We start from the raw sequence: 144179 nt of genomic DNA on the forward strand, positions 1-144179 counted from the left end.
AAGATTCTTTTTAACACAAATATGAAATGAGAGATTGTGGATATCCTCACACTCCTCCTTAGATTGAAAGGAAAAGAGGATTTTTGGAGTTCATCAAGCACCATTTCTTCCTAGTACAAGCAATATGTGCTAAGAATATATAAATTGACTAGGCATAAATAATCTATGATAAGCTCAGCTCATGGTTGAATTTGGCCAAAGGATTCAAGCAATTCTACATGTCCTCTTATCTAATCTATGTATTGGTAACTTACCACTTTTGGCCTAGCCTCCCTAGCATCCCAACTTATGGTAAGCACACCAAACTTTATGAATTTTATCCACATCTATAGCTGCAAAGAAGCTGTGAGGAATACATAGCTATCAATGATGCCTTCACAATGAGGCTCTGCCAATAATTGCAAGGATGCTCTAAAAGGAGATTCTCACCAGAGGCAATTTTTACCATAAGCTAATTCAGATACTCATTCATCTAGTTTTTGAGTTTCTCCTATTTACAAATAGAATCTTATGATGGATTTCCTAACAAGTTACCTAGATATTTGAAAGACAAGGTGGTTTTAGTCAAACTATGTCTATAGATCCTTGAAGTGAACACCCTATGTTCTAATGTGGATAAGATTACTAGGAGTCCCTTCCCCATAGTGGTTGGATCATATTCATGCACTTCTAGATCAGATGCTCGTAATTTGGTGAAAAACTTTAAGAGAAAATTTAAGTTGTTAGAATATGAGGTGCTTAGGCCCTAGTATGATCTAGTTAGCTTTGTAAAGGATCATCTAAAGTTGGAATATGCCTACAGGTATGTCCCAGATATTGAGTACTTTTGGTCTTGGTGTCTCAATGAGTACCAAACTTGGGAGATATTTTGGTCATGACTAACCATTGATGAGATAAAATTACATAATGATTATGTTGATTTTTTTTAACCTAGCAAATGATGGAGCCTACATGCACCCCACATATTACGAGAAGATCAAAGGCATCCCAATTTTTTCTACCCCACCTATGGATCTAGTCATTAAAATGATGGAGGTTGTTATGCAGGGGATAATCAAGAGAACATATAAATTGGTGGAATGGATTGGAGCAAGGAAAAAGAGAACCTGAAGTACTGATTCTATGGGTGGAATATTAGCTGGAGCTACCCAGTCAACTGTAGAAACAACCACCACAACCACTATATCAACATCTGTAGGTCCATTCCTATCCATTGGACAAGGTGGAGACTAGCCTCTAGAAAATATTGTGCCACTTAATCCTACCTACAAAGTTGGCTCTCTTCTCAACACTAAAAAAGTTGGGGAGAAGGAGGATGACAAGGATAAGGGGAACGAACAAGAAAAATAAATAACCAAGCCATCCTCCCCTGTTCAAGTCATCAATTTAGATGGCAACACTAACCCCATGCATAGCCAGGAATAGGATGCATCTCAAAAAGGGTATACCTTTTTCAGTAACTATGGCCGTTGCCTTCCCTATTGCTTCTTGGAGCAAGTCAACTCTATTAATCCTAGGGAAGCTATTCAATCCCACCACATTGTAGTTTGTTATCAATGTGCTCTCTATAGATTCATGGATCAAGGAGACCATTGATAGGAAGAAGAGGAGATATGAGGATGTAGCCTCATCAAGGGACTTGATCACAAAAGTCACCTCCTCTAATCCATCCAAGAAGACAAAGAAGCAGAAGAAAATCATTACACTAGCTATAGATTCAACAACTAGCCATATGCTAGTTGAGATTGATGAGCCATAGAAAGAAGGAAGATTTCATGAGCTCTGAAAGGATGATTCTAGATTAGGATAATAGATCTTGGCATCCCAATTCATGACTCCATGGTGAACATGTGGATGTCTACTAATGAGAAAATCAAGGACAAACTAGACGAGATTAGAGAAGAGAAGGAGATATTAAAGACCTCAAATAGAGAGTTAGCAAAATACATATGGTCTACGCTCAAGATAATTTCTTCAAGTCAAATTGACCTGAATGTAGAGGAGAACAAGAACTTACTCCTAAAGTTTCAATGAGAAGGGAAATTTGAGAAAGTTGGACAAACATGGGTGGAATAGATGAAGGCTCAAAGTCTCCCACTAGTTGAAAACTTGGGAACCCTAGTGTTGGATGCTCATAAGCTCAAGGAATCAACTTCAAATCACCAAACAACCATATAGAAGGAAATAGACAAGCTGATAGAGCAATTGGCCCTTCTATAGGAAGTAATAGACATGAAGACAAATATGGCCATTGCTCATGGGGTTTTGAAGAGTGGAAAGGAGTTACTATCTCACTAGAAGTAATCAAGGATTTTATTATAGAAATCTCCATGAGATATCAAATGAACTGAAGGATGTCCATGAGCTGGTGCAAAAGGTTATTGAAAAGTTGTTTCAATATTTGAAGATCTTGCACATAGATTCCTTCATGTCCACTAATGAAAAGCTTTTAGATATTGAGAGAATGAAATTAAAGTTCTTGGCATTTTTTGATGAAGTCGTTGACTTGCTCAACTTCCAAGTGTCCAAGCTCTAGGAAATCTTAGCAGTAGATGCAATCAAAAGGAGGGAAATGGAGAAATTCCAATCAAGAGTAGCCATAATAGATTAACTAACAAAGATGCATGGCTATTGGATGGTCTAAGCTAACAATATCATCATTCCAGATGTCAAAGAGTTAGAAAAAGTAATTGAAGCTATGAAAACTTATAGACCCAAGTTAGCTACTTCTTAAAATGCATGATGATTTTAATGTTTTTTGAAAAATCTATCATTCTCCTTCTTCTCCTTCCTAATTTTATCCATTCTTGGAATTTTTTCAGTCTCTGTAATAGACAATGATTCAAACTTGTCCTATACTTTGCGAAGCAATCATCCATGTAGCTAGCCATTTTGAGAAGGCCTATATATGTAATAGGTCTTTGATGAAGTTAATAAGATCGAAAAAGTTTACTTTGGGAAAAATACCTATAGCTGGGACTACTATGTGTGACTCTAAGTTCATTTTGAGTTCTATTCTTCATTTTCTTTTAGTATAGTGTATGGAATGAATGTGTTAATGGTGAAAGTTAAATGAATATGAATGAACTTGGTTTTATTTCCTTCATTCAATAGATTGTATGTCATACTTTCCTTAGCATAAACATGTCTTTTTTCTCTTTATTTTATGTCATATTCTATGTGTTCTATATAGTTAGTTGCATGAGGAAGTTGGAAATTGGTGTGCAAAGTAGTTGAGAGATAGACAATCTTGGTATTGTCCAAAAATTAGCTAACTATGTAATTTAGAAATTACTTATTTCACCATCTCTTCCTTTCTTCCTATTGACATAGCTAAATATGCATATTTCCATTCACTGCATTGTAAGTTTGAATAGATTGCATAGTGCAAGTTAGTCCCCCTTAATTTTTGTCGGTTGTTTGATGTGTTGTGCAACTTGGGTTTTTCCTATCTTGCTCTCTAGTTAAGAGCATACCCAAAAACCCAAAAATACAAATTCATTGCATATCTTGCACTCATAAGGGAGTTGCGCGTTTCAATTCAGGGGTCTTTGATAGATTACTACAGATACCCATTATGTTGTTAACTTCTTTGTTTTTCATAAGCCATTGAGTAGTCTAAGGGTCAAGGTATAAGTCAAAATATCAAGGAAGACAAATTGTTAACCAATAGACCCCTACCCTCTATTGAGACTAGATCCATGAGATTAGATTTATACAACCCCTCCTTGGTAACATTATAAACTTTTATTCACAAATCAAATAATAGTAATATTAAAGACAATCCTATTTCAATTATCTTTAATAATAATATTAGAAGATCAAGTCTATTCTTTATAATATAAAAAAAATCCTTCATTATGAATATTCATTCAATTATAAATATATATGAGTTAAGTATATTCATATAGTTCATTTGTAACAACATTAGAGAAATAATCCCTAATAATAATTCATATCAATATTAAGAATTGATTTTATAAGGAATTAACTATATTTTAAATATAAACATGCACACACACATGTTTTGGTTAGCTAATGTATATATGAAATGCATGTTATTTATCGCAGGGTTTCCCTTTCTCCTAATCCACGTGGTGTACACTTTTTAATGCAACTAGATTGGTTATCAAAGTATGTGCATATCACTTTCATTGACTCATGGACAATAGAAGGGTCATGGCCTAAGATGGTAAATGAGTGATCACTTTTGGGGATTAAATTATAGTTTATTAATGGTCCTGGGATTTAGTTATTAACATTATTAAGGTAGGATTTACCATTATAGTTATTAATTATATTAAATTATAGCTATTTTCTAAATGTTAATTATTATTTTCTTATTTAACCCTTATTTGATGTCTAATATATACATAAATGAAATGTTTTTTTTATTATGGGTTAAAACAAGTTTTTTATAGGGGATTTGAAACCCCAATAGTCATTACAAAATAATAATAAAATTGTTACTAGTTGAAATAACTAAAAATGGAAACCAACACCCCCAAATATCCAGAAACCCACAACCAAACTACTACTAAAATTTAGAAAGAGAAAAACAACAACAAAACATAGCTACAAAACTATCCCTTAGACTCAAAAAGCCAAAAAACAATAATAAGCTAGACCAGTAACCAACCAAACTCCAAGCTTCCTCAAGAGCCATCTCTTCTTGCATCTCCTTAATATTTTCCATAACCACTTTGACATCATCTTTGTTGTTGTTGACTTGGTTCTTTTTTTCCAAGAGACTCTTCCACTGCCTTAGGGTCATCCATATCCAACACCATAATCTTGTATGAGTTCAAATCAAAATTGCCTACAATTTTGTTCATGCTCTCCACTATTGCCTCCAAGAAATTCTGCTAATTTTTAACCATATTGTTAGTAGTAGTTTCTCCTCCATGTCATGCCTAGAAGCTTCATTCTTGGGTCCCTCATTTAGCTTACTCATGAGTTCTTCTATTTTAGCATTTAGTGCTCTATAACTTATATTGAGATTTTTGGTTGAGTTAAAGATCCATTGTTCCATTTGGAAGGTATACATGAAGGTTGCCTTCCCATTTTGTATAATTCCTAGAGGAGGTTGAAAGTCCACTCCTTTCAACTCATCTTTCAATATTTTCACATTGAACTCATTCATATCCATAAGGTCGGCCACTAGAAAAATCCTTACCCTAATTTCCTCATTCTTGTCTTTTGTATCTCCAAAAGAAAATTTTAGTAGAGAGTTCTTAGAAGCAATAAATACATTATGGGTTAAATTCTCTTCAAAATATTTAAAGCATGGGGCTTCTTTGTAAAAGTCCTCCTCCTGTTTACCAGTGTCAACCTTTTTGGTAGACACATCTTCCTTCTTCTATACAATTTCTTTACCTTCCTATGAATGGATAGAAATGGGAAAAGGGCATGCACATGGAGGTCTAAACAATTTTTCAATTGACCCACTAGAGTAATTTCTCTCACCATCCTCCTTAGTAGCTAGACTATTCACCTCTTTGTCACTAGCACTTTCAGAACTAGTCATCATTTCTTTGTAATTTACATTCATCTTATTCTTTTTTATAGACTCAATTTTCACTTCACCCAACTTTGTAATGAGATACTTACCGTTTTCTTTGCTACTACTAGGAGTTTTACTATTTTTTTCAAGCTTAATAGAAATAAGAATAGGGAGAATCTCCTTACTACTATCCATCATAAACTAAAAAATAAATCTCATGGAGAATGTGTTTATTCAGTTTCTCCTTAAAGTCCTTAAGACTATATGCCAAAGAACAAAGGAAATAAAATGGAAGGAAAACCCCAATTTTGCATCTGAAATGATTTAATAGAATAAAATGACAGTTTCAAGCCCTTTCATACTTTTCATCCAAAGTAATGTATTGAATTACAAATTTTAGGACCAATTTCGACAATGTTTTAATAGAAGAAATAACAAAGAATCCTCCATTTTCTTTAACCAAAGGTCCATCATCAAATTTTGAGAAATGTTATCTTACCATCTTATAATTTCTATTGTATCAAAAGTTTTAATTGTTAATTATTTTATTGCTATAATTGATGGTTAAATAATACTATACTCTTTAATTAATCTATTTGTCTATTAAATACTTATTACATATAAGTAATATTACAGTCCTACCCTCCCTATAATTGACTATCCTCAACAAGTTAAATGTTTACTACTTATAACTCGGTATTAGAGATTGAAAACTATGCCTAATGTGATTTCTTTTATTTCCATAAAATAAATTATTCGAGACAATCTTATAATGGTACCTATTTGATTTTCCACAAAAATTTTGTCCATGCGATAAAATGCCTCAAATTCATCTCTCTCAAGTTATTCTTATAAATCCTTATAACATATGCATGATATGAGTGGATACAAAGTAGACACAAAGTATAAACAAAAATGCATTCAAATATATGAATCAAACATATTGAATGTAGGAAGACATAAAGTATAGACATTGTTCAAAAACAAAGAATGCACATTGTATACAATCCCTTTTTAACTTCAATTATTATTGAGTTCAATTCTTTAATGTTTTCTAATAAGCTTAGGCCAGTTAGAAAATAGGCTATTTAATTTTAATAGAATGCATTTATTTTACATGACTAATAAGGATATTCCTATGTTCATTTTTCATGTATGATTATTAAGTATATGCAATCCTTATTGTTACTTTCTAGTTTTTATGAGGTTTCAATTGTAATTAGATTGCTTATTTACTAATCCTCCATAGGAATTCCCTCAAATTTTATAAATTCAAGCCCTTAACTCTTTCTTGGTACAATGCCTCAAGGTTTTGAGGGTCATTGATCTCCAGTCTATTTTGAGAATAACCAATTGGTTTGAATTTACTCATGCCTCTCCTTGATTCCATCCTTAATTCATTTCCTTTAATACAAAAAATAAATAAGCTCTAACTTTCATATTCTAGAAGTAATAAGTATTTCTATATACTTGTATTAATATAGAATACTCTAAAATTCTAATTTTGTGCTTCTAATGATCTTATTTGTTTTTAGAACTATTTGTTTACTATTTCACTTTTTATTGATTGGAATCATACATTAAGTTGTATTTACCCTATGGATTGGAAAGATTATAGCTTTGATACCACTTGTAACATGTCCTCTTTTACGGTCATTCATGATTGATACTTATTTAACTCATTACAATATCTATAAGTCTAAGGAATATGTTTATAATAATTGTAATTAAAAAAATTCAATGATATTATAATAATAGTAATAATCATAATGTGTATAATAATAGATTCCTATAAATATTTCCAATTACTCAATCACATTATTGGTTTATGAATAGTGAGTATGGATGCTATCCAAGTTGCCTAGACACCATCTATAGACTTCCTCAAAGTTACTAGGTCCAGGTTCATTTAAGAGACTTAATCAACACTTGTACCTCTACCCTCTATAGGGATCAAATACATGAGATTAAATTTGTACAAGCCCCTCCTTGGTAACATTGTATACTTCCAATAATAAATCAAATAATAATAATATTGAAGATAAACCTATTTTTATTAATTATAATCTAATAATATAATAAGTCCATGTCTATTTTTTATAATATAAAAATATGCCTCTATTTCCAATATTAATTCAATTATAAAAATATATTAGGGTTATTTCTCTTCTTAAAAATTTATTTGTAATAATATTGGAGAAATAATGCCTAATAATTATTCATATTAGTATTGAGAATTTACTTTACAAGGTATTAATTATATTTTAAATATAAACACACACCCTTATATGCTTTGGCTAGCTAATGTATATATATATAATGCATCCAATTTTTGGTGGGTTGTCACTACCTTCCAATCCAAGTGGGATATCATTTTTAATGAAAGACGATGGGTAATCAATGTACAAACATATCACTTTCACAATATAGGTTCAACTATTTTGTACTCCATTTCCCAATGGTCGAATCCAAGTATTGTCCATTATTAACATGCTTTTTTTTTTAACATTTCCATTTCTAGTTTTAAATATGTCTTTCTGAGTTCTTTGCAAATTTATTATTGATTTCCATGTTTTTATCTTCTTTATATTTGCATAATCCTTCAATGTGGTCCACACTGGATATATATTGCTCATACACCGATGGTTAGGTCTTTTGACTCATGGACCATAGAAGGTCATGACCTAAGGTGGTGAATTAGTGATCACATTTTAAAAATTAACTTATAGTTCATTTTTTTTTGGATTAAGGTAAAAATGAGTTTTGAGGGGTTAGGGAACCCAAGTTCAAAAGGTATGAATTACATAGGATATTCAAAAAAGACCATACAACCAAACTATGTTGGAATAAGAATAAACCTTACTAACTATCTAGCAACCAAGAAAAAAAGAAAAAGAAAAACCAGCACTAAGACTGACAAAACCTAGTAGAAAAACAAAAGACAAAATAAAATAAAATAAGGATAACCCAAATATATATAAAATCTCCTTAAGAGCTTTACCCACCTATATCTCCATCACATCAACTAATCCTTTAGTATTCTTTGAGGCTCTAGAGGTGATAAAATTCTTCCTATAGATTCTAACCATTGTCTTTTTCTTAGGTCTATCTGCAAGCTCTAAATCTTTCCCTTTTCTATTCAGATCAACCTTGAGTTCAATACCTTCCTTTTTAACTTTCCACTTTTCTTTCATTAGTTTCAAGATAAAAGAATGAATATTGTCATTACTCTCCTTAAGGATTTTGTTAATTTGTTCCTCAAAATCCTTGAGTTGATTTGACATGTCATTGTAATTTCCTTTCATTTTCCTCCTTGACTCATTTTCCTTCTCCAATCATTTCCCTAGGTTATTAACCTTATCTATGACAAAGTGTATTTCATTGTAAGTCTCACTATTAATGACCATCGACAAGTCATATTTATGCTTGGTTTGGCTAAGAAACTTTAGGGAAGTATTAATCTCATGAGTCACATAATCTTCTTATTATTCATAAGGTGTAAGGGCTTAGAACCAGAGACAAGATAATCCACAATCCTAATAGGAGAAGTATCCTTGCTAATATTTTTTTGCTACAACTTACTCCCTTGGGTATCTTTATCTTTATTTAATTTGTTTGTAGGAGAAGGGGAAGCATTTCCTTTTTGAGTCTTAACAAGGGAAGGGGAAATCTAATTATCCTAATTCTTGGGGGATAGATTATCCTTATAAATTTCATTCATTTCCATGTCATCTAACTTATTATCCCAACCATTCTTAGAGACTCTATCTTCCTAAGAATAAACAAAGAGATAATCCTCCTCATCATTGGTATCTATCCCACTATTGTTAGGATCCTCCTTATTTCCTTTATCTCATTTCCTTGTTCCTTCTTAATGTTTTTCAGTGTATATATATGGTTCTAGTCTTTATAATAATTTGGAAATAGAAGGATGAGCCCTTCATGGAGAATAGGAAATGAGGGTTTCTTTTGTGTTTAAACACACTCTAATTTAGAGGGTTTAAAATATTAAAAGGAAATGATATTTTGTCCCCATCCTGAAAATGATTAAGGAAAACAAATTAAAAAAATGGACTCTTTGCTTCCTACCATCCAAGGTAAATGAAGCTCTAACACAAGTAAGAACATGCCTCCAAATAGGATTAATTTTTTTATTTGAAAAGTAATCACCCACCTTAACCAATGCTTCCCTTTCTTCATCATCCTTGGGGAATTTAACAAAAATCTTCATTTGTGATCTTCCTCTCCTTGATGAAATTTAAACCTTCACACTAAAACCCAAAAATCTCAATGATAACATTTGTATTAAGAGGGAAAGAGATCCATACATTGTAATAGAGTTTCCCTTCCAACCCTTGTATTATTATAGAATAGCCTCTAGATTAAAACCACGGATCCTCTTAAGATAGGCAGTGACCTATCCTTTGTCAAGCTACTCCTAGACCTGCAAGATATCTCTCCACTCTGTGGATAATTTAAGCTCCTACCTCTTTGGTTATCCCCCCATATCTCTAAAACTACCTTAAAGGCTTTTCATAGAAGTCTTCAAATTGAGAGAATTTCTCTTATTGATATAAAAAATTATAGAAATGAAGGACATAAAACCTTATAAAATGTGTGACCCATCAATACTCTATAAGGAATGACTCCACCTCAACTTGTAATGATAATGAAACTTGCCTATCATACACATCATATTTATTTATTTTACCAATAAACAACATGTCATATTCTCCTTAATTATTTCCTTTAGTATGAAATCTTGGGAATGCCATAAAATCTCATGCTCTACAAGTAGACCTAGGTTGATCAACCACCATATTAGTGTCATGGTAAGTATGATAAATAATGACCTACTCAAAAGAATTTAAAATAATTGTAGATTCTTTTGTGAAACTCTCAACAATCCATTTTAGTAGTGACTTACCATTCAAACACTTCATGATATTATTTGAATCACCCTCCACCCAATTTTTTTTTGTAGTTTGTAGGTTTAGCCATCTTTATGATAAGGAGAGATCTCTTAGCTTTTACTATGTGATTGGTTTGAATTCATAAAAGGAAAGCCACAATATTGATACAATTACCATTCAAATCTCTTACAATTCCAAAACAACCCACTTGACTTGGGTTGCCTTTTGAAACCCCATCAAAGTAAGCCTTAACCCTTTAGGGTCACAACACTAGATAACCTCATCTCTAATATTTTTATTTTAACACTTTTAATATTAAGGTCATAAAAGAGAGGAGCTTCCTAAGTGAAGAAACCATCAAAAAAATTTCCTTAATAACTTTTATATCTTTTCTGGCTATCACCCATGTCAGAGCCTCTTTATCTCTAAATACATGATGGTTTATTTCTTTCTAGATGATCCATCATATATGAGGAGGATATATGTTCCAAAAAATCTTATCATTTTCATCCCAAGACAAGAAAATCCATTGGTTAACAAAATTTTCCACATTTCTAGGGAAAATCCTATTTCAATTCAAGCTAGCAAGAAGATGATTTCAAATTTCTTAAGTATAGGGGCAAGAAAAGAACATATGACAAGAGAAGAACATATTATAAGAAGATTCCTAATATTTGTTTGCACAGAAAGAACCTATTAACTATATTGATTCTTCCTTTACATAAGTTTCCTAGGGATAGGATTTTATTTTGAACCATTGTCCAATAAATTATGCCCACTTTTGGGTTAATAGCTTTGATCTAGCAAGAGGCCTAAGAAGGAGGATCCTTCTAAATGGTAAGTATCAAAAAACCTGAAGAAATAGAGTAATACCTATTTGGAGTATATCCCCAAATGATTGAACCAACGATATCCATATTTAATCTCTTTTCTAAATGTCTAGAAGGTTAGGATTAAAAACCACAAGATTCACCAACTTTTCATTAATCCAATACTGCAAAACTATATTATTGTAAACATTTTACATTGATCAATAATCTCCTAATCCTCAATCATATTCCTCAAGGGATGATCCATCATCTAGGTATTATCCCTCAAGAGAATCATTCTAGCATTCCCAAGTTTCCATCTCGCACCCTTTTCAACCACCTATCTGGAGTTTTGAGCAGACCTTTGAATACGAGACCCTCCTTCCATAATAGATGCATCTAAGAAATCTCCAATAGTGTGGAAATCATATAAATATTTTCTTTTCTGTATTAAACTACATGCCCTATTTTTAGAATACATCCTCCAAATTTTTTTAGTTAGCAAAGCCGTATTACTCCTAATGTATTTGATTTCCAAGCCCCTTGCTAATTTTGGCATGCAAATTTGATCCCCAGTAATAAGAGACTTTATTTTTCATCTTTCACACTCGATCATAATAAATTATTCTAAATCCTTTCCAACAAATTGACATATTTGCTAGGAATTTTAAAGAGGCTTAAAACATACATCAAGAGATTTTGAAGATAACTTTTGAGAAGGGTCACTTTCCCAACTTAAACAAGGAGGTTTCCTTTCAATCCAATCAAGTAATGATTAAATTTATCAATAATACCATTCCAAAGAGACTCTGAGGATTAAGGTAGACAAGGAGGCCCAAATAACAACCCATAATATTATTAATAGAGCACCCCTAATATTATGGATATTCTTTGTTGTCTCACATTTTAGGTGTATTGTATTCATTGGGTCTCCTAAATTATTTTTTCTTAATTTCAGCCCTTTTTTTGTTGTGCTTGAGGGCATCCTATAATACATGTATTTGAAATATTCATATTAATAAAAGTTCAACTATCAATCTTCTATCCATAAACATAATAAATATTTGAAACAAATTGATTTTTTAATATTATGTTATGATAAGCTTATAAAATCCAAAATATGTTGTCTTGTTCTAAACCACATAGATCACATACAAATAATATGATTTATAAAATTGAAAATGCTAACCAATGGACTATCCAGAAAATATTATAAATGACTTCTAGTTAGAACCTTACTACATTAGGGACCAAGAAGATTGGATTCAATAAAAGATGTATATATATAAATGCACCAAAAGTGCATTATAGTAATTCATAAGTACTTAGCTCACAAAAGACAAAAATAACTAGCAAAATTAGAATAAGAAATACATAAAAATTGACATGAATGATAATGAGATATGAAACTAAGGAAAGATATAGAATGAAGTTAGGGGAGAGTCCAATGTTGCAAATAATTAAATTTGATTAGTTGTAAAGATTTTTTAAAAACCTAGCTAGGAATGATTATGTTTTAGGTAATATTTCAACTAAGTGTATTGCATTAATGAGAATCTAAGGATATCTATGATATATTAATTTACAAGTACCAAATCCTAAGTACAAAAATGTTAGACAACTATTCTATAAATCCTATCCCTATTGATAAACCTAGAATAGCTAAAACTTGGCATCTTCTAAGCATTCAAATAAAGTGACCTACACAAAATATTTGAGGAAATGCATACATTTATATCTTATATAATATATCAAAATAATTTTGATGTAGAAAGTAAGAATTATAAATCCATTGCTACATGTGAATACCTAGCCCAAAATAAAAGTATCAGTGCATTTAAGTTTAATAGGTCCAAATATTTCCTTCAAAACTCATAGACAATTGGAGACATGCTAACAACAAAAAATATTAGGTGAATAAAATGCCAAGAATCGTGGAAATTATTTTTCAAAAAAATGAATAAGACAAAATTGTTAATCAGAAAATGGGAATTACTTATAGAAAATTTCTCTTTAATAGAAATATTATTTAGGACCATAGGTCTAGTTAATTTTGCACAATTTTTTATGTTTAACAAATGTTAAAATGGTTACTAAAAATATTAGTCTCCTACCTTAACAACATGAAAAAATAATTTAGAGGAAGGGGATAAAGAAGAGAGGGAGGTGAATACTAGAGAAGAGACCTTGGATTATAAGGGAGAGAAGTTGAAAATGAAGGAGTCAATAAGTTCTAACCCCTCCCATGTCTTTGATAGTTTCTCTATGAAGTCTTACAACTTCAGCCATAATACCTACTCAGGTACTCAAGCCTTTCAAGATGTTTCACTTATAACAACATCCTCCCCTTGGAGGAATGATAAGAAAGAAAAAAAGAGTTCTTCTCTAACCCCCCTATGTTGCAAGTTAAGGAAAAATCCCCCCAACCTCACCCCAATGGGGAAATGTGATTTTTTCCTTACTCTAGCTAAGAGTGTGGTAGATACCAATAGTGATCTAAAAGATCTTTAGGTGAGTTTCTTGGCTCTAGATGAGGGCTTCATAACCCTTTCAATTTTTTATGTGAAAGTGACTCATGTTGTAGTCACTACCCTTCAACTACTTCTATAAGAGAAAGAAGGGAAAGGTCATGAGACAAAGGATTCTAAGTTTCTATTGGATGGCAAGAGGAAAGAGAAGGCTAAGATTTAGCACTTCTATTATTTTTGGTTTAAGTGTTTCTTACTTTGTTATGCTTAGGTGTTCCATCTTTGATAACTTTTATTGACCTTGTATGGCCTTAAAATTTATGCTTTTAAAAATTTATATGTTAAGTAAGTTTAATTGGTTTCACTACTTTCATAACAAGGGTTAATTTTATAACTGTAATATGGTTGTTTCTAGTAGTATTGTTATGTTTATGAAGATTCCTATGTAGAGGGGTCTTGCAAGTTATCTTATTATTATTATCAAGGATTTACGAGTGGTGTGGTAATGTGTTTTTAGTTGTTGGTAGTAAGTTGATTAGACTACCACAAGTTTGTAGAAGGGTTAGCCGCATAATTTTGGTTGTTTTAATAAATAAAAAATAGGAACAGACAATTTTACATAGATCTACAAAGAGAAGTAGGTGGATTAAAAATGACATCCCTAACTCACACATGGAGCTAATGCTTGGATTAAACAACATAGAGGCAATATCACACCAGTAGGTGACAACAACAATATAAAAGGGACAAATAGAGTCTCAATCACCTAACTTTCTTAATATATTATTAGGTTCTGGAGTGTCCATGGAAGGATTTCATCCCTCGTTGTATTTTTCTTACTTCACTTTCATTCTTCTTCTTCGTTGGCATTGTTGACCAAATATCAAGTGCCAAGTTAGGAATTTCACTAAGATCAAACCTACAAGATAAGTTTCTAGGATATCTTCACCAAAATCACATAACTTTCCTAATAGATTATTAGGGTTTAGATTATCCAGGGGAGGATTTTATCCCTCGTCATAATTTTCTTACTTCACTTTCCTTCTTCTTCACTGGCATGGTTTGATAAAATATAAAATATCAACTTAGGAAATTCACTAAATTGAAATCTATTGGGTAGGTTTTCAAGGGATCTCCACACACACCCAACTACCCAAACTGACTTACAAGCTCTGGCATGGATGGAATTTTTTTGTTCAAAGTGCTTAAGATGCTTACTAAGACCTCTCCCTCAATAACTAGAAAGGACTGTACATAACTACAATTTTTCATAAATATATGTATCATTGTTTTTTAAATATTAAAATTTACACTTTTGAATAATATTTTATTACTTTCTTAAATTAAACATAACAATTACCCATAAAAATATAAAATAAATTTAAAAATAAAAATTAGTAAAAGAACTTGTAAATATTTCTTAATAACATTTATATTGTTTCAAAAAAGTGAATTAAATCAAGAGGATACCTGATTTAATGACAAAGTTTAAATTATAAACATTGCAGGCATAGGAATGGAGAATAAGAATGGAATATTGGGAATAGGATTTGCTATTTCAAAAACACCTATTTTTTGGAATGGGTATAAGCTCACTTTAGAAGAAAAATGGAAATATGTATTCCTACTCCCTATTTCAATTGACGAACCAAATAGACTTATTCCAAAGCAACCCTAAATAATTTACACCCTATAAAATACAACATTTCCCTAATGTTCTAAAGCAATTATTCATACACGAAAGAATCAAAATAAACTCAATTTTCAGCAACTTGAGAGCGATAAAGCAGCAGAGCTTATTTCACCAATGGAATAGTGTTGAGAGATTATTGCTAGTGTTACCTGGTATTATATTCAGCCACAGTGAAACAACTTTGTGAAAATGATCAGCTCGAACGGAACACAATCCCTTTCTGCATAAAATTTTCAAAAAATTTAGAAACTAAACTGCGTATAAAACGCACAACTATACATTCCAACATATAATATAATTAAATACCAATGCCTAAGGGATTGAATGCTTGGGGAAAAACATACAACTGCGTATGATTTCGTCATGGTCTACACTTGAAATAGACAAATCATAACTATGAAAAAGCATTTGCAAAAACAAGAAAGTACTTGAAGCTTAAAAGCTCAACCGCCTTAGCTACTTCTGATCTATATTGAAGAACAGTTGCTGGGCAATTCTCCTTTGGCGGGATTTTCTTGAGTTGTTATATGTCATTCACAAATGTTTCAATCCCCCCAACAAAGGAGAATTGCCCAGCAACTGGTTTCGGCAATATTTGTTACTTCTTTTCTCACAAATTGTGTGATTACTAGGTTACAGCGTTGTGTGCTTTATATTGAATGGGCTAGTAGCATATTCAGTGAAATATACCGATGCTTATCACTCATGAGAATATGTGAAGAATGTAAGCTGTAAAACACGCATCTCTTATCCATTTTCCGATGCCCATCAAATCTCCTTGAACCTTATGTTGCGAAATTGCCCATTATCTTGTTCCTATTCCTCGTACGATGGCACATGGTCTTTCCTCAGAGTCTAAAGCAACAATGTGGAACATTAATATTCCTTTCAATATTATCTTATGCCAATTTGATATCAAATCATATTTAGAAAGTGTAAAATTTATATGATGAATATTATCTATTAGTTTATCTAAAAGATGGATAGGATGGAATCTAATTTCAAAAGTTGATATAAGAATCTACGAACAAAAGAAGAGTCATTATATTGCATTTTGAATAGGGTTATATTCAAAGGGGTTGCTCCATTTATTTAAGAGGTCTTAGCCATTTACAATAGGCTTTAAATCTATGACAATGTTCTCTTAGCCAAATTCTTTCTTGATTTATTTTAATTATTTAAATAGATATAGCGAAGTTTAGAAAGAAATAACTCTCACCATCATGTCAACTAAACATGTTACAGTATTACTAAGAAGTACAAGACTATCAATGGAGTAGCCAATACTAGTCACATAATCTATTGTAAGGGAAATTAATAGATTCTTAAGAAGTACATTTAGAATGAAAATTATGGCAATCAATTCAATAATTATCTAAGAAAGGGGGAGTGTCATTTCTAGTAGGATGAATATCATGTGTGAGAAATGATACATGGAATATTACCTAGATGTTCTATATGAATCTTTAAGTAGAAAACCTTCAAAACTACCAAGTAACAACCTAGACTCTAATTTCTAATATAAAATTAGAGCATATTAAAGGTTTAGAACATATATAAAAAGTAAATATTTTTAGGATCTCAAACAAATAAAACACCATTCATATCTTCCCATATGCCAAATAGAAATTTAACTTTGCAATCATATTAAATTGGGGTGGATTTCAAAAAATAAATCAGTGAACTCAATAGAGAAGAGTCATATGCCTAAAAAATATTTGGAAATGGTTTGAATAGATTATGTTTCAATCCATCCAACTTGAACACCTAAAAGAAAACCAAAACCAAAATAAATGATTGAGACTTTCCATATAAACACAAAAATGATTGTAATGCTTCCTATATTTGCATTTTATTACTAATTTATTTTGAACTCTTTCTACATGTTTTATTACTAACTGTTTATGTATAATCATTGTACATCAATAGTCATATGATGCACTTGGTTAAAGTTGTATTATTTAGATCATGTACATATAATTAGTGATGTGCATAGTAGGTTATACTAGTAACTAAGTCATAAACATATATTCATGATAACTCTGAGATTTGTGTCATGATGTTATATAATAATATATGGATTATATGATTAGGATGCAAATTTTTTACTTTATTCTTATGTGGTTAGCTACTAATGTACTCATGAGACATATTGTAATACAATGAGAGTGAAATTGGATGAATTTTATGTCTATAATTTTTTAATTTGTTTGAGTAAGAATTTATTCACATTAAAAAAAAAATTATAACAAAAAATTGAAGTCTTTTGTTTAACTACAAAAAATATAGGGTGTAATTCCTATCAAACAAGTATATGCAAATCATCTTTTTTTGCTCAAATTTGAAAATATGTTATAGATTAAATGCATAGCTAGGGCACAAAAAAGGAATATTGGCTTTTGGTGCACATTTTATTTGTTATAAGTACTCAAATTTGACTTTATTAGAAACCAATAGTTTTTCCCTCTTGTCAAAACTCCCCTATCGAATCTACACCTTTTTGAAAAAAAACACATATTCTTCAAGATAAATCTCTTCTCTAGGGATCTTTTTTTTTAAAATATGATTTACTATTTTATTTTTTGAACTTTTGTAAGTGATCATCTTCTCAAAATTTAAAATATATACTTATAATATTTTGAAATTATAACATATTATAACTAATTAAAATAGTATGAAATCTACATATAATGATGATATTGACTCTAAGAACTCTAAAATGGTGTTTTTAGTTTTTGAAAAAACTTTAGTTTTGATAGAGAAATGTGATTTGACCAAAATAGGTTTAGAGGTCCTATAATGTCACAAATATATATCCTTTTTACCCAAGTATTCTAGAAATGTTTCATGGAAAGATCAAGTTTGTTCTCGAAGATATTTAATTTTTCCATTTTGGTGAAGATGGTACAAAAACTTTGAGCATGGTTTTGAAGACTTGAGTAGCTCTAAGGATAGGTTAAAAATTTCCCAAGATGGAATTTTATGGTAAAAATTTCCCAAGATGGAATTTTATGGTGTGAGTTGTAAATAGCTTTGGGAGGTTTTTGAAAAGTGGTCAATAGAAAATTGGGTAGATAGTTCATGAGATATCGAGTTTAGAAGTTGCAGTACTCTAGGACAAAAAATAAACACCTTCAAAAAAGCCAATAAGTGTCTATTTGAGGTGTATTCTTGACATATTCTTATGTAGGAAAAAATAATATCAATTTGGTCAACCTCAAAAAGTGAGGGTTGCAATTTCTAAAACTTTCTATGAAAATTAAACTTCCTAGTATAAGGATGACAAATACAGGTTATGAAGGATAGTTCTGATGGTGCATATGATAGCTCTATCTTGCATATTATTTTATCAAAATTTTCCACATGGTTTAACATGTAAATTTTTTGAATATGGTAATATCATTTCATTGAAGATAATAGAAAGTGAGTGTTACGCTATTGCAATTTTTGCTTCTTCCAATTTCATGTGTATTTCTCTTTTGGTTTACTTTGTTTGGGTTCATATGGGAGTACCCTTCATCAAAGGATAAGGTGGTTCTTGTACATATACAATCTTTATTTTTCAAAATAGCATGATGGAGTGATAAGGAGTTCATAGAGAAATAATGAGAGGAGTTATAAGGGTCAATGATGAAGTGATAAGAATTACATGGAGATATAATCTAAGGGCATTAAAATGGGATATATCCATTAAAAAAATGTTAAATGTAAGAGGTGAATGCCTTGATAATATTACTACCATAGAGATGGTTCATAGCTCTAGTAAAATATGTTCATTGGTGAACATCTCTACTATTTGACACCTCTAAGTAAGTAATTTATATTAAGAATATGGTTTGAGCCTTGATCAACCATGTATGATAATATTCAATTTGTGTAATAGTCATTTCATATATTCCTCATAGATTTTCTTTATTAGTAGCATGGACTAGTACACCTAGTTTTGAAGAGGAAAATTTCAACATCAAAAAGGTGAAAATTGAGAAATTCGAAGAGGCTTCATAAATTTTGGAATGTCTTCCTACATATTCCATTCAAAATTGGGTAGCCTCTAGTTTTGTTTTTCTTAAGGGAGGGAACAATGACTTCTAGTCACATAAAATATTTTATATATACAATACAATTAGTGTACACATTTAAGAATTTAAAGGAGAGAGGTATGGGAGATACATGGACTCTCTTATTCTCTTCAATAAGGAGAGCCTTTTCCTCACATGGGTTTCTTTCCTTCTCATTATTCTTTGACAATATTTTGTATCTTCATCTCTCTCTTGAGGAGGATCTTTTTTCACCTATGTTTTCTCCTCTATTTTTTAGAGAGATTGCATTATTTTTCCTCTTCTTGTGAGTAAGTTATCCTATCATGTATAATGCGCTAAGATTAAGATAGTTTTCAGAATTGTATGCCTTCCTACATCTTATCTTGGCCTAATTTGTAAAGGATTCTCTTCTTTTACATTAATTATATTTTATTGAATCATTTAGTAGAATATATTTTATTCTTATCAGATTTATCTTCTCTTCCTCTTGTGCATTCCATTAGGCCTCTAGAGCTTAGGTGGCTATCTCCATATTTAAATTTCACAATAATTAAAACTTGATCTATATTACATATGTATATTTGATTCACTCTTCTATAATTTTGTCCCAATTTAATATTATCAATAAATTTATTTCCTTTCTTCTCTCTTGTTGAATTTCAATATCTTTTCTTTGTAAATGATTTAGGGAGATTGATTACATTATCAACTCATATGATCATTATATTTTTTAGCATAATTTTTGTGTATGTGCATTAAAGTATATGATATCAATTTAAAACTAGAATTATGATATGATACTTTACTTTTATTTCATATTTTTTATTTTACCCGCCATGCACGAGTTTTTTTTTTTTTTTTTAGTGTGTCACATTGCCAAGTGTATTGTATTTGATATAAAAAATCCAAATTTTTTACTTTTATTTTATAGCTAACATAAAATGTACTTTCTACAATGAAATTATTTAAATCTACTTTTTTTCTATGCAAAATGCATTTTTCTTGATTATATAATGTCCTTAAGAATCATGAGTTCACACCTACTAAAAAGTATGCAGATATACTAAATGATAGATTTAGGATTTGATTTCCTACATAAATACATGTTATAATTCTGCTATTGAGAAGTATATTTCCATGAATTTTCATTTTACACACATAATCTTGGATTTTTGAGTGGGACCCATGTATTCTCACTACTTACAACATATCCACCTAATCTAAATTCGACATGGAAATAAAATAAAAGAGAGATACTATGGACCAATACCATGTACATATAGTATTAGACATAACCTCTCTCTTTATTTCCTATTAATGATAATAAATCATATCCCAATCTCACTATGACCCATTTTTGTTGTTCTTTAGATCAAATTTTTATTCGAATTATTTTAGATTATCATGATATACATTTAGCTTAAAAGTTACAATTGAAAATGTTAATCTACATTTGGATATATTTAAATTGAGATATTCTAAGGATCCCTACATGTTTTTTGTCCTCTTGTACCCATGTGGAGTACATGTCATTTTCTTGTCCTCTAGTTCACATGTGAAGAAAAATCATTTTTCAATTCCTTTTATAAAAGAAATTAGTTCATCCTCCTTAAGAGGATGTTGACACTTTGCACACACTTATTATGAATGTGGCATTCATAGAAGTTGGAGTTATAAATGTGACTCTCTTTTCATCTCTATGAAAGAGCTTCTTTCTCATTCTCCTATATACATCACATTGATATTATTGTAATGAGTTATTTTGCTTCATCTCTCTTTCTCTCTCCTTCTTAGGCTTTTTCCTTCATTCATAATATTCACAAGGGGTTTTCTTCTCCTTCCCCTTTCAAATCCATTCTCTCTTTATTTCTCTACTTTGGTATATGCTCTTGAAGCTTAATTATTTCATAGTAGCATTATTTCTAATTTGAATCACTTGAATTAATTTTATTTCCTTGCTCTAGTTTATCTTTTCTTATATGATATCAAAGCTTAGTTACTAATCCTTGTTTTGAGTTTTAGTGTTGAAGGCTGCCATTGGTTAAAGATCACCTTATTTGGAGATTTTTTTTTAAGAGAAGTTTTTGTGACTCTAGCTCTTACTAACTCTTTGTGTGTGCATATTTTATTGTTTTATCTATTATTTTCTTGTAACTCCTTTGAGAAGGCTTGCTGCCAGAAAGCTGTTACTTTCTTGCAATTTTTTTTCTCCTCTAGTTTTGAAAGGCTTGCCATCAAAACAAGAGTAACTTAGAACTAATATTTTATTGTAATGTTTTAAAATTTATCTTTTCTAATCAAGATTTATCTCTTGTGCGAACATTTTTTTAAGCTCTACAAAGATTAAAAATTCTAATTTTATCTTTGTATGAGCAAATTCTTATAATTGTTTTAGTGTTTCATCTTTTCTAGCTTGGATTTTGTTTTTTTTCCCAAAATCCTTAATCTGTTATCGGGCCCTACTCTGCATATGTGTTTCCTTCGCATTATCTCCTTGACCTATGCGGCTTGACCTCTTGTTTGGTCGACTTTCACTCTTGCTGCCTTTGACTTGGTTCATCTGATTCTAATATCAGATTAGATTGAACTTTAATAAGCAGAATGCTCAGCCAGATTCGAACCTGTGATCTCTATGTTGTTGCGCATTCAGTTCCACAAAGGACAGGTTATCACCCTAGTCTAAGACCTTGAGCCATTTATGTTTTTCTCCATTTAGTCATATCTATTTTAATCCCATTATGTTCGATGGTCTCTGCCCGCGCCCCTTGGGTACTCTCTACTCTCCACTCTTTCTTAACCCTCTCAACCAGCATCGACCGACTTGATGTGTTCTCCTTCCTTCTGTCCTATTATGAGAAACCTTCACCTTATTCCCTGTCAGGCTTGCGCTATTACTTTCGCCCTTCTTCCAGTCTTTTTGTGCGTTATTTTATTCTGTTTTGTTACATGTTTGTTTCATTGTCTTTGCTGGTTAGATTCCTCATTGTCTTTGTTGGTTAGAAAGATCATTGTCTATCTCTTCTTCATTTTTTTGCCCTATTGTAACGTCTCTGCACTGTAGCTTGAGATTCATGTCTCAGAGACATTTTCTTTTTTCTTTTTACCTATTCCTCATTCTCTGTAGATTATTCCTCTGTGCGCATTCTTCTGCGAGTTTCTATTATTCTCTGCAGTATTGGTATCATATTTAAGGAAAGTTTTTATTTTATTTTTAAAAACAATTATTCTTTAAAGATCTTTAAGTTTTTTTGGAAATTTTTCATTTATTAAGAGAATTTTAAAAAAAAATTATACTTATCATTAACAAAATTCAAGGTCATCAAGAAAAGCCCTAGGGATCACGGCCAAGCTCAAGCAAAAGAGAGTTATGCTGAAGAGGAGGAGGAAATGGATATGGAAGATTCTGACAATGAGTCAGAGGAGGAGTTGGAAGAGGAGAAACTTGGGAAAAAATGGAAGAGGGAGGTAGTGAGAGTTGAGGAGATTAGAAATCAGAGGATGGATGCTATTCCTCTTCCCCTCTCCCCTGTCCAGTCTCAGCCTCCTTCGGAGGAAAAAGTGAATGTCATCACTGGTGAGAACGAGGGGGAAGTGCAGGTCAATAATAGAAGAAAGGCTTGGAAAAATTTCAATGTGAGGACTGCTACTATGGGGATTTTTAGGGAAGTTATGAACACTCAAATCCTGGTGGACAACCTGGAGGAGCCTAGGCTCAATGAGCTCATATACCTGGCTATCCTAGCCATCTCAGACAACGCAAGGGAGACTGGAATGAACCTTCTGAATAATGCCTACAGTAGTATGATTGACAACTTTAGATCAATCAAATGGCTCTTCCATGAGCTGGAGGAAGTTAGAGAAAAGGTATCCCAGATGGAAAGTACTAAGAAAAAGACTGGTATTGATAGCCAGGAGGACCAGGATAACAGAGAAAGCTTAAATGAAAGGAGAATTAGAAATCTTGAAAACTACAACCATAACCTGGCAAGTCAGATGATTTCTCTCCTAAGTTCGATGAATGACAACATCCAATCCCTAGCTGGTAAACTTAAGGACAGGGGCTTCCTAGTGGAGGAGGGAGGACAGAACAGGGAGAAGGCCAGGCCGAATGATGACAAGGCCACAATCAGTACATTCACTAGTATGGATCAAGGCATGGAGAAGGTCCAAGATCAAATGGAAAAGGAGCAACAAAAGATAGTCGAGGCAGCTTAGACTATGTAGGAAATGGAGAAGATTACTGAAGACTAGTTTTCTTGTCTTTTGTATTTTCGTCTTTCTGGCTTTTGGCTTTTGGATAAGCTTTCTGTAGTCTATTTTAGTTTGTTTGTTTTTTGGCCTTTCTGTGGACCTTTGTTTTGGGCTAGGCCTTCAGGCTTTTTTCAACTGTTGGACCTCTGTTTTGGTTGGACTTCTTTTGCTTATTATCAGCCTTGGTTTTTTCTTTTTTTCTTTTTTAGAACTTATGGGTTTCAGGATCCCTTAAAACCTGTTTATCTTATCAAAAACAAAATTCAAGGTCATTGGACTTATAATTTTGAAAAATTTGTACCTTTTTTTATCATTTGTTTCTGTTTAATAAAAAAAAAAAATCAATCAAAGCAATTTTTTAAAATTATGTAAAATTTAATACATGAAATCAAACTTAATAGTTCTAGCCATCATTCATGGAAAACACATGTTTGGATGTTGCCACTGATGCTTTTATTGAGCCCATCCCAAGATGAAAAAGATGCTTGAAAAAATAAAAATGAGGACGTTTTAGGATTGATTAGTATTTCAATTATTCATGATTTATATGTTTTGATTGCAAATTGTTCTAAAACTCATGAAGCATGTACAATTCTACAAACTACTTCTGATAGTATGGATGAATCCTACAAAATTTAATTGCAGGACAAACTCAAGGATATCAGGTATAAAAAATTCAAAGAAATGGATGAGTTTCTTTTAAAATATGATGCTCTTAAAAGTTATTTGCTTATTTTAGGTGTTCAATCAGCAGATATTCATTTGATTCACATTATTCTTAAAAAATATCTTCCTAGGCAATTTCAGTAGTTTCTAACTATATTCATGCTCAACTTGCTATTTCTAGCTTATCTTCTCAATTGACTTATGGTATTTTTCAAAACTTGTTGCATCGTGAAGAAGCTAAGAAAATTCAATCTGGTACTCAAGTGACGATGCTTTGATGTCTAGGTATTCAAATAATAACTTTAGAGCTAATCATAATCATCATCATAATAACCATAATCGTAATAACTCTAATCATTCAAATAATAAATCTCATGTCAAGTCTAATAATAATAATAATTCCAACTATCATAATAATAATCAAAGGAATCATTCTAATTCCAAACCACCTTGTACTTATTGTGGTAAAGATGGCCATGTTATCAATAATTGTTTCGAAAAGAAAAATGATAAGAAACCCATGAACAACAATCACCAGCATCAAAAATCAAATGATAAACAAAATTAATTCTAATGGTTTGAATTATCGTAATGCCTTTACTTGTAGTTATAATATTTCTTAACTATTAGAATGGATTGTGGATAGTGGTGCTTCTCAACATGTAATTTCTCATCAGGAAGTTTTTTATTTTTTGCAACATGATTTGGCTAATATTCCAATTCAATTAGCTAATAATCATACTTGTAAAGTTGAAAGCTTAGGTGATATAAGCATTCTTAATAGTTAATTGCATGATGTCATTTATGTTCCTAACTTGAAAACTAATATTCTTTATATTACAAAGCTATGTCAAGACTATAAAGTTGAATTCTATAAGGATATGTGATATGTGATTGATCCTAAAACTAATCAAGTTATTGCTAATGCTAAATTGGATCATGATAATTTATTTGAATTTTATAAATTTTCTAGTTCAAGGTATATCTCTATTAATTTAAATATATGGAATGAAAGACTTGGTCATTTAAATTCTAATTATATTACTTTGATGCAAAAGGAAAATATGGTTGTTGGATTGCACCAAATTATTCCTTCCAAAATGATACTTTTATTAAATTTCATTTATATGTTGAAAGGAAATTTGTCCTTAAATTTAAGATTCTTAGAACTAATAATGAGAAGGAATATGTGAATAATGTTTTTCATTCTTAGTCAAAATCATGTGGAGTTAAATATGAGTTTATTATTCCTTATACACCACAACAAAATGGTGTGGTGAAAAGAAAGCATGTAGGACTATTGTTGAAATGGCTAGATGTATGTTGCATGCTAAGAATATGCATTATAAGTTTTGGGTTGAAGCTATGTCTCCTGCCACTTATCTTATTAATAGGACTCCTACCAAAGGTCTTAAGGATATTACTCCCAAAGAGCCTTGGTGTGGTAGGAAGTCCAATTTACATCACTTGTGGGTTTTTGGATTTATTGCTTATATTCATAATCTTGGAAAAAGGGCATAAATTAGATTCTAAGTCTTCTCCTTATATTTTTGTTGGGTATGATGAAAATACTAAGGGTTATATAGTTTATGATTCTAATATTAACAAATTGCAAGTTTCAAGGGATATTTGTATTGCAAAAAATAGAGTTCATGATTGCTATAATGCACAAGATGCAGAATTTAGTGGCACTAAAATAGTGCTTGTGGAGGACAAACATCCTTCTCTAAACCCTACTCCCACTCTTAGTCCCTACTCCTCAAGCTCCAATTTTAATTCCTCCTATTTCTTCTAATTATAGTAATGATGTTAATGTTGACACTAATGATGTATTTATAGATAATGATTCTACTTATAGTGATGACTCTATTACTACTAAGTGAAAACTTAAATGGGCTCAAGGCTTACTTAATGAAAATGATGATTATATTAATATATTTGGTGGACTCAAACCTAGGAGGATAAATAAAATTATTGCAATTATACTTTGATGAATTCTATTATTAATTCTAACAATCCTAAGTCTTTTGATAAAGCAAACTCTCAACCTCATTGGCAAAAGGCCATGCAAGAGGAATGTGATTCTTTAATTGCTAATCAAACTTGGGATTTAGTTACTTTACCTGATGGTAAGAATTTAGTTTCATGCAAATGTTTATATAAAACCAAGTTGAATGCCAATAATGAAAAAGATAATTTTAAAACTCAATTATTTGCTAGAGGATTTTCTCAAATTGAAGGATTAGATTAAAATGAAACTTTTTCTCCTATTGCTAAAATGCCTACTATCAATCTTGTTCTTACTTTAGCTTCTAAAATGAATTGGCCTATTCATCAAATGGATGTTAAAACTTTTTTCTTAAATGATTATTTACATGAAGAGGTCAATATCACTCAACCCTCTAGTTTTATTAAACGAAATTAGTAAAAATTTGCCTTACAAATTGAAAAACTCTATTTATGGTCTCACACAATCACCTAGGCAGTGGTACTCTAAGATAAATTATTTCTTTACTTTTCAAGGATTTTCTAGAACTAAAAGTAATCCTAACTTATACATCAAGCATACTCAAGATGATATTATCATTATTATTCTTTATGTGAGTGATTTGATTCTTACTTCAAGTTCAAATACTTTAATTTCTGATATTAAGTTTCAATTTAATGAAAAAATTCAAATGACTAATTTAGGAATCTTTTACATTGATTCCTAGGTGTAAAAATTTGGCAAACTAATAAGGGTACTTTTCTTTCTTGAAGCAAGTATGCTCATGATCTTTTCAAAAAAATTAAGATGAATGATTCTAACCATGTTTCAATTCCATGTAAATTAGGAACTAAGTTAATTAGTGATATGTATCCTTCTTTTGTTGATTAAACTTTGTATAGGTAACTAGTAGGAAGTCTTAATTATCTAACTATTACTAGACCTGGTATTTCTTATTGTGTTAGTTTAGTTTCAAGATTTACGTCTAAACCTCAACAAACACATTTTAAAGTTGCTAAAAAAAATCAAGGTATATAAAAGGATCCGTTATTAAATGGGATTATTTTATAATAAAAATTCTCATTTTAATTTACAAGGCTATACTGATTCCGATCTAGGCGGAGATCCCAATGATGTGAAATCTACTTGTGGGTATTATTTCTTTGTTGGTTCAGGTGCAATATATTGGAAAATTAAAAAGAACATTCCATTTCTCTTTTCTCAAATGAAGCTAAATACAATGGTTGTAATAATGCATCTAAGGAGGCTTTATGACTTAGAAGGATACTTGAAGATTTGGGTCTACCTCAACAAGAACCTACTCCATTATATTGTGATGGTCAAAGTGCTATTGTCATAGCCAAAAATCCAATTTTTTATGCAAGGACAAAACATATTTCTCTCCAATGTAACTTCATTGTAACTTCATTGGAGAACAAGTTGAAGACAAGAAAGTTATACTTATTTATGGAGAATGCACCAAGTTGTGGTTCTAAAAAGATGATACTTTTCTTTATTCTTCAAAATTCCCAATAGCGTGTATGCACTATGAGATTCTCCATAGTGTCTGTGTGCTATTGAAAATCATATAAAATAATATAAACCCCTACTCTCTCTCTCACACACACCCTCACTCTTGTCCCCCCCCCCCCCCACCCCCCCCCCTCTCTCTCTCTAGCTCCCTCCCTCCCTCGCTCCCTCCCTCCCTCCCTCCTACTCTCCTCCCTTTCTCTCTCTCTCTCTGTTCCCTACTTTGTCTTACTCTCTCACTCTACCTTGGTCCCTCTCTCTGTATCCTATCATATTCTCTTTCCCCATCCCCTTCTCTCTCCATCCTCTCTCTCTCACACTCTCCACATCTTATCCCTTACTCTCTCTCCATCCTCTACTCTCTCTCACTCTCCACCTTCTTCCCCTCTCTACCTCTCTCCTTCCCTCTCTCCCTATCCACCATCTCTATTGAAATAAAAGCTTAAAAAGTATGTGTTCCCTATTTAATTTTTGAATTTAAAAATTCTTTAAATAGAACACACTAAAGCATGTGCAAGCTATTGTGCACATGTGCTATATAAAGCATTGGATACCACCAACCCTAAGACTTGAATTTGACTTGGGGATCCAACCCAAAGGTTTGGAGGCTCTAAACTATTCTAAGACATGTTTTGCAGAAAGCATACAAAAAATGCTTGGTTTTTCTTCTATGCTCTCCTTCAAGTTTCCTTGTGGTTGAGTATCAATAAAATCAAGTTGCATGATATTGTAGATCTTTGTGTTAGCTATATAACCATATAATTTATTTTGAATTTAGACTATTTCAAGCCTTTTGGCTATAATTTCTTTTGAAAGTATATTAATTTTATCTCAAAAACAAACATGTACTAATTGGGGTGTAGATTTAAGCTTATTCATCAAATATTACAGCAAGTTATTTTTTTAGAAGCTAAACTCCATTCTATACATTTTCAAAAGAAAAGTTTATATTTTTAGAAGGGGGGCTTCATGTGCATGTAGGGGTCTAGAACTAATGTGGTGCATCCAAGGGGCCAAAATTAACCTATTTTAGGCTCGGGCACCCAATTCAAAATTTAAAAAATGGGCACCCATTTTTTCAAAAATTAGGTACCTATTTTTTATTTTCAAAAAAAGGGTACCCGTTTGTGAAAACATTATATATATATATATATATAGATAGATAGATAGATAGATAGATAGATAGATAGATAGATAGATAGATAGAAATGGGTACCCATTTTTGAAAAATGAAAAATGGGTACCTATTTCTAAAAAATTTAAAATTTTTCTTTTTTCGGAGATTTTATATGCCAATTTGACTTTTTCATAGTACCCATTTTTTGAATTTCAAATAATGGGTGCCCTTTTCTTACAACATTGGGTGGGATCTTTTTCTCCGACATCAAATTTTGGTTCAATATAGGTTTGATGAGACTAAGCCTTTGCCTTGACCTCTTAAGATTTGGCTAAGGCATTGAACTAATAAATTCACACCTTGCCATAATTTTTAGAGGGTCTTCCTGATCAATTTTTTTATGAAACAAAAACCCATTAGAGCTCTCACTGTCCTAATTTTAAAAATATAAATTTTATAGTGCTATGATTTTATTTTCTACTTTTACATTATTTTGTAATGAAAGGTGGTCCTTAAATGTAAAATAGTGAAGTTCACTAAAACTTTAATAACTTTTTTATTTTATAATTTTTCTTAAATTAATTTATATATCATCAATCTGCATACAATTCTTTTGAGGCTAAATTGTTTTTTTTTTAAAGGTGAAATTTTGATCAAATTATGTTGTTTGTTACACACGAGAGATTTTAAAATTTATCTTTATAGCCAATTAATAATTGATAATAAAAAAATTATTCAATAAAAAATTAAGGAAAAGTATTTTCATCAATCTTACATGTATTAGGTAACTCCCTTTAAAAAGATTTATGAAAATTCATTTATTTGTGTCAAATTATGGTGTTCATACATGAGTGTGGTATGGTCCCGAAATAGGCATTTTGAAAAAGTGGTTTTTAAAGATCCATACCAGAAACAAAATCTATCATATGGGTACACAAATAAATTACATATTAAAAAACTAGACTCCGAACACTAAACATTTTATTTCTAAAGCTTTTTTATATTCAATCTCTAAATGCCTCAAATTTTGACATCAATTGATAAGAAATATCAAAAATATGAGAAACACTTCCACTTTTTGCCCAAAAGTGAAACCCAACTTCTTGCACTTACCACTTTATATATAATAGTAGGTTCTCAATCACCTAGAGTGACCCATGCGAAAGGATCCAAAGCCACATAGAATTGTAGATGCAATGTGACAAGATGAAACTAGAGACTGAATGAATGGTAGATTGGTTTTCAATAATTTATAGGGAGAGCACATAGATATTTCACATTTTTGGGATGTGTCCACTTACAAAATTCATTAAAAATAATTAAAATTTTAAAATTACCGAAAAAATCTAGTATAAACTACATGTTGTTAGGTAACTTTTGACAAGAGTGATTAAACAATTTCAAAAAAAGGTAAAATTTTAGGGGGGTCACACTTTGCACTATGTTGTGTTTTTTTCTTAAAAAGCAATACCACTTGTTGTGGCCCCCTTTTTTGAAGGCCTAAAACTAAACCATTTTGAAAAAAGTTAGTAGTTTAGAAACTAGACTCAAAGGACTACTACATTTACATACTACATTTGATAGCAAATTACCATGGTAGGTCCATCATAATTATGGCATCACAACCTATTGTCATCATAATTTTGATGGCTTGCTGTTAGAATTGCGACGACGATAGGTTGTTACACCATAATTGCGATAGACCTATCATGGTAATTTGATATAAAATGTAGTAGTTTTTTTCATATCTTAAAATTTTGAGCGTACCTATCTTCAAATTCTTGTCAATGTTAAAAAATTATTGATTTCAAAAAAGAAAAGAAAAAAAGGTGATCACTTATACCCCCCTGTTGGCACCACAACTTTTTGCACTTACCTAGTTCTTAACTTAAATAGGAACTTTTGATAATGTTCATTATGAATGTGTTGTGTTGTATGTCTTTTATTCCACCTTTGGGACTGAAGTGGGTTTATTTTATTTAGCTAATTAAGTCTAATAAAAATGCATATAATCAATTCAAATTTATCTTCAATTGATTCATTATTGGTGGTAATAATGTTTTTGTTATTTAATTATTAATTTTTATTTTTAGCTAAACTAATATAAAGATAGGAGCAAACTACAATATTGTAAGCATTTTCATTCAGATTGTCTTGAAGGAGCAAAAGACCAATTTTCCAAAGGACTAGAAATTTGAATGTAAGATTACTTTGTTTTCAATACAATTATGAGTTATATCAATTGTCAATTTTTTTTTGTATGTTCTCATGGGGTCTAATTATTTGTGTGTGCTTCCATTTTTGTTCATGGAGTTCAAAATTTCATTGATTAATGTGATTAGTATAATATTTTTAAAGAATCAAGTAGTTAGTATTTGTGATTGTATTTCTAATACCAAAAGAATGTGCCCTTTGGCCTAGTATGACATTCAGGCTACTCCTAGTATCATGGAATGGATACAAAATAGTTCTCTTTTATCCCACCATATTTTTAAAAAAAATGGAAAATGGATAAAATGGAACCACACTCTATAGACCACTAAAAACATTTGGCTTGCAATTTGAGAAGTACTACTGAGGATTTATTAATAAGGTTAATACTCATTCCCAATGATGGGGTGTACTATATTTGGAAAGATCTTTTTTTTTCTTTATATGATCTTTTTTTTGTTCTTTCTTAGCTATTATTCTTGGAAATGGCTATTGAGATAAAAAGTACCTCATGGAAGTTATCCTTATGTATGGATAATCCTTTCATGCTAGCTATTGTGAGGAGATGGCCAACCTCTATTAGCATTATCATGAATTTTTTTCTTCCTATTCAAAAAATGACAAGTCTAGTGATGTTAAATAGTGACACAAAGGGTCATTTCCTAGTGACTAATGGGGGTAGAAGGGTTGTAGTGTGGCAAATCTGGGGTAACAAAACTAGAAGACAAAGGTGCTTTTCTCTAGTCAACAATGCTAGCAACAACTTAACTTGCACTTTTATTTGAAGGGTGACTCTAAAGTTATATAAAACCTATTAAGATCTCTGAAAACTATAGTGTTGGTAATGCTTCTTTCACAAACATGATTAGTTTGCATAGATCTTTACCCTAGCTTGCATAGACTTGTTATCATGACAAACTTCATTAAGTTCTTGTCCCATAGTCTCCAAGACTATATATATATTATCAAGGTCTTTATACTAGCATTTTTAATGGAAATCACTATAGCCATGCAATATCTCTACATCTCTAACTAGTTAGCTATGGCAGGAATGAATATAATCTAATTGTGGAATTCATTAACTTAGATCCATAATTTGTTTCTCTCTACCCATAATCCAATTTATGGGAAAAGTGATATAGAATTTTTACATAAGGGAAATCCATGTAATAGTCAGTGTGTTCAGCTATGACCATTTATTGATTCACTAAGTGGTTTCTCTTTAGAGCTAGCAAAGGAATTATTTAGTCTCATGCCCCATTATCTTGTGTAGCTAATGTAAAGAATCTTGTAATATCATCAAACTTACAAGGTTCGTATTGATTCATCCATCATACCATCAACTTAAAACCTATTTGGAGTCATTTATCTGATAGAACCTATAGAATATATGATAGTTTCATGAATCCTCTTTGAGCACATCTTGGGCAAAGAAACATACTCTCCATGCACAACTTGTCCCATCCTTGCGTAACCTATCACGATATGGTGAAGGATGCAACTATCACTCAAAAAAAACATGAGATTATTCATACACATCTCATGACTAAAGAATATTGGGCGGGACCCCACTAATGAGGATGGGCCCCATTTCATTTTTCTAAATAATGTAGAATCGTCAAAATTTTGATGAACATGTTGACTAAACAACCATCATGGGTGTGGCATCCTGGTCACATGGGTTTTTCATGCTTGTGGAAATTTTGACTAATGTTCATTAAAATTTTGACAAACACACTGACAAATAGTTGTCATGGGTTTGGCATCCTAGTTGCATGGGTTTGCCAGGCTTGTGGAAAGTTTGAGATAAAGTGTGTCAAAATATTTACCAATAAGAAGTTACATTTGGACCAATTTTTTAGGTCACTTTTGACCAAACACTGTGTAGAAATTTTAACCTTAGTATGAACTAGTTAAATGTTTGATGGGAAAAATACTAACAGGACCAATCGTTCAACTTTTGACCAATTTTTGTCAAAAAAAGAGGTGAATTCTACTAGTGATAGTAGGAGAAAATATGATGCAAGTCTTGCATGAGACTCTACTAGTTATAGTGTGTGGAACTAGGCCTGTGCAAATTTTCACACTAGGTGATGTGACATCAGACCCTATTCTGGGGTTTTTGATGTGAGTGATGGGTACCCTCAACTTGAGACATTACCCATTGCGATGTGAAACTTTGTCTTCCTGCAATATCTCACATGACATTTCTTTGCAAGCCATGCACACAAACAGGACTACACATGAGAAACTGATGTACCTTAGTCTAAATTTGACTCAAAACATGAAAAAATTGATCAAAACGCATGAAATTTGAATCAAATGGGAAGTTTTTTTTTTTTTATCACTCACTCATACTTTGTGTTCTTTTGGCCAACTGTGATGTCTAGATCACTCAAAATGGTGTGCACACATCGGGACCACCATGATGCTCAGAGCTCCTCTACACAAAAGAAAAAAGTGCAAATTATTTGAAAATGACCTTTTGGGTCCTTATATAGGGTTTGACCTCATTTTGAAAAGTTCTCTGATTGACGTAAAGGTCACCCCATAGCTAATTTAACTATCATGAACTTATTTTCCTAATAAAAAAAGAAAATCTGACACTCATGAATAGTTAAAAAAATTAGATAATTTTTTTGAGACTAACATGATCAAACACTTGTGTAGTCCATCTTTGTGGTGTGATATTCATACCAAAATCTCATTATGTCAACATTTTTTGGAAATCTTGAACTTTTTCATCAAAAGCCAACTTTGGTCAATCAAGGTCAACCTTGGTCAAATAGACCTTAAAATCACCCTAAATCGACTCAAAATCTTTTGTAATATGTTATGATCTATTATTCTTTCTTTTGAAGCTATGATCGCATCAATATCCTCAAATCTAATTCTCTTCAACATTTTTCTAATGTGTCATATTTAAATTTTTGTCCCAAGGGAGTAGGATAATTACATAATTACATCAATCAAATCTTGTTTGAAATATAATCTAAACTCAATGTCCTCATTTCTAGTGAAATTTCATTCCTAGGGGAATTGATTTTCCCTCTATCCGACATCATATGCTATATATCTCATTTATTGACTAGTTGATCAAATGCATGATAGTCCATATCATAGCTTGATGAACATGTATCTAAGCATTCTAACCTAGACTCCTAAGGGTTAAGCCTCATTTCAGGGATAATCCTATGATGAATGATTGGTCTCATCATCTCTCTTATGGAATGGTATCTAGGTGTTGTATTTGGATTCCAAAGGATTAAGATTCATTCTAGAGATAATCCTAAGCTCTCTTTTAATCACCTTTTAATGGATAGGTATCTTAATGTTCTATCAAAACTCCTAAGGGTTAAGCCCCATTCTAGGAACAATCATATGAATTATGATTGATCTTGTCATCTTCTAATAGACGTGTATCTAGGAATTATAACTAAGACTCCTAAGGATTAAGCCTCATTATGGGGACAATCCTGTGAACCATGAAAATATTTTTTTCTCTTAGACTGGTATCTAGGTGCTATATCTAGACTCTGGGGGGTTAAACTTCATTCTGCGTATAACCCTAAAAATCTCATCAATTGGTCTATGTGTCATCAATCTCATAGCCAATCTCAGTTCTCATACTATGCTTCAAAATTTTGACTATTCTCTAAATCAATTTGTTTTTCACACATTAATTCAGAGAGGGAAAAATGTAATGCCCCAATATTGGCACCTTTCCAATTTTGGTGCATTAGTCTCCACATCAATTTCTTGATCAACAAAGTCCTAATTTACTAGGCATTTTTGACCACTTGTCTCTACTTGATCTAAGTATCAAATTGAAAGAAAATCCTTAATTTTCAATAATCATATATCTCTATTTAATTCCTAAAATATTGACTTAAATTGGCTAAGTAAGCCTTGTAAGTGAATTAATTTAATTATAAGTCTTGACACTTTAATTAAATATATTCACCCCCTTTAGCTAATACACATGAAATGAGGAATTAAATAAGGTTGATTTTATTACATACTCTTATCTTAATTGTTGAATTTAATTTTTTAATTAGTTAGAATATTTAATTATGAGGTCACATTTAATTAAATAAATTGAATATTCAAATATTCTCTCCAGTCCCAAGTCAGAAATTATGAGTTAACTTTGAATAAAAAAGGAAGCAAATTAGTTAGCTGCTTATTCTCTCTGAAAGAAATGAGTAAACTTCTTCAATTATGGAAACTTTCCAATTGAGCTAAACTCTTTTCAAATTTGAACTATTTACCTACTTCAATCTCAACCTTCGATTGGTTCTAGGACTCTATAAAAGAGACCTTCTGCCTATCATTTTAGGAGGATGCAATTGATGAGTATCAAAACTCTTTCAATTTGAGAGCTCAACATGCATGCATTCAAAGCTTTCTCATGTTTATTTGTTTTATTATCTCACTCTAGATTAATATGCAATGCATACATTTAGTGTTGTTTGCTCTTTCTCTCAATAGATTAAATTTGCATTACATATAGCTTAAATTCACATCTTTGCAAAGAAAATCTCAAAAAAAGAAGAAGCTTAATGGCATTTACATTCTATCTTAATCTTGCATTAATATAGATTAAATCCTTTATTCTAGTTGATCTAGTTATTGACCTCTCAATTATGAACACACATAGTAAAACCTTGTTTGGATAGAAGGTAATAGATCACCTTTTGCAAACATTTAGGATGAACAATCTTATGTTCATTCTTAGATGCACCAGACAAATAATGATCATGTTGAAGTGTGTGGTAGAATTAGAGGCCCATGTTTAACACATACAATAATAATTATCTTAATGGATAGATAAATGGATTATATAATTATTATTATTACATAGTAAATTATAAATGTAAATGACAATATATAAATTATATAAGTTTATTATAAATAAATATCTAAAAATAAATAAGAATATATTATTAAGATAGTAAATAATAATAAAACTAATAAGGTCTCATAAATAATGAAGTACAAAATAAAATAGTAATACATAAGATAAAATGCAAATCAAAGATTATTATTATAGATATATTTATTAATATGACATAATAATAAATCTTAATAGAGGAAAAGTCTATTTATAAATAAATATAATTAATAAGTTATGATAAAAAATAATAACTAATAACTAATATAAAATATAGTTATTAAATCGTGAAGAGTCACGACAAATGGGTGAAAATATAAGTATTGAGAGAAGAAGTGGATATACCATGAACTACATGGAATGAGGGGAAAGGAATGGAGGATCTAATTAATAAATATATCTATTAATCTAAATGATTAGTTATGAAAAAGACATATTCAAATGAAAAATTAAGTAGAGATTGTTCACGGAGACTACAATGGTATTAGAGTCCGATCCTACCATCCTATACTCATAGAAATTCATACAAAGTTACAAGGAAATATAAATATTAAAGAAAGAATATAACTTATGAAATGAGAAAAAATAAAAACCTTACATCCAATGAACATTGAATCATCAGAAAAGATAATTATATAACATCACCCATAGTCAATAATAACAATCACAAGACTGTGACAGTAGTAACAACAACTTACATTCGAAGTCTGCAATAAAGAATTCATGAAGGTGAAATTACAAGCAAAACAAAATATTGAGGAGAGAGAACATTTTTCTGAGGCTACCCAGATCAATTGATACTATTTATTATTTATTTTTTGGAACAACCAAGTCAGGCTTGACATCTACAAACAGTACCTCATTACGACTTGGACTAACCCACCTAGGGAGTTAAGTCCAAGGATGGCTTGCTATGTTGAGCACTTTCTAGACATGCATGATGGGATTATTGCTTGACTAGGATATTTATCTCAGAGTTGGTGCCATCCTCTTTAGTTCACATTAGGATCTTTCAAGGTTGGTTCCCACCATCTACGGGCCCGAATAGACCACCACATTGATAGAGAGGACCATATTTGTAGGCTACACACATTGGTCATGACCAAGACTGAGTTACACTTCATTTTCCATTGCCCTATTTATTATGAGATCAGAGGAAGACTTTATATTTTATTAAGAGAGTGCTACTCATTAACCTCCTTCTTTAGCTACATAGATCAGAGATGTTTGGCACTTTATCTCTAGGAGGTGATGCAGCTTTGTGATCACACCCTACAACTTCTATTCCCCTTGAAGCAGGTTACAGAGTAGCTCATTATGGACTTCTTCTCACCCTTGCCCTTTGGGTGGGGTATGAAGCAGCCCATTGATACCTCCACCACTATTCACTCGAGATCCGTGTGACCCCGCAAGGCTTATCTTCATCTTCATCTTCATCAACGTCAACTAACTAGCAGATCTCAAAGACAACTACATGCTCTCTGTCACTTGGGTCTGTATCCTTCAGTGTTGGACTTCTTCCAGTCTAGGAAGAACCCTTAGTCTGTGTCTTATATCTGATTTTCTTTTCTCTTCCTTTTCTTTCTTGACCACTGATTGGTGGTCTTTTGATTCTCTACTTCTTGTTCTATAAACTTTTAGTCTCATAGACCCTTGTTGGTTTCCCGTTGGATATTAATAAATTTATCTTTATCTTATATATCTCATCTCTTATCCCAAATTGTAAATTCTTAAGTTGTCCATATCTGCCATAAAATATATATTTTCTTTTTAAGTTTGCATGAACCATATTTATTTTGTGACTGGTATTTTTGCTTCAGACATTTGGCTATGGTTGCCACTTGTGTCATTATTCCTATAGACTGTTTATCCAGCAGTTTAACATATGGTTATGTAATTATGCAAATATTTCTCGAGCTTATACAATAAAAGAACACAACCATAATATAAGGCATGTAATGAATGGGAGATAAACAAGTGTCACAGAGGCAAGAAACATAGGAGGAACGTTTAGATGAATGACAGCAAAAAGATAATATAATAAAGCAAAGAAAAAATATAATGGACCTTACAAAGACCTAGGTGGCATTTGGGGGCAGAGATAACATAGTAATCAACGGAGAAATCGGATTTCAAATAAAGCAGCGATAAAATCATAGGGAGATACGAGATATTTCTACCCATAAAAGGACTTCATTTTACACGCTGCCAAATAAACGAAGGAAGATGGGATAAAATGAAAAAAGATGGGAGTTAATAAAGATTTCAAGATATATGTCATCTAATGCAAGGGCAAGATAAAGGTCACAATTTGGAAATTGACATTAGGTATAAAACCATAACCTAAGGGAGCTAGCAATAGCAAGAAGGAATGAATTAAAGTGACTTTCAACTGTTGTTAGTCTCGGCCTTCTAAAGGCAGGGACTATATGTTTCACTCCACACTTTTAGTTTAGTTGTCATTTTGGAAACCATGAAAATCTGTAGAAACATTCTTTTTAAATTAAATTTTCTTTTTCTAATTTAAATTTTTAATTGTCGTATTAGCTAGCCCTTATTTTTTCAGTAGTCTTATTATTTTACTCCATGCAAAATTAGGCAGAACGAGGAGTTTGGTGAGTCATGGCAAGTAGTAGCAACAGGATGCAACATGGCAAGTGTTGTCAATAGAATTCAATGTGTTACTCCTGGCTTTACCCTTCAAACTATAGCATATATCATTTACACATTTCCTCTACATCTAGGACATCATCTTTTTGTTCTTTTTGCATTGATTTTTTTTAAACGTATTAAGCCACCTTCCTTGAAATTATTTGTACAATCCATAGGTAGCAGAGGCAATAGAGGAAATGATCTACATTATTGATGTCTTCTTTTCACCTTTAACTATGAACAAGGTAACATTTCAATATTTCTTAGAATTTTACTTTAGTTTTGTCTTAAAGTCGCAATGGCCAGGGTTGTTTGTGTGAATACTTTTTGGACTAAAATTGAAAAAATGTACCAAATAGTTTTTCTCTATTGTCACTTTCTTATTTGGTTTCATAAGGAACAATTTAAGGGTGGTAGTCATTTTTTTGATACTTATTTTGATGAATAATGTATGATTTTCTTAATACTTGGAGTAAGAGTTGGTTTTTCATTTCATGAACAACAGTTGTTTTTGAATTTCACATGCTTGTAACCCTACTAAATTTACATTTTCCTTTGCACCTTGTCTGTGAAGCCCATGAGCACAAAGCTCATCCAAGTGTGTCGAATTGATTCTCTTTTAGACATCATCCTTCTCTAGTTTCTCTTATCAATATTGAGGTTGTTAATGCATTTTTCCTTACTCTTGTAGCTGCTCACTTTCCCCCACTACCACTGCCCCTAGAGAAATTCAATGCCAATAGAGGAAACATTGCATTTCTCTATCTTCTACATTTTGTTTAAATAGAATTTTATAAATGACACAACTAGTGTTATTGGCCTATTATGATTTACGGAAGTGATTGTTCATGATTTGAGAGTAGTAGATGATATTCTTGGTTTCCTCTGTGTCTATCTTTTTTGGCAGCTTTTTCTACTTTAATCAAAGCCGCTATCACAATCAGACAACTGCGGAATGAGTTGGGAAATATGTCATAATATAGAATGGGTTTGCAGATTCTATCCATATAACTTGAACGTAAAGAAATTCCACCTTGAGGTTAATGGTCTAATTTGTATTAAAGGTGTTGGTATGTCTTCAAATTTTTGGTTGATTATTACAGAATATGTTAATCTAACATATTTTAATAGGCATAACTTGCATACATTCTAATTGCTGTCAATTTCATTTCTTTATATCTAGCTTGTAATTGTGCCATGTTCCATAAGGATCTGCTACACCTGATGCCAGAATGTTCTTAATGTAAAAGACAAGCCAAGCCACAAAAATAAAATAATCACTATAACATGTAGTTGTATGTTTAAACATCAATTGTTGAAGAAAATAACAAACTCTTAGGCCAGAGAAAAAACACGAGCTTCCATGAATCCGACCCTACATTTAATATAAAAATAGGTGTTTCTATGTACGGTGTTGGATACTGTGGAAAGCGTTGCAATTTCATTCATTCATTCCCTTGTAACTAACAACACAATAGGATAATGGACATTTCCAAGTAAACAAACAATTTGCATAAAAATGTGACTCTTAAAATTTATTTGGTGCCTGAGCACGAAAACTCTTGAGCGATTGTTGCATTATAAAAGGGAAATCAATTAAGAAATCAAGATGAGAGCATTTCCAACTGACAAACTACGTCTGCATATACTGTTACAGCATCTATTGTTCCCCAAACTAGAAATCCTTAATTAGAGAAATCTCAACCTTTTTTTAATGCTCCAAAATTCTCATATGTTTTGATCCGAAAAAGGTAACACCCACAACCAGGAAATGACGAAACCTGATTTGAGGAAAAATGTAGGCTGTAGTTTTTTTCAAAAACCTTTGAAGAGCATATTAAACAAATACTTGTCATTTAACACGATGTTTTAATTTGGATTATATAAATATAAGAAATATTTATAATTTATATTGAAATGTAATTTGATTGGAATAATATTTAGATGGACTACTTGTAGAAGTACATAAAAAAATGTGAAGATTTGTTTTAACATCACGTGTATCTTCTAAAACTTATTTATAAGAAATGATCTTCAGATATTTTGTTGATCTCTTCATTTTATCTTTTTGTATTTCAATTAATTTTTCCTGTTTTAAAGTAGCTAAATCTTTTGATGAAATGATCTGTATTGATAATTTTATATTGAACTCTATAGATTTTTTTATACAATTTGATAATTTTTAAATCTATTTTTACAATAATAAACATGGTCACAAAGTTCTTATTGTTAGAAACAATTTTTTTTCATGATTTTGACAGAATATGATAGCTAAGTCTATTTATTAGAATAAATTGACTCTAATTCATGTCATGTATGTAAGAAATATTTTGATGTGTTACTATTATGTTTTAGATTAGATGTCCAACAAACTTGAAGGCCTAGTCCTTAAGGGCCCATTTGGCTACGGGAATAGGAATAGGGGAATAGGAATAGATATTCTAGAATACGTATTCTAGAATAGAAAATGGGGCTACGTATTCCTATTTTTAGTTTAGCCAATATTTGATGGGGAATTTGTAGACCCCAAAACTTATGTTTTTTAAAATAAATGAAAGTGGAATAGGAATACGTATTCCAATAACACCTATTTGGGTAGAATTGCAAAACCCCATTTTTGGGCCAAAATTGGAATACGTATTCCTATTTTACTTCGTATTCCAATTCCAATTTGGTGCATCCAAACGAAGAATTCAAAATTTTAAGGATTTACATATGCCTATTCCACTTGTATTCCCATTGCGAAACAGGCCCTAATTATATGGTATGCTTAATTAATGTTGGAACACCATCTCTGTCATTATTGTATTTTAAATGCTAGCAACCCTATTGTTTTTATTTTCCTTTACTTCAGTTCTTGTATTCTATGCAACTTTTTAAAAAAATTCACATTTTACATTAGGTTTTTCATTTTTAAATATTTTTCCCAACAACTTCACTTAGATTTTTTTCTATATCTTTTTTATTTAAATAATGTTGGATTTGTTAGGATTAACTTCAAATAGAAATGACGGTTCCATGCAAATATAACCAATATCATAAAACAATAAATCGCACAGAAGAGAACACAAAACATAAAGATTTAAGATGGTTCACCCAATCCTTGGGCTACATCTGCCAACAACAAGTCCAATATTATTATTATCAAGTGATTACAATACACAATCCTTTACAATTCAATACCACCACAAGAAGCTACAATATTACCATACATTATGAAATCCCTAACCTTAAGACTTTTTTACACAAGCTTTTGCTACTTACAATATTAGGGCTAGAAAAAGTTGTCTAATAGAAAAATAGAAATTGATGCCTTCTACAATAGAAGGTGTTATGATGGGGAGCACATCTGGGGTGCTTCCCAAAGACGCCACAAGGGACGCTACCCTCAAACCCACATAGAAATAATCTAGAGGGAAATTGTGTCAAATAAACCTCTGAGTCTAATTAGGATCCACATCACAACAATATCTCACTTGGATATTGGTCAAACTCCACAATAATAACCTCCCACTTGGAGGTTGATCATATCATCGCTAAACTTGTAGCTCCAACTGGAATATCAAACCACCCTGGACTCTACTTTTCTTTTATTTGTTCAGATTAAAAGACCAACCAAAGTTGAAGATGAGTTCAACTTCTCCCTTGTGACTGCCTTTGTAAACATATCTTCTTGATTATCATCTATATGTTTCATCTCAAGCTTTAATTGCTCATCATCCAAAATTAACCAAAAGAAATGGTACCAAAAATCTGTGTGTTTTGTCTTTGAATGTAGAGAAAAATTGTTTGCAAGATGAATGACACTAATTATCTGTAAACAAATAATTATCCCTCTATGGGTGTCCCAATTCTTACATAAAGAACTAAAGTTGTATCATCTCCTTGGACACCTCTAAAGCAACAATATACTCTACCTTTTTAGTGGATAAAGCATTAACCTTCTACAACTGAGAAACCCAAATCACTATTGCCCCACCAATAGTAAATACATAACCTGTAGTACTCCACCTAGTATCAATATCCCCTGCCAAATTTGAGCCAACATAGCCATGTAAATTAGTAGTACAACCACCAAAATGTAAACACTTACTAGATGTTCCTCTCAAATATCTAAGAATCTATTTGACTGCATTCCAATACTTAATCCTTCGATGACTCATATACCTGGTAACAACTCCCACTACATGTGCAATAACTAGCCTAGTACATACCATAGCATACATTAAGCTTCCTACAATTGAAGCATAAGGTACATTTGAAATCGTATCCTCCTCTTTTAGTATCTTCGGACACATCTTCTTAGTCAACTTCAAATGACCAAGTAAAGGTATGCTAACATCTTTGGCATTCTCCATAGAGAAATATTGCAACACCTTTGCAATATAATTAGCCTAAGATAAATTCATTTTTTTACTTTTCCTATCTTGAAAAATCTTCATACCAAAGATTTTTTTTGTTTCCCCCAAATCCTTCATAGAAAATAAATGTGCTAATTGTTCTTTTAACCCCTTAATGTGATCCATGTTAAACCCATCTACAAGCATATCATCAAAATATAAGCATAAAATAATGTAGTTGTCATCATTTAACCTCTTAAAATAAACATAATGATCTTAATGAAACCTAATATATCCATGCATATGCATAGAATTAAAAAAATTTAGATACCATTACTGAGGAGCTTGCTTCAAGCCATATAATCTTTTCAGCAGTCCACACACTAAGTTTTCCTTACCTTTGATCTAAAATCATTGTGGTTGTGCCATATATTTTTCATCCAAATCACCATGAAGAAAGATTTTTTTAACATCAAGTTGCTCCAAATTCAAATCTTTCATAGCGAAAATACTTAAAATGGTGAAAATAGAAGTCATTTTAACAACAGGAGAGAATATCTCATAAAAACTAATGCCCTTTTATGTGTGAAATCCTTTTACCAATACCTTGGTCTTGAATCATTTATTACCTCCATCCTCTTCTTTCAACCTATAAGCACATTTATTTTCTAAATCCCTTTTAGTTGTAGGCAACTTGTATAAATCTCAAGTTTTATTTTTCAGCAAAGAGTTTATTTCATCTTTCATTGCAAACTCCCACTGAATCTTTGTATCCACCTGCATAGCTTTATCGTAATATTTAGGCTCACCAAAATTAGTTAGTAAAATAGACTTAGAGTACAAAGAGGGACAAAAAATTCTAGAGGTCTACTTAGCCTTGTTGACCATCTAACACTCACTGGGGTGTGGTATTTTTTGTTGTGGTTCTTGTGGGGCATGAGGAACTATTGTAACATCATCTTTTGAAGTATTATCTAGTGTACTACATAATCATTTTCTTCCTTCTTATGCTACTATAATAGGTCTTTATACAACACTTTCTAATTGAATATGACATCTCTACTTCTTACACTTTTACAATTTTTAAAATCCAAAAGCCTATAACCAAATTTAGCAATTCCATATCCAACAAATACACATTTTTTTGACTTAGCTTCTAGCTTGGTTCTATTTTTAGAATCTATACGTGCAAATATTTCATAACCAAAGGTTCTAAGAAAAGAATAACTCACCTTCTTACTAGTCCATGTTTTCTCTAGAATACAACATCCCAAAAGAGTAGAGGGACCTCTATAAATCAAATATACAGTAATATTGATAGCCTCCACTCACATATTTAAGGGCAGCCTAGCATGTAGCCTCATGCTCCTTGCACACTCCATTATTGTCCTGTTCATGTGTTCAACCACTCAATTTTTCTATGGAGTCCTTGGAACATTTTTTTTTTCTATGAATACCATTAGTTGAGAAATAATCTTCAAATTAATATTCATCGCCATTATCAAATCTGAGACATTTTAGCTTTTTATTAGTCTCATTCTCAACCAAGCATTTCCATATTATAAAAGTTACAAATACATCATACTTTTGTCTAAGAAAATAAACCAATACTTTTCTAGTTTCATCATCAATGAATGTAACATAATAATAAAAGCCACCAAGGGCAGATACCTAAGCTGGTCCCCATACATCCGTATACACAAGCTCCAATTTCTCATTTTTCTTTTCCTTCACACTTTTCTCAAAACTAATTCTCTTTTTCTTTTGTACACACAACTTTTATAGAAATCCATATTGACATATTTTAGACCTAGTAAAACTTTCTTTGATTAAATTAATTTTATGCCTTTCTTACTCATGTGGCCAAGTTTTTTGTTCCATAACAATGTATCAAAATCTACAACAATCATTTGTTCTCTCTACTCAACTATGGGAACTTTTCCTAAACATTCATTTTTCTTTGAAACAAATTAAAGTATAAGGAATAGTATGACCCATACAAAGATATAAGGTACCTACTTTCATACCGTTTACTACTAAAAGAAATTTTTTTGAAACCTTGCAATTTTTATTATTAAAAAGAATTATTTAACTCTCATCATCGAGTTTCCTTGCTGAAATTAAATTCCTACTCAGCCTTGGAACATGCTTTACCTCATGTAGTAGCCAATGGTTCCCATTCTGCAACTTAGTCTTAACATTTCCCTTTCCAACAATCTAACAAGGTTCATTATCCCCTGAATAAAAAAGCTCAAAATCCCCTTGGACACAATCAATAAAATAAATTCTATGGGGTGTAGCATTAAATGAAGCCCCAAAATCTAAAACCCAAGAATCATCAATACTTTCTAAATAAAGAAGAAAAACATCATCTTTAGATTTTTTACTTACCACATTTGTCTCCTTGTTCCCTTCTAGTTTATCTTGTTCATTTTTCTTTTGAGTCTAGCAATCTTTCTTCTTAAGCCCTAGTTTCCCATAGTACCAACAATCTCTTGGTCCTCTAGATTGAGACCTCTTTCCCTTTGACTTTCCTCTTGATTTTCCATGATTTTCAGAATTTTTTCTCTATTTTGTGCATTCAAAGCACTTCTAGGTGTAGATCCACCTAAGGTTTTCCCACAAGTTTTCTCACCCAAAATAACACCTATCACATCATCAAATTTTAGGGTATTAGATCTAAAAATAGAGTTACTCATGGTCATTACCAAGCCATTCTAGCTTTCAGACAAAGAACACAAAATGAAGAGAGCCCTAATTTCTTCATCAAAATTGACATTCAAAGAAAAAAATAATAGTAATTGTATTAAACTCATTTAAATGATCTGCAATAGATCCACATTCTGTCATCTTCATATTAACTAAATGCTTCATGAGAAATACCCTATTTGAAGCAGAGAGTTTTTCATACAATTTTGCTAGGATTTGCATCAACTCTTCTGTTATCTTTGCTTTAGTAATGTTGAATGTCATTGATGGTTCCAAGAATAATTGAATACTTCCAAGTGCCTTTATGTCTAAAATCTTCTAGTCCTCATCTAGTATAGATCCCTATTTCTTAGTTTTTCCTTCCAATGGATTCCATAAATCCTTCTAATAAAGATAGTCCTCTATTTTCATTTTTCATAACTAAAATTTATGCCCATTGAACTTCTCAACCTTTAGCTTGCCTTGGTCGTCCATCACTCCCACTCAAATATGAGACCTTCCTATAGAGGATAGCTAAAAAAAATGATGACAATTTGAGCTAAAAAAAAATGACAACCATCTGACCCTAATACCACTTGTTAGGATTAACCTCGGATAGAAATAACAATTAAATTCAAATATAATCAATATCAAAAAATAATAAATCACATAGAAGAGGACAGGAAACACAAATATTTAACATGGTTCACATAATCCATGGGCTACATCTACCAATAGCAAGTACAATATTATTATTATCTAGTGATTACAATCTGGAATCTCTTACAACTCAACAGTACCACAAGAAGCTACAATATCACAATACATTTTGAAATCCCTAACACTAAGCCTTTTTTTACAAGCTTTTGTCATTTACAAAATTAGGGCTAGAATAGGTCATGAAAATAAAAATAGATGTCAATGCCTTCTACAATATAAGGTCATTTTTTACTTGGGGACCCTGTAAGGGGTACTGCCCCTTGACCTCATCTTGGACCCCTTGTAAAAATAATCTAGAGGGAAACTGTACAAAATAAGCCTATGACTCTGATTAGGCTCCACATCACAGCAAGTTTTTCTTTTTTGAAAATAGACATTATCTTATGAAATAAATGTTTTTGATAAGGCTTTATTATAGTTGTAAATTATTATAATTCAAATAACATATTACTATGATCAATCAAAAATATATAGATAAAAAAGATACTTAGGTGATGTCTTTAAATCCCTTTGATAAATTTACGTGTTTTTAGTTTTTCAATTGTTTATGAGCCTACTTCATCCATAGTTTCTTTAATATCCATGTGTATTTTCAATAACAAACAATAGTAATATCTCTAGATTATATGGACCTATTTCATCGGAGAATTTGGGTTATCATTGAGATGATGTACTCACTAAAAAAAAATGTTCATCAATATCACACATAATAGAAGAAGTGGGAAATATACATTGAGCACTAGCAGGGCTATCTATGATAGGGTACTTGCTCACAAAATTTCAGCAAATGTTTTAAAATAGGGATGAATTTTTGAATCTCTTGCAAAATATGCTTGACCTTGCAAACATATTCAAAAATTAGAACCTCATCTCCCACAAGAAAATGAGAATCTTACAAACATGTTTGTAATAATTGTCAAGGGATCCATGCTCTACACCAAACAACTTGATTTTAAAAATCATAATAATTGCACTACTATCACTTGTAACTTTCTCAAATGATATACTTCTATTTTTCATTGTTATATTTTATATGGTATTACTCATTGCCAATTTCTCATATTATTATTATTATTATTTATTATCATGTCATGGTCTTTTATTTCTATTTCTCATGGTTAGATTGTTTTATGGTTGTGTAGAAGGCATCTTTGAATTCCTTTCTAAAGTTATATTTTTAAAAATAAATTTATATGTTTTCACTTGCTCAATCATTTGTGAGTGTGCTCCAATCATAATTTCTTTCAACAATGATTATCTTTTCAATTTTGTAATATGTTATTATAAATGTTGGAATTAATGCACTAAAAAAAGGTTTTTAGAACTATTGAAATGAAAATCATTTTAGTTAGTTTTCAAAATTTTACTACATTAACTTCTTCATTAAAAGGAGCTTTGGTAGAAGAGTAGGGTAAGTGCAAGAAGTTGGGTCTTACTTTTGGGCAAAAAGTGGAAGTGTTTTTCCTATTATTGAAATTTCTTGTCAATTGATGTCAAAATATGAGGCATTTAGAGATTAAATATAAAAAAACTTTAGAACTAATTTTTTTTTTGTTCAAAATCTAGTTTTTGAATATATAATTTATTTGTATACCCATATGATAGATTTTGTTTTTGGTATGGATCTTTAAAAACCACTTTTTCAAAATGCCTATTTTAGGACCATACCACACTCATGTACGAACACGATAATTTGACACAAATAAGTGAATTTTCATAAATCCTTTTAAAGGGAGTTACCTAATACACCAAATATTGATGAAAATATTTTTCCTTAGTTTTTTATTGAATAAATTTTTTATTATTAATTACTAATTGGCTATAAAGGTAAATTTTAAAACCTGTCATGTACAGACGCAATAATTTAATCAAAATTTCACTTTTTTCAAATTTTTTTTTTTTAACATCAAAAGAATTGTGTGTAGATTGATGACATATAAATTAATTTAAGAAAACTTATAAAATGAAAAAGTTATTAAAGTTTTAGTGAACTTCACTATTTTACATTTAGGTACCGCCTTTCATTAAAAAATAATGTAAAAATAGTAAATAAAATCACATCACTATAAAATTTATATTTCTAGAATCAAGATAGTGAGAGCTCTAATGGGTTTTTGTTTCATAAAAAAATTTTATTGGGAAGACCCTCTAAAAATTATGGCAAGGCATGAATTTGTTAGTTTCATGCCTTAGCCAAATCTTGAGAGGTCAAGGTATAGGCTTGGTCTCACCAAGCCTATCCCAAACCAAAATCTGAGGTAGGAGAAAAAAGTCCCACCCAATGTTGTAAGAAGTGGGTACCCGTTATTTAAATTCAAAAAATGGGTACCCATTTTGAAAAAGTCAAATCAGCATGTAAAATCCCCCCAAAAAAATAAAATTTTAAATTTTTAGAAATGAGTACCCTTTTTTACTTTTAAAAAATGGGTTCCTGTTTCTAAAAAATATAAATATTTTATGTTTTCAAAAACGGGTACCTATTTTTTGAAAATGAAAAATGGGTACCCGATTTTTAAATTTTGGATCAAGCGCCCAAGCCTAAAATAGGTACCTATTTTTCTCGTTTCTAAAAGAGTACGATCTCAATCCATGGACTTTCGCGGAATTGAGATGCAACTCCTTGCTTCTACCTAGTATTGAATGAATGGAAGACTTTTTTAATAAGAGTGTAGGAGGTAAATGGAGTAGAAGTAAATATAGAAGTTAACACAAATATACATACACAAGTATATATTTATATTGTGCTACAACACATTAGTTTCATTGGCCACCTTAATTAAAATCTATTGGGTCTATTAGCTGGATTTTTGTATACATTTTCTACATCTCCTTTTTGAAGGCCACCATGAGTTCTTGATCATGAACATGAGTAACTCAACCCATTCCACCTCTACTTTCCCTAGGCTTCTCTATAAACTATTTGGGATAGTTTTCATATGCAATCCTTTGCAAAAGGGCATTAAATTTCTATTACATCCATTGGATGGTTGAGTTAATTATTGTTATTATAGAACGCTAAGGTGGTATCTCTATCATGATTTGTGGCCTTAATTGGGTTAAGTGTAGTATCATTACACTTATAGATATTTCCAAAGTTAGGAGTCTTATTAAAATGAGATATAATGGATGTATTATATGTCATATTTGACAAAAAATAATCTCAAGCCATCATATTGTTCATTTGAGGGGATAGTCTCCTCATTAGCATCCCACAATAATGACATTATTTATCAACATTTATAGGAGCTAGTTTGTTTTCCTATCCATGGTAAGTAAGCAATACTGCAAGAGAACATGTCAACAACTATTTTAGGTGTATCACCTTTTTCATATTATTTAATATTTAGGGAAGAATAAAACTCTTAATATCGAGGTTATGATGAAATTTATTTCACTGTATTTCATACAAGTCCCATTTCATTATAGTTGAGTAAAATTATTCTACCTTATATTGAATAGCTATCTACTATTAAAATTAGAAAGCCTACTCTAAGTTTCATTTTGAGGAAAAGTTGAATGTATATGTAGTATTTGAACTGCATCTAACAAACTCAAAAATGGTCGTATCTCGTAGGTCTCTCTATCTCTTGTCTATAAATTGAATCAAATCTACTTACATAGACTTAAAATAACAAATTCCTATTCAATCACCCTCAATATATGCTTCCGATAATTTATTTTCTCTCAAAACTTACCTTTTGTTATTCATAAAAGATAGGGAATGAAGCTTGAATAGAGCTCTTATTATGTATTATGCGTACAAAATTTAAAAATTAGAGATATGTAAGGTAGTTGATTAAGGGATAAGAAAGTAAGGGAATAATAAAATATAAAACTTGGAGCCCATAAGGAGAATTTAGTAAGTAGAAGGTAGTTTGTAAGTATATGGGGTAAAAATGTGGGTTTTTCACCATATATTGCATTCAAGACAATTTGAATAGGAGTTGTAGAATCTCATACTTTAGAAAATATTAATAAGGAAAGAGAGCATATAATAACTTAATTGAAAGAAATAAGTTTACATGAATGTAGCAATAAGAAAAAAAATTCTTTATATCTATTAAAATTGATATATTATAGAAAATAGACCTATATATTTTTAATAGGGAAGGAACCTTAAATATATTCCAAACACCAAGTTGGAATTATAAACTATGATTTGAGGGTGTATCCCAAGTATGGTCATTATATATAAAATATTCTAGAAACAACTATATCTAAATACATTAATTATGAGAAACACTCTTTATTCATAATAACATTACTATACATCAATAGAGAGTTCATATTTTCTAAGAAGACATTTTAAAACAAAAATGTTAATAGAAAATAAGGAATAGAGAAAATAGCTTAATTATAACAATATGAAGATCCAATCAAGGAAAATATGTGATCTGAGTTTATTGATATTTGATGGGATAGTCTAAGGAGAGTCATGGACAAATAAGAAAGTAATTAGTATAAGTTGATTTATTGTTTAAAATAAATTTTATAAAATTAAATTATTCTTAAATATCATATTTAAATGTATTGAGATTATCATCTTAAAATTGGATTATTATTTGCAGGATCAACTTAAAGGAAACAAAAAATTAGAAAGCAAGGTTATGAATTGTGAATTCAAGGGACAAACAAATTTGGAATTAAAAGAAAGGTCTTAGAAGGGGACTATATTCAAAAAATAATTTTTCTTAAATTAATTATGGATAGGGAGTGTGCACAGGGGGGTGAATAAATCGGTCACATTAGGGAAAGAGAGTCCCAATATGGATAAAGATCTAAGGGAAACCCAAGCTGAGCATGTCCAAACTTGAGAAGCAATGAATCTACCATCCATTATTGAATTAAGAACATACTGAGTGGGTAGGGAGTATGCATAGGGAGAGGAGTAAATTGGTCGTGTTGAGGCAATCAAATCTCAATTATATAGATTATAAGATATGAGGGAGCCCTAAGTTGAGTGTCTCCATACTTGAGTAACAATAAATCTACCATCCACTATGGACTTAGGAACCCTATTGTAGTTCTAGTTAAAGAAAAGTTATTAAAGTACACATCTTCAACAAATTTGATTTCCAAACAAGAAGGAGGAGCACAAAATTCATGGCCAAAGTTGGTAAAACATTTCCTTAACCTTTTCTTATTTCAAATTTTGAAAATTAATCTAACAAAATTTTTCATGTATATTATTTGTCTACATCGTGTCTTCATGCATTAATGTATTTTTTGTGTCTTCTTTATGTTTTCATGAATTTGTGTGTCTACCTCATGTTTTCATTGTGTCTTCATGTATTATTATGTCTATTTTGTATTTGTATTCATATGTTTTGGTATAGGTCATCATATACTAGCATGTGTACTTTTTTAAGTGTTTAACACCTATGCGGGGAAGAGAATGAAACTGAGCTGTGAATTAATAAAGATCAAATCAATTGCTTGAGGACAAGAAAATTTGAGAGGGGTGGAATTATCATGTCCCCCAATTTTGACAATATACATTTTTTTTATAAAATGAAATAAAATATTTATAGTAATTATCTTAGTGAATATATAAATTGATTATATCATAATAATTACAAAGTAAATTATTGAAGCAAATAGAAATATAAAATTTATTTAAGTTAATTATAAATATGTATAATTTAATAAATATTGAGAAATAAATAATAATATATTATTGAGATAATAAATAATAATAAAACTAATAAGGTCACATAAATAATAAAGTACAATATAGAATAGTAATACATAAGATATAATACAAATCAAAGATTATTATTATAGATATATTAATTGATATGATATAATAATAATAAATCTTAATAAAGGAACAACCTATTTATAAATAAATATAATAAATAAAATAATTAATTGCTTATGATAAAAAATAATAATTAGTAACTGATATAAATGATAATTATTAAATTGCAAAGGGTCAAGATGAATGGGTGGAAAGATATAAATATTGGGAAAAAGTCTGAAGAAGTGGATATAACATGAACAACATGAAATGAGGGGAAAGGAAGTGAAGGATCTAATTAATAAATACATCTATTAATTTGTATGACTAGTCACAAAAAAGACATATTCAACTAAAAAATTAAGTAGAGATTATCCAAGGACATTACATGTTGCCTCCATGTTGGGATATGATAATCATCCCCCATTTCGGGATAATGTATGGAATAAAACATTATTTTTGTAAAATTAATATCTCTACGTAGTTGGCTTTTCAAAATAAAATGCTTACCATTAACAATCCTTACAATGAAGGTATGGTTATACCTAACAAAAAAATCCTTTGTAAAGAAGATTTTGAATTTATTTCTTACATCATGGTTAATTTTCCTTTTTCTTAGGAAATTTGGACTTTATTGTCATAGAGTTGGAATTTGTGTTGGACTTTGCTAGGAACTCTTCGAGATCTTTAAATTCAACATAACTTAGCTAAGATCCATATTGATAAGAAACATTGGGACTTAGTTGCTCCCCATGTGATGTGGAATAAATTTGGAAGGAAATTTTAAAAAAAAAAAGGTTTTCAATGACATTAACCTCTCCACTTATATCCTTATTGATAAAACTGAAATCTACATTTTTCAAAGTGTGAGTATGTGTGCTAGAGAGTGCTAGAGAGAGAGAGAGAGAGAGAGAGAGAGAGAGAGAGAGAGAGAGAGAGAGAGAGAGAGAGAGAGAGAGAGATTCAATAAGCCATTAGATTCATGGTTATTCAAGTAAGATAATTAGATAGTATGAAAGAAACCATGATAAAGTGACCTATTTCCTTCTATTCAATAGGAGTATGATGCTCTTTGCTAGGAACTCTTCGAGATCTTTAAATTCAACATAACTTAGCTAAGATCCATATTGATAAGAAACATTGGGACTTAGTTGCTCCCCATGTGATGTGGAATAAATTTGGAAGGAAATTTTTTAAAAAAAAAGGTTTTCAATGACATTAACCTCTCCACTTATATCCTTATTGATAAAACTGAAATCTACATTTTTCAAAGTGTGAGTATGTGTGCACATGTGTGCTAGAGAGTGCTAGAGAGAGAGAGAGAGAGAGAGAGAGAGAGAGAGAGAGAGAGAGAGAGAGAGAGAGAGAGAGAGAGAGAGATTCAATAAGCCATTAGATTCATGGTTATTCAAGTAAGATAATTAGATAGTATGAAAGAAACCATGATAAAGTGACCTATTTCCTTCTATTCAATAGGAGTATGATGCTCTTTGATTTATAAGCATTTTCACTAACTATAAACACCATTTAAATAAAGGGTTTAATATGAATGCAATCTAATCTATCTTTTTGATTTTTTTTATGCAATAGTATGAATGAATCTAGATTATTTAAGTAATGATGCAATTAGTCTACATGTACTCAGTAATAAAAATGATCTCAATAAAAAGTGATGCACAATATCTCTAGAGAAAATTCAACACTATAACTTTAATCTGCAATAGCACATAAGAAATAAAGGTTAGGAGGCCTTATTTTATAAAACCTAGGAAAGATGAGTTTGAGTTGAGTCCAACCCATGCACCTCATGTTGATGAGATACCCTAGGAGGTGGAAGAACAAATCAATTTCCATGATTGGGAGTGATAGGACAATTGACTAGTCTATGTGAGTTAGATTGTGTAGTTAGCATACTCTATTTTTATAGAAATGATGCTACAACTCACTCGATTTCATGCTTGTTTAAATTATAAAGATGATTCCTTTTTTATTCATGGATGGTCAAGTTAACTCCTTTATTTAATTTTTGATGTCATGTCTTAGAACTAAACTCAACTTCTCACTCAAACTTTGTTTTTCAATTATTTTTTATTAATTTAGAATTTTGGAGAAGATAATTGAGCATTTATTTAATTTAACAGATTTTCTCAATTTATGACTATTTAATTCAATAACTAATATTTTTAGATATTTAAATTAATTTAATCTTAATTAATTCCCTTTTCATGTGTAATTAGAAAATGTGTCAATATTTAGGAATTAATAGATTATTGATGTTTTTTACAAGTTGAGAATTTTATTCAATTTGATACTTAGATCATAGTTAGTGGTAGAAATTGATTGCCCTTTTTATTCCAAATTGAATAGTTTTCTATAAATAATTGAGATTAGGGACATCTATTTTAGATGACCATTTTTAGGTGATTACACTTGGAACCAAAAAAAGGATCACAATAAAGAAAAAAGGGATGATGCCAAATAGATGACCCTCTTGGACTAAATTAAGTAAACATTTGAGGAGGTTGCTAAAGGTAACCTTGGTGTTACTAGTTTTGAAGGAATTATCAGTAGTGATAATGGAGAAATTATTATGATAATTTATTTTCCTCTTGAATTCATTCTAATAACATGGTTGAATCTGTGGGCTCCTTTATTGTCTTAGGTTGGTTAATAAGTGTCATTGTAAGAAAATTTGGTTTTTAGGGGGATTCTAAGGATATCGCCAATTGTCTCAAGAAAAATGTACATCATCATTGACCAATCAAAAATATAATTAATGAGTCCAAAAATATTATGATTAAATTTAATAATGTATTTTTATCCCATCTCTATAAGGAAGCGATGGAGTTGTTTATTCCATATCGTATCTAATTATTTGGAATGGTAGGGAAGAATTAAATGCAAATTTAAAGGATCTTATTATTTATGGTAAGACGCATAATAGATGTGTCAATCTCTCAAATATTACTATCAATATTGAAAATGCATTTGAATAAAATAGATTAATTATTATGATTACACAAAAGGTGGCACCTTTCCCAAGCTTTAGAAAGTTCATCATGCTTTATCGATTAACCTTTCTATATAATATTTATTTCTATAATTTTTATTAGGGAATCTATGAATTTAACTCCAGTGTCTTTCAACCATGATCTTGTTTTGATTAAGTAAAAGTAGGTTTTAAAAGACCCGAAACCTTTACAATAGCAAAGTTTTGGAAACAAACAAAAGAAAAGAACTACAGATAAAAGAAACCAAGACCAAACATGAAACATACCTCAGAAAAAAAAAAGAGGTCACAAAGGATAGTGCTAGAAAAAATAGCAAAAGTCTAGCAAAGGAAAAGTAACCAACCAGCTAAGGAGTATTGATCAGATTTACAGCCTGGTCCACCAGAGAATGCATGGTTTCAGCAGTAGCTTTGGCCTCGTCTTTCCTACTAGTTTCCTCAATTTTCTTCGAACGGGCCCTGGTACACCTACTTGGTCCTTGAGAATCAGCCCCCAAGGGAGAATCCTGGTCTTTACCTACCTCATTCTTCTTCAAGAAAGTAGAAGCATTTTCCACCATCTGCTTAAGCTATTTGTCCATATTTCCTAGTCTGGATTCAAGTTTTGACAGCTTTCCCTAGATACTGCTAATATCTTTGTCCATAACCCTCTATTTAGCTTCCATCACAAGAATCTTATGCATCAAATTTTTAACTTCTTAAATATTTTCTATGACCTCTAAGAGCTTGTCAATAAGCTATCCTAAGGTTCTTTCCCCTCTAGCCATTTTGGAAAATTGTTTCATTTCCTTGTCTAGCAAAAATATTTTATGCTTTAAGATGTTAATGTCCTTCTTAATTGAGCCTAGGTTGCAATTCGTACCTTTAGAAAACCCTAAACCACTATCATCCCCATCTGATTTAGGTCACTACTCATCATAATTAGCATCAAAATCACATTTAATTTTCTTAGCATTTTTATTGACCTGACCCTACGCAGGCTTCCTTTTCCTCTCCAGGCATTGAGCCAAAGGCTCATCATCAAAATGCATAGACTCTCCCTCATCTTGACAACCCTTTCCTTTACCTTTACTACCTCCCCTATTTTTGATGTGCTTGTGAACAATTTCTTCAACAAAATCACTTTCCCTCTCTCAGTTAGAATTCTCCTTCTTAGTGTTCTTCTTTTTCTTGTTGCTACCTCCAAAACCAAATTTAGGGCTAGCCAGACCTCCTTTAGCCTCATCTTGTGTGTCATATTCATAGCCTTTTTCTTGAACACTCCCTTCAATGTCTTGATCTTCCACTTTAAAATTCCTTGGTTTCTATATTTTTTTAGATTTGAGCACATTCATGATCAAAACCATAAATTCATGGCATGCATGTTCCCTAGTTGGGTCACATTGAATGGCTTGAGTAGAAATGGCAACTGATAGGAAGGAAAATTCACCCTAATATTATGTTGAAAATGGTTTGCAAGCACAAAGTGATAACCATACAAATTGGTATATCTACCATCCAAAGTTAAATATTCCATGATGAAAAAGAAAAAAAACCACCAAGGATGAGACACAAAATTTAGGTTAAAGCAAGAAGTACCTATCTTAACCATTTAGTTTCTTTCCCGTTCGGTCTCAACAAAGTCATCAATTGCCTTGTCCGATATTTTCCTTTTCCTGTAGAAATTCATCCCATCCAAATCTAACCCAGTAGCCTCCACAATGGTCTCAACCATGACCTCCATCCTCTGATTCCCGACCAAAATTTAGCCATCCTTCCAAGATTTTACAAACTGGTGCATGATAGCAGGATTGTTACCTTTAAGTCTCTCCACGTAGCTGGTAAAATTGCCATGCCTGAGGATATCCCAAAACTCTAGTTTATTCTTCCATTCCATGTAGCTAGGCAGTTCAACTTATTTATGCTTTCCCCCCATAATCTCTGCAATAGATCCCCTAGTTTTTTCTAACTAAGAAGCCCTAAATTCTCTACAAGATGAATCTCTGGTTTCTTCACATTGAAGAATCCCAATCACCATACAATTCATATAGCCTAAACACTGATAGAAGAAAGTAGCCCATAATCCATGCAAACTACCCACTTCACAACAAAGAAGTAAAAAATCATAATTCCCTGACAGTGTCATTATTAAAAGATGTTTGTTGGGATTTCCATTTGTCAAGCTTGAAAAACCCGCAGCCATCAGTAGGTAAAGTAGCATATGAATCCCATATAATTTTTTGATAATTACAACATGCCATATTAGAGGCCCAATTGGCTAAGCCATTTTCTTCCTTATAATAATGGGAAATAATGCAATTTTGAAAAGAATTAATAATATGCCCAGCCTTTGATATATTGTTACTAATGGTCCATGAGGGTGGATATATCTTCTTTAAGAAATTAATTATAATCTTAAGGGAATCACATTAAATCCAAATTTTAACCAAATTCAAGTCTTTGGCATACATAAGACCATAAAGAGCAGTCGAGGCTTCCACTATATGATTGGTTTGACACCCCAAAGGTATAGCTATACCACCAAAAAAATCACCATTAGAATTCCTGATCACCACTCCACAACCAGTAGTGTTCGGGTTCCCTTTCGAGGCCCCATCAAAGTTCAACTTAAACCAATTAGTCAGAGGGCAATCCCATCTAGCACTGTCCCTTCAGTTAGGATCCTTTGAATCTAGAACCAGGCTCCTAGTATTCCAATTATTCATCACCCCTACCTCCCAATCATTAGAAGGTTGCTATCCCTTATCGCAAATTTTTATATTTTCATGCATAAGAACCTTGATTCTATGGAAAAATTGAATAGGATTGGACTCCACCCCTCTAAAAATCCTATCATTACGTTCTTTCTAGACCCCCCTAGCAAAGATAAGGAAGTATAAAATCCCACAATTTAATAATTAGAGGGTTCATAGAAGGAGCTTTCCAAAAAAAAAGAACAGCTGGATAGTGGCATGAGGGACCTAGTCCAAATTTATTAAGTTCCAAATTTTATCCCAAACCTTAGAAGAAAAGGGACAATGGAGCATGATATGATTCATCGATTCCTCATCATTCTTACAAAGAACACACCAATTAACAATAAAGAATCCCCTCTTCTTGAGATTGTCAAGGGTTAAAAATTTTTTTTGCAAAAGAACCTAAAAAAAAATATTAATTTTAGGAGTCATACCTTTTACCCATGCCATTGCCTAGTAGGGAACATCATAATATTCAAAAGAATTAGAAAAAGCTGATGACATAGAGTACACACCACTAGGATCCTTTTTTCAAATCAGAACATCATCTTCAAGGTTCAAACAATAAGCATTCGAACATTTAGCAAGCTCAGCAAGATTCAAATCCATGCTAAGAAGATTCACCCATGAGTCATTCCTCCAGTAATCACTAACTAGATTCCCAAACCGAGTCTTGCACTGCTCCATAAACCCATTCCATCTTGGATCCTCATAGAGGGGGTAATCCAAAATCCAAATATCTTCCCAAAAAAGTATCTTCATACCATTTCTAGCCTTCCATTTGACCCCTTTCCTTAAAATGTGTTTAAATTTTTTACCATTCTTCCAAATCTGAGATGCCCCTTGGTCAGAATCAAAGAGAAGGAAATGCTTAAAATCAAAGTAATCCCAATTATATTTAAAATCCAAAATATTCCTCTATTCCCCTTCTTCCTTATGCCATCTCCAAAGAAGTTTAGCTAGTAAGAGTTCATTCATAAAAGAAATCCTCCAAAGCCCAAGCCCTCCCTTCCCCTTGGGAATGAAAACATTCTCCCAAGCAATAAGAGGAAGTCTCTTTTTAGTCCCCATACATGTCCATAAATTTTTTTTCTGTATTTTCTCAATAGCAAGAGCATACTTTCTTGGGATTTTAAAGACACTCAAAGCATAGAGCGACACACTTTAGAGGATAGATTTCAAAACAATGACCTTCCCAATCTAACTAAGGAGGGATCCCTTCCAGCCATCAAGTTTTAAGTGAATCTTATCAATCAGAGAATTCCAAAAATTATCAGGGGGAGATAAACCCAAAGGTAGCCCCAAATAAGATCTAGGCAAGGTTCCACTTTCACACCCAATAATCCTTTCAATCTTTAATTGTCTAGCCTCACTAACATTATCAAAATAGATCACACTTTTATTCCAATTAATGGTTTGGCTAGAAGCATCCCCATAGTCAGTCAATGCCTTCTTAATATTCTTAGAATTTCTCACCGAGGCCTCCCCCATGACAATAGAATCATCCACAAATTGCTAATGCAACCACACAAGAATAGAGGAAGAAGGACTAAGACCCACAAAGTCTCCTTTAACAACCATATTCTTAATAAATCTTCCCAAGCATTCAGCCAAAATAATAAAAAGAATAAGAGAGATAGGATCTCCCTATCTAACGCCCCTATAGACCTTAAAAAAGGAGGAAGGGGAACCATTAACTAAAATAGAAAAGGAAGTTGAAGAGATAAGCATGAAGATAATATCTCTAAATCTCTTATTAAAGCCAAACGCTTCCAAACACCTAAGGAGGAAGGTCTAGTCAACTCTATCATACATTTTAGAGAGATCAAGCTTAAGAAAAAACTCTTTCTTCTTAGACATCACAAGAGAATGGATGTTTTCATGAATCATGATAATGGAATCCAAGATCTGCTTCCCAAGAACAAAGCCATTTTATTGACTAGAAATAATAGCTGGAAGAATGGAAAGAATTCTAAGAGTTAGAACTTTGGAAATAATCTTATAAAAAGAATTGCATAAACTGATAGGCCCAAACTGAACGAAACTATCATCACCCGACTTCTTAGGAATTAGGGCAATGAAGGTCCCATTTAGCTCTCTAAGGATGTTCCTTGAACCAAAAAATTCCTTAACACCATTACAAACATTGGGACCAATGATATGCCAATATTTATGAAAGAACAAGAGGGGAAAACTATTAGGACCAGGGGCCTTATTACCCTCAAAAGAAAAAATAGACTTAGAAATTTCATACAAGAACATTCTCTACTTCTCCATATTCAGATTTGGGTCACACTGCAACAAACTTCCAAAGAACACCATGGCCTCCCTTTTATTGATATCTTCATTATCAGTCATTCCATCAGTCATCATGAGTTTGGATATTCTATTAGCCATCCTATGCTTTAGGGTAGTCATGTGAAAGAACTTGGTGTTTCTGTCACCTTCTTTAGGAAAGACTTTTCAAGAACATTGTCTCCAAAAAGTTTCCTCCTTAGAAATGCTATCATGAAGTTCAACCAGTTTAATGCTCTCCTCTTCTCTAGAGACCATCTCATAACTATCAGTTTGAATCTTATTTTGAATGCCTTTAAGCTACTCCAATATCTTGGTTTTGTTCTCAAAGATATTACCAAAAGTAGTTTTATTCCAGATTTTAATGTGTTTCTTAACATTTTTTAGTTTACCCACCACTCTAAACATAGTTGTACCCTCAACATCAATATTCCACCACTCTTGAATGAGGTTCTCCAAATTAGGATGAAGGGTCCACATTTTTTCAAATCTAAAAGGGAAATTCTTTTTAAAACTAAAAGGGCCAGCAAAAAAGAAAATAGGATAGTGATCAGAGCCCACCCAAACCTGAGCATTGAGAGAGCATCTAAACTTCAAAATCCATTCATTGTTGATCAGGGCCCAGTCTAGCCTAACCTGAATGAGATCCTTACTAGTTCTTCTATTCATTCAAGTATACTCAATCCCATGTAAATCAAGATCATGAAGCATATGGGAGTCAATGAAGTGCATAAGGTCCAATCTATTGTCCAAAATGGATAGATTACCTCCCCTTTTTCAGATTCCTTAAGGGGGGTATTAAAATCCCCTATCACCAACCACTTCTCCCCAGTAAAAAACTTTCTTTGAAAAGAATATTTTCCCATAGAGCTTTCCTCCCCCATTTAGTGTAAACATTAGTGAGAACCCAACTAAAATTATCTTTAGAATTAACGAAATGCATATTCATCATATTTCTACTTTGATAAATGAGTTCCCCTTGAATCCATTTGTTAATCAAAAAAATCGCTAAACCACCTGAAGCACCATCAGAGTCACTACCAATTTTTTTTCCTCCCTTAAAGATAGAAAGGCATTCCACCTTATATTTGAGCATATTAGTTTCCTAAATAACAAAAATATCAGGTCTATTATCCCTAATCATGTTTTTTAAAATATCATGTTTGTCAGGATTATTTAACCCTCAAATATTCCACAAAATGATCTTCATATTTTAACAAAATATTTTGATTTGAGGATAGTTCTCTAACAACCATCAATAATGCTTTTATTAACCTCAATTGTTCTTTTATGCTGATTAGAAGGTCTACCAGTAGAAGATGGGGAAGACCTAACATCACCATTCTGGATGGTAGCACTACCATTCTTAGACAGACCAAACTTACCCTTAGAAGGCTTTGAATCAACTTTGGCTCCCTTCTTGTTGTTATTCACTAGGGTAAAATTCTCTCCTTCTTTATTCCTTCTACCTCTAGATTTCTTCCCTCCTGCTATCCCACAGGTTCCAAAAGTCTCCTTTTTCGTAGCTACTTCCTCAACATGAGATATAGTGAGAATATCCTCAACCACTCCACTAACAAAGGAATTACCCTTCAGAATAGGGGCCTTGGGTAAAGTATCCTTGTGGGAACCATCAAAAATCTTAATCCTATCCTCTATAAAAGGTATCTCCAAAATTGGAACCTCTAGAAGATCTTGGGAAGGGGTAGCCAAATCAACCACCGTTAGTTCCTTTGATGGACTAGACAATACAATATCCTCCCCATCTTGATTTCTCAAGTCAAATATCTCCCCACTCTCCTTTGAAATATCATTTAAAATAGGGATAACCTGGTGGGAAACAACATCCACACCAACCACATCTACTTCAACCACTGAATTGCTAGAAATTTCCATTTGAACTTGGTTCTTAGAAGGAGAAGACACCTCATCTATCACCATAGCAACCTCTATTGATAAATCATTCTTTTTCCCTACTAGAAAGGTGCAACTATCCAAATGGGCAGGGTCCATTGAAGGAGTAGGCCCCATAACTTTCTTATGACCTTCCTTGGAAATTTCCATATGATCTTGGTTCTTAGAAGGAGAAAGTGCTTCAACTATCACCATAGCCGACTCATTGGGAAGATCTTTCTTTTCTCCCAATGAAGGACTGCTACTATCCAAATGAGCAGGGCCTTTAGGAGAAATAGGCCCCTCAACTTCCAACATTGTCTCTTTAGATTGGGCTTTTTTGACCCATATTTTCTTACTCTTCTTAGCATGCTTTTTAGCTTTCCCTTTCAATAAAGGACATTTCTTAGCCCAGTGACCCACTTTTTTGCAATGGAAAATTGCAAAAGGGATAGATTCATATTCAATCCTATGGTCCCAAACCCCAAGTTTAGAATTAAGAGCAATAGATTCTGGGAGGTTTATCCCACGAGATACTCCAACACAAAACCTGGCATAGTTCAATCTCCTCCTAGAAACCGTCATCGGATCTAGAGATAGAAGTTCCCCAAAGGTATTGGCTATGCCTCTGAGTACATCCTCCATCCAGAATTCAAGAGGGAGACCATGAAGTTTCACCCATACAGGGGCTTGAATAGCTAAATCATCCAGGGAGTAAAGATTGGGGTCCCATTTCTGTAAAAGCATGGTATGCTTCCCCATAACCCAATGACTACTGCAAAAAATATCTCTCTTATCCTCATCACAAGAGAAACAAAAGGAAAGATAGCCTTTAGCCATAGCAAAAATATCCACTTGACCCTTCAAACACCATTTTCTTTGCACAAAATCACACAAATCTTCAATATTGGGTTGTGTACCAATGAAATGCCCTACTAGAGTAAACCCCATACAAGAGATGTTTCTATCAATAATATGATCAAGAATCTCAATAGTATACCTACCCCTCTCCTTCACTAAAATGTTTTTGACCAGCGGAAAAGAAAATTTTTGTGTGGGTCGAATCTCAAACAAACTAGACCATTTTTTATGTTGTTCCCCCCCACCCCTGCATCCACTAAGAACCTACCATCATCTGCATCCCTAGATTTTCCATCATCCCCAAATTTGATAGGAAGATCCCCAGATTGTTCACTAGGTACCAAGGAATTCAAAATCCTATTCCTACTCAAACTCTCACCACTCCTTCTCTCACTCGCCATCTACTGTCAACCATGATCTTGTTATTTCTACTATGGGAGGTTATTTAAAACATAAGGAACTGATTTATTGTAAGAAAGTGAAGAACCCAAATTTTTTAGAGAAGCTCTCAAAGGGGTGTCTCACTCCTTTTATGGAGATACTAAGAGGTTCTAAACTAGATCACTAAGAATTTTGGAAGGGTGAAGTGATGGTTCTATGTCTATCACTAGGAAACACATGTAACTAATTGTTGGTGTCATTACTATAGTTATAGATATTATCCCTAGACGTATGCATTTTTTGCATAATATTAAATTTTCTTAAACTATTGTTAAAGTTTTTCCTACTTTGGTGACCCTAAGATGGATAAAATTGTTAAATATCTGAGGGGTTTCTATGTGGTGGAATCCTTGAAATTAATTCAGAATAGGTTTTTGGTGGTAGTTATGGAGAATATCACCTTCAATGGTAGATATGATAGGGACCATTTTGTGCTAGTTAATTATTTTAGACATAAGATGAGAGTGGTTTTTTATTTTTTACCTTCTCCAGTCCCTTAGTCAAAGTATCAATACATGCAAAAAAAACCATAGAATAAAATTTTGCACAAGGGTCTCACATTCCTTTTCATAGATTATATTAAGAAAAATATCCCTAGCCTTATTTATCCCTCTATGGCTAAGAAGGAGAACACCTCTAAGGAGCTTGATAGTTGCAAGGGCAATGAAAAATATGTTTTAGCTTAAGGGGAAGTGGATTCACCCCTCTTTGTTAAGAAAGTAAAAATTTCTATTGAAGATTTTGAGTTAGAGGGTGTTATTGTATAGGACCTTTTGTAGGTTACCAACATGGAAGCTACTACTAGAAGTATGGATATAGAGGAAGAAAGTGATAACGTAAAGTCTTATGGCTTAGTAGAGAGGATAGTTTCTCCCCATGTGTTCCTTGATCCATCTAACCCCAAATACCACTCTCCCTCACCCCTTCCTAAGGAGAAAACCCCTTCCCCAACTCATAGTGGTGTGAAGGAAAATAAGATTATTTTCAAGGGAAATGAGGTTCTGGAGAAGGAAAACCATTTTTCTTGTGGAATATGGTGATTTGATTGAGCATAATGTTTTTATATCCTCCTAAATCTCTATAGATATATGTTCAAAATTAGAAATAAACTCAAGACATGCAAAAATATATCACTATCCTAAACACTATTGATACATATGACCTTAATGTTTAAATTCTTAAGGAGGACTTGCAAGATATGAAGGTGGATCCAGATCTCAATGTTCTTCATACTACCAAGACCATGTCCTGATATTCTTTTAGGTTATAAAAATGGACATTTAACACCACCAAGAAATTGAATTTTAAGTACAAGTTTTTCAATGCAAGGTTTGATGATATCTAGAGTCAAGTACATGAAGCTCTGATGATTCAGGTTTTGACTATGTTGCAAGGTTAGATAAGAAGGTCGAGGGGTTATTAGGGAGTATTTCTAAAATAGAAAATTCTCTTAAGGGAATACTTAATGTCAACCAAGAGATTACACATTCCTTGGTGGATTTCTTTAACAAGGTTATTGGGACACTAGAATATGACTCTGGTGTGTTCATGGTGATGATTTTTGATGCCAATGATTCTACTATGAAAAATACTAGGCTTGAAAAATATACACAATTAAGCACTAAGAATAAGATGCTTTGAGATCCTCCTTAGTATCTCTTCAAAGTAAAAGCTATGGTACAAAGGATTATGGATCTAAAAGGTGAGATAACATGTCATGTTAATGAGTTAATATGTTCCTCTTTATTTTTGGTCCTCGCTAGTTTTTTTTTTTTTTTTGGGTCCTAGTTGTGTGTCTTACTACTTGTGTCTATCTATTTTCTCTCTCTTGTTTCTATGGTAGTTGTGGTGTTGCTTGCTTGTCTAGCATAGTCATATTTTTGAGCTTAATGCTAAATATTTTGTAACTACTGTAAGGGGTTTTAGATCCTTTCAAAACCTTTTTTTTCTTATTAATCAAAAAATATATATAATATCCAAAGAAAATGACTCAAGTGCACTCTAAATTATGAATATTTTTTCCATTCTTATAAAAAATGAAAGAGATATTTAATAAATGAAAAAATAAAATCTACATTTTACTTCTAATACTTCCATTTATTTTTTGGGCTTTCAAAAAATCAATAATATGAATTTATATTTAAAAAATTTGTCAAGATATGCTATTATTAAATAAAGGTGATCTAAATAGACTCTCTCCTCATTCATTCTCTTTTATTGCTATTATTGTCTAGTGGCTTTATTCATGGTTATATGATACTTGATGTGACATTAGTTTTTTATTATATCCTTGTTCATATGAATAAGAATTGTCTAATTATCATTTATAAGAAATATTCTTTTACATATCTACAGTGAAAAGTGGTTGGATATAAAATGACACCCCTAATCTACACATAAATCTAAAGCCTTGGTCAAAAAACATAAAGTAAATATTAAGTCATTAGATGCCAACAAAAATAGCAAAGGGACAAATAGGGTATCAATAACATTAATTTTGGTAATAGATTATTAGGGTCAAGAGTGCCTATAGGAAGATTTCAGCCTTCATAATATTTTTCTTACTTCCTTTTCCTTCTTCTTTACCATGGCCAGAAAATATATGAAGAACCAACATGTAGGAAATTTACTAAAATGAAACCTATTTGCTAGGTTTTCATGAGATCTCCATGTGTCCTCTCTCCCCTCCCAACCTTGAAAGCTCCACCATGGATGAAGCTTTTTATTCAAAATATCTAGGATGTTCATGTGAAACTTCTTATCCAATAATTAGAAAGGACCTTTGATAGGTGTCATTTTTTGTGATATATGTATCTTTATTTTTTAAATGATCATATTAATATTTTTTTATGTAATAGTTTCTTGATGAATAGTTCCTTTTCTATTAATTAAATATTAAAGATACATATTCACAAAAAAAAGGGAATGGGGGATATAGGATCACCCTGCAAGCTCACATGACACATTTCTGGATAGTTCAACTAATCATCAAAAAATATAAGCCCTCAAGCTGAATACAAAGCAACAAAACAAAAAAACAAGAACAATGTCCTTAGGATGCAAGAGTAGTTCTAGCTAAGGGAGGATCTTTGTCATCAGAACACCAAAACTTATTGGGGTTAGTGGATGGCTCAGGGGGAGCCCATCCATCAGTAGAGGTAGTAGAGGCAAAAGTACCATCATCTTTAGCCTTTTCTCCTTCCGGCCTAGGAGGGGAGATAGACAAATCTAGCTGGGGGAAGCCCATTTAGGGTCATTGTAGATAGAGGTCTAGTCTCCATCAAGGGCATTAGGAGGAGCTACCAAAGACTAGCCCGATCTTGACCTTTATGGAGGTGACACCAAGCAATGATGATCACCAAATCTAACATAAGGACAATGATGAGAAGGTTGCAATTTGGGAGTATGCGAGTGGCAATCTGAGATGCTATGACCTCTCTAGTGACCACGAGGAGGAGTAGGGTCACTGGATAAAGTTTTTGACAAGACCCTAGTAACCATACAAGGGGCATTACCCTAGTGAGTTAATTTTGCCTACAAATGGGAAAACTCCATCACCACCTTGTCAATTAGTATTTGAATTTGCATCATGACATTATTGAAAATACACACTTTAGTGTACATGGCAATATTTATATCAAGAAATTTGTGATAGAATAAAACTGCATTGCACTCTATCTAGATAGTAAAGAAAATCTCCAATCTAAAAGCATGTCAGATCTGGGAATACTTAAGAGGGCATCTAGTTGAATCTCCTAGAGTAGCCATATGCCAGGAAAAGGCCTCTAGGTGGAAGGGTTTGAACAAATCATGAATCTAGGGCTACTAATACTGAGCCCACCTATAGAACCAAAAAATATGCAGGAAACTTTTGAGCTAACCACAAAAAGGACATCTAGGGTCTAGGATACCTAGATGCTGGAGCCGAGCACCTAACGACAACCCATGGAAGAGAATACACCAGGAAAAGTGAGCTATCTTGGGCTCTGTGATAGCTTTCTAAATCATGGAAAATCTAAGACTCCAAGTCTTGGGAGAGGATTGTAAATGCCAACATTGGTTGAGAGTCTCAACCATAGGAAGGTGGGGAACTAAGCACCAATAACCAAGATTGGGTTCGTAACTAGTCAAAGGAGTAGTAGGATACCACTTCTAGTACTTCCACCATGGGAAAGATAAATGAATACCAAGCTTGTATAACATATGGGGAGGCACCACAGAAACAAGAAGATCAACTATTTGTCAATCTAGATGGTTGAGCCAAAATTGCACCTACAGGTCCTCCCATGAGCATGGACTCATAGTAACTCTAGAAATAAGATCTTTAGGTGTCCTAAATCCCCTTCAAAATAAGTGTCAAGAGCTAGCCCCTTGAATCTTGGCAAGAGGAACACCTTGGAGAGAAAATAGAGGAGACCACCACAAGTTTTGATGGTTCATGGAGAACCCATCTCTAAACCCATTGCTAGCCCAATGAAGCCAAGTTTTAATGGTTTCACATGCTTTCCAAATGATTTTAGCAAAAAAAAGTGCCCTGAATTTGAACTTGTTAAGTGGACACAAGAAGGGTTTGAAAGCCAATCCCCTTCTAGGCTAGTCATTTAATCAAAAACCTCGAAGAAATGCAGTGACACAAAAAAATTTCTAAGCCTCATTGCCAGTAATAGCCTGAATGACACATTTAGCATAAAGGATGATACCTTGATTTTGAGTAGTTTGCAAACCAAGACCCCCAAATTCCATGAGCAGACAATAGAAATCCTAGACCACTTTGTGAAATCCATGATGCAATGCATCAAAGGCCCAGAGACAGTCCCTCAAAAGGCATTCAAGCTTGAGGTATGAGGCTTTGGATGGGGCCCAATTTAGGGGGAATAGTAGACATGCATGACAATTAGCACTTTGGAGTAGATCTAAAATTTCCCAGCAAGGGAAAGAGGTTTGGTGATCAAATTCTCCAACTTCTTCTTTACCCTAGCCAAGTCCACATTCCACAACTCTAGAGGGGAGGCTTGAAAGGAAATGATGATATCCAAGAAGAACAAATTTTCACCATGCTACAGCCATTTCCACCCATATCATTGTAGCCATTAAGGGCCTAGAAAGAAGGTTTTTCTATAGAAAAGGGTCCTATGGCATTGAATAGCAAACCCCTAGGCAAGGTAAAAAGTATGCAAGTATTACAAGGCATTGGAAACATTGTCTTTGTCTTCAAGAAGGGTAAGAAAAGAATCATCCACAAAGTGGCCATTCACAAGCTATATACTAGAATTAGGGAGGGATATGCCATGTACAAGGCCCTAAAAGATGGAAATGGTGAGAAGATATACAAACTCTTCAATAACCAAAACTTAAAGAGAAGTTTACAAAGGTAGTCCTTGATGAATATATCTATAAATCTTGAAGGCTTCAGATTGATGGCCATTGATGGTAATACAAGTAGAGGCATCCACAAAAAGAATCTGAACCAATTGTAGGAAAATTGGACCAAATCCTAGGGCTTGAAGCATGGAAAAAATGAAAGGTCATTCAATCTAGTCATAGGGTTTAGCAAAGTCAATCTTAAGAAACAAGGCATGTTGTTCAGTTTCGAGCCCACTCCATACCTTCCCAAATAGCAATAAAATTATCTAGAATGTATTTGGACTTGAAAAAGCCAATTTGTTTAGGGAAAACAATTTACACGAGCATATACCTAATTTTGAGAGATAAGGCCTTGCAATGACCTTATAAGAGGGTATGTGTAGGATCATGGTGTTCCAAAAAGTGGCAATCTGAAAAATATGTAATCCTAAAATGCCTTAAAGTATTTTAAAATCTATTCCAACATTTTCCCACCCATCCTGATACTAAATGAAAACAATTTATACCTTTATAAGGCCTACTATATCTTTTGATACCAAACCTATATGGTCAACTTTAAAAACATCCTAAAAATGTGTTTTGGGCTTGTTCTTGTGTGTTTTTTATTTCAAACATTTACTTGAAAACTTTTTTTTCACCAAAATTTGATTAAATGAAAAGGGTTTCTTAAGAATGTTCTTATCTTTCCGTAAATGTAAGGTTTGTCAAATTATGAGTTCAGTAAGTAATTATTACTTGTTTTCTAATGCAGTTTCATATAAAGTGTTGATTGACACACTGGTTGAGAAACAACTATAACTTTAAAATGGCATAACATTTTTGGAATCCAAAAGATGCATCAGATTTTGTGCTTCTTGTACTATAAGGGGAAAAAATGAAAATAAAATTTTGCAAACTTTTGTATTAGTTAAGGTGGTTAGACATAAGAGTTTTCTAATTCCAAAAATACTAAAGTAGAAAATTAATAATTATTTTTTTATTTAGAATAAAACTACAAAAAAAATATGTCTGATCTAGGCGTGAGTCTACTTCTTCTATCTAGAATTTTATTTAAAAATATTATCATTTGATTTTGATTAAGGTGGTTAGACATAGGTCTACTTCTTATTTTTGTCCTAAAATTTTAGTACTATTGCATTAAAATTCAAATATTTGACCAATCTATTTTTTATATTTTTCAAATAAGGTCTATTAGTTTAGAAACTAAATTTAATTTTGTAGAGATTCTTTTCACTCAAATTTTTGATATAAATTTTATAACAATTAGAAAATTACACATCAAGTTAACATAACCTAGATTTGTGGATTTTTTATTGCCTCTTAAGAACATAGTTTGGTTAACCATGATCTTGCATATACCCAAGAGATGTTCAAAAGAGTGAGGAGCATATAGTTAAAAATGTCTTTTGGATCCCCAACTTTAGGCATGAATTTAATGTTTCCCTTATTACTTATGATACCTAAAGATTAAGCATTATAGGATTCTTGATAAAATTTAAGTAGTTCAAGACTAATATCATTACATAAAACCTTGTAAAATTCACAAGGGAAGCCATCACATCTAGGGGCTTTATCATCAGCAATACACACTTGATAGCCTCCTTGAATTCAGAAAGTGTAAAATTTTGCTCACAAAAGCCATACTACTTAGGGGAAATCCTATTAGTAGTGGTAGCAACAAATGATAGCAATGCTTGTTCTCATAGAGTAGAAGGAACCTACATAGTGAAAACCTTTTCATAATCACATACAAAAGCCTAGAGGATATCAGGTAGAACAGAAAAAACCTGTTGGTCCTTAATACACTTGATGCCTATAGTTGAGTTACAAGCCCTGAGTGCATTAAAAAATTCCTTATAAGCCTAGTTGTTCACCTCCAACCAATGGAAGCAGGCTTTGATCTAAGCTCCCTAAGTAGCATAACTATATGCAACTTGATTCTAGTGTCGAAAGTTGGCAAGTTTGAACTTGAAGATTTGTATCAAATGGGTTCATGGCAAGAGTTGCAAAGGTTGTATGAAAATATTTTGAGGTGGATTCCTAAGATCATCTATGGTACTTGGCCATTTGTCACTAAAAAATGTGAAGAAATCTTGCAGTATGAAAGATGGCCTCATTCCACCATTGAATCCACCTAACAGAGATGTGGGGCAAGGGCTCAAGCTTACTAACATGCATAATGTGTGGAACAGTGGGTGGATGTGACAACAAGGATTTATTGAGATAAAATTGAGTTTTACAAGTATAGGGTTGAGGTGTGTGCCAAATAATGGAAAAAAGAGTGGGGAAATGATTTGACAGCATCATGTTGGGTAAAGGGGCAATGGGTAACTCATGCTCGTGTGAGAAGGAAAAAGAACTAAGCAGTAAGCATGGCCTTGTCTAGCCTCTTAAACACCCTATTAGAACCCACTCAAAAGTTGGACTAGGTATGCCAAACCCCACTACACTGATAGTAGTTAGCATTGGGATAAAAAAGGCCCAACTTATTGCACATGTAGAACCAAGCTTCTCTTTTGTAAAGTTAGAAGCCCTTCCTTAGCAGAAGCTGAGTCAACTATATTGAATTCACCACAAAAGACCCAAGTAGCAGGTGGTAGATGATCTACAGCCAATGTCATAGGTGTGAGAACTCAACCACATCATTGGGAGCATAAACATTAATAATACCAAAGGAATGGTTTTGAAAAGATAACAAAATCCAAACAATCCTTTGCATGGGGTCAGAACCATGCAAATTAACTAAAGAAAGTAAATGAGGGGAGAGAAGGGTGACTACACCACCTTGACCAATCTCATATTAGGAAGCAAACATGGCACTATCTAGCCAAATAACATGGCAAATTGAGTTGAGAAGAAACCCAACAACTTTAACCTCTTGAAGGTAGAGAACATCAAGATTACCAAGTTGGTGCCTAGTGTCATGAACATAATATTTTCTAGGGAGGTCTGTTATCCCCCACACATTCCTGAGAGACAATTCATTATAACAAAACATTTATGTCATCCTCATCTCCAAGAGAGGAGAAGATGTTTTGCAAAAAATGGAGGAATTGAATGAGGGGACACCAAGAGAGGTGAACTTTCATATCTTTTCCCGATTATTAGAAACCTCATCTTGGCCTTCTTGGCTATGTGAATTATGAAGGGATTATGATGATATCATAGAAGCCACTTCTAGTACTCAAACCCACATGGGGAGAGATTTTGGGGTATGAATATTTTTCATCCCTTGAGCACCAAGGTTTGAAATGGGTGGAGACATGAACAAAGGGACCGAAGAGGCTAGGGGCGCCAGAATTGAGCTGGATTGACCATTGTCTTGAGGCAAAGATCCTACCTCGATTGTAGTAGCACCTTTGCTTTTTTTCACAATAATAATTCATTCCTCATTTTTAGCAACTAGAGTTGTTTGGTTTCTGGGCTGGCTAATGATTTTGTTTGAGAAAGGGACAATCCCTAATCTTATGCTCCATGGACTAGCACATATAAAAAAAATCAAGAGATTTAGGTAAAGCACCTTCTAGGTGAAGGTGGTACCACCTATGTGGTTTTCCATAGATTCTTCAAGGTCCCTAGATAGGTTAACCTCAACACAAACCCTATGTTGAAATTGGGCATTAAAAAATTTCAGGCTCAATGCAAATGTCCTTGCCAATAGTTTGCACAATAGCATGCAAGAAGGAAAAGCACAGAATGGGAAGCCTAGGATACTCAACCCACATTGGGACCTTAAGTTTGTGGTCATCAGAGATAGAAAATTGATGAGATCATTGTTGGAAGACAAACAAGGAAGACTTGATAGTCCAAGGACCTTGAAAAAATACATGTTCAACTTGGCTGGGGTTGCCAAAGAAAAAAATTAAAAAGAGCCCTTGGTGAAGCTTTGGATGCCTTCAAGATGGACACTTTGAGGTGTCCAAACCTTAGAAACCCATTCCCATAGCATGCTCTTAGAAGGAGTATGACTCACAAAATAACCAATCAAGGTTTGTTGTTCTAACCATGTATAGCACTATCAAATTCCTTGACATTCAAAATAATATTAGGTGAGAAATTACCTTGTGAAAGACTTTGGGGATGAACTTGTGTTGGCATTTTTTTGGTAGAACCGTTCTTGCTAATAGCAACAGCTCCAACACTAGCACCAACTATTAGGCCAGAGAAGGCTGAGGCCATTATAGCCTAGATTAAATCCCACATTAAATGTTGTACGCCAGGTGGAAAAGAAAGAAAGGATACAAATGGAAGTCATACAAACCCTAGCAGCTTTCATGCAATATTAATTTATTTCACAAATTATATGGTACAATTACCTATAAAACTATAAAGTAAATTAAAAACTAAATGAAAAAATATCTTATAAATTTTCCTCAACAAGACTAGTATTTTCTTTTAAGAGGCATGTGATTTAATGGAATAATCTAAATTATAAACACCTGAATAATACTAAGTTTATCTTCTTTATAAATTAAAAATAATAATTAAATTATTTACATCTTAGAAAATATAAAATCCCCTAATGCTCTCACCAATTATTCATTCTAATAAGAATTTGAGTAAATTTAAAAAATAATAGTTGAAAAGTTATTATAAAGATTTCACCTATAAAACACATCATATCAACAATCTCCATAAAATGTGGAAAAGTCTACCGGAATCAAGATCATTAACAAGTCAATAATTATGATTTCTATTAAATTATTAAGAAATAAAAATACCAATATTAAAATAAAAGATAAAATGACAAGCTCTAAATTTAAAATAATAGTTTATCAAGATTTATCCTCTTAATATGCCAAGATACCATAAACAAGTTACATAAATACCAAGTTATGAACATGAAAACCATGATGGTAGAAGTTGCAAAACATGCTCAAGAAAAATCAAGGGTGAGAATTTTGTAGGAGTGCTTTACCACCCTACTATGATGTTATTAAGATTCTCTAGAATCTTACCTATCATGAATGATACCCACCCCAGCATTGATGAAGACTAAGAAATAAAAACTAAGTAATGAAATTGTGTAGAATACACTAGGGTCAGAAAAACATAACTGAACAAGATAACATAAACAAAATTTTTTTGGTTATCACTTAGTAAAACAACCTCATCTTAAGCACTTTTAAAAAATATCATGGTTTATCTAACATCGAGATACATAGTATACTACATGCATACCCATTACCATACAAGGAGAAAACCACGAAAACTATTAAAATGCATCAATCAATCACATCATCTTAGTCTCATCTCTAATATAAAAATCAGCCCAAAATTTACAATAAAATACAAGAACTACAATCAACCCTCTATTGTCACATGTGATAAATACATATACTAATCCAACCACATAGGTAACATGATAACTTATGGACGAAGCTTCTCTAGATGAAGTTAATTCATAATGTGGATTCCTAAGAATATAAAATATCCTAAAAGAAATTATTGCATCATATAATTTCAACAACCTTGTTAGGCTCTAAATCATTTTTGAATATTAGAAAACTAGAAAAATTGAACCAATCGCCGAATGGATTCAGTTATAATATTCTTCAATCTACCAATAAGTGTTTTTAGATGATAAAAAGAATACAAATGATTAAGATCTTATCACAAGATAAATCTAAAAAATTATTGAAAATTAAAGATTCTCCCTAAGAGTCAATTAATTGAAATAAATAAATGTGCATATCTCCAACAATAATTGAATCTCTAATCAACTTTCCACGGTTAGTGCCACAAAAAATGACATCATGAAGAATTTAACCATTAGCCACATAACACTCTCAAAGGAAACACAAAAATATTTATTTCTATTTCATAGAGTAGCTTTAAAGCCCTTGTCAAAGTGGAAAATATATAGAATATATGCAAACTTCCTTTGCAAAATCACAACATGGTAAAAGTATGAAATATTCACCAAATAAATCCAAACTTGTGGAATAAAATAGTCTATAGAGATCTCATGCTCAAAGTCCACATTCTCTTGAAAAATCTAGTGGAAATATACAAAGCTCAAGGCATTGTCCAAAATATGAGAAAATCATGTGACCCTTAGCTTGCAAAAGCTTCCCTCCATGATCCAATCATCATTTATCTTCCCATGGCTATTGCAAAAAAACCCAAGTAAATATATATATATATATATATATATATATACACCACATGAGAAAAAATCTAAGTTGTTCATCCCCCTCTTAAAATAAGAATGATTGAACATATCCATCCCCTTACTATCCAATATCCTACTACTATTAGGGAACCTCCCACAAACACATACACATGCTTCCAAGTTTAGCAAAACTATGGAAATTTACAAATTTTATTTTTCCATAAGGATTCACCCAAAATAAGGAGAGAGAATGGTTTTGAAAACATATTGTTTGAATTTCATTATTTCATGCAATGACTATCTCTCTCTCTCTCTCTCTCTCTATATATATATATATATATATATATATATATATATATATATATATATATATATATATATATATATATATATATATCTGTCTCTATGTGTGTATGTATATATATGTATACATGTGTGTGTGTGTGTGTATCTTTTTCATGTTAGTCGATTCTTTCATTTTCAACGGCTATATTCAAGGAAGATTTTTTTGATATAAAAAATAAACTAGATGGAAATTCAGAACATTAATCTATTTGATTTAGAAGAAGTGGGTTGTGACATCCTTCCCTACTTATAAAATGCATTGTCTTGATGTAGCCATATATAAGAAAATGCAATCATATCCAAAGACATTAAAGAATTCAACAAATAGGATTAAAAATTTAACTTTCATTATTCACAATAATGCATGTAACTACATTCAATTCTATCTACAATACTCACTACATCTACTTAACAAGGTCAAATTAAGTCTCTTAAATAAGGCCTAATCTCAAAATAGAATACATTTAAGGAGAATCAACACACTCTAATGAAAGTGATTTTATTTAAGGATAATATTAACACATTTAAAAGAAAATAAAATACATTTTACATAAGCACATGTATAAGTAATCATTTCAAGAACATCTTTTACATGAGTGTGTGAATCCCATTATATCTCTATTGTTTTTATGTAAGATTGGACTACATCTGTGCTACAATATTCCACCTTCCTTATGATGTGTCATTCCCTATGTTCATTCATAAGAACAACACCCACATATTAGTCCATATTTTATCATAAATTAAATCAAATATTCTCTTATCTCAATGATTTTCAAATTTAAGTTTCATATTACCTTAAAATCAAAAGAAAGCACACACATACCATGTTTTACTTATTCTACCTTGGAATCACATGTATTTGACTCCACTAGTAGATACTTCATGGGTATGTGCAAGATCATGGTCAACCAAACTATGCTCTTAAGTGACAATAAAAAATCAGAAAATCAGGGTTATGTCAACTTGATGTGCAATTTTCTACTTGTTATTAACTTTAAATCAAAAAGTTGAGAGAAAATAATCTCTAGCAAATTGGATCTAGTTTCTAAAATACTAGGACTTATCTCAAAAAAATAAAAATTGATTGGTCAAAATTTTCAACTTTAATGCAATATTACAAAAAAATTAGAACAAAAATAAGAAGTAGACGTATGTCTAACCACCATAATCAAAATCAAATGATACTATTTTTAAATAATGTTCTAGATATAAGTATTAGACTCGTGATTTGATGTGACACATATTTTTTAGTATTTTTATTCTAAATAAATAATTAATAATTAATTTTTGACTTTCGTATTTTTGGAATAAAAAAACTCTCGTGTCTGACCACCTTAACTAATTCAAAACTCTGCAAAATTCAATTTTTCATTTTTTTCCTTATAGTAGAAGAAAGAATGTGATGCATCTTTTGGATTTAAAAAATGTTGTAACATTTGAAAGTTATAGTTGCTTTTCAAGTAGTGTGTCAGTCAGCACTTTATATGTAACTCCATTAGAAAATAAGTGATAATTAGTTACTAAACTCACAATTTGACAAACCTTACATTTATGGAAAGATAAGAACATTCTTAAGAAACCCTTTTCATTTCATCAAATTTTGGTGAAAAAAAAGTTGTCAGCTACACGTTTGAAGTAAAAATCACATAAAAACAGGCCAAAAGCACATTTTTAGGATGTTTTTAAAGTTGACCATATAGGTTTGGTATCAAAAAATATGGTAGACCTTATAAAGATATTAATTTTTTTCATTTAGTATCAGGGTGGGTGGGAAAAAGTTAGAATTAATTTTGAAATGGTTTAAGATATTTCAAAACTATAGATTTTTTAGATTGCCACTTTTTAGCACACCATGATCTTGCACATACCCTCGTATCTAATTTTAGTCAAACTCATACATATACACTCAAAATACTTTTAGTTCATTCACAATGTCAATAGCTCCATAATATAAAATTAAATTTAAATATCAAGAGTCAATGTTCTCCTTTAAAATTATGATTTCTTAACTCAACTTATCTACCACATTTTGATCAAAAATAAGAAATAATCAATGATTGATACCATCTAATATATGGTGTTCACTAAGTGAGAAATTTATCCAAGTGTTCTCATCAATCACTTGTAAAATACTAGTGTCCTTGGGAGTACACTTGATCAAAGCATTTGGGAGGCTGAGAACATAAGAAGTGATGAAGTGTTTATGACTAAATAGCTTGGTCCCTTGTGGGAGGAACAATATGGAAAGAACACCTCCGACATCTACTATGCTTGACTTTTGTTTAGATTGCTGAGAGGAGACTCGACATACCTATACATTAATTTTTAAAATGAGAACCGCCCTTTTGACCTAGTAGGCATCTTTCTAGAAGATGTCATCCTTGAGAGATGGGAATAGTGTGGATCAATTTCCTTGAGAGACCTAATTATTGTTAGTGTAAATAATTATCATTTACACTTTACTTAAGTTTACTTAGGATAAATGCATTATTTTATTATTTATTAGGTTAGACACCTAGGAGTATGCGTACTCATATGAGTTGTCATGTTGGCAACACAAGAGTTAGCAACTCTATTTTAGCACATGGTGTCTACAACATTGGAGTCTGCATAATCAACTAAGTTGTCATGTAGACAACATAGTTGTTCACACTCTTAATTAAGCACATGGTGTCTACACCATAAGTTTATGTGACACACCTATGTAAGCTTTTCCTCTCGTCATTGCACTAACTTCTATGCTCAATGGAAGATAATCCACTCTTGGTGAACATGTGCTTAGTTGTGAGGCTTATCATATTGCTAACTCATAGTTAGTCTAGAGGCCTTTATATTTAGGTAGTTATACAACATCAATTGAATATAATATTATTATTTTTATCATAATCTATTGATCTATTTTGTGCTTTTTGTTGAGCTTCTTGGTCTTGGGTGATTTTGCTCTAAGGAAAATTCTTACAATGATACTTGGGTATTTTATAGATTAGAGGATGCACTAAGACCTTGGTACTTTTCAATAATTTATTAGAGGCCCTTGATTGGTGGGACTAGGATGGTCAAATGATACTAGGTTCATTGTATGTTAGACTTCCTAAACTAGTTGGGTTCCTATCACATGAGTTCATGTCGAAGATTGGGTGGTCATTCCACAACTTGATAGGACTACATGGTGTAGTTTACTTGGATAATGTAATGATCATTTCATGATGGGAAGTGGTCAATCAAATCCATCCTATGAGATGTGTTTTCATGAGACTAAACACTTTGCACATTTTGGAGAATGGCATTAAAAATGATAGCTAAGATTCTAAGGCAATCCAGATTGAAGGTACAAAAGAAGCTAAGTCACAGGCTTTGCCTCATTATCTAGTTAAAATTTGTATACCTTTGGAACTTGATGCATTCCTCATATCTTTAGAGAAGCATGGTTATGATCTAGCATAGTATAAGATTGATTATGTGGAGAGCTATCCAAGCTTCATTGGCTTCAATGGTGGACTTCATAGAGATGATATTATAGAAACTTGGGACCATCATGCATCCATCCCTTCTAGAGATATGGTACACCTCAAAGAGATTTTGTAAGTCTCTAAATTAGAGAAGTGCAGTTGGGATTCAGAGATCTGAAGTCATGGAGACTTGGGCTAATCATGAAGAGGCAATGACTAAACCATTCTAAGATAAACTAGTTCTAGTGGAAAAGTCCATACTGAGGCTAAATGGATAAATTTGAGAGACAACCACTTGGGATCATGGCGAAACCTTGCACCATGATGAAGAGATCATCATGGAGTTCCTCGAAAGAGGAAATTCTTCTAGCCTACCTAATAATTTCATTGTTGATCTCCTGGCATATGGCAAGTTGCACATTTTTTGAGGATGTAAACACTAGTTTAGTGAGGGAGGATATAAAGGGTCTTCACTTTGGGCTGATTGGATGACACACTTACCTCGGTAGAGTAGCCAAATTGGTAATTTTTTGTTTTTGTGGGTCAATGAGGACATCACATTTTATGGGGTACCAAGATGTGAAGCCGACCAACATGATATTTTCTCAAGGGTAACCTGGGTCCCATTATGGGATTCCCATTTTCTAGCATCTAAATTGGAGTGTGCTTCATGGAGTGATACCTTGGAGATTGTTAATGAGGTTGACTAATATAGATGTTAAGACTTTATCATCAATGTTGTAAACATTATTTTAGAACTCAATTTTCAAATTTCAAAATCAACCCACAAATGAATCTTTGGTTGAGTTTTACTACTAAGAATTCCTGTGTAAAGTTAAATATATAAAGGAGGAAGTGATCCAAGATTATGTTCAACTTGAACCTTGAACCTCAAAGTTTAAAGGTTCAAAGTTTGAAGGTTCAAATGCATGGTTCAAGTTTTCCATTTCACATTTCAAGTTCAAAGCTCAAGACTTCAACTTTAAGGTGCAATTTAGACATATAGTTTAAAGCTTCAAGTTTCCAAGTGTAAATCTAGTTTAGAATGGTGATGTTTAGTGGTCAAGTCTAAGTTTTGGTGCTCAAAACATTGGTATTAAAATTTGGACCAAATTTTCAAAGTGTAGGCCCATGAGGTTCAGTTCAACTTCATGTTTGACTCTTAAATACAACTCCAAGATCTAGTTTAGATTCAAGTTATAAATTAACTTTAACCCCTAGAAACTATGAATTGGGTTGAGTACTTTCCCATTCTAGAATTCAAGATCAAGAATGACCAATTCAAAGTCTACATTTCATGGTTTTGAGTCTAAAGAATCAACCTCTACTAGTTTAGGATTTCATGTTAGACATTTAGAATTGCAGATCAACAAAGGCAATATGGATGGGTATTTTAAGTTCATAACAAGAACCTGATAGGTGTGCTGAAAAGGTTTTCATTAAATTATTTGGTTCAATTAATGATGGCTATGACATGATCGGTATATAACTAACATTAGAACTGTACTATGGTCTTGCCTTTATGTCATGAGTCACATTGAAAACCTAATGATGAATGGAAATGATTCTTGAGATGGTCTAACCTTAGAGGTTAGGCATTAAAAACTGTAAGTGTTTTGAGCCTCTCTTATAGACAGTGGTCTATCAAGAGTCAAAAAGATCACAAAGAGCATGAGATGAAAAAGGTGATTAAGTCACACAATATGTGATAGTAACTAGGTGGAATGAAATACCAAGTATATTAAAGAAGGCACTAGGTTTCAATATATAATGAATTGTTTGAAAAATGTCAATATGCCATGAAATATATCATGCATACAGTCAAATCAAGCACACAATGGGCATGAGTATTAAAGGTGCCCAAATTCGATGAAGTAGGTATCTTCTTTATCATGATCATTGTACTAGATAAATGGACCTGCATGAAAAATATGAATCAAAATATGCCTTGGTGTGGCTTTAGTCTCAACACCTAGCCCATATTTATCATTGGGTTTATGCAAGGTTCGTGAAAATAAGAGGCTAGAGCCAAAGTCTAAGATGATGGGCATTTGTAGAAAGTTCTCACAGCTAGTGAAAGAGATCAAATGATGAGATTTTTCAACCCAATTGTGTGCACATATAAAAGCCTAAGGGGATTGAATTTATAACTTAATCAATGACTCAGACACAAGATTTTGAATTCTAGTGCATAGATTTTGATGGAGGCCTCATCTGCAAATACAAAGGTGTGCAACCCACCGAAATGGTTAATATGTTTTTCATCATTCCCTTTCACTCTGCAAAATTCACTCTAAATCAAAATATGGCTTGTGAGGTGAATAGGGATGTGATTGAGTCATGCCAAATATTGTTGAGACATGTTCAAGCCAACTTCTAGTGCTAGAATATTGAAGTCACAACACCAAAAAATAAATTTAACATCATAGAGAAGCAATACTTTGTGAACTTAAATAAGAAATGATTTGGATGGTAATGCATTGATCCACTAGTAGATAAGTGCTCCTCCATTCAAATGAAACCAAACCTTGCATACACAAAGCTTCCCTCTAAATCATTTGACATAATGCCACCATTTTTTGACTTAGCTTGTTGATATTAATCATTACATTAGAAGAATGAAGGTCTTTCGTTGTGGTTCCTTGGGGCTAGGGAAGTAAAAGCACAAAATGATTGACAACAAGTTTTGTGGAAGAAGAATTGTTCAAAAGGCTCACACCAAGTTGATGTGAATATAATTTGGATGGAAATGATTTCCATATTCTTTCTCCAAAATGTTAAAGAATATTTCATCATAAGTGCATACCGGATCGATGGACATCCTCTAATATAGCTATAGTCAATAGTAGTGATCAATTTCTACATTCCAACATAGATTTGACTGACCCTTATAAAAGGATTTCAAAGAATTGGAGGCTTAGATGCTAAAATATAATGGCTCATCATTTGTAAAGAAAAGATAATGCAACCAATTATGAGAACCCATATCCATCAAAGGAGATTAAAATATTAACGATTGAAATCCAAAGTCATCCAAGAATAAATTATGAAAACTAATGAGATAACTGAGAGACCAAGAAGATAAATAGAAGATAGAAAGAAGAAACAAGGGTTCTTCTTCTTCACAGTGGAGACTCTTGAGGCTGCCATAGGAGGAGGACACATTTTATGAATGTCATTTGTGATAGACAGGGAAAGAAGTTTGAATATGTTTTCTAAAACTAATTGAGAGGGAGCAGAGATGAAATTATATGTTGGTTATTTTGTCAATGCTTAAGAATAAAGAGGATTTTACATGTTTGAATCTATAGGTTCAGGTGTGTCATTTTCTAATTGAGATATTTATGTTGATGATTTCAATCATTCTTAAATATTTTTTTGTCCCATATCTTCAAGGTTATGTCTACATCATTAGTTTGTAGAATCGATGCTTTCACATTTATAAATGAATAGCAAGATCTCTTTTGTCTTTCAATTTTAGGTGAAGGATTTCAGTAATACACAAAACAAATCCATGAAGCCCTTGAACACCTACATGTAGAAAACCTATCATAGAGAACAAAATGACAAGAGGAGACAAGGGTTTTCTCTTAAAAATATGAAAATGTATTCTTAGATAAAGAAAAGATACATGATACTTACAAACAATCTATCCTTATAGTAGAAGATTGAAACTCGAAAAGGGTAACCTAAAAGGTGAAATCCATTTAATAATTACTAAATAATTATTATATGTGAATGCCTAAGTGCATAAAGATAAATCTTAAGACAAGAGAAAAGGTAATTCAATTAATAATATTAAATTAACTTTTTTCTCTAACATCATCTTTAAGATGAGCAACAATGTAGAAAGAGCAAGGAAACTACAATGCAATGTTGAAAGAAAACTTGGGTCCTAGCAACAAAGCCTAATAAGGTATCCAATCACAACCAAATCTCTATTAGATGGAGAAATAGAGAAAACCTAGTGGGAAAAACTCTACTCCGAAAATAGATAATTGAAAACCTAGTGAAGGACTGTAGAAGCCTCCAACTAGAGGAATGTTCTAGAAAATAGGAACAAAGAGAGATCATGAAGAAACATCAATGACACGTGAAGAAGTCAAAAAAATCTGTCAAAAAGAAAATATTGATTTCTAGAACCTCCTCTAAAATAGAACTTGACCAAGTAGAGAAGTCTATAATCTGCATCAAATCAGGTGGCAAACAAAGCCAAACAATTGAAGTCAAAGATATAGATGCCATGAAACACCAAAGATTGAAGAGCTAATCAAGTGAACTAAGGAAGCACAAGAAGCAACATAAGAACCCCCCTAATGTAGAGAAGGGTGAGGTGATAGGTAACTAAGAAAGTGGGGCCGATAAATCTTGCATAACATAAAGAACTAAGAACTTTGAGAGTGAGGAAGAGGTACAGACACCTATAAAGGCACATGTCATTGACACATCATGGGGCTAATGTTGTTTAAGGGACACTCACTTGAAAAAGGAAGAGGTCACTAAAAGGAAAATAACTACCCCCCTGAACACTTTATAATGTGGTGTGAGTACAATAAGTCACAAAGAAGAAAAGATCCTAAAAATGCAAGGAGTGGCACTTTATCTCAGTGCATTTGCATAAACATGCTTACAAATGATGTCAACAATGATCAGAAAGGGAAAAGAGCTATTACAATAGATAGTATAGCCGAAAAGAAGAAATCCCATACCATGAAAGAAATCTCAAACCTGAAACACCCAAGAAATATACCATAGTGCAATAAAGCACAAACCATAGTAGAAATAGCTTGGAGTAGAATCTAGAAGACAAACTAGCATTTCTGGAAAGAGAATTATACCATCTTTCCAAAAATATAATATTTTCAAAAAATGGAGTGGGATGCTCAAGATATGCCCTCTGGAGTGAAAAATAGAACATTGAACTTTAAAGGGCTACCCAAATAGGCAACCAAACTGCATCAAAACCTAAAAACATCCAATGCCATTGTCTCCATCTCAGAACCAACTTTTCACCACTTTTCTTCAGATCAAAAAAATAAAATTAAAAGGTGTCACTAGAGGAGTGGTGACCTAGTGGTGCTCTAGGTGGAAGAGTCACAAAAATGGTGGTGTGAGGGACCAGCTACTTGTAGCAGTGGCCAACTAAGCAACAGAGGTCACCAGGAGCCACTGCAGTTAGCAAGACCACCGACGGTTACCACTACCAATAGTGGTCTTAGTGACCACTGATAGTTTTCTAATCACATCGGCCAAAAACACATGAAATTGTGACATTTTAATATATTTTTTGCCTCAAATTATGACCAAATGTTGTATGGCCCTATTGGTAAAAAATAAATTTGCCTCCCAAATCAACATTGTCCAAAATGGATGAACTTTATATGGATATAGGGGTTTTGACACCTTCTAAATCTAATTATGAGGTTGTTTTGGCCTCGAAGTACTCTAAATTTCAAAGACCCCCTTTTTTTCACAAAAAATACCCAAAAGACTCTAGATCTGATCTATCAAACCCTTATTCTCCCTTTTTCTCCAAATACTTAACAAGCTACATCAGATCAAGCTTTGATACCATGAAGGATTTGAGCAATATGCAAAAAAAATCCATAAACCCTCAAATACCTAAATGTAGAAAACCTATCACAAAGAAGAAAAATACAAGAGGAGGCAAGGGTTTTCTTTGAAAAATATGCAAATGTATTCATAGATAAATAAAATATACAAGATACATACAAATGATCTATCCTTACAGTAGGAGACCAAAACCTAAAAAGCATAACCTAAAAGGTAAGAAGGGTAACCTAAAAGGTAAAACCCATTTAATAGTTATTAAATGTGAATGAAAAAGTACATATAGAGAAATCTTAAGAAGGGAGAAAAGGTAATTTAATTAATGAAATTAAATTAACATTTTTTTCTAACATTAGGAAGATTAGATGAGTGATCTATAGTTCACTTATTTGTTTCTTTCTTATCTCACAAATCTTGTAATCACATTTATTTAATGCTTATGAATGAATTTTAGAAAGCCTTTTGTATCTTCAGATTAAAGATACACTTTGTTATTTAATTCTTTATAAATCCTTCTAGGAGGAAGTTGTACCTCTCAATTCAAAGGAGAGTTATCAACCAATGATAACTCATCCAATTGTTAGTAGATGTTTGTTCTTCTTATCGGTCATCTTGAGTCATATTGTGTATTTCATTTTGAAGGAAAATTTATTCACTAACAAATGTAACATGTATACTTACATTGATCATGAAAGAGGGACCATTTCATTGCATCCCTATTTGGCAACAGCTAGCTTGGAGGTTTACCCAAGGAAATCACTACTTAAGGAGGCCTTGTGCATTCATTATGATATCATAAAATCATCAAAGAAGTGGAGCAATGAGGTGGGAGAAAGGATGATAAGAATTAAACTAGCATATTATGTTATATCATGTATATTTTAATTAATTCTTGTCTCTAATAAATTCCAATGACTTTTCAATTTGGAATTGTCAACTCAATTTCTAATGAAGATGTAGATGAAGCAACCTTTCAACTTCCATGAAGATATACAACTACACTATATAAAGAGGATAAAATCAAATTCAATAGGGGAAAAGGATATGGACATACATCTCATAATTTTTTGAGATATCCAATTTGTATTAGATCTTGTATATGGAGTTTATGGGCATAAATCTCATTCATAGGATTGCCCAACTTTTATGAACTTGGACATACAACTCCTCCACAAGTTTCTCCAAATTTGATTGAGTTGTAGGCCTAAGTCTCACTTATGATATTGTCCATAATTGTATGAATTTTATTAATGAATACATGTCTTTATATTATTGATTATGTATTTACAATATCACTCTGAATTACAAAAATAATTAAGATCGGTATTGTAAATACATAATAAACAATATGAAGACCTCTATTCATTATAGTAAAAAAAAATCATACAATTATGGACAATATCATAAGTGATATGTATGCCTAGAATTCAATCAAATTTGGATAAACTCATGGAGGAGTTGTATGCCGAGTTCATAAAAGTTTGGCAATGTCATGACTGAGATGTATGCTCATAAACTCCATAGGTGGTGGAAAATCTCATGGATGAAATATATGCCCATAAAATCCATGTACAAGATCCAAAACAAATTGGCAATCTCAAAAAATGAGATGTATGTCCATATCCTTTTCCCTTGTTGAATTCAATTGGATCCTCTTTATACATATTTGCATGGAAGTTGAAAGTTTGCTTCATCTACATCTTCATTAGAAATTGAATGGACAATTCCAAATTGAAAAGTCAATAGAATTTATAAGAGACAAGAATTATTTAAAATATATGATTTAATATACTATGCCAGTTCAATTTTGATCAAAGGAGTTGGTGAACCACCTTGGTACTTAGCCTCTTTTGTTGCATATTTCTTTGTAAACCTTTGGGTTCAATTTGTGAGCTCTTTCTTTGTAATTAAATTTGGAAAGCCTATTTGGCATGCTCAAGACACTTTGGGGTGATCTGTGTTTTTAAAAATAACATCTTATCCATTTGTTATTTGTAAATAGGCTGCATATAATAAAAGATATTGGAAAAATTACCCCACCATACATTCTAGTCCATGTTCATGCATTTTCACTTTTGGCACCATTTATCATTACTTAATCCACTTCCATATGTTTAGGAGGTATCTGATATGATTTTTTTAAACTTCTTGCACTAGCACATATAAGAGGTGTAGTCTAGTATCCCTTTTGTAAGGTAGCCTTGCATACATCTCCAAACGAGATAGCTAATGGCACACAAGAAACTCCCAAAGTTTGTAACAAAAGGTACAAAAGGGTTGGGGATCCCACTGCGAATGAGTGATGGAAGTGACAAAAAGACACAGCAAGTGCCTATTTTACACATGGAGATAATAAATATAGGGCAACATAGTTGATAATCTCCCATAAATATTATGAAATTTTCTAAAATAATAAGAGTTTCTCTTTCCATGTTGTTAAAATAATTATAATCATGAGTACACAAATATTAAATGATTAAGGTATGTTCCAAAGCTAAAGATATACACAATAATCAAAAGATAAAGATATACCACTTTATCTTATAAATGTACAATAGGTGAAGAAAATAGATTTGTTATTTGATGAAAATTCACAATTAATTCTACAGATGTGATTTCAATTCATTCTAGTCTCAAATTTTAACTTGATTATATCCTATATTTTTTTTATTTTTTTGTTGGAGGTCAGATTTTTTTGCCTAGCCTCTTTGGTTAAGAACCAAGGACTAAGGGGTATCCGTTCCACCAAATTTTCCTGGGGCATGATCCCAACCTCATCCCTTTTAGGCATCCAGGGGCCTTGCACTTAGCAAGACTTGATCCCTGGTGGGCTCTTTGTGAGCCTTTTAACTTCACCAGTAGACCTTGAACACTTTTCAAATTTTAAGGTCATGTATTCTAAATTCAAAGAAAATCTAGCTATTGTGAGAAAATATTCAGAATTATAAACACTTTAGAAAAGTTAAGTGATGGTTGAATGTGAGTTATGATGGGTAAGTAATCTAGAAAGAAAGGTAGATTATATAGAATGGACAAATGGAATATTAAGAAAATATCCTAATCCTACTTAGTCAAATAAAATGCAAAAGAAAAATGTTTCATGAACATTTGTCTTTTGAGGGTTTATTGTTGAATGAATAAAAAAATGTAACATTTTTTTTACACATTTTCTTTCTTTGTGTCTTCTCTAAATTCAAGGAGTCATTTTTTCTTTACAAATGATTCCCATAAAATTGAAGGACATGGCTCTCTGGTAAAAGTTTTATGAGTTGATAGAAACCATTTTGCATTATTGTTGTAGACACTAATTATTCTTCTTTGAGGGCATGGTTATGTTACCTTTTGCCTACACATATTCCACAATTTTTGTATAGTCAAAAGAAATGATATGGATTCGTAATATGCTTATAATATCCTCATATGCAAAGGAAGATTATATTGAATTGGGTATGCAACATACCAATTAGTTTGGTCATTATATGTTGTATTATTTATAAAATATTTATGATATTTTAGGAGTTAGTTTGATAATAAAATTTTAATAAATGACATGAAATGCATTTTAATTAATGATTTCCATTAATCATTCTTTCTTTTTTATAGATATAGGTTGAAAATGTTCTATTTATTGGTCAAGTTTCTTTGTAGTCTCTATATATAGGCATGGAATTAATGTTTTTAGTATGAACCCCTACTAATTTGTACAACCCAACAAAATTCACGTTCTAAAGTTTGACGCAAAAAAAAAAAAAAAAATTAATTAGTTTATGTTGATCAATTTCTTTTTTTCAATTGATCTCTTGTAATTTTTTGAGGTTTATACTGTTTTCCCACTTCAAAAAATAAGGAAAAGTATGAGGATGCAACATTAGTTGCATTAAATGATATGTGGACACATGTTAATTCAAGCACAATGGAAAAAGATAAAGTGGAACAAGCTTGGGAAAAACACTCTGACAATCATAAATACTATGATAATTAATATCACTCACATTTTTCACCAAACTTTTTTCTTGCTGATATCATTTGTTTTGAATGTGGCATAAAAAAATTCTAAAATGCCTATTTGCCTTCATATACATGACATATATTACTAAGGGAAGCATTTGATTTTAATCTAGAATTAGTTTCCTCAATAGCCATGACTCACACAAATATATAGTGTGGAAAAATATTTCATGTCTCTCATTTTTGCTCATATTTTTAAAAGATTGCCTTGCTGCTAAAGGGAATTTTTTTAAAGATTCAAAATAAATATATAATACAATTAAATAAATATTTAGTTTTTATAATATTAGTAAGGAATTTTTTATTTTTTATATATACATTAACTATATTTGATTAAAATACTTGTGAAATTGTATTTATATTTAATATCAAACAAATATTTATATTTATTTTATATTTATATTATGTAACCTCTATGATGGATTAGTAGCAATCAATTAATATTTTAAATAATAGACATAGATGAGACGTCAATATAATGTCTATATTTATTTTATTTTTTTAGAATTTTCAATTGTTAAATAGATTTTAAATTAATGATGGTATTGGGATACATTTCTTGTAATGTTAAGATTAACAAAAAATATTACTTACTTTAATTACTAAATAGTATGATCTTGTTTTCTTTTAAAAATGAAAATAAATGTATAATTTGAAATTGATCAATTCATTAAAAAAAGATCTTGATAAATATTATAGTATGAACAATGTTCTTATTTTAAAATAATCGATTCAAATTTTAAAAAAATCTATGCATATTCTTGATATATCCACAACAAGATCTTTCCTTTAAAGAGATTTGTAACACAACATTCATTCATCCTTCACTTTCAAAATATATTTCAGAATACATAAATGTTAGTTTCCTAAAAAAATATGAAACAAATATATAAAATATCTAGAACAAACATTACTATATTCATGTTGTATATTCAAGTGTGTGTAGGATCATGGTGTGCCAAAAAGTGGTGATTTGAAAATATGAAGTTTTAGAATGCCTCAAAATATTTTAGATATCCATTGCAACTTTTTTCCCAAATATCTTAATACCAAACAAAATAATAATACTTTTATGAGGTGCAGTATATCTTCAGATACCAACCCTACATGGTCAACTTTTAAAACATCCCAAAAATGTGTTCTTGGCTTGTTCTTATGTATTTTTTTACTTCAAACATGTATCTAATGACTTTTTTTCACCAAAATTTGATGAAAGAAAAAGAGTTTCTTAAGAATATTCTTAGCATTTCATAAATATAATGTCTATCAAAATATGATCTCATTAGCTAATTATTACATACTTTCTAATGATATTATGTATAAAGTGTTGATTGACACACTAATTGAATAACAACTATAATTTTCAAATGGTACAATATTTTTGAAGTCCAAAAAATGCATCACATTCTATGCTTATTCTTCTATAAGGAAGAAAATAAAAAATAAATTTTGTAGAGTTTTGAATTAGTTAAGGTGGTCATACATTAGATTTGTTTTATTCTGAAAATGTTATAGTAGAAAATTGATAATTAATTAATTATTTAGAATAAAAATACCCTAAAATATGCATCACATCCAGACATGAGTCTACTTCTTATATCTAGAATCTTATTTTAAAATATTATCATTTTTTTTTGCTTATCCTAAATGTTTTGTACTATTACATTAAAATTAAATTTTTTTGACCAATCAAATTTTACTTTTTTAGATAAGGCCTATTAGTTTAGAAACTAAATTCAATTTATTAAAGATTCTTTTCTTTGAACATTTTGATAGAAAGTTCATAACAAGTTGAAAATTGCATGTCAATTTGACATAACTCTAATTTGTTGATTTTTCATTGCCACTTAAGGGCATAGGTTGGTTGACCATGATCCTGCACATACCCATTCACATATTATATTTCTAACTAACATTATATATCTTCAACTAAATTTTTTTATTATTCTTTTCACAATAGATTGCGACTCTCACTCCAAAGAGCTCTTGTTAATGTGAAAGAATTTTTATAGAAGAGTAGATATTTGAATCATATGTATAGTAATGTTAGGGTAATGTATTTGAATAACAAGTCTATGAGAAGAATAATTGCAACTAAAGAGAACAATATATGATTGCATACATTTTAGTAATTATATCAATCTCTTTAGAATCCTGAATATAATATTGTCAAAATAATTGTTCTCTTGTGGTGCTTGTTTCTAAAAAAAGCTTGAAACTAAACTTAGAAAGTATACCACAATGAGTTCAAGAACATGTCTATTTTCAAGACTCTCATTCTCAAAAGACAAGTTTCATAGTGCTAATATTATTGCAATAGTGACAAGGTAGTAGATTCACTTGTGATAAAGTAGACTACACTTACCACTAGACCTTTAAAAAAGTAAACTACATTTCACATTGTGAGTGATGTTGAAGAGGAGAATATGTTTTGGATTCCCAAGGAGTTACTATGAGTCTAAGGAAAATTGGTTATTGAACTCAAATTAAATTGTTGCTTGGTGTGAAAATGGAGATATGTGACATTAAGGAGGGACATACCAGATATTTTGGTCATTAGGCCATCTCTAAGCTTTAAAGAAGTTGAATAGAATAGAAGTGGATATTATGACATGTGATTATGGTGCATAAGAAATCTAACCTTATCAGGTGGACAACATGTTTATATTTGATTGAGTGGTAGAAACAAACTCTAGGCACCTCCTTATTTATTCCAACACATGGGATTCAAATAAATAATGGTATATTGAAGTCTTTGTGTTAAAAATGCATGAAACTTGATTAGTGCATAGCACCTAATGGATGTAATCAAGGACCTAGTAAGGCCTCAGAAGTGTCTTTCATATTGTAATAAGGTTTTCTATTTTTTTCATTATTATAAGGTATTCTTGTAATAAGGCTTAATAAGCTAAATGCTTGTTATAAGGTATAGCAAGATAATCAAATCATAGTGATCAAAGTTAGTCAACACCATCATGGGATTGGAAAATTGATCATTCTTGTTTCTAACATGTTTATAGGATATTATAAACCATATGTAACCATTTTGGTAGACAATTGTGGCTAAATGAAAAAGTTGTAAAAAAGGTTGTCAAATTTGTCAACATTGTCAAGTGCTACTAGACAACATATTATAGCAAAATACAAAAGTTACGATTTTTTTTTTGTCAATATTGGTATCAAAACCAATAGATTGAAGTTTGGTTTGTGTCAGAAGCAATAGAACAAATAGGGGCTAACAACATGCCTCCCCAAATAGTGAAGTAGTAAGACTTGGAAGAGATTGATTTGAAACTCAAGGAAGAGTTAAGAAAAAACTTGAATGAGGACTAGAAAGAAAATTTCAGATTGTGGAGAAAGTAGACAAAGGGTAAGGGAGACCAAGAATTTTTTGAAAATGATGAATCAAAGGACAAGTTTGAAGATGATGAAGAAATCAGATATGCAAGTTTGTAAATGCCTACAAATCAAAGAAAATTTGTAAAATTTATTAAAGATGTACATAGGGAAGATGCAAAACTAAGGTGATGCACCACACAATATCACTGTGCAATGGTACATTAATAAGAATGGAACTAGAAGAAATATGTATAGATTTTCAAGACTCAATAAGTTTTCATTCATTAACCTCCAAATCTACCTCTACAATGAACTCCATATCCTTAAATGAAGAAAAGTCTTTCTAAAACTAGAAATATAAAAATCATCCTTTCAAAAACAAATTTTGAAACTTATTTTTTGTCATTTTTGGTAATTTTCAAAAAAATACCTTAAAATATAAATTTTCTCCTAAAGATGTGATTGACTATATTAGGAAGAATTTTCAACTAATACCCAAAATCAAAAATATGATTTCAAATTTCGTACAAAACATAACATTATAAAAACAAGGGAAAAATACTAAATGATAATTATGGAGGCCCAAACAAACTCTCTCCCTCCCAAAAAATGGTCCAAATGACCAACAACCCAATTGAGCTTGGTTGGAAAAATATATTCTACCTCCTAAAGAATTAAGCTATAGAATTTTACTTAATAGGACAATCAAATCAAAAGTTATGACTATTGGAAGTCACTGAATCACAAGGATGGATGTACCTACTTTTGATGGGAAGTTCAATGGACCTAAATTGGTTAATTGGATAGAGATCATGGAGAATTACTTTGATTTACAAGAAGTGTAAGAACACAAGAAGTTCAAGTTTTCTAAGGAAATTTTGAAAGACTAAATTCCTTTATATGGTCAAACTATTTATAGGATAATAGAGAAATGAAAATTAAAAGTGTAGTTACTAAATGTATAAGAATGGTAACATTACTTAATGGTAAGCTCATGCCTACAGATTATGAGATAAAAATTAAAAAAATCTATCATAACCTAAGACAAAATGACACATATATGTGAAAACTTTTACTGAAGAGCTCCATAGATTGAGCATGAGAGCCATACACAATGAAGACAAATAGGAGAAAGTAACTAGGTACCTCAACGGGTTAAGATTTTTTATTCAAGATGAGATAAGTATTTTGATACCCAAGAAAGTGGATGAATACTTATAATTAGCCATATGGGATAAGGATGAACTGAAGAGGAGGAGCAATCAAAAAGGAAGAGGAAGAGGAGAAAGAAATAATAGAGAGAGAGAGAGGGAGATTCATATGAAGGAATCAATATATTAAAGGACCCAACCCTAAATAATCTTCAAGAGCATAGTAGGAATTCAAGCATGGGGGATAACTATGGAGGAAAGAGAACTCTTATAGATAGTGGTGGAGGACCAAGTAGGTGTCTAGGAGTATTTATAGGAAGATTCCATAGTTGTAAACAAGTGAGGTATACTATGATAAATTGTCAAAAAATTCTTCTAGTTCCCAAGGAGAAGATAGGAAGAATCAATTGAGGCAAGTTGAAGATGCCCAAAGAATAAATTCACCCATAAGGACAATAACTGACTTGGGCAAAGAGAACCTGATGCTTAATTAGGAGGATCGTGTTTAACTAACTAATGGGAGATGAACAACCTTAGACAAAGACACTATTCAAGACTAAATGCAAGGCCTATGGAAAGTTTTATTAGGTAATTATTAAATTATTCTTCACTCAAAATGTTGTTCTGCAAAAATGGTAGAAAAACTAAAATTGAGGAAATTATCACACACTAATCCACATAAGATTTTGTGGATTAACAAGCTTGGGTAGATTTTAAAATTGGGGAATATAAGGACATGGTATTGCATGAGATAATACATATGGATTATGGTCTATATTCCTAGGTCATCCTTGGAAATATGATCTAGATGCACAATACAATGAGAAACATAATACTTATCTAATCACGAAGATTGAAGAAAGGTGTTAGTTAGAGCCCCTCCTTGAGTAGGAATTGTTGATCTCTATGCCCAAGTAGCCTATTAGAGTCCAAACACTTAGTCATTTACTAGGAAGGGTTGAACGATCATGACTACGATTGAATCATCTAGTAAAGACCGAGTATATAAGGACTTTTTTATTTTGCATGTCAAGCAAGTTAGAGATTTTCAAGCACCCTAGTTGAGACCAAGTGCATATATAAGCCAAGCTTATATAGTTGACACTAAGTAAATTGTAAGGCATTTCTTTTCAAGTGAACAAAATAGATCAAGTGTGTAGAAACTGAGTGCTAGCATGAATGATAGTTATGACTGAGCATCAAAACATCTAGATCCCAAGAAAGCCAGTTTTGTCAAATGAGTTTGTAATTGTACTGACACCTATATAAATCATTTTTGGCCAACTTCTATACAAAATTTAATGATTATAGATATATTTAAGATGGATTTTCACATGTCTTTATAGAAGGTATTGATCCCAAGGTAAGCAGATCAACCAATTAGAAAATTAGAAAGGAAACAAAAAAAGGGATGAATTGTGAACCATTGATTATAATCCAAAATAGTCAAATATTTTCTATTTAATGAGGGCTCTGACCCTAGAATCATATAATGGAATAGATGAGTAATGGATGGGTGAATGCACAAGTAAAGGAGAAAGCAAGGAAAAAATAGAGAAAGAAAGAGTAAGTTTGAAAGGAGATTAGATAGATCAATCTAAGCAGTGAAGGATAGAATAAAGATGTCAAATTAAGAGATCAAATTAAGATATTGAATAGAGGAGATCCAAAAATCACCTATCAAGAAAGACTAAGGGTCAAGTAGTGAAACAATTTTAATAGATTGAGTCAAAGAAAATATATTAATAGAGTGATCTTAATAGATCTATTTAGATCTCCTCACATATTCCTTACTTGATTATAAGCATAAAATCCATTAATAGGGTAAGACCTAATAGTATTAAAGATTTTAATAGGGCATACCCTATATAGGTTAGATCATTTATTATTATCAATATTGGAACCCTAATAGGTTAACTTTATTGTTGCAATAGTGAAGATTTGTGGGTTTCATTGTCACTCCAGTCTTACCTTCACTTTGAAGCATTTCAAGGTAACAAAACCATTTGTGTTATGTATTGAAACTTTTCATGGATGTTATGAAATAAATAATTTGTTTTTGCAAGTAAAATTTTAAGATCTTGACTTGCACCCCCTTCCCCCCATGTCCCCCCACCAACACCCCCTCCCCTCCTCTCAGTATCTTGTTTCCCATTAAATCCTTCCAACAACTGGTGTCAAAGCTTTGTTCTCTTGGAAGAAGTCTAAAAACTTGATAGGATTAGATCTTGGAGATGGAGGAATACAAGATGGGAAAAATCATTGAGAACTAGATGATTGAAATCCATATCATATTGTAAAAATTGGAAGGAGAGAGAAGAGTTAAGAAAAATCTTGAGAGAAAGGAAAGAAAAGACAATTAAGCAAAATGACACATACAAGGAAATTGATACAAAAGGACTACTTGATAGTAGAAAAATTGGCGATAGTGATGAAACAATAGAAAAACTATTGGAGAAGAATAAAGTTATTAGCAAAGAGGTAAATGGACTCAAGAGAGAATAGGATACCCAATTGGTAAGACTATGTGAATTTGTAGAGCGAAAGAAGAGAGCAGAAAAAGAAACAATCATGGCTGAAAAAGATAAAAGACTAGACTTAAAGATAGATCATTTGAAGTATAGAAGCTCACAAACAATTAGTTGGATATGATGAATCAATTAATAATTGCAACTTAGGAATTAAACAAGAAGGACATGGAGATCAAAAGTTTAAGGTCACAGAATGAGCAACTAAGAAATGAGTTGAGGACTAAAAAGGAACTTCTGGAAAGAATGAACAAATAAAGTTAAGCTATCAAATACTTTGAAGAATTTATGAGATCACCTAGATCAACAAGAGATATTTCTAGACTAGGATACATCAATCACTTTTCAATTGCTAAAGAAGGAGAATCATCAAAGAGTGGAGAACAAAGAAATGAAAAATCCAAAGGAAATCCTACATGTCATTATTGTGGTAAACTTGGACATAGAACCAACATTCGTAGAAGTAAGAATGGTATGAAAACTTCTAAATCTAACTATATTAGTAATTTCCTTAATTGCAAGAAGATAAACACCAAGTACATGAATGCATACCAAAGAAAAGTGATCGACTCGCAATGACTAGATTTGAAGAACATTACTATAATTATTTTTGAATTAAAAAGAAACCAAACAAGGGGGAAGACCCTAACAAAAAAATTCGTAACAACTGATAGATTACTACCACACAAAACTACCCCCCACTGATGTCAATCCAAAAATAGCATATGAGGTGACATAATAAAAGTCTTACCAGGCATCAAACTAATATTGACTATAACAATGCCACTTAAACTAAAAAATTTTATCAACAAAGCTAGAAATGCCTTAAACCAAACTAAGTTCCATAACCAACAAAACATAAAACAAAGGAAAGAAACAGGGGCAAGCCCTAATTGGGCTTCTTGTCATCCTTCCCCTTAAGGAGAATCTTAGCCCAGTCCTTAGCCAAGAAATTAAAAGGCATCCTAGAGTCTTCATGAGTCAAGTTTCCCTCCTAGCTCTCCTTCAATAGGTGTAGAGTAGTGGTCGTAGCATGTGTCACTTTGATAGTGAATTTAGCCAGGAGTCTCACTCTTTCCTCTAGGGCATGCACTCTCTCCCTCATCTCACTATCATCTAGCTTGCAAGTCTCCTTAGGAACCTCCTTCTTACCATTTGGATTACCATCCACCATTCCCTTGCCAATTACCTTCAAAACTAGGGGGTTAGAAGTAAACATTTCCTTAGGTGAGACCTTGACAGGCAAAGACACCATCAGGGTAAACTTTAAGAAAGCTGCCTCCAAAAAAAGATATAAAATATTGGCAAATCTTTCATTATTTTGAAAAAACAAAATTATTTCTATTGGCGAATCTCTCAATTTTTTATTCTAAATATGATTAATATTGGTGATTATTTTTGAATCATAATTTTTTTTGTATAAAATATTGACGAATCTCAATAATAATAGAAAGTTCATTAATCACTATGGATTATTACAAATCAAAATTGAATATTTTTTTACCTCATGGAATATTATGAGAATCGTTACATATACTTTAAATCAATAGTGAAAAATAAATATTGGTGATATATCCCTAAAGTAACTAATAATTATGATAATTATTGGTTAGTTCAATTTAATTTCTCCAATAATATATTATATTTAGGTAACTCAAATCTATTCATGTAACGAATATTGTGGCAAATATTTGAGTTTAAATTTTTCAATAAAATAAATTATTGAGCAATTTTAAATATTCTAGAACTTGATTTTATAAAACTATGGCGATTTAGGTTGTATCAAATCTTAAATCATTAGGCAAATTACTAGCCAAAAAATTCTAAAATTAGCCAAATTACGAATATTACCCACTAAATTATACCCTAGACACCATCATGGGGCAGGGGGCTCTTTCCACCATGTCAAGGAATTGGTCTTAGGTGAGGTTCACACATCCAATAGTAATTGAAGCTGAGACAAGGGTCATCTCTTTGCTTCCCTTAGCAGCACCTCCTAAGCCAGACATCAAAGAATTTGAGACTTCCACCTCCTTCTCCTCCTCCTCCCCCAAGCCAAAATTTCAAGTCTTATGTTTAATTCTTTGTTTATAGTGAGCCATCTCCTCCAACACTAAATCCTCCTCCTATGAAGCTGTGGTTCTCAGGTTCTTTTCGCATTGGTTTTCACAATTATTCTAGATTTCCTCCTTCCCCTTCTTGTCTCATCATCTAAGTCCTCCATCTCCTTCTCCCTCCCTTTCTCTATTTTCATAACTTTACCATTGGGGGGGTCTTCCTTTCTTCAAGGGACCCACTTGGTGATGATTGGGGGGTGAAGGCTCTAGGGCTAGTAATTCAAAGTGGGATATAGTGGGGGTAGGGGTCATGGATAGTCGAGATGTCAACCTCCATGATCGTAGTGGGTAACAAGGCTAGGTAAAACTGGTAGATATGAAAGATAAATCCTTAATGGAGGATAGTATAATTGACTCCCTTTCTCATTTCCTCCTTAACATCAGAAACCATATCAACTAATTCATTAAGTAGGAAAAAAGGGATATAGCTATAGTCACGATGATGGAAGTGATTCAAGAGAGGAAAATGATAGTAGTAGCAAACACCATACCTCCCTTCTAGAGTTAAATACTTCATTGGCACCAAGAAAACTTCATTCCAAGGTTTAGGAAGATTTTCCCACAAAAACCCCCATAATTCCTAATGGGTTCCTTTCCCTCTTGAAAAAATGGACTAAAGCTAGCTTCATCAGTAACCCTAGTCACCTTTTTCCACTTTCTTCCTTTCATCGCAAGGCCCATCACTAGCAAGATAATCTCCTCAGATATCTAAAATGTACTAAAATTCATAGTGACCTATCTATCCTCCCAGGAGTTAACAAATTACTGAGAACAACTCTCATCAAAGCCATTAAGAACCTCCATGAGTGAGACCAAACCCCCTTCCTTAAGAATATACTAGACAAGAGGCTTACAAGCACTATCCTCAATCATCGAAGGCTCAATACAAAGAAGAATCCACCCCCCCCGCTTCAAAAATATTAACCAAAATTTTAGCTTCTTTCAAACCTCTACCCTAGAGACAAAAATTTAGAAAACAGTCACACTTACGTGAAAAAATGGGCTTCCTTAAGTGTTCATAAAGGCCTTCACTGTCATTACTACCAATGTCACATCTTGGCTTAGTTATCACATGCCAACTACCTTTACCCCAAATCTTTTCCTTTCCATCATTCCCAATGATCCAAACCTTTTTCAAATTTGAATTTCTACTCATTACTAAGTATGAAGAAATACACAAGAAAATTAAAAAAAATACATCCATATCATACTTTGATATACTTTCTCTTTTGAACCATGAGAACTTATTATTAAAAGTAACCATTAAATCCTTCCTTTCCATCTATCCATGGTGGTCTAGTCCCATCAAACCACTCAGTGTTGAGTTGTCACTAAGATCCAAAAAATCTTTCCAACAATACATAATCATTAGATATCTTTATTCACCAAAAGTCACCAAATTTAGTAACACTCTGAATTCTCTCTAGCAATGTAAGCAATCCACTCTCAACCCTAATTTTCACCCCATTACATTCCCAAAAAATATGTTGTATTTCAAACCTTTTTAGGGTGATCAATAAATGCCTTATGTCTTCTATCACTCCTTTGATCACCCATCCCTCTTTCATATTGCCTTTAACAATTTCTATAATCATTTTTTGAAACTCCTTGAATCTCCACATTCTCCTAACCCACATATCAAACCCCACAAGAACACCATGGCTTCTGCAACATTATTCAAGACTTTCCAAAGATTACTAGCATAGGCCAAAAGCATTCCACCCTCATTATCTCTAACCATCCTTCCACTAGCCAAACCCTCCTTTCTCACAGCATTGTAAAAATTAAGTTTAACCTAGTTCTCCTTAGGGGGTTTACATCTCATCAATTTCCTAGCAAGATTTTTTGAATTGTCAATCTCCATGAGGCCTTCCTCAATGTTCCATATCCTAGCAATCCTTTGTTCAGTCTTATTAGGCTAGAACACTAGTTTTTTCCATTTAGAAATCTTCAAATTATCAACAATCAGGTTGAAAATAATTCCCATCATAGACTCCTCACCTATCTCTTCTTCTCTAAAAGCCTTGTTGTTTCTCTCCTTCCAGATTCCCCAGCGAACATGGGTGGTAATCACCTTCCATAATAGCATAAGGAGGGGTGAAGGAACTGGCAATGCCAATTGATAGTAAATTGTTCAATTCCCTTATTAAACACCTAAACCAATTCCAATTTTTGTAATAACCTACCCCATACATTACTAACATAGCTACAATCTAAGAAAAGATGGGGATAGTTTCTTCCTTGCCTTTGCAAAGCTATCATCTATTGGGTAATTGGAATCCCCTTTTCCTTAAGCTATCAATGGTAAAGATCTTCCTAATGATGGAGACCTATCAAAAAATATTGACCTTTAGGATCAGATGGATAAGCCATATTCTCCTCTAGCATTTAGGCTCCATATCTTTCTAAAAAATAATCTTATAGGTAGAACTGGCAAAAAAATCCCCCGATGTGGTTGCCTTCCAAATAAAGGAGTCAATCCAAACCACCTCTAGATTCTATACCCTTTGAGGAGGTCTTCCAATCCCTCCACCATATTTCCACCATGTAACCCTATTGGAATTGTAATCTTTTCCATCTTCTACCTGGTTCCATAAAATACCCCATCTTATTTCCCTCCTCTAGTTGGAAGTAGTTTCTAAGATGACAATACTTTGTTCTAATCAGGGGTTTCTCAAGAAGCCAAGTGTCCTCCCAAATATCAATCTGATGACCATCTCTCACTAGCTGTCTAACAACTTCCCCAAGTAAGCTTCTATTTTTTTACTATATTAACCCAAATCCTAGATGCTATAGGAAGGTTATTTTTCTAAATACATTGGATAAAATTTAAATTTCGTAGATACTTTTCTTGCAAGATCTTACACCAATTAACCTCATCCTTCAATAGTTTCCATCTGACCTTAGTAAGGAAATCATTGTTCAAGTCAATGATCCTTTTGATACCTAACCCCCCTCTATGTTTTTCTTTACACATAGTATCCCAACTTACCAGGTTTAGTCTTTTCTTCTCTTCCCCTCCCCCCTCATGACCATAGGAAGTTTCTTTACATCTTCTCCAACTTCTCCACCATAACGTGAGTGATTTTTAAAAATGATAGAAAATAGATTAGGATCCCTTGGAGGGAAGAAGTTTGGAGTTGAAGCTTACCAGCACTACTCAAGGTTTTACCTTTCTACCCAACCAACTTTTTCTGCATTTTCTCTAGAATATTATTCCAAAAGTGATTGCTAACTTTTTTGACAGTCAAAGGAAGCCACAGATACCTATTTGGGAGAGTATTAGTATTGAACACTAGGATATTTAGCACCCTCCTTTGCCTATCTGGCTCAGTGTTGAAGAAGAAAACCATTATTTTATCCAAGTTAATTTTATATCTTGCATTATAAGCATATATCTCTAATACATTGAATTGAAGAAGAAAACCATACTTTTATCCAAGTTAATTCTATATCCCACATTATAAGCTTATATCTCTAATACATGTTTCCAATATTTAGCTTCCACTATTGAAGGGACCCCACTTAGGAATGTATCATCCAAAAATTGTTGTAAAACCTCCATCAAAAGTAAGGTAGCAGGTTTAATTCCTTTGATCTCCCCTTCCTCCACCTTTCTCGGGATTGTTCTTCCCAACACTTCCACCACCAAGATGAATAGGTAAGGAGAGATAGGGTCCCCATGTCCTAGAACTCTCTCCCCATTGAAGTTTCCCTAGGGTGACCCCTTCACTAGCACTGAGTAATTAACAATCTCAACCATCAATCTTACTAATTTTATGACCTCCTGACTAAAACCAATTTTCACCATGACCTCATACATAAAAGTCCAATTAATCCTATCATAAGCTTTGGAAATATCTAACTTTAAAGTCATACATGGATTACCACTTTTTTCAATAGAGTGCAACACCTTATGTGTTGTTATATAAGCATCAACAATCAGGTGGTCTGGGAAAAAGCCGTTATGAATTTCCCCAATAAATTTATGTAGTAGCGGTTGTAGGTGGTTCACCATACTCTTAGAGAAGATCTTAAAAGTGATATTACATAGGCTAATAGGTGTGAAATATGAGAGAGTCATCAGGTTCCTAATTTTTGAAACTAGAATAATACGTGTTTTATTCAATCTTGTTAGAAATGGAAAAAGAAATCTATAAATAAGCAATACCAGGAAAGAATCTAAGTGAGTAAATGCATGAAAAGATATTACCATAAAATAGGAGAGAGAAAGCTTCAAGATCCAACACCATGAGACAAGATATTTGGAAAGGGAAAAGCAAAGAAAACCCCTTGTGACATTATGAATGAGGCATGAAAAGCCTAAGAAGGAAGATAGAGAGAGATAGAGAGCAATGCTCATACAATATTTGAGAAGAGGAAGAAACCTCATTGTTAAATGAGAGAAGAGGGTCATCTCTTAAATAGAGATGAGAGAGAGGAGTTAGAATGTAACTCCCATGTCTATGAATGCCACCATTCATAAGTGTGTGAGGCCAAGTGTGAGATTCCTCTTAAGGAGGAATAATCTAAAATTAGAAATTACAATAAATATTTGTCCTCACATATTCCACTAGATGACAGAATAAGATGTAGTGGAAAAAGGACAAAAAAGAAATATATTAGGATACCTTGGCTTATATCCTAATATATTACAACAATAAAGAAAGGAGTTCTAACCTTGGTTTATAAACACACCAAGGAAAGATTACAACTTCTAACACCCCCCTTTAATCTTTACTTGGGGTAATTACACCAAAGGGTATTAAACCCATAATTTACAAAAATCTGCAACTTAATCTTCAATATGAAGTAATTTGATTGTCTTCAAGCCATATGGTACATTTGTAGATCCAAGAGAAGTACAAGAGTCCTTTGAATGTGATCAAGTGGAAGCATAGGCAGATCTTCATATGTGGAAAACCAAGAAGGTTCCTTGATGGATCACCTGAAAAAAAGAACAACAAGACAAATATCCACAAGTAGAATGCCATCATATATGAAAATTCGAAATCTGTTTGAATAAGGATAATAAAACTCTCATAGAGAAACAATGAGTAAAACATGTTACCACAAAACAATGGAGATAACCTGATATCAAGATAAAGTATATGCTCAAAAATTTGTCAACAAGGACAAATTGAGTAAAACGCTTGATCAATGCTCTCATGAAAAGAATATTATACTAATGCACAAATGACCACAGACAAGGCCAACTAATGATACTTGCATCAATCTTGCATCAATCATGTGGATATAGACAGTCCACTTAATGAATCATCCCACTGCAAGCTAATGGGGGCATCCCTCCATAACATGCATGACTCATGATCTAAGCAATAATGTATGCAGATCATTATCACATTAATATATGAAAATAAAGTAAAAGAGAGACATGCTGATCAAATTAGTATTATCATGATTTGCTAGGATACTCAAATGAATGGATTATGAGGGTGTAACAACATATTGCCTTCAAAATTGGATCAAATCATCTGAATTTGGACGGAAAACTCCAATAATAGCATTCTCTTAATTGAGGAACAAGATGGAACAACATGGAGGGAAACTCCATAAATATCAATCTTGCAAAATGGAACCAATAGAACCAAATGGAGGGAAACTCCATAAAAATATTATCCTATCAAAATGGAACAGATAGGATCAAATGGAGGGAAACTCCATATAAAATGAGTGCACACCAATATAGGATGGAGGGATACTCCATGGGCTAGATAAGGAAACTATGTATCAGTTATACTGAGGGGACCTACATAGTTATCCTTGAAAAAATTGGCTCCCTATGCAACTCAAAACAAATATCATATAAATCATGTATATCATTGGTATAAAACCAGAAAGTGCCAACATGGCATAGAACAATGCTATAAAAGCATAAAGGTGCAACTATGAGCACATCAAAATATCAAAATGAAGGCAAATGTGTAAGATAACTCATAATCCAATCAAAATGAATTAAACTTTATTTTCAAAATGTAGAGATCCAAGGATGATCAAAATAAACAAAATATGTATATTAGGTATAAAACTCCATTGAAGGTAAACATGAGTACTTAATTCATTTTGCAAAGGTATATATTAATTTCTAAATCATTAGAGTCATAAATTATATATTTATCTGGGCATATAGGTGGACCCCCATATATACTCAAATAAATATACAAAAATAGATTGGTTAAAGAAAATAATCACCTTTCCATACTTAATATTTTGGAAAGTCACAATTTATAAAAAATCACAATATTTACCTTGGTTCAAAAATATAACCTCAAAGTAATAAGAACATAAAGTCATGGGGCAAGAAAAGATCTCCCCATTTTTCTCATACTATGCCTTCACGATGGAAAGTGATTCAAAAAGAATTTTTTTGAAATAAAATATTAAGAAAGATATAACTAAAAAAAACTTAGTAATTAATGATAGAGGTTAGATCTGGCAGATAAGAATATACTAAAAAGAGTTTAAAAAATTTTCTAAAAAAAGTTTGAATAAAGCTTGTAATGAGTAAGAGAGATTTAAAATAGAATATTGCACTTGTCTGATAATGAATGATTTTATGCCCAAAATAGGTTGACAAGAGGCAATGAGAAAAGCAAAAGATGCCTCTGTCAGAGCTTAAAAAGGAAAAAAGAATCTTGCATGCTAAAAAAAGGTTTTGACATGCTAAAAAAAAAGGTTTTGACAGCTATAACGATATGGATAAATTTACTGCAAAATCTCCAATTTAAAGTATTCGCTTATCTTTATTCCATTGCCGCTCGCCCAGATCACCTCTGATAATAATAACAATGCCATAGAAAGTAAAGAAACAAGTCAAAATCCAAGCAATTTGAGCATTTCAGGATCTGAACCTGCATGTATTGCCACACATACAAAAACCATCGAAATAATCCACCCGCCTCTAGACATACGCAACATTGTCGAAAAGCATCGTATTTCAATTTTGCAGTGCATACCTTGTAAGGAGCGTAATTTCCATGCCATGCAACAACATTGAAGGGAGAGAAATTATGTTTTGCAGAATACAGTGAACCTCCAAACTTGTGGATAATAGTATAGCCAGGATATTCTTTACCCTCAAACCATGCCATAGGTGTCAGAAAGACAGGTGGGGCAGCGAGTCCATTTGCACCGATTGGACCAAGGTCAGGAAGAGAATCAATGGCAAAAAAAAGTGCCCTGGGCAAAAGCATTGATAAAAGTACTTGTAATCTCCGTGTCCCATGAGTGGGCATCTAAACGCAGAAGGAGAGAATGCAAAAAATGGGTGAGCATGAGATCAAACTTGTCAAGGCGGAGGTGATCGATTCCACTCCACTCTCGCCTCATGGTGAGAAGAAATACCTGCAGGTAGCGGATGGCGAGGGGGAGTTCGAGGGTTCGAATCAGGCAGGCAAGCTTCTCGATGACATCAGCCTGGATAAGGTTCTTGTTGGCATGCCATACATAGTAGAAGAGCCCCTTCCACATTTTTTTGAGCTCGTCATCAGATACTTGCATTCCCCTCACCATCAGCGAGGCCTGAAGAAAGCAAAACATCAGTCCAAGAACTCAGACCCGAACCCGAGGATTTTAGTAGAGATCTAGGCCAGAAACCAAAACAAGAGAATTTAAATGAAGATTCAGACAGGAAACCTGATCCAGAGGGTTTCGATCAAGAAACAGGCCCTGAATTCTACGTCTATGGTTTCAATAAAGATTCAGGTTGAAAACCCGATTCGGAGGAGTTCAATGAGGAAAAAAGGCCAAAAAGTCGATTCCAAGAGCAATGATACAAAACACAGTGCATGCAAGGCATGCAGTAATAAAAGTAATGATTAAGAAATTAAAAAACATACAAAGATACCTCTACCAAATAAATAAAACCAGCATCCAGTTGAGTAGTTCATGGTAAAGAAGACAAAATCCATAAGATGCACAATATATAGTCAGAGAGCCATATCTTAAGCAAAAAATTTTAGAAAACAAACTGTAAATGCTTTAGCGGTAAGCCTTCCAAAGGAGTTAGATGAAAACTAATAGAGAATAAGAAGTAACCTGCACAAATTAGAGCAAACAGAAGTTAATCGGGTTTGGCGGTAAACCAGCCAAACTCAAAAAAAATTCAATTTCTTCCATCTTAAGAAGATTAAAGAAGAAATTAGTGAAATCTCTCTCAAGAGTCTCCTTCGAATCGTACCTTCATGCAAACACTCAAAACAAAGATTAAACTGCTCTGATACCATGTTAGAAATGGAAAAAGAAATCTATAAATAAGCAATACCAAGAAAGAATCTAAGTGAGTAAATGCATGAAAAGATATTACCATAAAATAGGAGAGAGAAAGCTTCAAGATCCAACACCATGAGACAAGATATTTGGAAAGGGGAAAGCAAAGAAAACCCCTTGTGACATTATGAATGAGGCATGAAAAGCCTAAGAAGGAAGAGAGAGAGAGATAGAGAGCAATGCTCATACAATATTTGAGAAGAGGAAGAAACCTCATTGTTAAATGAGAGAAGAGGGTCATCTCTTAAATAGAGATGAGAGAGAGGAGTTAGAATGTAACTCCCATGTCTATGAATGCCACCATTCATAAGTGTGTGAGGCCAAGTGTGAGATTCCTCTTAAGGAGGAATAATCTAAAATTAGAAATTACAATAAATATTTGTCCTCATATTCCACTAGATGACAGAATAAGATGTAGTGGAAAAAGGACAAAAAAGAAATATATTAGGATACCTTGGCTTATATCCTAATAGATTACAACAATAAAGAAAGGAGTTCTAACCTTGATTTATAAACACACCAAGGAAAGATTACAACTTCTAACAAATCTCTTGAGAAACCTCTTAGTTCTAAAAAATCACGCACAACTCATATTAGGTCAACCTTTATAAGCTCCTAGAAGTGTTGAAAGAATGTCTAGGGGAAGCCATTAGGGCCTAGAGACTTATAGGCTTTCATAGAGAACAAAAACTCTTCTAACTTCCTCCTTAGAGACTTATTGCGCAAGCACCTCATTTTCCTCTACCAAGATCATATTGGGCATGGAGTTAATCAATCATTGCCTATCCTCCCTATTGTAGATCCTATGCTCCTCCTTATAAGAATTTTAAAAATATTTTCTATCCCAAGTTCCAATCTCCTCAATTTTTGTTAGTTTGGCATTATTGTTATTTGTCACCTCATCAATTGTGTTGCTTCTTTTATGGATAGAGGCCGATATATGGGAAAATGTCATATTCCTATCTCCTAACTTTAGCCATAAAACTCTAGATCTTTTCTTCCAGAAGGTCTTTTCTCTTATCATTGTGTCCTTCTATACCCTCTTGCCATTTTCCTCTTCTAGAATCATATCCTCTGAGGAAAAACCCTCCCCTATCGCCTTTTGGAGCTCCTCCAACTTTACTTCCACCTCCTTCTTTGTCTTAAAAATATCTCCAAAGTGAGTCTTTTTCCATGGTTGAACATTCCTTCTCACTTTATCAAGTTTGGTGGATAGCCTAAACATAGCAATTCTTTCAACTCTTATACCCCACCATTCCTCCACCTGAGATGAAAGTCAGGATGACATTGCAACATGATCTTATATTTGAATGGTCATGGGACCCTCTACAACACATCCCTCTAATTAAAAATGATACAAGCATGATCTAATACTGTTTTGGGTAAACCCATGAGAGTAGAAGAAGTTAGCCCATCCCAGCTTGCTAGGACAAGGAGTTTGTCTAGTTTGACTTGGATAAGGTCAACCCCCTTCCTATTAAATGAACAAGTAAACTTGACACCATGTATCTCCATATCCATCAGGTCATTCTTATTTATGAACTCAGCCAAATCCTTCATACTATAAATAAAATCCACCACTCCTCTAGCCTTCTCAGAGGGATATAATGGGGAATTAAAATCTCCCATGTAGAAAGTGTTCTTATAATGGGGCAAGAAGTTAGAAAATTCCTCCCATAGCGAGCCTCTTCCTTGTTTTGAGTTTGTTTCACAAACATTAATTGCATTCTAGACCTTGTCATCTTTCTTATGCTTAGTATTAAAGTTATTTTTAGAACAATGTATGAACTCTCCTATACTGGTACTAGGGTTCCAAAAGGTAGCAACACCCCCTGATGCTCCCTCTCCCTCACTGTAACAAAAATTGGCCCCTAGCCAAATAAAACCCTCAATACTTTAAGGGTTAGCCATGGCCATTTTAACTTCTTAAATCAGTAGAATATCTATCCTTATATTTGATAGCTGTTGCTTAAGTGAAAACTGCTTATGGGGGCTATTTAGTTCCCTCACATTCCATGATAGAATAATAATTTTCTACATTTAGTCATAGATTCCAGGGTAGGTTTCCGGCCACTAGCCACCTCCCTTGCCATTTGTTTCATTCTCCTATTATGTTTCCCTAATTTCTCCACATCTAACTTCAATTCATTTTCCTCTTTTGATTTCTTTAAGGCTCTAATCTTCCTCCTCTAGGTTTTCCATTTCCCCTCCCCCTCTTCAAGTGGGGGCATAAGAGTGGTGGGTTTAACTATCATCTTGGTGAAAAGGGGAGCATCCTTGCACCAGATAAGGACACAAGCCACCTCTTTTTCTTTCAACTCCTTCCCCTTGTCTAGCAAAATTTCTTTGTTCTCCAAGCCCCCAAACACCTCCTCAAACACCATATTTCTCATAGGATTTCTAAGGAGATCCTCAATTCCTTATAGGAAAGGGAAAGGATCACCACTCTCAATATCAACAATTTCACCTTCCTCCACCAAACCTACAGACCCACCTAGTTCTAGAATCCTCTTAGGGGCCATAGCTAGAACAATCATTGTGCCTTCCCCTTCAAAGGCCACCACCTCCACCTCCTTAACCCCTTCTACAGGAATCTCATCTTGAACCCCTCCTCTTTCCCCTCCTTTTTCCCAACTCCCTTTGAATCCTTATCCCTCTAGAAGGCTTATTATTCCTCTTGCAATCAACAATCAAATGTCCTTGAACATTTAGAAACTTTGGAAAAAAACCCTACATTCTCATAAATGATGGGTTGCACCTTCTTCCACCAGTTAGAGCTCATAATATTGGACTCAAGTAAAGCAGCACCAATTGCAATGTTCACACTAAACCTTGTAAAAGCCAAACTAGATTTCTAGAGAGTAACCATGTTCACTACAACAAAGTGTCCAAAGGAGTTCCCTATATAACTAAGGAACCTTTCATCCCAAAACTCAAGGGGTATACCTAGGAGTCTGACCCAAGTAAGAGCTAGCCCAATTAGTTCTTTCATTGGGTCTAGAGTAGGGTGTCATTTAGCCATCATTAGACTATGTTTACCATAGTACCAATACCTAGTCAAAACTATTGTCATGTCTTCCACTACTACAAATTTAAAGTAGAAGAGATCTCTTAACATCAAAAAAATTGGCACACTCCCTTTCACCTTCCATTTCTAACTTACCCACTTCCTAACCATCTCAATTGATTGGCGCATGGCCACAAAGCTACCAACTAGGCACAGTTTTAGGTTAACAAACATGTCATCAACCAAGTTTTTTGGTATAACAATTTCTAACCCCTCCTCACCACTAATCACCTTGGGGGCTTCCAAAGAGATGTGAATTGTCTTCTCACCTAAGACTACATCCTTCCAACCCTGAATCGCTATGAGACTCACTGTAATTTTTAGGCCATCCATAGGAAATAAAGTAGACTCCATCAAGACCCCACTAGGGGGATGTTCATGGTCTACACCTCTCTAGAAACTCCTAGTTGAAGTCTAGACAAGTTGTAGATCTAGGAATATCCCTAGGATCTGGCTTGTCTTCAAAGGGCCTTCATCACCCATCAAAATTCAAATGCCAAATGAGTGAGAAATTTGAAGAAAGTTGTAGAGCAAGATATCCTAGATGTGTAAAGGTATATTAACATTGTTTCTCTTCATTTACATTACAATAATTGTTAGGAATATGAACATAGAGATCATGGGTACATATTCAAGATGAAATCTAACTAGACATTTGAAAAATAAGAACATGCACCAAGAAAATGTAACTCTCACAATTAGGATTACAATACATGGTATACTTGTCATTATTGTGGAGAGTATGGGTACATTCTAGAGAATTGCATCAAGACACATTTGAGAGGAAATTACAAGAAATGGATAAATGGAGAACTAGTTTGTTTCAGTTGTCTCAAAGTTGGACATGTTAGTAGAGATATCAGAACCAAAGTACCAATGGCAAACAATGGAAATGACAAAGGTAAAGAAAACATGGAAAGAGATGGTGAAAGCTAGAGAATATGAAGTTTAGATCACCCAATCCAATGGAGCAAGTGATGCCATCATAACTAACAAAGTGAAGAAGGTATTTAGAAATTATATATTTGTTGATATGTCTTACATTAGTTCCTAGCGTATAATGTGCTAAAAGTTCATATCTACATAAGAAAAGATGCATCAAGAACAGACCTATGAAGAGAAAACTGAAAGAGAATTAGTCACAACATGAAGTACCAAGCATCAGTAATATAGTCTATGTTGACTAAGCATTGGAGTATAGACTGAGAGCTTACATATTGACCAAATGAAATGGTATTTGTCAAGTAAGCTAATGATAACTGAGTGTTTGTAGGTAAGCATGGAGATTGAGATATCTATCATCCACCTACCAAGTAAACACATTTATTACACACATAAATGGAAAATTAAAGGTATTTATTGAATTTGGGCATTCATTTTTATTCACCAAGTGATTTCAGAGTTCACAAGTGATTCAAAGATGATCAAGGAAAATTTAGCAACAAAGCAAGTGAATCACAATGAAGCATTGGTGAATTTGATGAAGCCAGTAAGTGTTACTTTCAGTTTTGAGTTAAATATTTTCTAAGGTTATCATGGAAGAGTTTTTCTTTCAAAAACCCTAGATTTAAATGGCATTATCAAGTAATATTTTGAAAGATAGAGACACTCAAATTGTGATGAAAAACTAGTGTCCTCGATTAAATTTTAGGAACAATGTGAATTTTAAGGAGACTAGAGATGATATTGGTGCCCTTTCATCAATTCCACCTAGGGCTTTGACTGTTTGGGATGTGAGATCCTATTATATGTGCAAAATAGGATAAATCAAAGATTTTGAGAAAAGGGAATCTTATGAGAAGCTATGTAGCAATGAAGTTCTAATGAATGAATACAAAATTATTGTTGAGAAAGGGCTTACCTGTACCCTAGGTTTTCCAAAAATTTTCAAAGTTGAGTGGATAAAGATTGTCCTAAGCTTAATTGATGATATGAAGGTATGGGTAGAAAGCAAACCAATCAAAATTAACAAGGCCATAAGAGGTCGAGTTACTAGATACCCTACCTTAGACAAACCAAAGAGCATAATGAGAGTAGCACAAAATAAAATTGAGAAATCAACCAAAGCAAAGTGGTGTGGTCAATAGATGTCAATTGGTGGGATTGATGATCCTATGATTGAATTTGTGGTATGAGTGATAGCACACAAATTCCTCCAAGACTGAATAGTGTGTCATGTGTTGCAGTAGACCTAGGCTACAAAATTGTCAAAAAGGATCATACTTATGATCTTGCTGAGTTTCAATTGCTACAATTAATAAAGAATCTAGGAGCAATAAGAAAAGAAAAGAAAACATCATGTAATTTTTGACCTTTTTTAGTTTGTATTATTTTCTATGTACATTACTCTTTTCCTATAGATGACACAACAATATGGGATAGGAAAAAACTGGCTATGGAATAGATAAATGACTTGGTAAATCATTTAGGAGAAATTTTTGAAGCAATTATGGATAACTATTTTGAGGAATTAAAAAATAAAATCAGAAATCTAATAAGGATTCCCAAGTCTGTTGTAGATAAATATTTTGATGAGATATATTTCATGGCAGACACATAATTTATTTATTCACAATAATTACTACCTAAAATTTCATAGTTAAGGATGATGCCTTATGAGGTTAATGTTAATGAAATCATAGCAGCAATGACTACACTTTTGTCAAAAGATGTTGATGTAAATGTCAAGTCATTTAGCACATATGACATAGTAAAGGATCAAATGAATGTCAAGTCAACTGAGCCCAAGACAAAAAAAAGAGAAGGAAGAAGGAAAGTCTTGAGGACAAGGATGGTGAAGAAGAGTAAGGATCAAAACAATCAATTAATGCCAAGGAAGGAAAAGGAATAGAGCTAGTGATTTTCAAGCCTAAGGAAACAAAGAAAAAGAAAGTGATAATTGTTGATCCCAAAGTAAAAGCTTATTTTAGGAAAGGTGTGTAGAAGGTTACTACACTTCAGGAGCTTAAAAGAAGAAGAAGAATGAGATCAAAGACAAACCAGCCCTCAGCTGTCAAAACAAAAGAAAGTTGCACAAAGAGAAAACAAGTCAGTTCACCTCAGTAGAATATTCTTAAGAGGCTAAAGAGAAAATTAGTTGTAGCAAAGGAGGAAGAAAATGATAAAGAAACTAAGTCTAAAAATTTGGGAAAATTTTAGATTGTGTTGAGACCACCTCCAAAAATTGTAGATAAGGTATGTCAATAAATTACTAAACTAGAAAGCTTGACAGAATTCAAAGACATCAATTTTGATTCCTTAAATAAAGAAGATCAATAAAAACTTGAAAATTCTCTAATAGAAATGATGATACAATTTAAAACTACACCTATAGAGTAAGGAAAAAGAATTCCATAAAAAAATTATAACAAGATGGATGCTAAGTGGAAGTGGGCATTATCTACTGAAAGACAGATTAGAGAGACTAGTTTAGCACAAACAATGCTAAATTTACGAAAGACACATATGTATATTGCCCTAAAATATGTTGTGAAGAAATTCATGCCAAAATAGAGGGCTTAACATTTTTTGATGAATAAAGCTCATGAATTTGAGCAAGAGAGTACAAATATATGGAAGGAAGCATTTGAATTTCTCAATCCATTATCTAATAAAGAAGATGATGAGGACAAGCAAAGAGATTGAGAAGTCAAAGAAGAAGAGAATGATGCCACAAAAGTTACAAAACTTGTTGGGGAAATAAGGAAACTAGTATAAGGGTGTAAATAAAGTGTTTCCATCATTGAAGACATTCATGTTTCATCTCTGCATGATTAGAATGTGTTAACAGAAAAAGACATGAAAAATGGTGAGCCTAGTAAATATCTACCTAACACCAGTCCATTTTTGTTACAAATCATAGGTTATCCAAGGATTGAAACTGCAAAGATTGACGATTTTGATATCACATCAGTTATTGATGATACAAATTTCGAGTAAGAAGGAAAGGCTATAATTGTGTTTCCACAATTTACTTGTATCCAAATGGGCTAATCAATTGTAAAAGTTGAAGAAAGGGAAGAAGAGAATGAAAAGCCAAAAGAGAAAGAAGATACACATGCTCTTATATATTTGTTGAGTGCAAAACCATCAAAACCATTGACTGGAACACCTAAATAGGAGGTGACAACTATTCAAGAGAAGCAATAATAGGTATCTAGATTGATTGAGAAGGGTAAACAATTATAAATACCACTACCTAGTAATACAACCCCATGATCTCAAATTATGACTCAATTAGAAGACATGGAAAATGAGTTAGTAATTCTAAATGAGGTAATCACTTTACCATTGTATGACTATAACAACTTGATATTGGAGAAAATACATGAATTGAAAACTTTTTTGAGCCTCAAGGCAAACCAAGAATAGCTAAGAAGAGAGAAAAAAAGGAAACATTTAGTACATATTGTTAAAGACATTTTTGTTGATGCATTTGGAATAACTAACTTGAATAATTAGCATCAAAATTTGGATCAGCTGGTGTATATAGTTGATAAGGTTCAATTAGAAGATATTGAGACCAATGAAAAATTAATTCAATGGTTTGAGAGAAAATTTGAGCACAAAGTTTTGGAGAAAGTCTCTAGAGAACTTATAAATAGACAAGTAGATATTTTAAATTTGGTCACTTAGAAGAATTTTGAAGACTATTCATTCTTTGATATGAAGCTTTGTGATGTTGAGTTCAAGATCACATTGAAGAATCAATGATCTATTGATTTAATACATGCTGACTTGAGGAATTATACTTTTTCATCAGGCAAGAATGCAAGTTCAAGCTTACCCTCATATAATAAGTTAACATCTAGTCATTAGAGGATAGTCAAGCTCACAGCTTGAGACAGTGACATGAGAAACAAATTGATATTAATTCCATTCATGTTGCTACCACATTTGGAGATTATTCAGAAGGAAGTGTCTATAGCACAGAATATCTTGAAGAAAGACACACATTTCTCAAATAATGAAAGCCTGATTGATTCACCTACTAGCCTAGAAATTCAATTTGAAGTTTTTAAGAATATGGAGCAACATAATAAAGGCTTTGTAGAAATTTTGGCAAGTTGTGAGATGTTTTTTTATAAGTTAGCCCTAGCAAACCCCATCCATAAGTGACCAATACAAGGGGGGAAAATAATAGAAAATAAATATAGCATAACAAGGGGGAAATATAATGAGGGAAATTTCACCAATTTATCAGATGGAATAGTATCAGGAAATCTAGATTATAGATCCAAGCTATAGTTTCAGGGGGAGTATTATTGTATGAACATTGTAATTCATGACAAAAAAAAATTTCTACTAATGTCAAAGGGGGAGATTGTTGATCTCTATGCCTAAGTTTCCTATTAGTGTCCAAGAACTTAGTCATTTACTAGGAAAGGTTGAATGCTCATCACTACAATCTAGTCATCTAGTAAAGAATGGGTATATAAGGACTTGTTTATTTTGCATGTTAAGGAAGTCAAAGATTGTTGAGCACCCCAATTGAGACCAAGTGCATATATAAGTTAAGCTTATATAGTTGAGACTATATAAATTGTAAGAAACTTTTTGTTGATTGAATAGAATAGATCAAATGTGTAGAAGCTGAGTGCTAACATGATTGTTAGTTATGACTGAGTGTCAAAACATTCAGATGTCAAGGAAGCTAGTTTTGTCATATGAGTTTGTAATCACATAGAAACCTATGTAAATAAATTTTTGGCTAACTTCTATACAACATTAAATGATTATAGAGATAATTAAGATGGATTTTCATATGTCTTTACAAAAGGTATTGATCCAAAGGTAAGAAGATCAACCAATCGAAAAATTGAAGAGAACCAAAAAAGGGATGAATTGTGAACTGTTGATTGTGATCTGGAACTTTCAAAGATTATCTATTTAACAAGGGCTCTAACCTTAGGATCATATAATTCAACAAATAAGTAGTGAATGGGTGAATACATAAAAGAAGGAGAAAACAAGGATAGAATAAAGAAAGAAAGACTAAGCCTGAAAGGAGATCTGATAGAGAAATCTAACAAGTGAAGGATGAAATGGAGATATCAGATTAAGAGATCAAATTGAGACAATGAATAGAGGAGATCCAAAATCAAATTTTAGAGAAAACTAAGGGTCAAGAACTAAATCAGCTTTAACAAATTGAGTCTAGGTAAATCTCTTAATGGAGTGATTCTAATAGATCTATTTATAATCTCCTAACAGAGTCCTTACTTGATTGTAAGTGTAAAATCCTTTAACAAGGTAAGACCTAACAATCTTAAATCTTTTAATAAGGCAAACCCTTCACAGGGTAGATCATCTATTATGATAAACATTATAACCCTAATAAGTTAACTTTATTATTGCAACAGTGTAAGTTAGTGGGTTTCATCCCTAGTTTAGTTTGACCTTCACACTGAAGTGTTTCTGGCTAACCAAATCATTTGTATTATGTGTCAAAACTTTTCATGGATATTAATCTAAGATATGAGATGAATTAGTTATGAAATCAGTAATTTGTTTTTGCAAGTAAAAATTTAAGATCTTGATTCAACCACACCCCCCCCCCCCCCCTCTTCATATATTATCTCCCATTAAATCATTCCAATAGGAATATGATAACTAGGCAAGGTTATCCATAATGTTGGTAGATGGTAATGAGTTTATGGATATTTTGGAGGATTAAAAACAAGGGTATGTTTTGGTTTTGAAACCAAAAAAACAAACTAAGAAGGAGAAGAAGAGAAAAGATATACTTGAGGAACTCCCAAGACTTACTAGAGAAGTAAAAGAGGATACTATTAGAGGAGTTCCCTAACACCTTACCACCTAAGAGGGATATTTGTTGTTTAGTGTGGAGCCTGATCAGTCCCCAAGTGGGAGATTGTTAGATTGTGGTGACTGATCAGGAAAGTACTGTACATACTTCATAAATAGTGGGTGAAAAAAAAAAAATTTGGAAGTGGCCGACATGGTAGCCAACATGGTAGCCGACATATTATGGCCGACATATGGCCGACATGTTATAACCCTAAAGCGGTTTAATACTTGTATAAAAAGGGCTTAGGGTTGGGTATTTTTTATGTGTGGTGATACGAAATTGGTTCTTGCGGCAGTATTGAGCTGTAAGGGATTACGGATTGTAATCAGGTTGTAATCACTGGATTGTAATAGGATCGAACTTGTTGTTTGGTGGACGTAGCCCAGGGATTGGGTGAACCACGTTAAATCTTGGTGCCTTGTGTTCATTTCTGTGTGTTCTATTATTTTTGTTATTGGTTATATTTGCATGTAGTTTTTTATTTCTGTCTGTGGTTTATCCTAACAATATTAGTCATTAGATAAACTTTTTCCCTATAGACACCCTACCTAATAAATTGGCCTATAAGATGAAACTTGCTAAAAATGTAGAAAAAGGCACACAAGTGAAGAATTTGTTGAAAAGGGGATTGATAAGAAAGGGATTGAGATCTTATGTTGTCCCTATGACCCCTAAGAAGGATAGAAAATGGAGGAGCATTGACTCTGGGGCCATTAACAAAATCACAATCAGGTATAGGTTTCTCATGTCCAAGATTGAGGACTTTTTATTATTTGGGAGGAGCATGCTATTATTCCAAGATGGATTTGGATTTTAGTTATCACCATATCAAAATAAGGTAGGGGGTGAATGGAAAACTACTTTCGAATCAAATGAAGAAATTTATGAGTATTTTGTTATGCCATTTTGTTTTCATCTAGCAATGCATCTAGTATTATCATGCACTTGATGAGTGAGGATTTCGTGGAATCTTTGGAACATAAATGTCTTTACCTTGATGACATTCTTGTGTTTAGTAGAACAAATTAGGAGCACATGAAGCATTTGGATCTAGATTTGAGAAAAGACTCCATGAAGACATGCTAATGATTAACCTTTTAAAGTGTAATTTTATGAAAGATGAGTTGATATAATTGGGGTTTTTCATCTCTAAGAGAAACCTCAAAATAGATCCTTCCAAGGTAGAAGGAACCTTGAACTAGCCTGTACCAAAAAATCAAGGTGATGTAAGGAGTTTCCATGGGTAGCTACTTTTATAGAAAATTTGTGAATAATTTCAGTCATATTTGGTCTCCCATATTAGACACCATTAAGGGGAAGAATAAAATAAATTTTGTGTATACTAATGAAAAAAATAAAAGTTTTGAATACCTCAAGAGTATGGTGGCTTAGTTTCCCATATTAGTTTTTCTAGATTCAACTAACCTTTTACTTGATGTGATTAATATTGCTATTGGTGTAATACTAATCCAAGAAGGTAGATTAGTGACCCTCAAAAATTATATGTTGATTAATGTTTGTAGACAACTTGCTCATATAAATAAGGAACTAGGAAAAAAGGGAAGCTTGAGAGTTATCTTTCTAGTAAAACTAGGTTACTACAATTATAAATCTATATCAGTGTCCTTAATTTGGAAACTTAACTAAAATAGTTGAACCTCCAATCATAAATTTCTAGGTAGAAGTTTTATAGTTGGGTTTTTTCATGATCCAATTGAATATGGGGATAACTTTCGACATATACCTCAAATTTTATAAGATTATTGGGAGAATTTTTGTGAAGAATTTGAGGTTAGGAGAAGGTTATGCTTGAGGCTTACTTAGAACCATATCATTACCATTAATTTGAAAATAAATATCAATAGAGTTAATGAAAAGGAGAGGCGAGATGTATTTGATTCTAAATTTACTAAGAAAATTGTAAAACCTTACTAGAAATTGACTGGGAAAGAAAATAAGACAACATTCAAACCAAATCATTCAATGCCATTTGAAGAATAAAGAAGTGGTTAAGAGAACATAGTTTTGGAGATCTATCTTTTCATAACCCCAAGGCCTTTACAAATTCTCGTTGTGATTCTACTCTACAATTACCTTCTTCTTCTACCTAGAAATCTATTAACCTTGCAAGTCCCTCCAAAGTTTAACTTGAGGAAGCTATAGTAAAAAGTTAAAAGAACTGTTCTTCAATCTCATCCATAGTTTTTGCTACTCATTCTAGGAGTAAGAAGAAAAGAAACAAGAATATTGAAAATAAAGTCATGTTGGATCTTGATATTGCAGAAGAATTCCTCAAAACCATGGAAACTCAAGTGCCTAGACCTTCTAAAGTAGGTAATATAAGTAAAGGAAACAACATAAGTGGATGTCAACCCTTCAAATGCCATGAAAATAGTGGATCCAACTTATACCCCAACACTAGTGGCTAAATCTTCCTCAGGTACTCATGTAGTACCAATTTCTATTGAAGACATGGTAAGAAAATGCATGGGAAAGACATCCAAGAGAAAGAAGATAAGAATTGAGGCAAAGATTGAGGCAAATGAAGATAGAGAACATTGGATGACTAGTATAGCCAAGCCTATAAATGACAAGGATCTAGAGGATGCTTCCTCTAAGAGTTATGTGGTAGACAACATTGATTTTGGACCCTTGATGCTAAGAATCTTGCATATTCCACTAAAGTCTAAGAGGATGATTTATCATACTTGAAAGAAAAATACGATAAGGAATAGTTAAAGAAGGCGATGAGATAAATGATCATGTATGTAGACACAATTTGTCATTTGATCCTTCAATCATTTACTTGCATGCCATTCAATTTAAACCCCAAGTCACCCATGAAATAGAAACTACTTGATCAGATCGAAAGGAATAAAATAATCATGAACATTTTTCATGAATAGCTTGAAGCAATCACATAGAATGGTTCAGAATATATCTCTAGATTGGGAAAGATTTAAAAGCATGTAATATAATCAAGTAAAGAGGTTGAAACTAAAATGGCCTCTTGGGATAAATAGATGGTGAACTGGACCATAATAATCACTTAGATGAATGATGTGCAAAATTTCAGTGTAATGAAGGGCCTGTTTGTTTGCTAGAATAGGAATAGGAAAATTGGAATAGGTAAACATGTTCCAATTTTGTCCCTAAAATGAGCATATGTCCATTCCAAAAAATAGCTGTTATTGGAATGGGTCATTCCTATTTCCAATATTTTTTATTTATTTTTTTGTTAAATTTTTTTAATTTTTTTTAAAGAATTGTTTTTTTTTCTAACTTTTTATTTTTTAAATCCTTTTTTTATAATTTTTTAATTTATATATCTATTTGTTTAAAAAAAAAAAAATAATAATAATTCAAATTAACTTCAATGAATAAAATAAAAATGAAAATAAATTAACTATTTTACCATTATTGAAAAAATTAACCAAAAAATAATAAATTAAACAAAAAAATTGAAGGGAAATATTTTTAGAAATACAAAATTTAACCTTATTCCTATTTCATTTTTCTACAACCAAACAATGGATTAACATATTCCCATCGAATTCCAAGTGAACCAAATAAGATTGAAATTGTCGTTTTCTATTCCCATTCCCCATGTCCATTTCTATTTTAATTTTCAATTCCTATGCCAGCAAAGCAAACAAACAGGCTCGAAGTTCTTAGCTTAGAAACCTCTTGTGGGAATTGATGGCAACATGTTTTATGTTTCAAAAAGGAATATTTAATGGAAGAACTCGACCATCATATTGGGGGATGAAGAGTTGGTCAAATCATTGAAGGAACGAATAGAACTAACAGATTGAATGCAAAAATGCATTAATAGCCAATTGATGAAGTAAGATGGAAAGACAATAATGGTGGTCAATGACATGATCAGATCTTTGAAGAAACTGAAGATTTTTCCAAGATGGCAAGTGTCGAATCAATGTTGATGATCATTAGGAAACACATAAAAAGAAGGTGGCCGAGGTTAGAAAAGATAAGGAAGTGTAGAAGTAACACATATACCATATTGGACTTCTCGGTAGTACATTTGAAATGATCACCCCTCAAAACAAATCAGCAAGCTCCTCAATTATTTCCTTGATACTGTATTTAAGCTCCACCATTGCGGGATTTTAGTTGTTTTTGTTCTACAATTAGTTACCTTTAGTTACGCAAAACTAATTTTTACTCCTCAATGGAGTTAATTTACTCTACTATGACTTTCAATAACTATTTACTTGATGACTATTTATTAGTTTTATAAAGACATTTGAAAGGTCGACGATTTAAGAAAATTCATGTTTATATATTGATCTCATACGTAGACTAACAGATCTTAAAGTTCTATCTATGAATGAAGGATGTAATTATTACTGCTCAAAGTCTTTACACTTGAAGTCCTGGATGAATGAATTTCATTGGAGATCATCTTTCTCTATGATGATTGTTTAGCTCTGGACTATCCAATCATGTATGTTAAAACATGTATCATATATGGGTTTACATTTGTTGTTTTAATCTGAGAAACGTGAAGCTTGTCTACTTTGTTAAATGAATATATATTTTAAGCATGTTCAATTTTTTTAAAAATTTTTTTGGCAATATCATTGAATATTTCAAAGGAAGTTGTACCTCAAATTCAAAAGGTTAATTGTGAGTAATTTCTCAATTCTTGGCAGTAGTTTTGATCTTCATATGAAAGCATTATAGAATCATTTTATTCAAAGATTTAAGTAGACAAATTTGAACACCAACATATTAAAAAAAAATCAATATTAATTTACTAGCAATTTTTCATATCATTTTCAACAAAATTTAACCATGACAAGTTATTGTAGAGGTATGTATTGCATTTATTTTCGCTGAAGTAATACTAGGATGAGTGATCTCCAAGAAAATCATAGTGCTTGACCTTTGTGAATATCACCTAGATTCAATAAGTTTTAAGTGTTCCATTATTCTCATAGAAAATGTACTCTTGTTAAACACTACTTATGAAACATGAGTTAACGAATTAGCTTAAAAACTATATAGTTAAATTCTAATAGCAATATTAATAAGAACAATTTATAAAAGTAAAAATCAGATTAAAAATAACCATACATTCATCTGATTTTGTCAGCAGCAATATACATATTAGCTATATTTGACTACTTTGTATCAAAAGAAAGACAGTCTAGGAATGTGCCTGCTTTGCATTCTTTTTTGTTTATACCCATTGAAAACAAACAAAACCACGCAAGAAACAAAGAAGTGGTTGAAAAGAGCTTGAGAAAAACGGCTCCACCTCCCAACAGAACCAGAATAAACCAACCATTCTCCATGATCCAAGAAGGAATAATATTTCCAGATATAAGACACCGACTTTAATCAAATACAATTCAAAATATAAAAGCAGTGGAAAGGAGTGCCCAACAAAAGATAAAGAAGAAAACCAGGTGAGATGCCTACCCTAAGATAAAAAAATACAACATAAAGAAGGGGGAAAATACAACCAAAGCATTACATATGAGCATTGGGGAAAAAATAAATTACCTGTAAACCCATCACGATAGATTCCAAAAGCTTTTAGAATTAAATATCAATATTGAGAGCCCCAGAAAATAAATACTAGTGCATGATTTTATCATCTACAATTGAAAAATGAAAATCGTAACATAACAGAAACATTTAACAGATCAATGCAATATCTCGTATACCTTTGATACTACTCTTCCTTCTAATCTGCGATTCACAAATGCATTTCCTCCTAAAGAAGAACTCTATATATTTTACTTTCTCTACCATCCTCTTTAGCAACCACACACATTCTAGTTGAAAGACAGTATTCTACAAGGAGAGAAGTACCTCCAGTGATTTCCACGGTGTGTTGTCACTCTTACGAAACGGATGACCGCTAGGGTTACATGAACATTTGCTTAAATATATCATTCAACGGTAAACGGGTGAGTGGTATATCAAATGTAAAATTTGGATCCTAATTACTCACAATATGTCAGAGTGTGAGTTGTAAAACATGGATGGATATGTCTCTTATCTATTCAAAGATGCTAACAAGCTTTATAACAGGAGGAATATGGCATATCTCCTTCAAACTTTTTCGCATTTTGTCCATTCCCTAAGTCCTGTCGACATTATGTTTTCACTCTCTTCCATAATGCTACACTAGGTATTTTCTTGGAATCTAAAACAATAATTGTAAGGAAATGAAGTCTAATGGTTGCATGACCATTTAATTCCCCTCGTCTATTTACATTGGAACAACAATTTTTATACATGAATGTGTGCAGTCATGTGTTGCAATTAAATATTGTATCTGTATATGAGCAATGTTAGTATGCTAATAGAAACCAAATTTAAATAAAGCTTCTACAAACTAAACAAAATTCATAAACTTCAAGATAGACTAAGATGAGCTCTTAATTGAGAATATGAGCCATTAATGGGCTCTCTCAATAAGAAGCTCTCTTGTTGAGTAGCTTTATCTAAATGGATAGATGTATGCTCAATATGCTTCCAAAGGCTTCAATGGATGATTGTGGATTTTTGGTGTGGATAGATGGCTTTAGTGTGGATTTGGCTCTCAAAATAGCATTATAACTTTACTTCATGGATTGTGTTATTTTGCAAAAGGGAAGGATCCAATTTATAGGCAAGAGGCTTGAGGGATTGAGGGCTAAGATGCAAGGATGGGAAAAATCTCATGGAGGGCTCAGATTGCATGAGAAGAGAGCACATGGATTGTGCTTCCTTATAGCCAATCAAGGAGTGACACATGTCACATGGTGAGAGGATGGAGGAAAGGGGAAGGATGAGTCAACAAAGGAGGCTCAAGGGATAAAATCTTCATAAAGACCTTCATAATGACTTGTAAGAGCAATAAAAGGGCTTGTAAGAGTCATTTATGACCTAGTGGACTTCATAAAGTTTTATGGTTGAGATATTTTGAGGGTGATGAGAGCAATTTCGACTTGGACTTGATTAGGAAGGTTTTAAGCTTGTTTAGGCTTGTGGAAATGATTAGAGGATGGATTAGGATGGTTTAGGATTAGCTTAGGGATAGGCAAGTGGATGGCATTTAATGAGGGTGGGTGAAGGAGGAGATATTTGTTAACTTTGGCTTGGGTTAGTAAGTTTTAACCCATGTTTAGGGAATGTGACAAGGTTAGGAGGGGATTAGGATTAGGTTTAAAGACATCTTCTAGAAGAGTCTAAACTTTGGATGAGAATAAAGACTTTCTAGAATAGTCTAGAATTTCCTACGATGAGGATGAAGACTTTCTAGAAGAGTCTAGAACTTCTTAGGATGAGGATAAATTAGATTTTTAGGAAATAAATAAAGTTTTATTTATTTCAAGGGTTTGGGTTGAGGAGATATTTATTAAAACTTTTTTAATAAACATGAGGATTAATATTTAATCTTAATTAAATATTTTGAGTTGGGATTAGGGGTAAGAAATGATGGGATTAGCCTTTAATCGAAATTAAAGAAGGATTAGAAGATTTTGGAAGAGGTTATTGGTCATATGGAAATTGGCCAAGTTTTGGGCAAAAAATAAATTTTTTATTTATTTTAGGATTTTTGGTCAATTTATTAATTAAATAATTAATAAATAAGGAAATAATGTTTAAATAAGATTTAAACATTTTTGGGAGGGATTCCTTAATTAAATATTTTTAATTAAGATAAAGGGATTTAATGGCATAAAAATTAATTAATTAATTAATTAAATAATTAATTAATAAATGATGATGTCATCAAGTATTTTTTCAAAAAATAAAAATACTTTATTTTTTAAAGGATTTTTAAGTGTCTACAGTATCAGTTAACCATTAATAAGAATTCTTTGCTGGAGACTAGACCTAGCCATGATTTGTAGTGAACCATGATAAATATATGTGTTCTTATATTCTCTTCTTTATTTACATTTATTTTATATTTCTACTTGTTTATATTCATAATTAGTATCAGAGTTAAGGTGATGCTAGAACAGAGATGGAAGAGGATGAAGTTGATTTTATCATCAACAAATTTCTTAGGAACTTAAACTCAGTAGAAAATGAGGTTGTGCCTACTAAGAGCAGAAGAATCTACCATGTGTGCTAGTAGGGTTGGGAAAATAAGCCAAAAAAAAAACCAAAAGAAGGCATTAAAACTATCAAATTTTAACTTAGTGCAATTTTGTAATGCATAGGTGTGAAACAAAATTTTCTTTAGCAGTCGATTAGCACAGTGGGTGTCGAGCTACTCGACAACTCAAGGAGCCAATTGAAGACTTTCTCGATAAAAAAGGATATTGAGTTACTCAATCACCAAAGGAAAAGGGGGAGATCAACAACAATGCTCATTCAACATTGCAACAAGTAAACTTGGTCAACTCAGCCATGACTACACCGAGTGAACTTGGTTGACAAGGGAACTGAGTGAGCTCAGTCAACACGATCAAGGAAGGGACCAAGTGAGCTTGGATAAGGAAGGGATCAAGTGAGGTCGGTCAGCACTAAGACCAAATGACTTGCTTTACACAGGAAGGACTAGGTTAGCACTAGATCCGAGTGAGGGCAAAGAACTTGGTTTACTAGGATACCAAGTTACTTAGTGACCAACCTACAATCTAGTTTCTTCCACCATTAGAACAAAAAGATAAGAACAGAGAACTTGCAACTTCAATCTTCTCAAATTCTAAACACAATGCAGAATATATAGAAAGGAGACAACAATAAGCCAAATGATTGGATCAACTAATATGCCCGCTTGCTCTCTATTCATAAACTGATTCAACTACTACAAATCTGAGAGCATGGGGCTTCAACTAGAATCAAAATACTTTAACCTACAACTTCTATTTTTGATATAAACTTACAACACTACAAGGTTTCATACAATAACACCTAGAGCAATCACTACTTCACCAGACAAACAAAATAAACATACAAAAAACAAAGAGATCAAGACCTCTATTGCAACCTCTGATCTTGTTCCTGAATTCCTAAACCTTCCTTCTGTTCTCTAAAAGCTCTTCTCTATTCAACTAATATTTTTCCTTCATACATACTGAATGAATGATCATTCTTGCCTTTTGTCTTGTCTAAAAAACTTTTCCACACATTTTGAGATTCAACTTCACCTACTGAGTTTAATGTCTTTGATGGGCAGGTGGGTAGTTGGCTCAAGGGGAAATTGATAGATTTCAACACTCACCCTTTGTCCCGAGCCAACAAGTAAGGATCAATTGTTATCCAAGTCTAACTATGCCAAGGCTACTCCTAAGGCACACATAAGTTGCTATGTCCAATGGCTTAGTAAATATGTCTGCTAGTTGTTACTTATACTTACAAAATTTCATCTTGATTTCTCTATTCTCTACTAGCTCTCTAATAAAGTGATATGTGATATCAATGTGCTTGCTTCTCTTGTGGAAGACTAGACTCTTTGACAATGCAATTAAGAAACTGTTGTCACAAAAGATTGTGGTTCCATCCTCTTGCTTTTTATTCAAATCTATCAAGATTCTCCTTAAGCAAATAGCTTGACATGTTGCTGCATTTGCTTCTATACATTCAATCTCCATTGTAGATTGAGCAACAATGGATACTTTTGATGCCCATGAAATTACACCCAAGCCCATATGAAATATATATCCAGAAGTGCTCTTCCTATCATCTAGGCTTCTAGCCCAATCACTATCAATGTGCCCAACCAACTTAAAAATATTATTTGTAGTGTACAAAATATCAAATCCCTTGTTACCATTTACATACCTTAGGATCCTCTTTCCCACTTGCCAATGGGAATCCTTTGGTGTTTCCATAAATCTGGACATCAAACTTACTACATGCATCATGTTAGGCCGAGTTATTGTCAAATACATCAAGCTTTCAACCATATTTTTGTATAATATTGAATTCACACTTTTGTTACAATATTCCTTGGTCAACATTAGACCTAATGATGTTGGTTTTGGGGTTGCCTTACTATTCTACATTTTGAATCTCTCCAAGATCTTATTTGCATATTTTTCTTGATAGATGAAGATGCCATCATGCATTTGTTTTACTTCTATGCCTAGAAATGATTTCAAGAGACCTAGGTTTGTCATTTCAAATTCATTCTTCATGGCCTCTTTGAACTCACCAATTAGGAAATTATCGTTTCTAGTGAAGATTAAGTCATCTACATACAAGACAACAATCAAAATCTTACCATTTTTTCCTTGATGTAGAGAGTGGGCTCACCATCTCTTTTGTTCAAGCCATTACTCATCAAGTATGAGTCAATCCTACTATACCATGCTTGTGGAGCTTGCTTGAGCCCATATAGAGCTCTCTTCAATCTATACACCTTGTATTTTTCATGTACAACTTCATAATCAAGTGGTTGCTCCACATATACCTCTTCTTTCAATACACCATTCAAGAAGATAATCTTCACATCCATTTGATATACTTTCCATTTTTTGGGCTGCAATTACTATGATTGCATGCACAATATCCATTCTTGCAATTAGGGCATATGTCTCATCATAATCTCTATCAGACTATTGCTTGTACCCCTTGACCACTAAGCGTTCCTTATGCCTATCTATTTTTTCTTCAACATTGCACTTGATTTTGTAAACCCATGTAACTCCAATTACTTCTTTCTTGGGAGGCAAAGTAGTTAACTCCCTTGTTTCATTTCTTTCAATAGCATCTATTTCCTCATCCATGGAATTGCACCATTTCTCCTCTTTGATGGCTTCTTCAAAATAGATTAGGTCACTATGAGAAAATAATGCAAAATTAACACTCTAATCATAATCTTCCTCATACCTTTCCTCTTGGTATATCTCCCTTAGACTCTTAATCTTTCTTGGCAATATGGAAGAGAGTGGGATCTGAATTTTTAGTGTTGTTGTTGCTACTATTTTGCATGCCAACTAAGAGTTGTCTTGAGCTCCTAGGGGCTGAAAATTGACATGTTTGAGGTTGCTTTCCTTTTTGCATTTGTCTATAGCTATCTATGTTTGTTGTTCCATCATCTTGTTGATCACCAATTTCATCTTCTTCATCCATAGTCAGCACTTTACTTGAAGTGCTTCAAGAATTTATCTACCAATCCATCCCATGATTTATTTTCAAGAAACTCCACATCTCTTAAAATGATGATCTTCTTGGTGATTGGATCATACAATTTATAAGCCTTTCATTCCAAGTTGTAACCTGTGAAGATTCACTTCACACCTTTGGCACATGTGTATATGCTACACATTCGAACACTCTCAAGTGCTCAATTGTCCATTTATTTATTGACCATGCCTCAAAAGGAATCTTGTCACATACAACCTTTATAGAACACCTATTTATCAAGTATACTACTATTTCTACAACTTCTCTCCAATATTCAGTTGGGAGTCTATTTTCTTTCATCGTGCTCCTTGCCATCTCAATAATGGTTCTATTTTTCCTCTTAGCCACTTCATTTTTCTATAGAGTATAACTAGATGTAAGCTCCTTCTTGATGTCATTCTTCTTGCAAAAAATTACAAATAAATTGTAAGTATACTCCCCTCCTCTATCTGACCTAAGGACTTTAACATGGTGTCCAAATTCTTTTTCAGCAAGGGCATTGAAATCAACAAATTTATCAAATGCTTTACATTTAATTTTCAATAAATACCCCCCTGTCCTACGACTAAAATCATCTATGAATATCATGAAATAAGTACTCCCCCCAATAGAAGTAATTTGCATAGGCCCAACTAAATCAAAATGCACCAATTCTAATAGTGTCCTTGATCTTCTAGAATTTCCAGAATTAAAGGGAAGCCTATGTTGCTTACCCAAAATACAAGCCTCACACTTGTCACATAAATCAACAATATTTGGCAAACCATCTACCATTCTTTTCTTGGATACTATGTTTAAACCAACAAAGCCAAGATGTCCATACCTAAGATTCCATACCTTAGAATGATCTTCAATCATACTCCTAAGAGATGCTTGTTTATGTACTATTGTGCATGCATTCTTGGGAGGTGCAGCATTGACTTGAGAAGAGAAATATGTCTCTATCTTCAAGGGGAACATTTAGTTCTTTGTTATTTGGACTGCTGCAAGTATCTTCTTACTCTCAACCTTTACATGAATGACACACTTATCATTTTCCATCAAAACCTTGTAACCATTTGGAATGATTTACAACACTCATCAAATTGTGCTTCATACTAGGGGGAAAATAGACATTTTGTATCTCCTTCTCACCTTTCTTGGTGTGGACCACAATAGATCCTTTTCCCACTATGGGAATCATTCCATTATTTCCCATTTTAATTTTAGACTTGAAAGTTCTAGCAATGAAACAAAATAAACTTTCATTACCACTCATGTGGTTGTTGCAACCATTGTCCAAGTACCATACCTTAGGGTTTCCTTCATCACCAATGTTACACATGATGAATGCTATGGGATTATTTGCATTTCCTATATTCACATCAGCCACATTTGCATTCTGTCTTGACTGATCACCTTACTTCTTCAAGCATTCACTTGTATAATGCCCAAACTTATGATAGTAATAGCATTCTACACTTATCTTGTTGGAGTTAATATTCTTCTTACCTTCTCTAGAGCTATTTTGAGAGATGCTTGCTCCCTCTTGATTGCCTACTCATCCTAAGATTTCTACACTAGCATTCCTTTGACCATTTCTTCCACAACCTCTACTTCTTGAGTCTCTATCGAAGCCATTTCTTCCTCTCCCCCTTCGACTTGAATTTTCATGTGCTTTGAAAAATTTCTCTTGGGAAGATGTAATTGACCTATTAATCCATGCCCATGATTTTGAAGAGTTAACATCAACTCATCCATTGTCAATGTGGTGAGGTCCTTTGCTTCCTCAATGATAATCACAAGACTGTCATATTTTTTAGGTAAACTCCTCAATATGTTCTCCACTATCCTTTTATCTTTGCACTCTTCTCCATTTGATTTGAGGTAGTTTATCAAAGTAGAGATTCTTGAGATGAAATCTACAATAAGTTCATTATCCTTCATTTGAAGGTTCTCAAACTCTCTTCTAATCACTTGTAGCTTCACTACTTAGACTTTATCAGTTCCTTTGAAGTTTTTCTCAAGAATATCCCATGCTTCCTTTGAATAGTTAGTTGTTTCTATCTTAGGAAAAATAGTCTCTACCATTGTTGCCTCCATTAGGCTTAGGGATTTTACGTCCCTTCTTCTTGACTCCTTCAGCTGAGTCTTCTGAGGCTTGGTGAGTGCAGTATACTATGTTGGGTCAGTTATATCATTAAAATCATTCACCACAAATTCTCACAAATCATTTGCAACCATAATTCTTCTCATTTTCTTTGCCCAAGTATCATAATTTTGTCCATTAAAAGATGGTGGCTATTGTCATGTCTTTCCTATATCTCCTGCCATGTCAAATACCCAGAAAACAAATTCCCTAACTTATAAGAATTTTGGTCCTTAAAGCTTTGATACCATATGAAAACTTCACAAAAATTTCTTCAGTAGTCGAGTGACACAGTGGAAGTTGAGCTGCTCGATAGTTGAAGGAGCCAACTGAAGACTTTCTCGGCAACAATTGATGGTGAGTTATTCGATCACCAAAGGAGAGGTGGAAGTTCAATAACAATTCTTGATCAATGCTAAACCAAGTGAAATTGGTCAACTGAGTCAGGACTACACCAAGTGAACTTAGTTTATGCATGAACTAAGTGAGCTCGGTCAACACAATCAGAGAGTGGACTGAGTGAGTTTAGATAATACAATGACCAAGTGAGGTTAGTTAGCACTAAGACCAAATGACTTGGTAAACATGGGAAAGACTCAGTCAGCACTAGATCCAAGTGAGGGTAGAGAACTTGGTTTACTAGGATATCAAATTACTTAATGACCAACCTATAATCTGGTTTCTTCCACCATTAAAAAATAGAGATAAGAACAAAGAACATACAACTCTAATTTTCCCAAATACTAAACACAATGAAGAATAGATAGAAAGGAGATAACAATAAGTCAAATGACTAGATCAACTAATATGTTCTCTTTATTTCTATTCATAAATAGATTCAACTAGTATAAATTTGGGAACATAAGGTTTCAACTGGAGTCAAAATACTTTAACCTACAACTTCTATGTGTAATAAGCTTACAACACTACAAGGTTGCATACAATAATGCCTAGAGCAATCACTACTACACAGGACAAACAAAATAAAGATATAAAAATAGAAGTAATTTGCACCTTTTTTGCTACAACCTTTGATCTTTTTCTTGAACCTTCCTTCTTCTCTCTAAATTAGCTTCTCTCTTCATCTAGTCTTTGTCCTTCCTACATACTTAATGAATGATCATTCTTTCCTTTGTTCTTGTCTCAAAAACTTTCCCTCTCATTTTGAAATTCAAACTCACCTATCAAGTTTAATGTCTCTAATGGTTGAGGGATTGGCTTAGGGGGCAACTAATAGATTTAAATAGTAGGTGATGTGCACCATAGGAAAGGCATCATGGAAGAATTATAGAAGAAGGAAAAGACAAACTAGATAGGAAAGTCTGTAGAGGATCTAGCATTGACCATTTTTGAAATGGCTTCTCTTAGTTATAGTTTCATCCTTGATGATTGAATTAATTTTTCTTCTAGAGTTTGTAGGATGCTTTAGCTAGACTACTTTGAAGAGCATGCAAAATTTTTGGTCAAAGAAGATAAAAGGGAAAATGAGAAGTTTGATATAGAAGCAAATGAAAGGGCAATAGATATGTCTAACATAATAGAAGACATGGTTGAAAGAAAAGGCTTGTATGTCGACCAAGAAGAAGGTTAGGAGGCCAAAATTCTTGCTCATTTTAGAGATGAGGAGGATGTTGGCCAGGCACAGATAAAGTTGCTACCATTAATGGCATAGGCTTTGGCTCAAATGATGGATTGAAACAAAATGACCCTACAAAGATCAAAAATATCATGTAGGCACAAGTGTGGAGTTCAAAAATACCACAGCTATGGCCGAAGATGGTATGAAGTTGATGTGGGGCTCTTGTATTGATTCTACCTCACCTTGACTTAGAAGGTCTCCCATGCAGCCCATGGTATGATAGATATAGGTAGATGAAGGTGCAGGGCTTGCACATAAATAGATGCATGAGAATTTGTGTATGTGAATGCTTATAGATTAAAGAATAGGGGAGGTGGAAAGAAGTCCCATATGGGAGACCTTCTAAGTTAGGGTGAAGTGGACTCGATGCATGAGCCTCAACCACACGTAGATCATCCCTCTTAGGCAAGCAGTTTCTTGCAATCATCTGCAGGCAAACACTGACCTAGCTATCAAATTTGATCCAAAACAACAAACCTGTAGAAAATGTTAGGGAAATGAAGGTTTTGGAAGTACTATCCTAGATAAATAGGTAGAAGAATAGATTCTAATGTATTGATGAAATTGGTTTGATTATTGTTGAAATGTTAAACGATCACTACCTAGAGGTCATAAACTCAGAGCTAGTCATATTAAAAGCAGATGAATTTAGTAAGTATTTTGAAAATTTTGAAAATATAGCATATGTTTTCATTTTGTATGATAATGGCACACAAAGGCTATGTAGTTTTTCATTTATTAATTTTGAATCAAATGACGATGTTGTCGAGGCCATGGTACAGAAGCGTCTTTATGAACTGCATAAGGAAAGAGTTCCAAAAGTAGTTGGAACTAATAATTTTAGTTGGGGAAGACAAGGAATGCTTCTTTTCCTTTTTTCTTATTTAGAGAAATTTCAAGATGTGTATGAAAGAATTCAAAATAAAAATTATTTATGTATTTTTCATTCATAAAATTGGAATGAGCATGGAGGAGGTTTGTTAGATTTCATAAAGCCTGATAGAAGTTCACAAAGATTAAATCAATATTTTCATGAACATAGATTAGCAATCATAAGATCTTCTCACAACCACATTTTTATTTGAGATTCAAATTAGGAAGTTGTGCATGATTGTGTTGGTTGGACTTCATGTGGGAGATTATTGGCATATGAAGCCCAATGGTCACACTGAGAGTTCAACTTCCATGGCTCTTCACTTGAATGTTATGTTAATTGTATAAATAGACATAGGTAATGATGTACTTAATTACGTCAAGAGGCATTCTATACAATGGAAGCACAAATGTAAATCCCAAGATAAGAATTTGCCAAAATGGATTCCCCATCAATAAAAAGAAATGGGAGTGGTTAAGCACTAATTTAATTAAAAATAATTTTATAAATGCATTATATTTTTCCATGGCCATGTGACACCTTATAAAATAATAAAATAGAAATTTATTCTTGAATTAATAGGCCCGAAAATAATAAGGTGGCATATGGTCATCCCAAAATAAATAGGGTAGCACATAGTCATCCTGAAATAATAGGCCCCAAAATAATAGGGTGACACATGGTCATCCAAAAATAATAGGGTGGCAAATGGCAATACCAAAATAAAAAGGTCAAAATAATAGGACCCCAAAAAAATTCAAAAGATACAAAACAATAAAGAACATAGAATTTTTTTTTTTAAATATGTTCTTAATTATTATAAATACTACATAAAAATATTTTTTATAAAATAATATATATATTTCAATGATACTATTATTCATAATAATATGTAATATAAAATTTTAGTTGGATATTTTTTATATCAAAGATTGAATGGAAATAAAACATAGTTTTTTCTATAATATTTAGAAAGTAAGATTTTTTTGTTTAATTAAAAAAAAATAGAATGTTTTATATGCAAAATATAAAATAAGAATAGAAATGTTCATAAAATATTTTCAAAATATATAAAAAGATTATATTGAAATCTAGACTTTAGTTTTAAATTTATTTTAAAGATTTTTGATGATTCATTCAAATATTTTAAAATTTAAAATTTTATTTAATGAGAAAATGTTAATTGATTTGCATTTAGTAAACATGTTTAAATGATTAAAAAATAAAATATTTTATAAATATAAATTCTACTTTTAAATGAAGCACCAATTAATTTTAGAATAAATGTAAAACTATTTCTACTAACAACTACATAATTATAACATCTTAAATAACATTACAGGGGGGTGATGAGCACGAGCAGTGGTTTGGGAGGTTTTCAAAATTTGAATTTGGAAAAGGGCGAGATCCCTCTAGTCTGTCAAAATCAGATCCCTAGACTGGAGCATGGGCTGCAGAAGGGGGATGGTCAGGGGTCGTGTATAGGGGACCAATTCGAGAATGTTGGTGGGGACCCAAATGCTCCCCCCAAGGAAGTGGTTACGATTCCTTCGAACCCCAAAGGTGGTCAGCCAGCTAAATGGTCATCCCTTTTAGGATCAAGCCCTCATGTAAGTCTTCTTTCCCACCTATTAAGATTCTTCCTAAGACGAAGAAAAGTTCTTGTGCCATTGCCATCCCAGATGAAATCATGGATCGCAACATTCAATCCATGGCTTCTACCTTGATTGGAAAATTCCTCGTGCCTAGACCAAATATTGATGTTGTGAGGACTTTTATAAAGAAGAAATGGGCTCTTAAAGATCATGTCTCGGTCATGGCCATGGCAAAGGGCTTTCTGTCTTTTAAATTCACCTGCATGGAAGACCTTTCTTCCATTCTCAGCGAAGGTCAATAGGCTATTGGTCATTCCACTTTGGTCCTCCAGAAGTGGTCTTCCAAGATGAATCTAAATGACACTTTTTTTGTTCAAGCCCCTATGTGGGTTAGACTACTTGAATTTCCTTTAGAATTCTGGAACGAAGACATTTTTGTGGGGCTACCTAGGTCTTTTGGAGAACTTCAATCTATTGATCCAATCACTAGTTCCAAAAGATGTCTCAACTATGCTTGCATCTGCATAGGGGTTAGAGAAGGAATGGACATGCTAGAAACTGTGACTTTTCATTCAAAACTTGTGGTGCATGTCCAAAAACTGGTCTATGAAATAGTGCCTTTTGCATGTTTCCTTTGTTTGAAGGCTAGCCATAAGGAGCATCAATGCCCAAGGGCTGTGAAGTAGAAAAGTTAGAAAAGTCAGGATCCTATTAAATCGTCCAAAGCAAAGAAGAAATCTAAGCCCAAACCTACTAAGTAGCCCAAGAACCAGGATTGCAAGGAGGCTAAGCATAACACTACCAGGAAGGATGGAGTCCAAGGCCATAAAAGTGGCAATAGGCCACACCACCCTAACTCTATTTCACAGGATGGTCTCTAAGGTAGTGTCCAAAAGGAGCCCTCGGTGGATGGCCCAATTGTTGTGCTCATAGTTGTGGCAGAAGATAATGTGATCTCTGAGAAGGAGCAGAATGTAGGAAGGCAAGAGACCCCCCAGGTGGAGATTTCAAGGGTCTCTGACTCAAACCCCCCGAATAATGGGGTTGATTATTCTTTGAGGGTGGTGGATCATAATTAATGTGACAAAGTTGTTGGTGATGGGTCTGGTTAGGTGGGAAATTGTCTAGGGACTAAGATCATAGAGCTCATTAACAACTCTTCTCCAGAAATGATCTCACAATGGGAAGATTGGATTGATAGTTGTACTCAAGACAGTATCAATGGCTAGAGTCTAGTTAAAAAGAAGAAGAAGAACCATGTCCAACCTTCTCTATCACCAGTGACAACCAGAAGCAGGGTTAAGGCCAATGTCAGGGGTAAACTCAAGTCTCGAGGAAGGAAAAACATGAACTAGCTACTATAGGAAGAGGCTAGAAAGGACTTGGTAGATGGGAGCCAGAGAACCATTAAGGAATACTCTGGAATTAAGAAATGAAGGTTATTTCTTGGAATATAAGGGGCCTAAATGGGGCTCACAAATAGGAGTTAGTTAGGAACATGATTAGAGACCAAAGACAAAAAAAATTATTGATTCAAGAATCCAAAATGAGAAAAGATGTGGTAGGCAAGATCTCCTTCAACAAAAACATGAGCAGCGAGGCCACAAAATTGAAGGGAGCTTTTGGAGGGATGTTTATTCTCTATAATAACAAGGCTTATTAGATATTTATCATCTATAATGCAGGTAGTGCCCTTCTATGCAAGGTGTCCCATATTCATAGTGATGAATCCTAGTTTATTTTAAACCTTTATGGTCCTAATCCCAAAAGGGAGAGAAAGGTTTTCTAGGCTAAGCTAATAGAGGTTATTAACTTCAATAATATAAAAAAAGGGATTATAATGGGGGACTTCAATTCCCCCTTATTTGATGAGGATAAAAGTGGAGGGCTTGCCCCAGATTAGGAGAGTAAGTTAGATCTCTCAAACTTCATCAACAACTCTACCTTAATGGATGTTGATTTCACGGGGGGCAGATTCACATGGTCTAATAGGAGTGTTGGGGGGGATTGTATCCAAGTCCATCTTGACAAAGCCCTCATTTACCATGTTTGGTTGCAAACCCACTCCTATAGGCTTTCCCTTCTTCTTAGAATGGGATTAGACGACTCCCCCATATCTCTTTCTATTTTTCCTCCTTCATTCAAAAGGTCCTTCCCTTTCTATTTTGAGAAAATGTGGATCTCCCACCTGACTTTGGAAACCAAGATTTCTTCATGGTGGAACATTGAGGTGGAGGGAACTATAATGTTTAGGGTAGCCCAAAAATTGAAGAATGTGAAAAGAAATATTAAAATCTAGAACAAAATAGACTTTGGCCACATTTTCCAAGATAAGTATGAGAGGACTAATCAATTCTGTGCAATCTAGGCAGAGATTTAGCAAGATGGATATAACGATCAAAATTGGTTGGAGGAAAGGTTTATTCTCTCTAACCTTCATAACATCATCTCTGGGGAAGAACACTTTTGGAAATAGAGGTCAAGAGTTAATTGGCATAAAGAAGGTGACCAAAACACTAGGTTCTTCCACTTATTTACTTTAAAGCATAGGGCCACTAACAAGATTTCTAGCATCAAGAAAGGTCATTTTTTGTTATCTAAAGATAATGAGATAGCGGATGAAGCAGTGCAGTTTTTCTCCTCTCTCCTCTCTAAGGATCACACTCTCTCAATGCCTGATCAAGAGGATATTCTGTTAGCTATTCCTTCTATTCTACAAGCCCACCACAACTCTATGTTGAAAGCTATCCAAACCCCAAAGGAAATTTTTCAAGCTCTCAATTCCCTTCCAGCTTTTTTTTTCCAAGTCTACTAGGAAGTGGTCAAAGGGGATGTGGTGAAGGCTATGTAGAATTCTTCGGGGCTAGAAACCTTTTGAAAGAACTCAATGCCACCTTTTTGGTTCTCATTTTGAAAATCCCAGGGGTAGATTTGATGGATAAGTTTAGGCCCATTAGTCTTTGCAATTATTTGTACAAAATTATCTCCAAAGTCCTTAAGTCTAGGCTTCTCAAAATTCTTCATCTAATTATCTCCCCTCAACAAACTGGTTTTTGTCCCAGGGAGACAGATTCTAGACTCTATCATCATAGTGCACGAGGTGATTCACTCTCTTGAAGCATGCAAGAGGGAAGGTTTTGCGCTCAATCTTGATATGTCTAAAGCTTATGATAGGGTAGATTGGAATTTCCTAATGGCAGTTCTCCAAGCGTTTGGCTTTGACTCCCAGGTATGTAAACTAATCTTTTAGCTTATCTCCACCTCTTCTTTGTCTGTTCTGATTAATTGTTCCCCTTCAAATTTATTTTTCCCTTCAAGAGGGCTAAGACAAGGTGATCCCCTATCCCCTATTCTCTTCATCATTTTGGCTAACTATTTGGGAAGGCTTATTTTCAGAAAAAGATAGGATTAGAGTCTGCAAGGTCTCAAGCCTTCATCTGGTCATCTTTCTTTTACCCACTAGCAATTTGTGGATGATACTATTTTGGGGGGTGAGGCCATAGTCCAGGAGGCTAGAGTGTTTAAGGGCTTACTAAATACTTATGCTAGGGGTTTTAGCTAGGCTATTAACTAGGATAAGAGTTTGATCTACTTCATTAATACTCCACTAGAGAGACAAAGGAAAATTGCTCGTATATTAGGAAGTGGCATTGGTTCGCTTCGTGTAAGTTATCTTGGTATGTCTTTGGGGTCCAAACCTCTAGAATCCTTACAATTTAGCTAAGAGAGACCTAATTATCCCTAATAGGTGTAGTTTATGCAAGCAAGCTTTGGAGTTATTTAATCACCTATTTATTCATTGCTCCTACTCCTCCAATGTTTGGAATCTCTTCACTAGGGACTTTGGGGTTAGCTGGTGCCCCCTGGTCAACATTCAAGAATTCTTCAACCAATGGAGGAGTTTACACAAAGGTTTAATCACCCAACTTATGTGCTCCTGGTCCTTTTTGCACTTTTGCTGGGGTACTCAAAAAGAGTGAAATAACTAAATTTTTAGAGATAGGGAATCCCTTGAGTTTGTCATTGTTGAGAAAATTGAAGGACTAAGGAAGGAGAAATTCACCACCACAAAGGAAGGAAATATTGAAGAAGGTGGGAATAGTAGACAAAGGAAATAGGACAAGGATAGAAAAAGACAGGAGGCCAGGTGGTTTTTCCCCCCTAAAAATTGGTACAAGGCCAATTTTGATGGGGTTACTAAAAGAAACCTAGGCCCTGCTGGCAATGGAGCAATCATCAGAAACAACTATGGTGGAGGAGTGGCTTCTTTTTCCTGCCCGCTCGAACATTAGATGAACCATTTCACTGAAACTAGTGTTGCTAATCACATTGTTAAACTAGCCCTGGCTTCTAGGATAAAGAACTCGTGGCTGGAGGGGGACACATTAAACATCATAAATTGTCTCAACAATTACTCTATGCGTTCTTGGACCATTGCAAATATGATAGAGGAATTAAAGTTTGACCTAGGAAAGTTTTATAAGACCTATATCGGCCACGTATATAGGAAGGCCAACATAGCAGCCAATTGGTTTGCTAATGAAGTGATCATCAATAATGTGAAGATGACATGGCATGTCGGCGATGTCTTTTTGGTAGTAGAGAATAATTTAATCCTAGAAGATCACATCCACCAAAGTACTAGTAAAATCAAAATTTAATTATGGGAAGATTTGCTAGATTTCACATCGGAGTGGGAGTTAATAAAAATCATGGGAAATTCTTTTCAAAACATAATAGTATGTATGTATGGCATGCTTTAAGGGTTGTTTTGAATACTACCATTAATACTGGTATTTTTTAAAACATCTTCAAGTTTCACAGTTTGAAAGAGGCCGAGGTCTGTAGGAATTCTTTGAGCAGGTGGGGTAAGCATTCTACGAGCAGGAGGGGGCATATTGTATCAAAGGAAACCATGGTGGGGGAGAGAAGAAAGAGGGAGCCATCAAGAGAGGTGGAGAACTAGAAGGAGAAATTGAAAGTTTGGCATAAATTGGAAAAAAGCAAAATCACTAGATTCTTAGAAAAGCTCCATGGATTTGGTGTGGACATAACCAAGATTATGGTGGATTCTTGGAAAATTGGGAGAGTCAAAATTTACAAGGTCACCAACCATGTCAATGTGGAATTGATAGCTCAGGTTGTGAAAATCCCTTTGGAAGGGAGTAATTTTTTCAAAGATAAGGAAATGTCGACAAACATTGTCAAAGTCTTTGCGAAACACGAAAAGGAGCTGAATAAGCTCGTCAAGGTGGAGACGTATTATGAGATGGAATCAATCTAAAAGCTATCAAGGTATGTGCTTAGGATTATCATTGAATATATCTCCTTGGACCACGAATTCGATAGGATACTTGAACACATCATTTTGTCTTGCTTAATCACTTTAGGCATGGTATCAAAATTTCTTTACCTTTTTATCTCTTCACCTCCATGAGCAAGGGAATTGAGGGTTTCAAGAGGAAACCAACTTCTAACCCAACTCTCCACAAGGGATTACTCCTCCTAGTTTACAAGTATCTGAAGTTTCAAGCTAGGGAAAAATCCCTTGGTGACACTGGGTGTGCTTCTGAGGAAACGGGGAGCTTGGACTCTAAGGATGTGCAAAGCATAAAATTGGAAGAGGAAGACATTGTTTCCTCTAAACCCAAGGAAGAAAGGAAACCCTCTACCTACATTCCCTGTAGAAAGAGCCCTAGAGGTCTTCCCTCCATCACCCCTAAGCCTAGGCCTCAAGAGGAGGAGGAGGATAATGATGATGACAAGGATACTGACTCAGAGGAAGAAGAAAAGTGGGACAAGAATGAGAAGGAGGAGAAGATGGGGATGGAAAGTGAAAAGGAGAAGGAGGATTTATCAAACATTTCGGAGAATCCAATGAAAAGGAAAGTAGATGAGGCTATTGAAACCAAAGACCAGATTCTAGTAATTCCAGGCCCTAGCCCCACTTCCTCCCTATCTATTTTGGGAAAAGAGAGTGGGGAGGTGATAATGAAAAATAGGAGGAGGTCTTGGAGGAATTTTAATTCAAATAAATCCAAATTGGCGATTGTCAAGGAGCCACTGAATATTCAAGTGATGGAGGACATTGATGGCAAAACCCACTATGATGATCTCATTGATCCTAGTCTAGTCGTGATAGTTGATAATGTGAGGGAAACTAGGCTTAACCTATTGAATAATTTAAAGAACAACATGATAGACAACTTTCGATCTATCAAATGGTTATTTCATGCAATTGAAGAACTTAAGGGGAGAAGAAGCCAGGAAGGAAACCAAAATATTGGTCATGACTAGGGGTACAATGAAGAGGATAGAAGCTAGGATGGAAGCCAACGACTCTTCAATGTTTAGGAACATAGGCCAGGCCAAGACAAAAGAATCACGAAGGTTGAACATAGAGTCCAAGGGATAGAGTTCTTTCATCAGAACCTAGCAAATCAGGTGATTGCCACTTTGAATGCTCTAAATGAGAACATTAACAGTCTAGGTGAATCATTGATTAGTGTTGGATTCGGCGAGGATAAGATGGAGAAGACCAGCTTGGAAACTGGGCAGGTAGAGGATGATCCGAAAGAAACCAGGAACCAAGTGGAGGCTCAAAACCAAATCAAGAGGATGCGGACAACAAGAAGACCAATGAAGCTATATAGACCCTGGAGGTTCTTAATAGAGAGAATTGATAGTTAGTGCTTTTTTGTTGTCTCGTACTTTCCTTGTGTAGTTAGTTTTATATTGTTCTAGTTTAGCTGGTTTTATGTTTCCTGGTTGTCGGCCCATTGTTTAGGGTTGGCTTTGTTAAGTAGTTTCACTGATGCTGGACTTTTTTGAATATTTCTATGTTTGATATGTTGTAAAAAATTTCAAGTTTTAGGATCCCTGTAAAACCTATTTTATTTAATAAAAAAAACTACATAGTTACATCAAGAGGCATAATTGTGCAATGGCATCACAACCCTCAATATGACGTCATCTAAAAAATTGTTGTAACAAAAAAGAAACACTATATATTCCCTTGCTAGCATGTAAAAAAAACCACTTGTCCAAAACAAGTTTTATCCCAAAATGTATGGAAATAGAAATGTTAACACTTGTAATAAAACTGTATGGTTACCATTTTGTGTTGGCAAATTATTTTTGTTGTGACATTAGGGTAAATTTTCCTTCATACCTATTGCAATATCTCTCCTATTCTACCCTAGCTATTCAGCGTGACCCGACTGGTGAACATGTTTGTCATGAAGGATTAATGGTTTTGATTATGAATGTCCTAAAATCTAAAAAGATCTTGAAACCTAGAATTTTTAAAGGGGAAGATCAAGATACTGAAGGAATTATTCAGGAAAAGGGCTACAACTCTAAGAAACAAGATGAGGCGGAAGGGGGTCTGGTTAGTCCTAAAAGAGGTTCGGGTGGTAGCGCTAAAAAGAAAAAATAGAGTGTTGAGAAGGATGATTCTGATCGGGAGAGGGAAAGTGATTTTGTTGATGAAATTGTTAGAGAACATGCAAAAAATAGGGGATGTAGTAAATGGAAGGGCAAAGGTCATATTTATGAGAGGGCTTCTCCTTTTTTGGATGATGAGCCCCTTGCTAAACATTTGGAAAGAAAAAGAAAGTCTTTACGATGACAACAAAACAAAAATGTGAAAACAAGGATTAAGGCTTTCAACTTTACTGATGATGGTGAACAAGGGTCCAAATCTGACAGAGGTGATTGTGTTGGTGGTGGAATTGGGCCCTCTAAAGGCTTATTTGGTAACCTTGGTTCTATAAAGAAGGACATTGACATTCTTAAACATAAAATGGTGCTTTTGAACAAAGAAATGGAGCATCTTAGCAAGATGGCTAGAGGGGAAAGAACATTAGGTTAGCATATCGACAAGCTCTCAGAGGTCATAGGTAATGTGGAAGAAGTGAAAAATCTAATTCATAAGATCCATATGTTGGAAGCCAAGCAGAAGGTGATGGATAAGGACATTAGCAATATCTAGGGGAAGGTGTCTAAATTTGAAACCAGGCTGGGTAACATGGATAAAAAACTCAGACAATTGGGGGATAACATAACCAACTTCCTGAAAAAGAATGAGACAGATAAAGGTCAGGTTTCTCCTCGGGGGGTAGACTCTCAAGGTCGTAGCAAGTGTACTTGGGCCAATTCAAAGAAGATTGAGGAAACCACTAAGAAGGACGAGGTGAATGCTACTACTAAGACTATGCATTCTCTGATAGACTAGGCTGTGCATCTGATTAATACTCCTTAGCTGGTTAGTTGTTGTCCCTTTGCTAGTCTTTTGTTGTCTTTTCCAGCAATATTTTCTGTGACCTCTTTTTGTTTTCTGAGGTCTGTTTCATGTTGTTTGTTTGTTCTCTTTTCATGATACTTTCTTAATAATCTGATGATGTAAGGTTTCTGGTCCTTTAAAACCTATTTTTACATAATCAAAACACTTGTAATAAATTTGATTCTTTAATAAATTCTAACTTCTCTTAAATAAATTCTAACTTAAACTGATGGAAGTGGAAAGATTACTAAGTTTAAATAAATTCAACCTCGACTTTTTAGATTCATTCTTCTTTTCATGGTTGGTGATTTTGTTTGCTACAAAGAAGGGTCAATAATGAGATTTTGTTTCCTTATTCATTATTATTTTGTAGGATTTTTGTTGCATGCATATTGTAAAAAATTGTAGGAAAAATTTGCTGCCATTTTCTAATGTGTTGGCTATAATTTTCTCATAGATATTCAGTTCTACAATTTGGGTTTTGGATGTAGATGTCTCATATTGTATTTTCAATGCATTATGTCTAGTACACTTTTTTTTCACTATGTTGGTGCATGAGAAAGATATTGTATTATAGTATGATAGAGACACTGCAACATGATTGGGGATTTGACTTTCACATTAGCAATACTTTATTTTGCACCCAGTGCTACAAATGGCTTTTTTCATACTATTGCAACCACCTATTCCATTAGCCAACTTCCTCCTCATTCATTTTTTCCCATTCCTTTTCCCATGCATTTAATTTTTTTATTTTGTGCATCTAACTCTTTGATGAATTTTGTGATTGTAGTACCATACAACAACCATTTTCCATGCCTTTTCAACCCCAACGCAAGCAAACAAATTAATGATACCTTTGTAGAAGAAGGTCCATATTTGATAAAAAAGTTTAATATTTTGAGAAAGATACTTGTACATGCTAAGGACCTGCAAGTACATAGTGTTTTAAATTAGGATAACTCAAAATGAATCTTTGTTGTTGAAATATGAGGAACTCAAAAGTAACATGGGACATCTAGACATAAAAGCCCTTAGTTTTTTATGTTTCAAAATAGTTTTGGAGGGGTTGTGCCCATTGATTTGGTCCCAATTTATTTTCTACTAAAGCATTCTATTTTAGTTTTATTGGAGTTAACACTTCTCAGATTTCTAACTTTTTGATGCACACATTTTTCAAATATCACAAGCACATTCATTGTAGAGCTTGGTAGTTCAAATGAAATTTAAATTAAGAATGTTAGAATGTTTGATTTGTGTTTAAGATTTTCATACATGTTTTTGGACACTTTCTTGCAAGTTCTCTATTTAGCCATCAAGTTTGTTCTGATCTAATATCAATTGGATTGAATATGGTTGAAGATGAACAAATTTTATGCATATTACAATGTATCATGGTAATAGAAGAAGAAAAAGCTAGTCACTTTTTCCATTCACATATGGTTAGGTGTGCATAGTAATTAATTTTATTGTTATAATTGAAATGAAAGTTAACCTTGAGGATACTAGTTTCAAGTTGTAAAAAACATCTAAAATATAGACCTAGTAACTTTTTTTAAATTATAATTATTTGTTATCTTCTAAATATTCTTAGTGATGTATCTAAGAAAAGGTTAAAATAAAAAGAATTTCATTTAAATTATTATTTTTATTTTGGTAAATACAATTATTTAAAAAATAAATTAAAATATCTTTTAAAAAGAGTTCATATTGTTAATTTGATGAAAGATCCTTTATGTTTGTAAATTATAATTGATTTTTAATAAATCTTAATATTGTAATAATTTGTATGTAAAAAAGAATTTTAAAAAATAATAATAAAGTAATATCTTATTCATATTTTATATTTATTATAAAACTAATCATTGCTTCACAATCAAATGAAAGGAAATTGGTTCAAGTTTAGAATTTCAAATTACATTCACTAAAAAGAGAAAAATACTATTGATTTAATTTTAAAAACTAAAAATAGAACTTAGTTCAATTCTAGAATCTAATATAATTTGCATACATAAAAAGAAAAAAAAAATCTGCATCTATAATTCCAACTTTGCTAGTAATAACTCTATTCATGGTGAGCGTTCTATATGGTGGAATTTGCATCATAATGGTAAGCCTCTTGCCATGACTCAAGGTTGTTCTGCAAAATTTTGGAACAACCTTGGCATCCAGAGGTTTATTGACATTTTGGAGAATGATAACCTTGTTAGTTGGCAGGATATTAGAATCAAGTTCGATCTTCCTATCTCCCATAAACGTACGTATAATATGGTTGCCAATGCTTGCCACACTCTTAATCTTCCTTGTAGGTGTGATGTGGACTCTCGTAGATCTCTAAATTTCCGTTGGGATGATGGATCTCTCCTACATAAAACTAAAGCTAAAGATATATATAAGGTTCTCAATAATGACAACTCTGTTATTTCTCACCTTAATACTACTTGGTATATGAATTTGAACTCTCTTGAATGGCAAAAAATTCTTGATAGATTTTGGAAATCACATATTCCCCCCAAAATCTTACATTTTAAATGGCAGCTTCTTCTCGATAGACTTCCTATTAAAAATCATGTTGGTGATGCTGAACTTTGTACTATTTGTAGGGTTCCTAAAAATTTAAGGCATGTTTTTTTTACTTGTCAATTTGCTAGGATGATATGGAAGTTTTTTGGAATTTCTATAGCTGATCATGTTCCTGTTTTAGGCACCATTCTTGGCAACTTATTTGGTCTTAAAAAGGATGCTAATTTTTTCTGGAATATTCTATCCTCTCACATTCTTTGGTTTATTTGGAAATGTAGAAATGAGGAAAAATTTCAAGATATTGGTAGATCCCTTACTTTGTTTCATTTGAAATTCATCTGTTTTAAGATTTTCTCACAGATTTGCTGCATTATGAAGCTCGAGATGGACAAGCTAAAAAGATTCCTCCATGATGG

This window comes from Cupressus sempervirens, chromosome 7, assembly GCF_028749045.1.
Source record: "Cupressus sempervirens isolate cs-2001-9-10 chromosome 7, ASM2874904v1, whole genome shotgun sequence".
Classification (NCBI taxonomy): Eukaryota; Viridiplantae; Streptophyta; class Pinopsida; order Cupressales; family Cupressaceae; genus Cupressus; species Cupressus sempervirens.